This window comes from Accipiter gentilis, chromosome 34, assembly GCF_929443795.1.
Source record: "Accipiter gentilis chromosome 34, bAccGen1.1, whole genome shotgun sequence".
Taxonomy (NCBI): domain Eukaryota; kingdom Metazoa; phylum Chordata; class Aves; order Accipitriformes; family Accipitridae; genus Astur; species Astur gentilis.
This window is the reverse complement of record NC_064913.1, coordinates 8566859-8711037: the sequence shown is the minus strand read 5'-3', so window position 1 is coordinate 8711037 and position 144179 is coordinate 8566859.

Here is a 144179-nt window from a genome sequence, read left to right as displayed (position 1 = left end):
CATAGGCAACATCTGTTGAAGCATAGACCTTTCCAATTTCATTTTTCTCAACGCATGAGATAAACGGCAACAAATGCCAGCGGTAAATGGCGACAAAGGAAGTCTGCCCCACAGCCAGGCCCAGGGAACCAGGTACCTATGAGCACGCACATCCTTCACCTAGAGTGCGGAGCCATACCTTCTCTGTGGGATGTCTCTGACGAGCAGTGGCGGGCACATGAGGTCACGTAGCAAGAGAGAGATCCTACCATGATACAACGCAAATGCACAAGAAATGTGAGGGGTTGCCTCGCGGGACGTAAAAGCAAGTGTATTGAGAAATATCCAGTGAGTGGTAACTGCGCGGGTGCCAGCAGGCTGTTAGGACACGTGAAGAAGCTGGAGACAGTTACAGAGCTGTCAATGGGAGGGCAGTCTGAAATTCTCAGTTTCGGGTGGCCAACTACAAGGTTTGGTTTGGACAAAATTCGAAGCTCTATTCATTTCGTCTTTCACTATGTGGCTCTGTACTAGCTTCCAAATCTTTCAGGGAGTGTTTCTTTTGTTTTCTTTGTTATGACTTAAAAAAAAGAAAAGTAGTACATGATAAATTTGAGTACTGAACTATGAATTCCTGTGTAGCTGAGACTCATCCGAGGGAATGAAGTCCCAGCGGAGACTACTCACCAGCTTTTTGTACAGTCTCACCACTTCTATTGTACTTATATCTGGTCCATTATTTTGGTTTTGATTAAAAGTTGTAAAAAATCCTGTTGGGTTTCTATGAAGGGTAATAAGTTTTCCTAACCTTTGACTCATTTCTTCTCTTGTGCAAAAACATTTTGTGCGCTAAAAGCTGGCAACAAGATCTTAGTCATCCCTTGTCGGCAATTGGATTTTAAAAGTTTTTTTAGCACTTGAAGTACATGGTTAGAGACCGATTTCCTACAAACTTGAAATACAAAAATAATTCCTTGAAGCTAAGCAAATTTAAAGAACTGTTTACCAAAATATCCATCAATTCATTTATAGTTATTGATAGAGTGAATGTGTCAGAAAGTGTCTTGCTTACAGAAGAGAGCAAATAAAAATATTATGGTTATTTTTTTCTGACAATGGGGTGTTTTGCCTTAAGCTACATATGAACTCTGTTTTCATTTCTTTTTGGATAAATCATCTCAGCTATGTTGAGCACAAGAGCTGAACACCTAAAATATTTGTATAATGTAACAGCTTTAAAACTGCAGCCGCTGGACAACTTCACTTTATTTCATCCTAAGTGAGATTTCAATCATCACAATAATGCAAAATTTTTGACAGACTGACATTTTTATGCAGGGGGTTTCAAGGTACTGTTAACTTAAGCTAACTGCTTAATACTGTGGACAGTTGGTTCTGTAATACTATAGAAATTAGAAGCCTATATGTGGTAATAAATTGAAAGCTTGGTATAGAAGCTTACCAGAAGAGGTAGTAACTGTATCTGACCTACCACAGTGGCTGCACTTTTTAAAGGGGTTTTGGAGTGTAATGTGACAAGTTCCATTAGGTAGCTTTTCGCTGGTTGGAGTCAAAGAAGTTGCAAAATATTTAAAAGGAGTGTATTCATATGTATCTTTTTAAAATAAAACAAATTATAAAAATGTCAGACCAAGTTCTACGCTTAATCTTCTTTTGTACTACCCCCGTCAGTGGGCTTGCATGCATAAACCTGAAGGAAATCTTTTGAAGATGAAAAGTTTAAGGTGTTTTAGTTTCATGGGTATAAAACATGTTAGGTGAGTTTGGAGAAGTTCCATGTTGAATAAACCATAATTCCTTTGACCCGCACAGAGGGTTTTCTTGATTGAGTGTGTGGTGGAAGTGCATTATTTTAATATAGAACATTATCTTAAAACATTTTGTAGGAACATGGATTCTTTTCTAAATAGTCCATGAAGAACGAGGTGGAATAATTATGGTGGTGTCTGAAGACACCACCTCCCCCACAAAAATGAAATTTACTGAAAAATTTCAAGTTTTCCTTAAAGGTAAATTTGTTTTCTTTAAGATTATGAGTTTTCTTCTCAGTGACGGGTCCCAGACTTTCAGCTTTGTACTTCCAAATAACTATTTTTAACTGGACCTAACTCTTGTAATCTTTGCTGTGAAGCCTCCAGTTAGGTCCCTTGGTTCCACGCTTGTTTCAATAAAGGGGGCTTTGGAAGATGAGCTTTACTTGCTAATCATTATCAAGGAATTACAGTTTTAACTAACAGCTGTTTTATATGATCCACCAAATAACACAAAAATTTCAAGACAGTTAATAGTCTCACTATAATAAAAGCATCTGTGATTTATGAAATCTGTCATAAAGTATCAACAACCTAACAGTTTGTAAATATTCATGTCTGGCAGGGTAGTAGCTTTGCTATGATTGCAGGAGGAATTAAGATTTTCCTATATTTAATTAAATTTTATAAACACTCTATGGTATTAAGGCTTAAGATAAAAATAGTGTCTATCATTTAATTGAAAGAATACTTACAGAATTTAGGTAATCCCTCAAATTACCATAAACAGAACTGTGAAATCAAGGAAAGAAAAAGTCCTTACAAACTCCATTAGAGATCTGTCACTATCATCTTGAGAGTCTCAATAAGGGATGTTGGTAAAAAGGCTTATGATAAATGACTGGTAGATAAGGCATATACACTTGGGTATTGCTCTGCCCAAATAAGAGCTTGTCAAAGGCTTCAACGAGGTATAACAAAAAATACAGGATACAATGAAATACTGTGGTTTATATTTGAAGAATTTGGTTTCTTTAAAAAATTGAGGGATAATATGCTATAGTGGAAAGCTATTTTCAGGTTTAACAATAGAACATGTACTTTGTTCAGTTGAAACAATACAATTTGACCCACTATCCACTAGAATTTCAACTTACTTCTTTTAATCTGAAAAGTCTAACACCTTAATGAAAGAAAAGATGTCTAGTTACTACCATTCAATTACCTATATTGAGAAACATTGAGTCTTGTAGAGGGGAAAAAACGCAGAACCCTTTAAAAAATAATTTTGTACAGTAGGTCAAATTTGTGCCGAACAGTCTAAAATCTAACGGAATTACATCTGCCTGGAGATAAGCAGAACAGTCATTAAAGGGGGAAAAGGAAAGCCAGAGGAACAGATGTGTTAAAACAGATTTCTCCAAAGCTTCAGGATTCACTGCGGAAATCAGTGTTCACAAGATCCGCATTAGAACAGGGGAGTTCTTACCGAGGCAAAGCTGGGGCTTCTTCCATGCCCTAAGAAGCCAGGGCCCAGCAGGAAAATTGCAGAATGACCCTGAAGACCCCCTTGGCAGGTAGTGAGGAGGCCCTAAGTCATGCATTACACGTGCTCTGTGATGGTCTTGCTCTTGCAGTTCCTCTTGTCACAAATTCCTTAGAATATAGCAATATTTTCACAGAAAATATACATGAAATCTCCTAGAGCATTATTGGTCTGGCTGTTCGATACCAGCTCTTGGATATTATTTTAATACAAGTTGACTGGGTATTTCATGTATGTGTATGTGTCTATACGCTCATATGCACATGTGTGTGTGTTGTCTTGGCTTGTTTGGTTTTGTTGTTTTTTTGTTGGGAAGTTTGTGTATTTGTATATTGATAACAGAGCACAGATCTGTGCTTTGTTCAACTTGTGTGATTGCTGTAACTTAATGAATCCCATCTGGGAAACAAACCTGAACATTTGCATACATCTGGGTATAAATAACATGTTGCTATAAAACTGATTAATAATTGCATTTAGAAGGCCATAATTAGCTGTATTTACATTTTGGTGTCAGTGGGAAAGGAGAAAATGAATATTTACCATTCCTTCATTGAGTTAATTTGAAAAAGATAGTAACTGAACTCATGCTTTATGTAGAGTATTTTTGCATGCTTTCATACAACAAATAGCTGCTCCTTTTCTTCTCTAGAATGATCAGGAGGATCGTCAGATCACTTTGAGATGAAGTAATTTCTCTGTATTGGCAATATCAGAAAACAAACAGTTTGCATAGGAGATGGGTCAAGTGCATTTCCTTCAGCAGGCATAGCGCCTAGCAACTGTAGTTCATATTCAGAAGTAAATGAGAGATCTGGTAAACGTAATTCTAGCAGTCTAATCAATGTGTGGGCTCCCAACTTTAAAGTTTATCCTCATTGGAGTCATTTAGGAGAACCTGCTTTATTCTACAGAGCTGACTGAATAATCAGGTGATAAGATAATTCCTATATACTTGGGAAAAATATATAATTAAAAAAACCTTGAAAAACGTAGCACTATATCACCTTTTAAAAGCAATATTAATATGAGAAGCACAACCTGCTTTGTATTTCTCTTCTCACAGTTGCAGAAGTATTGCACAGTGAATATCATTGATTTGGGGACATCGTTACAAGCCGCATAGCTTTTTGGTATATTTGCAAAATGCAAATGAAAAGTTTGATTTTCATTGGGGTAGGTGTTCCAATATCATCAGATGTCTACCCAAATTCCAGGACAAGAGAAGCTCAGTGAATCTGATGGCTTTATTTACAAATGCCATTACAAATGGGAGTAATCTTTCAGTTTTCGCTTGGGTACACCTCTGTTTATTTTAGCAGAAGAATAGACTGCCACATCTGCAAGGTCAAACTTAAAATCACTTGTCATTGCATTTGTCGAAAACAGCACAAAGAAACTAACATTTCAGGGCGCAAGCCTCAGCTGATCAGCATAGGTCTAGTGATGAAACACACTCAGGCCATACAGATTTTTCAGACTAAGTGAAAAAGAAAAATCTCTGCCATTACCAAAATATTCTGTATCACGAAGTTTAAGTTATGACAACACAGATTTATTTATTTGTGTGTTCTTTTGGGTCTTTTTTTAATTTAAATCAGTGTAGCTCCAAACCCACTATCCAATATATGCTGGAAAGTCCCATTGTAAGAACTGTCAGAACCTGAAGTCAGACTTTGATGTCTTCTGGAATCTGTGTCAGTAAATATCCTGCATAGATAGTTTTATCTGCAAGAGGATTCAGTAAAAATATTCAGGGACCAAGTATGAAACAGGGAAGTAATTTTGCACAATATATAATTATGAAAATCCATCCATCCAATATAATTATCAAAATTATTAGAGCAGAATGAAGAATGGAGAGCTGTATGCCAAAATTCACTCAAAGCTAATGCATTTCAGATATACTTACAAACTTTTGTATTTACTTTTTTTGAGCAGTTTTGTGATCAAATTTGCTAGCTCAACAATTGCAGAAAAGCAATTTCCAGAACCGTGGATGTTTGGGAAAGCAATTTTAAAAGTACATGCAAAGTATTCATGCCAGAATAATTTGTGCACTCAACCAGTTTGGAAACAGAAGCAATATCACATTATATATATTACATGACAACGGTATAAAGTCACAGAAACAGGGATTTTCTTCTAATCCTAGGCAAATGTGGAAAACATTGTTGCCTCTAATTTATTGTCTCTTTGCTCTGTGGTGATACTCTGATGAAAACCTCCACCAGCCTCTCCTGACCATCTGGTACACAACCTTTGGAAGCACTTCAGCCAGGCAGTAGAGCAAATGTTTTTGCTTTAAGTATTACTGCTGACAACAAAACAGCAAGGTCAGTAAGACTAACTAAATAAAAATGACTATACTAATTTCTATATTCAAGACTAGGTAGGCATCATATGGAAAAAAAAAGTCCTTTGCACAGTCACAGAATCACAGAATGGCTGAAGTTGGAAGGGTCCTGGAGATCATCTAGTCCAATTCCCCTGTGAAAGCAGGAGCCACTAGAATGGGTTGGTTGGAGCTGTGTCCAGTCAGGTTTTAAATATCTCCAGTATGGAGACTCCACAACCTCTCTGGCCAACCTGTTCCAGTGATCACCATCACCATAAAAAAGATTTTTCTTATGTTCAGTTCAGCTGGCTTTAATGCACCTCACTATGATGCCTCGGTGTCTAGTACATAATTCTTTGTCAATGAGGAAGTTATGAGATCCAGGTCAAAGACCTTACTAAAGTCAAGGTAACAGCATCCACTGCTCTTCCTTCATCCACTGAGCCAGTCATCTCATCATAGAAGGCAATCAGGTTGATTAGACATGATTTCCCCTTCATAATCCATGCTGAATGCTTCCAGTCACCTTCTTGTCCCTCATATATTTCAAAATGGTTTCCTTGGCTTATGCCTTTCAACATTTAATTTTACATTATGCATGATATTATGCACTGTTATTTCTAGAAAGTAAGAAAATACTTTTTCCCACAAAAGCAATTTAGCAAGACAGTGAGATATAACTAAATAACCAGAAAAAAAATCACTTACTGTACAGAGTACTTGTCTAGAGCCAATAGAAGAAATTATGTTGTCTCCAATCAGTGTAAGATATGTGTGTGATATACATGCCTTATCAAATTAGATCATATTGAAATGTCTGTAGAGCAGATTATACACTGTAGAGATGTAGAAGATAAGAAAGGGACCATTTCTTGAGCCAGAGCTCAAACTTGCAGCATGTGTCACTTCTGACCTTAGATTATAATATACTCTTTAAAAGAATGACATACTAATTTGTTTAAAAGAAAACCAACTAAAATCTATATGTAAATACTGTAAGGTACTTTTAAGTAATTTGACGTTACACAGAGACAAGGGCAAACAAGAAGTCAGAACATCTAAAGAAGGCCTTCAGAAAGTGAAATCTTACCTTTTTCTGCTATATTATCTTTTCCAATAAAAGATCTTATCTCTTCCAACAAACTTTGACTCTCTGGAGAACAAATAACTTTGTACTTAAGATGAATATTGCAATACTTTTCCCTAGCAAAGCCAGTCTATTCTGTGAATTTGATAAATATCCTTGGCAAAACTTTCAAGATAGTTAAAAGATGGTTTAAACTTTGGCACCTGTGGTTGAATGCAGTTTTAGAAAATTTATGAAAACTGTCTGACTGTAACTGTATTGCTCTTTATCTGTGGAATTGCGCTCCAGTTCCAGTACACTTATTAGTTAAGTGCCAGTTTTGTCAAAATGATCACTGCCGTTGGCAACACTGAATCCAAAATGTGCTTGAGAGGTATCCAAATATTTAGATCTACAGATGGTACTTTGGTAGTTTCATTCTAGTTAAAGAATAAGATTTGGCAGTAAAGCAATACACAATATGGATGAGATATTAAACTTTGCAAAGTTTGCTGCATATTCAGCAGCTAATTTTCATTAGAAGTGTTCTAAATATTGTGTTAAATGAGCCAAGTTCACTTTCGTTTGTGCTCAAAGCTCCCATAAAGTCAATGGAATTTCTATGCAAACATCTGATAACAGAATTTTGGCTTAAAGAATTTCTTTCTAGCAGCTACAAGAGAGTGAATGACCATTCGGGGTGTTTATGGGAGTCCTGGCCAGTTGTTCTGCCTAGCTTCATTGTCTAATCCCCTGTTTCCTTCTCTTTCTATGATGCCAGAAAAAAAATTCACTGAAGAACTGTAAGATAGTCAGAGGTGTATGTTATGACAAAGAAAGAAAAATAATGCTGAAGATTAGAATTTTGTCTAGAAGGGTAAGAATTGTCTTGAAAGGAAGGATTAAAAAATAGCTTAACAGAGCTGAACATGACTATCATGACCTATACAGCATAAATAAAAGACCGTATTTTCTTACTTTTTAGGGGAAAAAATACCAACAAACCCCGACAACAAAAAAAACCCCAAAACAACAACAAACAACCTATCATTTAATTTCCAAAATGCAGTAGAATAATAAGCAGATTAACATAAATGCAATATCCAGGATTTGTAAACCCAAACCTTTAAGACTATCAAAAGCCTGCTAGGAAAAGAAGAAAAACATAGTACAGTTATAAAGGATACAAAAGTGTTTTGGGATAGTCTTTTAAAAGTGTTTAACCCATTGAAAGAAAATAGACATTAAGCTTCTAAATTCCACCATTCCAATTGAAAATTCAACCTGTTTCTAATGTTTTTGCATACCTTGGGTAAGATTTTATTTCACCAAAGAAATTTTTTAAAATGTTATGTGTTTTCACAATTCTTACACTGATAGATATCAAGCACATTACAAAGTTTTCTTCTCCTTCCTATACAAAGTCTCTCTGTGTAGCGTGTAAACATTTCTTTTTGCTGTATGGCAATTACTTTAGGACTCAGTGACAGCCTTGTTGCTGTGAGCTACCTTTTTGTAGGATTACAGTCTGAAATAAAACAGATCTGGATTAAGTGAAAATATAGAATAGTGTGCAAACAGGGCCTTGAGGTATTGTATCAACAGTAGAGAAAGCAGAACAGTCTTCTAAAGATCTATTGTGTTAGTTTTAGGGTCACATTTTCAGAAAGACTGAATGTTCTAAAAGCTTTTAGTCCATTTTAGATGTTTATTTAAAAATGTAAAAAGTTTCAAAAGAGTTTATTTTTCAAATCAAATGTTTAATTTATTTTAGCATAGTCAAGTATCAAAAGAAACTCAAAATCAAATCACTGAATTTTAGGTTCAAGTAAAGTAGAGGTCAATAGAGTATATTTGGCAACACTTTAAGTTCTTTTAGTACAGTAACAACATTATTCCATATGGCAATAATCAATGGTGGTAAATTATAATGAATAAAAAATGCCTAATTCTATATTCAGGATAGGAAATTGAGGTGGTATTTATTTATTTATTTATTAATTCATGTCATATTCTAAAATTATATGGTTTTTACTGATGGTAATTTCTATTTGTTTATTGGATATTCTATTAATGTAAAGCAAGGTTAACACAGTTGAAAGGTAAAGAACGTTTGCATAGATTTAGGTTGTTTTAGGTATTTCTTTCACAGCCTTTCCCCATCTATTTGTTGTCAGCTGAAGAAGAAAGACTGCATTTGCAATACTTAGAAACAGATCACTGACATTCCACTGCTGCGCTTGCACTTACTGTTGAACACTCTCTGGGAAAGAGATGTTTATGGTGTATGTGTTTCATGTAAGGAAGCACTCCAGGCAAGCGAGAAAAAAAATGACAGCAGAGAAATAAAAACATGAATAATTTGTTATTTAATAAATTAAGATTTATTTAATGTTACATTAATTCAGGTGGCTAAAAATAATGAAAGCCATATTTTTGAACTGAGAAGAGAAGGTGTTATTAGTGTCATCACCAAACCACAAAGGCTAATATGTCTACAGAAATTATTGATTGTATTAGGTATGTTTACGTAGACAGTGTAAGTACTCCTAACATGCCTTGTTTAAATATGGAAAAGGTTCCAGGGTGGAAGGTAACAAAGAGTGAACCAGAGCTAAAATACTCATGCTGCATGGCATAACTACGGTACTACTCCAAAACAAAATTCACTAATTTTCCTGATTTTCCTCATGAGGAAGGAAGGATTAAATTATGACTTTATGCTTGTCATCAAGCTATCTTGCTAAGTGGCACCATTTTTGGCTTCCCCTGAACCGGGAGTTTAGAGAAGCTAAGTTTTAAAATTTTTTTTAATATTTTGACCTGAAAGAGGCAATGAATTTCAGGAAATTCTGAACTTACTGGGAGCTGAAAACAAAGACACCTTGAAACTCACGAAGAACTGCTTCAGCACGCGGGGCTCCGTTGGAGCTCCAGTGAGCAAGATCTTGCTCCTGTAAGCAGGATCCTACCTCTGTAAGGTCGGCTGCTGCTACGGCAGGTTAACTGCAGGATGAGAGCCGGGCCACAGCTGGGTGTACCTGAGCCTTATTCTGAAAGAAAATCTGATCTTTAGCCACCTAAAGACACTACCATGTAGGCTTTAGGCATTGCAGGCGCAGCTACACTACCAAATAAAATGAGCCCAGGACTGTTCTTTGGCCCTCGTCTCCTCCAAAACAGAGTGGCCACATCCAAACAGTCATTAGGAATGGTCCAGAACTATTCCCTGGCCCTGTCTAGTTCACTAATATAGATACTTATGCTGGTAAGCAAACAGCCACAATATTAAATTACTTGAGTAATCTCTCAAACAGTTACAGACTGGTGCCCAGTCGCTGTCTTGTGTCTGTGCACATTTGGGAGGCTAGTATGTGTCAGTGATGATCCCCAAAGGGCACCCAGGTTATAACCACTCTGGTTTGGGAAGTCAGGGAGTTTATTTGTACTTAGCTTCTCCCAGAGTGAGGACCAACATTTTATTATTATTCTCACGATCATGATTTTAATTAACATAGATATAGCCAATGCCTATGGGAAACTAAAGTGCTATAGGTACCAATCCTGAAGGCGATGTCAATACTAATAAGTCAAACAGTGTCAGAGAATGTTCCAGGCTCTGAAAATTGGTTGTCATCACTATTAAATTGCTAAAACAGCTCCTACAGCAGTTTTAGCCCGTACCAAGCTTTGATGCAAACATTTCCCAGGCGCAGCTCGAGGTTTAGTATGGGTCAGGGACTAACTATTCCTGGCAGGCAGTTTCATGTTTTGCAGGGAAAAGACTTCTGTGATACAGAGTTTGCCTGTCTGTGATGACCGACATCAGTGCCACCGTACAGACTCAGACATACATAATCTGCTAATTAAGACAAAGCTAAATTTGTCCCTCTTCTTGGGAAGTTTCTGAGGGTGGTGAAATTTGTAGAGTTGCTTTATAGCACAGTTCTGCTTCTGAGTTTGACAGAGAGAACATCTGAGGAGGAAATCAGCTGTACATCAAAAATACCTGTTATGAGAGAGAGGGAAGTTTGGTGCTTCCTCAGTCCGAGGGTTGATTTCATTCAGTACTTAAGTGGTGCATGTCACATGAAAATGAATCCTGGGTCACCATGACTGCTAAGAATGATATTTTTCATACTCATCCCGCAACCCCCATAAACCCCTCTGGGTTTTGTCAAGTCAGGAGAATGAATTTTTAACTGAAAAGTAAGTTATGCTGTTTATAGAGCCTCTCATTTTTAAAATTCCTGATATCTCCTAAAGAAAACATTTTATATTTCTTCATGTCAAGTAGTGACTTCTGTCAGTTTAATGTCCTTTAGAACAGTTAGGAAAGAATACAAAAAAATACCCCAAACCTAGAAAATACTAGATAGTCATAGACTAAAGTAGGATTAGGATAATTATGAGGGATAAGATTCCTTTCTCTGTCATCCTGATAGACATCCCTGCTGAGCTCCTGAAGACAATGAAGCGACTCGAGATTATACAGTTCAAACCAGAAGTACAACCTGGCTGGCAGTCCAGTGCTGTGCAAATGTGATGTGAGACTCAGTTGGGACATCTGAGTCGTCGTCCTACTAATGAGAGTAAAGACTTACTACACAGTATAGACCATGCTTCAGGACAAGCTGACAGCCTACCTATGCTGTGAGCAAAGGAACGTAAGGAAATGACAAAAGGAACTAATCATGGCAATTATGTTTTTAAAAAGAGATTTCAGAAGCACCTGTACACAAAGATGATGCAGATTTTCTTAATGTGAGCTTGGTTTATTTATCATAATTGTATCGTGCATTAAAAACCCCCCGTTTCCATCTTTTTACACACAGAGAATAATTATAGATCATTGTACTTGCTTTTTATTTGGTTGTGTTTTGATGTTTATTGTATTTTGGTGTTTATAATCTTGCTGAGGCTTTCTGATTAATAACCTAAGCAACTGCAAGAAAATACTACATGCAGTTGTGCTTTGTTTCTGATAGCTATGTTATATCTAGCTTTTTAAATAGCAAACCAAACAAATGATATTCTAGAACTTAACACATACCACTGAGAAAGTCAGATACAACACTATATAAGATAGCTGTATTACAAGTGTGTTTTGCTTTGTTTCTTTGCTGCCTTCATTACCTGCAAATAATTTGTTCCAATGCTTGATAAAAAGTTGGAAAAAAACCCCGAACCCAAAGTCTTCAGTAACATTTTTAATCAATAGAGTTGTAATTTCATTAATTAACACATGCAACTATAGTTATGGTGATATGAACTGACAGTGAAAATTTGAAATTCTTTTCAAAAACAAATAGGCTGAACTGAGCTAACTACTCAAATGCCCTTTCATAACTTACCTTAAGTATGAACCCACAGAAAGGAAGTTGCAAGCATTTGATAGTTAAATATATGAAAACAACCAGCCTCATAGTGATGTCAGTAAAGATACATTATTAATTCAAGTTTAACACTGACAATTATTTATGCTGCATAACTTTGCCAAGCAAAGATAAGATTCAGATGTTTTTCCCACCTCTTACTATCCATTCCTTTGCCCTGGTGCAGTTAGCGGTGAAGCTGAACCAGCCTCTGGTTCACGTCTTGGGCAGGTTAATAGGTCTTTGGACTTCATTTACCACTAAGATTTCAGACCATCATAAGTTTAAAACATGGCTTCATGCTGACAGTTTAATGGTCAAATAAGCAAAGAGTTAACTTACTTTTAACGTCTAAACCTTCTGACCTTTCTTCCAGGGCCACAAAAATGAATTTCAGCATGGATTTTCTGATGTGTCTTTGACTGTGCACATGTGGCAATGTCTAAAACAGCTGCCCATGTTTACATTATAACCCTTTCAAAATATTTTCCTTATCTTTTTATTTTGCATGGCCTCTGTAAGACAGGGAAGGTAAGCAAAGAGATTCTCCTTTTCTTACCTTTTATTTGGTTAAGTCAACCTTCAGAGTCACATTATAGATCATCTGAGGGGAGGGGAATCTTACTCAAGTTAAACATTCAACTTTCTCTTTAGCTTTTGCCAAGAGAGGGGTTTGGGGGTTGTTTTATTTTAATGAATGTGTCAGACCCGAAAGTGTTCACCATACACTAGCTCTTGCCAACAGTAGGTCAAAGAATTAAATCATTGTATTCCTGAGACAGAAATGTCATCCCTTCCCATTACACAGAGACCCTTCAACTTCTAGTCTTGTAAACACTTTAACTGGCTCTTTTCCAGCAAAAACGCATTAGTTTCTTAACTTCATTCTAACATATGAATGTAAAAGAGAAATTTGCGATGTGGATAAAACCCTGTCAATACCAAAGAAGTTAGGGTTTTGATGGTAGAAAAGAGAACAGTTCAACTTTCAGGTGATAAACAAAATTATTATCTTCAATTTTAGGTTTTAATAAGCTTCTTTGTTTAAAAAATACTGTATCATTTTTAATGTTTTGTATTTATAGACATAATACTTTCAAATATCATATTAAATGTTTTTAATACATGCTGCTAAAAGTGAAGGATTCTACTGAATCCCTTCAGAACCCCAGAAGCAAGTACAAAAAGGAAGAAAAGATCAAAATATCGGTGATCAATATTTTGCATTTTGTGCCGATCAACAAAAAACTACAAGTGTAAATGTGAAAGTACACATTTAAAGAGCTTTAAACTAGGTTCAAAGGGGGAAAGGGATAAAATTAGGCATACTAGTGATAAGCTATGGATGGCATGACAATGTTTGAGGGATAATGTGCTATTGAAGGCTTTCACTCTGCCTCACGGTGTGCTGAGTACACTGGAATGAATTTGAAATGTTTGTACACTCATGCACACAGTATGAGGAATAAACAAGAGGAACGAGAAGCTTTGGCTATGACATCATTGGCATAAGTGAGACTTGGTGGGAAGAGTCCTGGCACTGGAGTGCTGTGATGGAAGGTTATAGGCCCTTCAGGAGAAGCAGGGCAGGCGAGACGGAGGAGTAACACTATATGTAATGGAGGGGCTGGAGTGTGCAGCACTTGCAGAAGACGTGGTTGAGAGCTTCTGGGTAAGGATTAAGGCAAAAGCTAATAAGGCGGATGTTTTTGTGGAAGTCTACTATAGATCACCCAGCCAGGATGATGACACTGATGAATTATTCTATAAGGAATTAAGGGAAATCTCTAGATCAGTTGCCCTTGTCTTTATGGTTGACTTCAACTTCCAGATGTTAAATGGAACTATGCTATAGCAGACACCAACATGTCCAGGAAATTCTTGAAGCACACTGAAGATAACTTTTTGATGCAGGTACTGAGGGAGATGACTAGGAAAGGTGCCCTCCTAGATCTGTTGGTTGTAAATAGAGATGGTCTCATGGGTGATGATTGGTGGTTGTCTTGGACACAGTGGTCATGAAACGGTTGAGTTTAAATCCTTTGGTGATATGAGAAAACTGTCAGCAGAGCTACTACACTGGATTTTGGGAAAGCAGACTTTAGGCTGCTCAGGGAACTAGTTAGGAAGGTCCCCTGGGAATCTGCTCTTGAGGGTATTAGGGTCCATAAATGCTCGTCACTTTTTTACAGTCATCTTTTAATAGTGCAGGAGCAGGCAATTCCAATGTGTCAAGCAAGAAGGGCAGAGGCCAGCTTGGCTGAATGACTATCTCCTTCTGGACATTAGTTGGAAAAAGGAAGTGTATGGACTTCGGAAGCAAAGTCAGGCTACACAGGAGGACTACAGAGATGCTGCTCACCACTGTAGGGAAAAAATTCACATGGCCAAAGCTCGCCTGAAATTGAAGCTCATCAGTATTGTAGATAACAAAAAAAGGCTTTTTAAATTATGTCAGCAGCAAAAGGAGGACTAAAGAAAACATTATTCCATTACTTGATGAGGTTGATCACCTCACAAACGGGGAGGAATATAAAGAAGAGACATTGAACGCTTTGTTTGCCTGGCTTTAACACCAATGACGGGCCTCGGGACCTCTGGAGCCCTTGGTTGGAGCACCACAACTGGCAGAGTCATCAGTTCCCAGTTGACTTTGAACTTGTACAGGATTTGCTGCTGTAACTGAACGCACTTAAGTCTATGGGGCCCAAAGGTAATTACAGGCTTGCCAGTCTTGCTTTGATGACTAGTATAATTATGGAGAAGATTGAAAGAAGTGATTGTTCCACTATACTTATCATTGGTGCAGCCTCACTGTGAGTACTAGGTGCAGTTTTGGGATGCATAACATGAGAAGGATATAGAAACATTAGAATATCTCCAAAGGAGCGCAACAAAGATGGTGAAAGGACTAGAGGGTGTGACATGAGGAGCTGAGGAGTGGCTGAGGATACTAGGTTTGTTCAGCTTAGAGGAGGCTGAGGGATGACCTCATTGCTGTCTACAGCTTCCTCATGAGGGGGAGCAGAGGTGGAGATGCTGATCTCTTCTCTCTGATGTCCAGTGACAGGGCATGAGGGAATGGCTTAAAGCTGCATCAGGGGAGGTTAATGATTGGATATTAGGAAAAAGTTCTTCACAGAGAGAATGGTCAACCACTGGACCAAGAACCCCAAGGAAGTGGTCATGACCCCAAGCCTGTCAGTGTTCAAGAAGTGTTTGGACAATGCTCTTGATATCTGGTTTAACTTTTGTGCTTCCCTGTGTGGAGTCAGGAGTTGGACTCAATGATCCACGTGGATTCCTTCCAACTCAGGATATCCTATGATTATACGTGTCTTGTTTCAGCCAATTATTACGTAGAACTCATATACTTGGTTCTATTTACATCTGAAACCGAACTACTGTAATAACAGTTACACATAGTTAAATCTCATACTTGAGTTAATGGTCAAACAGTAATATATTACTGTAAATTATTAAAGAAAATGTTGCACTTTCTATCAATTCCAAAAATAGTTTAGTAACATTTTACTTCTAAGATGAAAACAGATGTGGCAAAACAGTATTCTTGTAAGAGTTGTTTTTCTCTCTTCTGTGTTTAACCCTCTTTGCCATAAAAGGGCATGTTCTAAAAAAAAGTCAACATATTGACAAAATAAGCATGGATTTTATAATTTATGGAAAAATCAAACATAAGGGTAGTATAACTAAAAAATATTGTTGGTACTCTGTGTACCAACTTTTTGCATTTTCAGACGTAAAAAAAGCACAGTTATAGAGTATTTCTACTCTGAGGAGAAACAAGAACTGCTAGAAGTATACTCATGATATTACTTCATCTCACTAGATATCTATTTCACTTCTGCAGAATCATGAGTTATACATGATTAGATAAATAACAAAGAGTCGATGTGCTTTTATCATTAAATAATACTGACTCAGTATAGTACTGTCTTTTGAAAAGAACAGAATATCATGGGACAGTATGTAAGATGAACACCAAGTGACTCGTAAATTTATCCAAAAATACAAATTTTAAGCCCTCCATAGCTGTTAATTTTTTATTTTTTTTTTAACAACAGATTCCATTTGCAGGAGGATGAAATGTCAGTCCAGGCTTCCAACATTCCCTGTGGCAAAATTTGATATGCCATAAGAAAGATAAACAGAATTTTTATTTTCTCTTCTCATACTGCAACTTTTATCTTTTTTCTTTCTTCATTTTGCAAGACAGTAGTAGTCTTGTAGTAGTAGCAGTAGTCACATCTCTGACTTCTTCACACAGGATTATAAAGACATTTGGTATCTCCCAACTGTTACTAGTGTAGTAAACATTTGAAGAAACTCTTTAGTCATGTTGCTGTTTCTTCCTCTCCTGAAAAGCTCTCCTTCCCTTGACAGTGCAAACGGAGTGGGCAGTGAGCTCTAGATGGAGGCAGAGCTGATTCAGCCAGTTTTAGGCCAGGGCAGATCTCCCTGTCAAGAGCTTTAAAACAACCTTTACTTTACTTTTGTCTTTACCTAGGCACAGTACCTATAAGTGGAAGTACAAGAACAAGCTTACACTTGTAGATTCATCAGTTCTAAGAGTTACTGACATGTGGTAAAAGTATCCTCTGATATGAATACCAATTGCAACTCCAGTCTATTGACCAGAGAGGTTGTGGAGTCTCCGTACTGGAAATATTTAAGACCTAACTAGACACAGCTCTGAGCAACCCGCTGTAGTTGCACATGCTGTATGCAGGGGCGTTGGACTAGATGATCTCCAGGTATTCCTTCCACACTTAGCTGTTCTGGGATTCTGTGATGCTACTCATTTCACAGATTTCACAGGTGCATGCATTTTTGGCAGGACAATATTGATGCTGCACAGTTTGAAGAAAAATGGAATAGCACATTTATTTAAGTTAAGCCACCAAAAATCTTCAAAATCCTAAAGATGGCAAATGTTTGCTTTTGATTGAGCATCCTTCAAGACTCAATGGTTTCTGAAGGTGAAGTGATTTTAAAACAATAGCCTTTAGCACAACGTTTATTTATTTCACACTGAAAATGTCAAATAGGAACTTGCAATGCTTTTTGGTATTCTATTCAGCAAACTGGGTTGTCAGTGTAGCTAAGAAATGGACAACACACTGGTGAATCAAAGCCTGTTATTAACAACAGACCAAAGGGAAGAAAAGAGGGAAAAGCTTATAAGAAAGCAATGACTGAAATGTTAAGTGGCAACCGTTTTCTCATTCTGGTTTGGATTTTATTTGCTCAAAAGTTTATTTTTAGTAAATGCGGAATAGAAATAGAAAATACAGCAACAATCCAAGATTCTCCGCAATGCCCTTTCCATGTGCATCAATCAAGACTTCAGACATCAAAACTTCCTTTCCTCTGTAATATTCATGAATCTGTTTCCCATTTTCAAAAAAAGTATCTCATGGAGTTACTAGACCTGCCTAATTAATCCTCAGATTGTCTCCAACAGGAATGTCTGAAGTAAAATGAAGTGCATTGGTTATTCATACTATGTTAACAAGCTCTGTAGAGACACCCATAAATAAGTAAAATGGTAAGAATAAATAAAATTGTGAACTTTTCAAATGGTCGCTTTACATTCTAAAACTAACTTAAGACTCTTCCTCTGTTGCTTTGAGATCCTATTATGCCACTTAAGTTTAAATTTACCTATCCTTCAAAGAAACAAGCAACCATGTATATAAATTATTTCAGCTGAAAAAAATATTTTTAACATGTAGGTGAAATAAAAAGCAATGCTCTATGTAACTGAATTTTCTTTTAAAAAAGTGGATATAACCCAAGTCATTATTCTTTTTATGTTTATTATTACTCAGATAAGTAATAAATTAAATTTGTTCAAAACATTTTATTTTACAGGCATTTCAACATCTCATTTTATTTTTAGAATCTATTTGCTACTTAAAGAATAGTTTAATTTTTCAAGCAAGCTGTACATTTCTGAGGCTAACAAAAATATCTTTCAAAATTTAGGACTACAGTTTGCCTCTAATAATTTCTAGTAGTTTTATTAAAGCAAGTACTCTTTTCATAAAAGTAATAGAAAGATATAAATCAAAAGTAGCATGCATTATTCATTTCTGATCATCATACTATTAACTTTCTAGAAGAATACGTCAGGTAACAAGGTAACAATGTGTGTTCTTCATATACACACATACATATATAGAAGTGATCTTTTGTTTTATCTAGCAGATGGATACAGCTGAAGCAGAACAGGAATATTTACACCTTCATTCAAACCATTTCTGATCTAGACAATTTAGCACAGTCTGCTAATGCATAATTACTGGTTGAGGAAGCAATTAGGAAGATTAAAGAATCTCTCAAGGACAATGTCCTTGTGAATTGATATAAAAACATATTGCTATAAATCAGATCCTGTAGTCCTTATTTTTTACCTCATATTCCATCCTTTTTTACCTCCTGCACACAGATAGTCTTGACTTAGATTCTCTTCCTTTATTGACGTCCTCACGCATACACACTCTCCAGACCGCACATACAGGCGTGTGCAAGCACAGGCAGACTCCATCCTGAACCCCTTGCTTTTCCAAATTCCCGTGTATTCCCACACCCACACATATACATACACACTTACAAATTTCTCCAGACTTAACATCAGCTCAATTTATTTTAATCAAAAGAAAGGAAAAAGGAAGTTGGCAAGAATAGTAAGTAATACAAGTCTAACAACTTTACAAAGACACTGACATGGGATTACCTATTCTATCTACGTCCATGATAACTTAAATTCAGCATGATGCTTCTCAGTGAATAATAAAGGAATGAATGTTTTTTTACCACTTAAAAATTATCACCGGTGGATAACAAAAGTTTATCAATTATTAAATCCTTTGGTATTCACTATATTTGCAGGGTTCGTGGTGAACTCCTTTAGTTTTAGTAAGAATGTAAAGTAACATGTAATTCCATAATAATTTCCACATACTTCAGCATTGGTAATTATCCAAAATATCGCTTTTCTTCGGGAAGGGAATGGAAGGGAAGGAAAGGGAAAGGAAAGGAACGGAAGGGAAGGGTCTATACTTCAAGATCCCTCCCAGGATAGTGGCTGGTAGATATGTAAAAAATGAGCTTACTGTAGTGAAAAGTTATGTGGAGCAGCTGAGGTTTTAAACTTATTTGATACTCACCTTTGGACAGACAGTATTATGTATGGACAGGCTGGTAACTGAATCTGGAGTAATGTCTAGTACATTACATTATCAGTCTGAACCCAAACAAAACAAAACAAAGGGGGGGGGGGGGGGGGCCCAAACCAAACCAAAGCACCACCTCAAAACAAAGAACAGGAAAGAAAAGGGGAAAAAAAAAAAGATAAAAGAAATATGTGAGCTCTAATAACTCTAAGAAAAATGATGGAATGGACAAGAGCGTGTTTTGAAACAGAGCAAGCAAGGAAAACAGAAACATTCAGACTCCTCAGAAGGGAAAATCTGAAATATTTAAAGAGGTGAGAGGAAAAAAGACAAATACAAATTTGAAAACAGGTTCTTATGAAAGCAAAAATATTAGATCTATTTACTGCAGAAAAGACATAAAGGCAAACAGATAAGGACCTATAGTGACTCCTTCAAGAACAAATACAAGAACAAGAAAAGAATTAGATTCAACAAAAAAATTACCTTAATTTTCACTGTTTTTTAAAATGATTTGGATATGTCAGCTTCTCAGTGTACTTATGTTTCATAATTTCTGTCCTCTTAAATTTCTCAGTCCAAGTGATCCCATAGGGATTCTCCTTAAACAGTCAACATTTGCAACCTAGAATAATTAAAATAATTCATATTTTTAAAACTTTTTATGAGCAAAAATTATGTTCCACACATCACTAATATCAGCTGATATCAGTTTCTGTTGGAAATTTATTCAAATCTATTTACATAGCCTTGCTGTAGTGTTTGATAAACACACATGAATTGCAATGGAATGCAAAGTTTTGCAACATACACATTATGAGCCAAAATTTATAATTAGCAATAATTAACAGACAGTATTCCTACAGGACACGTTGAGGTTTGCTACAGAAGTAGAAAATAGGGAAAAGCTGCCTTTTTGTGTTCCATAAGTTAAAGAAGAAAAAACCAAAACAAAACAAACCCACAAACCACAAAAATCTGAAGGCAGAAGGGTGACTATTTGTCAATGTTTATCTGATAAGGCAAAACTGAGAGATTTGGTTCTCGTACGTATTAGAAAGAAATAAAATCACAGAACATCCAAATTATTAATTAAAAGCATGAAGAACCATCTGTTTGTTATCCTCTATAAGCAGCAGAGCAAAGCCATGTGCATAGTGTCACATGTGGAAACAGTTTCTATAAGCGTATTGTGCTTCTGCAGAGCCTGGGCCACCCCAAAGCCCATTGCTCCAGAATGTCTGAGCAGTACAAGTACTGCGGCCTGGTGTTTTAAAGGAACCTGCCTGACTATAAATTAGCGCTCCTTTCTAGTAGTAATGTGCTGGATAGAAAGAATCTTCTTTTTACGTTGCTTCTACACAGACTGTGAGTCCGCACACATTGGAATGAAAGAAATGACCCATTTACTTACCCTCAAAAGCAATTGGGCATGAAAGAATGGATAATAGGAATGTTGGATTCAACTCACAGTTGCAGAGCCAATAGGAAGGAGATGGAGTGATGCTCATTTATTCATCGTATAATAAAGCAATAAACGACTACCTATTTGGAGGCAACAGATGGGGGTGTTAAAAGGAGAGTTTATAGCGTATGTGAACTCCAAGTATTCCAAATACAGTTACACCTTTGTATGGTGCCTAAAATGCTAGTCCAGGCTTTCCATACCGTTGTCTTCTCCGTCATTTTTATGCACACACTAACCTAGCCTTACAGATAGACTTAACAGAAAGTGAGACGTTAGTATTTCACTCTTACTTGTAATGAAGCAATTCACCACACAAATATTGCTCGTTATTACATGTTGTATCACAAGACAAATGAGATGTTCTTTGGCAGCTTATAGAAAACCTTCCAAATATACTCTGTCCTACTGTTACTTTTCTTTTCTCTTTTCAAATCGCCCTAATATTCTTGAATTTTGTCCAAAATTCAATAGCTATAGGGATTATTTCCATGTTTGTATTATAAAATGCAGGAATAACTATAGAACAGCTCTCTGTTATGTCTGGTACTATTCATTTGACACCTAATCTTGAAGCCTGTCTCACAAAGCTATTTTATAATTCTCTCAGTATTGGAAAAAAAATAGCTGTTTTAATTTTTCATTATTAATTATTCATGTAACTTGATATTGGTTTGGAAGGCATTTTGAGTCACTGAATCGATATTTTATTTTCCAGCTTTATGATGGGAAAAATATCTACTACTTTGGCATTTGATTCTGAATGCAAGAAAACAATAAAGGATTACTGTTCCTGTAACTTTCATTAAGATTTTGCTACCATTGCCCACATAACTGTAGAACATTACATATATTTACAACCAGAATTTTTCTGGTTCTCAGAAGGCAAAATGAAGAGAAGAGTCATAAGATCCTTAAGTCTTAAAGAAAATATTATATTATAAGCTTTGGATTTGGATATATAGAGAGGCCCCTTTAAAGCTTCAAAAATGAGAATTATTACCAAGGATTCTATCGTAGGGGAGGATTTAACCATTCCAGATATGGTCTAACAAATAAATGCTGTCAACACTAATAACATCTAATTGGTCCTGCATGGAAAAACTGACAGAATTCTCTGTGAAGTAGCAATTAAACAAGAGGTAATGCTATTATAGATGCAATGCAGTAATTAATGCACATTCTTTTTCCAGGATATGTTTGCATGCTCTCTGTTTATGGTTTCATAGCCTTTTTTTAATGTGGCTGTTTCTGAGGCTTTTTTGAACCCCACTGACACACGGAGATATATAGATAAACATAAATATGCATTGAATTAATTCAGTTTCAGTTTCATATAGCCTAAGTTTAATCATCAAAAAGTTTGTCACATAGTCAGACATTCAGACTTCCAAGGAAACAGTGGAGGAATACAGTGACAAATATATTTTTGATCTATCTAATATGAATTTGATAAATTAACAAAACAGTTGAATAAAATCTGCAACCTTTTTTTTTTCTTTTAACCAAAGGCCTCATGAAGAAACGTGAAGATATTCCTGACTCATTTTTATGAGACGTTGATTGGTAGTTACCAGAGAAACTTGTGAAGATACAGTTACATTTGAATTCTCAAACTCTTTTCTTTGGTAGGCAGGCATCCTCAGCAAAGTTGAGAGAGGCAGTCATTCAGGACAGCCGCTACTGCCCATGCAAAACTTAAAGGAAGATTAAGCTTAGTAATTATTTTTCTTTTATTAACTACATAACGTTCCTACGGGCAATAGAGGAAAGTGCAGAATATGAAAGAAAGAATTTCATCCTACGGTTTCATTTTTCTTTAGATGCTTTCAGGGATTGATGTGTGGATCATCATTTAGCTGTTTCTTCAAAAGTGTAAATGTATTGAAATGTAGCAGATCTGTGGATGGAATGCACAGCTTTTCATGAGAGGCAGTCGGCGTTTTAGACGTAACATTGATCTGGTGAGGTCTGCTTTAAACATTCACATTTAGAATTCTGCTCTTCCAAAACTGTTCCAGTCCTTAGGAATTGTGTACTTCACAATTTCCAGTATTTCTACTTTACTTTTTTCCACTGAAGTCTACTTAAGAGTCTCATGCATTCCTATAAAAGAGATGTTGCAATTCTTCATTGTCCAACACAAAACTTAGCTCCCTGGCTCTATTTATTCCCATTTATTCTACTTCTATTCCCATTCTAATTCTACCTGTATCCCCAGTTTGTAGTCTTCGGCCCCTGCAAAGTGGCATAAAACCACAAAATGTGGTCTGCACCTAATCCACAGAACTTTTTTTTTTTTTTTTTTTTAAAAACTGAGTTCAATGCTAAGTGCAAAAAACATTCTGCAAAAATATTTTAGGGAAGGCTTACTTGTCTAGGAAGTAAAGAAATCACTTTCCTTACTCAGCTTCCCATGTATACAGATAAGATAATTATAACGTAAGTCTTTAGCTCTCCTTAGTGAGTGTACTTAGAAGACTGTTTGACTGTTTCTGTGGGAAAGTCATTCTGAGTAGGAAATTACACTTTACCAACAGATACTTAATTCATCTGGAATCCTCATTGACAAACTTCAGAGCAGGACCCTCTCATCTGAAAAACACAGCCATCTAAATGCAGTAACTCATCAACTATTTCAAATAAAAATGAGTCACAAATATAAAAACGAAGACTGTGAGGGTGTTTTATATCCTTAAATTATTCAGATTATTTTAAAATGACACCCTAATGTTTTCATTTAACTTTCCAAAACTCCATATACTGCTTTGTGGATGTCACCTTTTTTTTCTTTCTTTTTTCTTCTTTTTTTTTTTAATAAAGAAATAGTTCCCAGGAAGGCTTTCAGAAATTAGGTGCTTGTTTTGGCGGGAGAAACAGACAGGAAAGGAAGGCAGTAAAATTGCTACTGATATTTGTATGAACTGTGTCATCTGCAATATCTAGCTGTTATTTTCATATACATAGGGACATTAAAGTAAATCTAAAGTCCGTCCATATGCTTTATCATTATGTGCCATATAACAAGGGAAATTTGAATTGAGCACATTAAAGACATGACACGTCCCACATAAAAGTTTCAATGAAAATGCGGGCAATTATCTATATAACAATCTTTTTTTCCCCACTACAAAGGAAGCCCTATGTCACCCAACCATCTCATTCCTTTTGACCCAATTTCATTGTAGGAAATCGACTCCATTTTTGCAATACACCTGAAAGAGTCCCTTTAGTGATTTGGCAGAAAAATAAATGAAAGCTTCTGCAGTTCATAAGATAATACTTTTATGATTTCATTGAAGTTACCTCATAAATATAATGATAAACAGAAGGTCTTGCTATTTTTCTAGTGGGAATAACTTAAAAAAAATGTATAATTTCCCTTGTGGTTTTGCTGTGCCATATGTTTTTTTTCTAGTAATATTTTTAGCAGGCTAAAAAATTGACTGGATATCTTTTACTCACAGACAGCTCAGATATCCTATTACTACACAACTCTTCAGTGCTCTGTACAGCACAGCTACAGTGGTTGTAAGCGTGGTGATATTTTTTGATGGTAGCGTTACTCATTGCACCACTGTCTGGCAGGACTAGATTGTGGTTTCTTTCCACCTGATTGTAAAGAAACAAGGGCACAGTGTAGATTTTATATTACAACATTTAATAGCGATTATGAAGTCCAAATAGAGGAAGGAAGCAGCAGAAGTAGATAAAGATTTTTGTTGGATCATGTCTTGAGACTTTTTAGAGTTGAAGATTTACTACCTTATACTTGTAATCAAGTTTTGTTCAAATGCATACTAATAATACCTTTCTGCAAAGGGTTTGTGTGCATTGCATTTATTCATTAATAGAACATGTATTACTGATACTGGCAGACAACTTTTAACATCAAAATTCAATTATTTACCTACTGGTCAAGCACCCTATGATCCACTGCAATCTTATACTGGACGGAGGTGTATGGTGCTTTATGGGGAACATATAGCTGCAGATACATTGTGAGAGATGTATATAGCAATATAGAACAATAGAGAACCGCAGTTTAATGCTGTATGAACTCCAAATGAAATGTCACCACCTCACAACCAAAGCAGCTTTTACAGTATACTGTTCTTTGACAAGTTCCAATTTTTCAACTCAATTAGGTACAAAAACCAAGCGTTGAAATAGCTGAATTTCCCCATGGAACAGTAATTTCAATTTTTGCTCGGCTCTACTTAATGTTACCTCAGCAACCTTCCTTTTTGCCTGTTACACAGGTTTTTCTGCATTACCAGTGGGAAAGCATCCTTCATTTATGAGGTGGGAAAGCAACCTCTGCAGAGCCATTACTTCCCCTTTCTATAATGGTGTGAAGAGAGTAGGCTGGGCCTTGATATTATTTCTTTACCCAAGAATGTAACTGCACTAACACAGTGGCACCTGGCCATATAATTGCATGAAGTATAGACCTGTTGTATTACAGCCTATCCTACCCAGAGGTGATGGCAGAAGGTAGATTGTGGCTGAGTTACAATCTGCGTCTGGGGCACTGCAAAAAAAAAATCATACGCCGTTTTCTCCTTCTATGTGCCATTGGCACAGTATTTGTACAAAGTCACAGTCTAGTTATTAGCTATAGCCACTGCAAAGACTATGGTCTACCAGTGTATCAACTGAATAATGGTTTGGCTAGGATAACGTTGTTTTTAATTACAATAAAATTATGGTTGTGCCCTAGGACTGAAAAGAAATTTTCTTTCTGAAATGCGATCTCCCTACAGAGGGAATCAAATACAAATCATCTGCAGTTCCAGCATATTTCAGATCTGCTGGATTTTCAATGGAACATCTTTTAAAACTACTAAATTTGAGTTTCTTAAAAAGTCTACAGATATTATTTATTAGCTATTGTGTTAAAAAATTATTTTTAAGAGTAATAAAATTATTTTGTGAAGATGTACTTCAACATTCATTGAGCTGATGGCTTCACAGTAACGCGAGCCAATATATTCATATTGCAGATATCTGTATTATATTATTTAACATCTCCCATGTTCAAGCTGAAAATTAGCTTTTTGTTGTCTTTAAGGGGAAGTCCAAGACATCAGTTCATGAACATAAAGGTGTTTTCTTCTCTGTGAAATTACTCTGAAGTTAGCAGGACTGTCCCAGGACAGTGCTGCTGCTCAAATTACGAACTTTGTATTCCAGCCCCAACGTACTTCTTTATTACCTGTATATACATGTATGCAGTATTGAATAACTTTCTAACCAAGTTCATCTTAATAAAAGTTTTACATTCACAGAAGAGTTTGGCTTATCTATCCAATTCATTGTGTCTTAAAATTATTTGTTAACCTATGAATAGATCAAAATTCATCTTCTTTTATTATCACACTAACTAAATGAAGAGGTGCACATGCCAAATATGATTAGGTACAGGCACATGTAAGCTCATAAAACAGTCACCATTCCTCTTTCCCTGCTTTCTAAAAGAAAGAGGAATTGCATAGCAAACAGAGCATACCATTTAATGAGAACAAAAGCTCCTGAACTTCTACCTGGTTTTCCTAGCTACAGAAATAAGAGTTAATGACACTAATCTCTGCACCATGATTCAATTGTTTCGGGTACTTAAGGTTGATTGGTCTTTCAGGCAAAGCTCTGTGATCTAAAATCTATGACATGGTAATGTTATTATTAAAAAAGGATAATTAGGCCTTTTAGAAGATGATACAAGAACGATCAGTGGAAAGAATTTGTACAGTGGATTACTGTATTTATACAAAATGATGCCACAGGTGTAACAAAATATTGAACTCGGTCAATCATACTTATTAATTTATTTCTGCCAAATTAATTTTAATCTATAAAATCAAGGTGAGGGGGAGGGGGTGTCAGTAACTTATTTATGGCTTAGTGGCTTCCTGTGTATTAACTTAACAGGTTACAAATGTAAGCCTGTTGAGTTTCATAGTTAGGGCACACAGCTCCAGAAAGGACATTTGCTCAGAAAACTATTGCTTCAACATTCTTCTCTTGACTGCCTCACTATTTATCTCATCGGCACACCTATTTAACTGTTTTCTAAGAACAGATTGACTAACATCACGTTGATCTCAACAGACCCATGGCTATTGAGAGCCAATGGCAAATAACAATGACGTAAACCCACTGAAGAATGATTTGAAATTTCAGAGACAGGTAGAAAGTGCATTTTATTGGAAATAGACATAGATACTCTGTCTGCACAGTAAGCAGAGAGAATCCAAGTACTTACTTAAAAAGGAAAGAAAAAGGGAAAAAAAGACACTGGAAGTACTCCATATATCAAGTTAAATATTGCATATGGCTTTGCAGGTTCGGTGCTTCGAAGATGAAGAAGCAGAAACACATACCAGGGATTAGCCAAATAATCCAGTCCGCCTAGAGAAAGAAAGGTGACTCTATTGATCTTGGATATAATAAATGATTGATTTTCCTTAGTCTTTTGGAAAATTGGACTGATGATACTGTCTGTTCTCACTAATGAAAGCAGAATCAGCTGCTAATATACTGTTCTCATTAGAGCCAATAGCTTCACATAATTTCCATTTATGCTTTGAAATAAAAGTTGAATGGAGTAGGATAAATTTTAATCTTGTGAAATTTTAGACTTAAAAGTCTCAGTTAAGAGAAGTACTTATGTGCCAAGTGTCTCAGAGATGTATGCAACAGTAGCCTCATTTACTTTTGTTTTTCTAAACTCCTGAAAGAATCTAGTTTGATCTCCTGACCCAGTCCATTGAAAAGGATTTCCCCTTTTACATGCAGTTCCAGTTCAATTTATGAGCAAGTATGTGCCTCTGTTTGCTACAAAAAGCATTTATGTCAGCAAACAGATTTGTCTTTTAAGGCTCCTATTCCTTAAATCCTTTTGCAGTATTATTGCATGGTATATCATATGTGCCATGTCATTCATCCCAGTTTATCAGTCTGTAGGTATAGGGGTTTTTTCTTTTTTTTCAAAACCAGCTTGGACTTTCTCATATAAACTACTGATAGATTATTACTGTCACAGTTTTTCTCACCCAGCAGATGTCTGAATCTGGCCTAGTAATAGAGTAAATAAAGAGAAATAATTTCTGAAAATTTGATGCATCTGATCTATTTTAGGCCAGATAGGTGAGATGAATCAGCCCCTAAAAATAAAAACCTGACTACCTTAAATGTAGATACTTAGACTGTAGACAGTTCAGTTAAGCAGGCTAAAGTTTTCCCAGGATGCTTAGTCACATATGCAAACCACTATACTTGGCTTAAATATAAAACTAGGAAAAAGATAACTAGATATAATACTGAGCTCTGCTATCTTGAAAGAACCAATCCATTCTCTGTTATCTGCATAAGAATTCATTATTATAGCACATAATTTAATGACTATATAATCAGTTGTTTAGAAGTCTCATTGAAATATTTCCTTTTGTACTTGTCCTATAAACAGTAATAACATTTAAAATTCTTTATTGTTCACAAATATTCACATGTTAATGACCATGACCCATCAAATCCAGTAAGAATATTGGATTGTTAACTTAAATTCTATGGGGCCTGCCAAGATATCGACAACTATTAATATATAGGAAAGGAAAATTAAAATAATCACATCCATACAATAGGAAAAAAAAAGAAAGAAAGAAACTCACAATGGCTGTTAATTAGACATGGGCAAAACCGAAATACCCATGTGCAAGAACAATGGAAATTTGTTAGTGTGAAAAATTCTTTAATTCCAAGGAATTAGTTTCTTCCTTTGTGTGTTTCTAAAGAGAACTCCACCAAAGGTCTGATTCTGAAACAAAGTTTTCTGTGTTGTTAGATAACCCTGGCAATGGAGAATGATGCACTTTTATGCCAAACATACACAAACACTAGCTTGAAGATAACTGTGAAATGATCCCATTCATCTCCATGGAGTGTTAAATGCGAGGCCTAATTAGCTAAATTTGCTCACCATTTCACTGCTGATCACTGTCCTTTAAAAATACAACTAAAGCTATCCATTTTGATTAAATGGCACTGTTAAGTTTAGTCAGAGGAACTACTGAGGCCATAAAAACAAAAAAGCATGCAGGGTGCAGAAACTTTTGTGATCATCTTGGCCTTTGAATCTACTTCTTATTTTGTGATTTTAATTTTTTATTTAGTTGATTGTTGTTATTATTGCTTTTTCCATGGTGAGACATTAATTCATTAAAGAAACTATCAAATTATGAACTACTTACTTAGTAAATAATCTCAAAGGTTTTTCAGACACCCAATCTGTGACCATACTGAGGTTTGAACTGATGGTGGCTCTCTCCACTGCTACATTTTTCCATATATTTACCAAAGTTAAGAAGTAGCTAATATATGGTTTGGGTTTTTTTTAAAAAAAATGCTACTTATATAAACAGCATGGGAAGAAAACTGGAGTGAAAATGAAGGACAGATACAGAATGTTCCTGAGAAGAAAAAAAAAAGGCAAGCCTAAGTTTAAATCCTGAGGCAACAAACTACATATGTTCACCACATGAGTAGGAGACATGATTATGGTGGGTGTGAAAGCTATTCTGTATCCTTAATATAGACTTTGTACACTTCCTCTGAACATCTGCTAACATTTTAAATTTTGAAGTGGAAGTTTTAGAGATACTGACCAGGTGACAGCAATATCACAAAAGCTGTGAAGTGGAGAAGAATTAATAGGGAGATGGAAGTTGGAGTAACAAGAGATCTGAGACACCTATGTGTTCAGTAGTTGATTGATCAAAAACTCCAAAAGTGGCCTTCATGCCTCCTTCATTCAGTATAATTTTCAGTGTACAAATTATTATGGCAATGGATAGGGAGCGTGACACCTCAAAGACCGAAAGCCAAGATGGAGAAAAATGAAACTGTAGTTCTGTGCAGGACTGTGTCAGTCAGTCTGTCTAAGAGGCAGACAAAAACCTGCTACATCCATGAACATTGTTCCTCTTAGACGTGTTCTACTTCAAATCTGTGTAATACTTCTGGTAGCCAGGGGTTGAAGATTTTCTGCTCTTGAAATCTAAATCTACACTTGCCATGACCAGTCCAACTCTTCTTTACCACAGTTTTCCAAGATATAAAATAGAGCCAATGCTACTGATCTAATTCAGAAGTCTTGTAAAATGATTAACAGGGCTAAACTCTGAATTTTGTATGTACGAGCGTTCAGTTAGTAGAAAGTTCATCAGTTAAAAAGCTACCTGAACCGTAAATCTGAAGAATGCCTTATTTGAACATACTCAGAAACAGTTAACACAATCCAAACCCCATTTATGGTTGTGTAAATTTGATTCAATATCTAACACTACTGAACACCAGAGCATAATAAGATTATATATATTATGGGTAAGAGAATTTGAAGAGCTGAATTAGTTTGAAAGTAGTAAAACTTCTAGTTTTCAAAACCTACCTTATGGAAAATATTAGTATACAGATATAAATAATTAAACGTTTCTAGTAAGTGTTACCAAGCAAAGACACCTCTGACTGGAGGTCCTCATTACTTTAGTGGTGCAGTTCTTGTCAGTGTTACCATGAATATGTTTCCTACAGTAACAAGAATGTTTTAAGAGAATAGTAAATGAAAACATTTTGAAGATACATTATTTTCTGAGGAAGTCACTGAATATTCTCTATATCGGTCACAGCGCAGTTCTTCTCTTAGAAGCATTGCCTTTGGTTTCACATAAGTAGGAAGTCTGATGTTGATCAAATCGATTACAGAATACAACATATTAGTAAATCTGGTTTCAATCATGCCTCCCTTCTGCTTGCCTTTAATTTACATAATAACCTTTCAATTGAGGTAATAGTCAAGTGCTCTGAGAGACAGAATGAGTGTATCTTTATGCAATATTTAGTCAGTGATTGTCCACTTTGATTTGGACGAAACATAACCCCAGCTCCTGCTGCTCTCACTCTTACCCATTTCCTGAAAACAATATTGTTCTCTTGATTGTAGAGCAGGTTTACTGGCTAGGAGTTTATTCAGGCTCATAAATCCTTTCCCAGAGATGTGTTGCTGTTAAGCCTTCTTTTTGAGATGGAAGTGAGTGGACATAGTCAGACAATCATTATTAGCTCTTTCAAAATATAGAACATTTTATTTTTCTACACTGAAAACAATTGCATTCACAATTAGCTAGAATTAACACTGTGGTTTCTACTCTGACAAAGTTGCATGACTTGATTAAGCTGTGTTTTTATTATCAAAATTATGTATCGGCTAAGACTGTTGGGTTGCACAAGCTGTCTGTTTCACAAGTCAACTACGGCATGGTATAGCCAAAGATCTTCAAGGATCTTTAAAGATTATGTATGTATTATTTTCCTTGAAGCCATGGGTAGAACAGGAGAACAGTAGAATACTTTGTTTACCAACAAAAAGGTATGCTACCTCAGGAAATTATTGAGGTTTAATGACAATATTCAGCATACTGAAACACTAAAATATTGGCTGTTCAGAGAGTTTCTACTGAACTTAAGAGATAGAATAGGAACCCTGTGCTCTAGAGATTCAAGTATCTATTTAGTCAAGATAGAGAAGAAAGTAAGCTATGATAGTTTAAATAATTATCTAGTATAGTCTCTTAGCAGTAAATTTTTGGCAAGCACACAGAAGCAGGCTTTCAAAAGGGGTTTTAATACAACAGTTGAATTTTTAGTCACATCTGTTTTACTGTGGTAACTATGCTGCATCTGTTACAGGTAAGCATTCTGCATATTAAGACTACCTTTTACCAGTTTTCAGCTTTTCTCTGGAGTCATGCAGAGAAGCAGAAGAGATCGGGGAGGGGGGGAACACACAAGGCTTTTTAGCAAACATGCAGCAGAGAACAGCTGTAGGCTTACAGCCTGAATCTTTCTGCCTTTGCACATCTGGCCCCACAATTAGCAGCAGCAGCCAATGCCTAAATACTTGCTCACAGCTACTGTCCTTTTCACAACCTAAACCTACTCAGATTCTCAAAATCACAAGACTGACTTTAACTTTTTTCAGGCAACTAGTGTGGAATCTTTTCATTTCCATTTTGGGAGTCTCTAGGGACACTTTTTTTTCCTCACAAACAGTAAAGACAGTAGTGGAGGATCTTGAAGGTAAAACTAAATGTCTTTGCTATATGAAAAGCTTCTTTTTAAACCTTACGTTGTATAGGCTCAATTTGGTCAAAAATACAAGAAACTAAGAGCCATCAATGACAGTGGGTGTAGGTTATGTAAACGTCTTTCTGGATTTGGGCCCTACCTTTTATGTACCCCAGCTTCCCAGCTGAAAATGAAGATTATCAAATATCATCAGAAAAAATAATAAATATCTTAAACATTTGTATACTACTAGAAAAAGGTATAAAAATACCCAAGATGACAGAACTAAGGGTGCTAAAGTTTACTGACTTAAATTCTTATGTATTCACATGACTCCAGAACCATGGGCCCTTAAACAAAAGAAAAATCAACATCATATCCCAAGATTAATGAAAAACTAGTAATAGTAGGCAATACAGGCACAGCAACACACAGGTCATCACTTCTGTTGAAGAAGTATTGGATTAATTTATAGTAGCAACTCCAGCGTAAGCAGATCTGGAAATACTCAGCACATTCCAGTCTCTCTCTTATTAAAAAAAAAAAAAAAAAAAAAAAAGAGATATTAAATTTCCAGCAATTGATCACAGAAAATACCAGTCTGGTAGAGTTACCTTTGTACTTTGTAAGTGTGCATAATATTACAGTGTCACCATGGTTATGGAAATATTTCTTTGCATGGTTCATTTTAAATACACAAATAACATGCAGAGAAAAAGCCACAGCACAAAGGAAATTCAGCAATGGAATGCAAAAAGAAGACTGAGTGATACCAAAGATACAAGTGTAATAACATGCAAGATCCAATTACCAACAGCTGGCCTGCATCCGGGCTGGGTTTGTGAAGGAGGTGTGAATGATACAGCCAATACTTTATCACACAGCATTATTTATGAAAGTCACTAAAACCGTAACTTCACATTAGGAAGTATTGGACATAAAAATCTAAAAAGAATTGCCCGGGTTTATATACATAGTTTAGAGATCACGCACGAAACTGCTGTGTTACGAACGGGCTCTCTTTCAAATGGTCACGTCTATGCTAGGGCTTTCAGGTATGTTTTTGAGAAGGGAGATTACAGCAAGTGTATCCACATGTGATAGTTTCAAATTGTGTTCTGTCATTCTGACCTTCTTCTGAATTTAGGTGGCAATAACACAACTGCTGCACCTTTTTGTGTGGTTTCTCCAAAACAGAAAAAGAACTTGCAACTAACAAGCTGTGCGCATTTGTTCTGCTTCAAGCGCCCCATAATGTAACGATAACAATAATTAAGTAAGAAGCACCTGTGGCCTTTGTAGGTTTCTTCTGTTAGCAAGAGTTTCTGCAATTCATTTGCTTTCCAGCAAGTTGAAGAAATGGTCAAAAATGAAAAAAAGCTGACCGTGGCATTATGTCACGATCTTTCACCAGGACATGAAATTACTCATGAAAATCTTTTCATAGAATAGAAAAGGCAGGATCTACACATTACTTTTTTTTTTTTCTTTTTTCTTTTTTTTTTTCCCAAAATAGTATTGCTTTTCTTCCTCTGAAGTTATGCTCAATCCTAATAATCTAAGGAAAGTATTGTAACAGTTTTTCCCTTTCTGATGAGCTGTTGCTACTATTGTTTTATTTATGGCCTACATACGAAACTTGTTTTATTTATGGTCTGCATAAGAAATTGACCTGGCCTATTTCAATCAGTGCAATATTACACTGTTCTGGCTGTTTGCAAACCCTAATAAGAAGGTGAAAGAGTATGTGAGGAATAAGTACCAGACTGAAGACTGTTACATTTCTTGTTCTGGATACTGGGTTCAGAAATTCCATCATTTTTCTCCATTGGTCATGTCCACCGTGAGCTATCCTTTGGATCATTGAATCACGCTGGCTGGAACGGACATGCATGGACAGCTAGGGCAACCACATGCTCAAAAGAGGGCCAATAAAAGCAGATTACTCAGGGCCGTGTCCAGGCAAGTTTTGAATGGCTCCACGACCTCTCCGGCAACCTCTTCCAGTGCTTCACCATTCTCATGGGGAAAGGCTTTCTCCCTTGTCTCCCCACACATGTAATAAGCTCCATCTCCCTGATCATTCTGGTGGCTCTTTAAAGAGCTTGCGTCCTGTATGCCCATGTGTTTCTTGTAGAGGGAGCCCAGAACAGGCCGCTACTCCAGATATGATCTCACAACAGATGTCAAGTAGAGAGGCAGGATCACTTCCCCAGACCTCCTGGCAACACTCCTGCTAATACAGCCCAAGAGGTGGTTGGTCTTTTTTGCAGTGAGGGCAGACTGCTGAATCACGTTCAAATTCTTGTGTAGCAGAACCCTCAGATCCTTTTCTGCAAAACTGCTTTCCATTCAGTTGGCTCCCAGCCAATACAGTTGCATATGGCCTTATTCCTTACTAGATGCAGACGTTGCATTTGTCTTTGTTAAACTTTATGATGTCTCTGCGAGGCCATTTCTCTGGTCTGTCAAGGTTTCTCTGAATAACAGCCTTATCCTCCACAGCACTCATCTGTCCTCACAGTTTGTTAGAGACAATGAACTTGCCGGTCCCACTCTATCCTGCCATCGAGGTCATTAATAAAAGCGTAAAATGTTATTGCCCAGCAGCCATCACTGAAGGACACCACCTGTAACCAGCCACTGGTTGGACTTTGTATCGCAGATCACAACCCTCTGAGCTCAATGCTCCAGCCAATTTTCCAGCCAAATTATTGTCCACTTTTGTCTGTACCTTACTAATTTGCCCGTAACAATATTATGTCAAAGTCCTTGCTAAAGTCAAGGTACACAACAGTTGCTGCTCTTTCTTTAGCCTTGCAGCCAGTCATCTCATCAGGCAAGACAGTAATGTTAGTTAGGCATGATTTGCCCTTGGTAAATTGATGCTGGCTGTTCCCAATCAGCTTCTCGTACTTCATGTGGCTGCAAAAGACTCTGAGGAGTTCTCAGTGACTAGGGTGAGATTGTCCAGCCCGTAGTTCCCTGGATTCTCCTTTTCACACTTCCTGAAGGCTGCTGCCACATCCATACTTCGTGAGTATATGACCGCAGATGAGGACCTTCAGCAGAAATCTCACAACAACCATGTCCCACACAACCTTATACTCAGAGTCAGAGTTTATGTCTCATGCAATATGAGGTTCAGTTACTGCTTCAGATGGACACAGAAGACTTCCGATCAAATTGCAGGCCTTAGAAGTAGATAGACTAAAATGTTCACAAAATATGCAGAAGAGCAGGGTTCCAATCCTTAAACAGTCACATGAAGACTTCAGATGATGAGAACATCGATTTTAATGCGTTGCTTAAAAACAGGGAGAATACAGACATTTCTTATTACTTCTTTACAAAGTTATAATGGGCTTACAAAGCAGCATGTCTTCAGCTTCTAGACCTCCTGTCTTCCATGAATTGTATCCATACACTTCACAATTTTTGAGGGTAGTGTTCACAATGCTCTTTTAAATGCTAATTGTTAATAGGATTAAATATTAAAAAGAGCTGTTCATTTTTTTCTTCTTCTCTCCAGTAAATTTAAATTGAATACAGGCAAGTTGCAGATAAAATCAAACATTTAATTTGAAATACATGCTTTGTTAACATCCTCAAAATGTAGCTAAGAATGTTTAATATTTGTATGTTATCCGAATCTAATATGTCATAATCATCTCCAGTATTCTTTCATGACTTCAGCTGAGCTTTTGTCATGTAAAAATTAATGCTTTACCTCTAGGTTTTCCACTTTATTCCACATGTTTGTCTCTCACATTATTTTCAAATATATTTTGGACTAAGTAGCTATCGAAGGGTACATTACATACTGCAAAGACATACTCCCTTCTTCATGTGCTCACTGATTTCTTATTAGTACTAATGGAAGTTAAGTGCATGTACATCACTCAGAGAGCAGTCCCTGATGAGAGAACAAAATGTCTGGGTAAAACAGGTTTCACTGTCGATATCACAGTTGTCATTTGAAAAAACAGAAAACTGAATGAAAAGAGAAATCTAATCATTTCTCTATTTACTTCTTACTTCACTTTCCATAGGAATTATCCTGCAGTTTAAGTGCTGTCTGAGAGCACAGATTATACATACATATTTTAAAGATGCAATTTGATCTATAATTTTAACAGCATTCAAATAAACACTGCATTGTCTCAGTGATAAAAATTTTGGCCAACATTTATGAGAATTAATTACTTTTGTATGTGCAGTCCAAAAAATTTTCAAGAGGGCTGAGGATCGCTGTTGCCTGTTTCACCGGATTTCCCCTATGGTTTTGAACAAGTCATTAAGGATAGTTCTATACTGCAGCACCCAATGCGCATGCAGAACACACTTTGAGAAAGGGGTTGCATTAAAGATTCATAATCCTGAACCTTCTTGTGAATTTTGGAGCCCAAGAGCTTTCTGTTTTCAAAACATGGAAAGATGTAATAGTACCAAATGGGATAATCAGAGCACCCAGGACTGCTAGCTTTAAATTTGAAGTAACCCAAACCTGCCTTTCCAGCAGAGTGCTCTACCAATAGATGGTCTTGTGAGAGGGTTCCATCATTCCTCACAACTATTACTTTTTAACTAGGCTAACTAATTAGTCTTTTGGCCTTTCCATAAGCTTGTAGCAAAAACTTTAAGCTTTTTGCCTGAAGCAGTACAACCTCAAGTTTCATTCTCTTCCTCAAGGAGTTCTATGGTATGATGCAGTAGAGACTACTGCAGCAGTGGCTTGAACATAGAAAGTCCACTTCTTGGAAGAAAGTCTTAGATCCAAATGCTTAGAATTGTTTTAACACTCTTTCATGTCTTTGAAGAAGATATTCAAGCACAGGCATTTTCCCTGCTCGCATCCTGAGTCTTATTCTAAAAAACAACTTGAGGCATATTCCTCCACTGTACTATTATTCAGGGAAGAACACAAAATGCAGATTACCATATCACCATACCTGTTGACTAACCACTGAACTGTTCCTAATAAAGGATAGTTATCCTCTGTGCTTTGTGACAAACATGATTCGTTGGGTATGCAAGTGTGAAAGAGTAATGTTTAGTCTTAGCGGGAGACAAGTGAAATATCAATCTGCTCAGAGCTGTTGAGGCTGAAACTCTACTGAGCATGCCCCAAACCAGAAAGCTGTATGTCTACTCACTTTAGACTCCCTTTGAGGTTAAACAGCAGCTGATAGGTACATTGGAGACTAAATTGTCTTCAAATTCTTACATACATCTCATTGTGGATGATGGATTGCAGCAACCAGTGTATGTGCCTACATCTATATCATTTTTATTGGTTGTGGCCAAGTGTGGACTTGTAGTTACCTATCACATAATGAGGGTCCAGTCAGTAGTGTCCATACTGATTGTAGGGGGGGTCTGGAGCTGATTCAGTAATCACTCTCTCAAGAAGTTTCCTTCTTTTTTGGCTTACTTTGAACTTTGACCACAATGCAAGCCAGCATGAAGCAATGTGACAATCAGGAAAATTTGGGTTGAGTAGGAGCTGGAGCTCTAAAGTAACATTACTGTGTAGCCATTGTTATTCTGTTTGCTTCAACTGCCCTTAATACAAAATAAATTAAATAATGTCAAGACAATACAGCAATGGGTCAGTGGGGGAGTAGACTAAATATCATACCGATAGTTAAGATAGATGGGGGCAACGTAAGTGGTGTGACAATATCCTTCCCTACTTGGATATGAAAGAATTTGCTGACAAAAGACAATTTGCTAGAAGAAAAAACCCAGAGAAAAGGAGTTCCTGCCTTGTCACTCCCTTGTATACAAAAGAACCGTGAAGGAATGCAGACACTATCTTGGTAGCAGGAAGAAACAGGAGAAAAATCACGGTTTGCCCATAATTACTGTAGACAAACCAACAGAATCATGAAGAAGTAACTGAGATTATTTTGCCTACCTTGAGGAAACTTTAGAAGATACATGATTTAAGAGCTGGTTTACCCTCTCTTCTTGGATCCGATGTTAGAGCTGGACCTAGACAATCAGATTTATGGCCTGGTTATGTTCCGTGATGTTTGAATTCTGGAATCATGACTTTGTGCCATTGGCAGCTAGCATTAACGACACATCAAAGGCTATAAATGGTTCTTTGCAAATCCCCATGTCTCTCCCATTCCCTGAAATACACTATATCTGTACCATGCACCTTCAGGATCTGGGCTATTATCTTCAGAGGGAAAAAAGCTGTATTATATAAAAATGTAGTAAGAAAAAGTTTAATACATTTCTTAAGGTTTGCAGAAGGAACGCCAGATGTGCACTGAATCACAGGTCTCCATTTAGGATCTCAGTGATCTTTAGAAATACTCTTTTCAACCAATATATTGACAACCTTCTGAAAAAAACCTGCATAGAAGTCTTACAGCCTGTAAAATATACAGAAAACGTGATGTTGCTATGATTCCCATGGTTTTCTGTAAGATGTACTTGAGAAGTGGAAGATGTTCCCAGAGGAAATATTTAACAGCCGTGGTATAGCCACAGCTCATATCACAATGAGTTGCTAGAATACTTTAAATGTGATTCTACTTTACAGACCAAAACGGCAAAGTGAGGGGTTTTACCTTTATTAACTTACGCTGACTGAGTCTTTTAATGAGTTTGGTTTACGAGAGACATTTTTTCTAATTGCCAGTCCTACTCATTAGTCTGTGGGTACCTGAAAATGTCCTTCTCACCATCTGGAAGCCAAACGATGCTTTCGGTTTTACCTGTTTAGTCTCATTTTCTTCACTTTATGCCCTCAATTATACATAGGTAAATCTTCTGTATATGATCAGAGGCGGACTCCCACATCCCTGGTATAAATGTTGTCATTTCCATTTTACAAGAAGTCCCGTCCACATACTTCCAAATTATACCTCAGCTGTACAAAAATACACCATTGATTTAATTGCTTTTTGCTTTGTTATTTAACTGAATAAAGAAAGCTAAAGAAAGCATTTTCATGAATACACTTGTCATAAGTCAATAGGCAACTAATTTCCATATGCTCACAGAGATTTACAGTGGTTTAACTAGACCAACACACGTGAGTTAAAATGGAACATCTAGCCTCTACATGAGTAAAATACTGTGGCTAAGATCCTCCCCAAAATATGAATATATTCCCTTTTTAATTTGTTATGCAAGAGAACTTTCATATATCTACTTATTTGATCTCCATAGATGTGGAAACTAGGAGATTACGATTAATATTTACCCTCTCTGAAGTGGGGAAATATTGTGATTGCCATTTCAGTAATGGAACGCTAAGAGAGAGAGAGCTTAAGAGCTAGCCCAGTAAAAGGGTTTTGGCATGAGGCCACCAGAGTGGAACTCAAACCTCCGACTAAACTTTCCATGCCGTGCCTGGAGGAAATTATCCATTCAAGAAAAGGATTCATAGCAGTCAGCATGCTGACCCAGGGATATGCTTAAAGTGGAGAATAGGAAATGATAGAGCACATCGTTTGACTCTCACACCTCTTTTTGACATTGATAGACTGCAACAGAGTATAGAAGTACATGATCTAGCTCTGTGCTGAAAGTATCTCAGCATGAAAAATAAGCCAACACTTAGCTCCCTTTAATGATGATACAGTGTTTAATCTGAATAACTCAGGTCTTTCTAAACTTTGCATTAGGATATATATTCTAGGCTGGAATTTGAAGTCCTGAACCTTTCCCTTGAACTAAAAACTAAGCTGCTTCCCTGGCAGAAGAGCAGTCAAATTTCCCTTGTCTTTTAAAACATGGCCAGTGGTAAAGCTGGTATTTCATTATAGCACTTAAACTCAGGGCCTTCCTCAGCATTGGAACATTCCATTTGATATTTTCTATCTCCTAGATGTATGCTCTAACCATAAACTTAGAGGGCAAGCATTCTGCATTAAAATACAGAAACAACCCCAGAAACAGCAACTGGAAACCAGGACTCCTATTTTGAGGGGAGAGCTGTAATCACTAGACTAGTGTAATAAATCTGTAATTTTTGCTTCATAGTGGTACCATATCAACATTCTGGGTAGAGTTTTGAGGCCTCATTACTAAACTGCATCCTTTCCTACATTTGGCAATGTGTTATTTCTATACTGCATCTATGTGGAGGGAGAAGCTGTTTTTTAGTGTTTTGCAGCCATGGAGCTTGAAGGAAAATCCTGGCATATATTCCTGATCTCTCCCTCTAGATTTGCGGTAAAGTACTTGGGGTAAGAAAACAGAATTTCTCACCTGGAAAAAAAAAAAAATGTTTTATAACTGCTACCTGTATCCAGCTTCCTATGTTTGTGATAAACAATATACATACACTTATATACATACTATATATATATATAAAAAAATATATATGTGTGTTTAAATACATATGTATGATAACTACATAATGTCTTCAGCATTCTTCTGTGTTCACATTAAACTGAAACTTGGCTTTCAAGAACATGGGTCACAAAGGAAATACTTACTCCCTTTAAACACCCAGTACACACTTACTGGTCAACCACCGCAGTACAGTGAGAGCAACTGGGCATAACTTCTTTTTCACGTCTTTCAGGAAGGCACTAAAGTCTTATGGAAACGTATAGACTCACTTGCAGGCTTAAGAAAGAGTATTATTTATAGAATCTGTAATTCCATTCTTCATAATTCCTAACAGTTTCATGAACTTCTGAGAAGAATGCATGTCACTCAGACCTGTAAGTATTAAATTAGATCTGTATTTACATATGTGCATTTGTGTGCTGAAAATATTTTTAGAAAACATCTATATTTTGTTCCTAACTTTGATTAGTCCTTTTAAAATTGCACTAGGTGAAAGACATAGCCATAATTTTATGTATAGGCAAGTACACATGATAGTGTACAGCAATGACTGCACATCCTTTTCTTTTTACTATGGATTGAGCTTTGAGGTTCTCTTGCAAGATAGATACAATCCATTCTATTGGCTACAAACATAAGAATGAAAGCATTTACATTTTAAAGTCAAAGACAATTTACAAAAATGCATATCTGAATTATCTAACATAGCATACTGTATATTATGAATTCATTATTCTGTGCTATTACAACACAACTCTTTCTTGTGGGGATATGGACATGGTTACTGTTGGTACATCTGTAAAACTATTTGCGCAGAGACATCTTAGCTGATGGATAATACAAATGTGTTTACAGTTTGCTGTTTCCTAATGTTACAGAATTTTTCATCTAGCCATACACAAGTAAAAGTAAACTGGTGTCCTGATATTTCTTTTTTACTTAGTGCACTTATCTATAGTCATTCCAGTTCTGCTGGAATTACTACTACTCTAATGAGGAGGTTTTGATTGACAAAGGGCTTTCTACTGAAGAATGGTGGTATCTGGGCTCCCCAAACCGTTGTCTTTCTCAAAGACAGATGGTAAATCTGTCAGCAGTAGCATTCTGCACAACAGCAGCCCAGATGCTTTTAAGCTTTCTATGTGAAGCCTCTCCACCCCTCAAGAGTACCAATGGGCTACTTGCCAGTGAAAGGTCCCCAAGGCAATTAGCTGCCTCTGAATTCAACTCCAGCTGTCTGGGAAGTCAAATGAAGGCAGCTTGTTTGGTCATACACCATTTAATGTGAAGAGTCTGCTTCTTTATAATTAAAGCAACCTTCTATATATCAGTCCAGCTGTGTTCTAAAAAAAACCCCCTATGTGACCTTCATTGTTCACAATAGAAACTTTCAGTTTATGGTACCTTTTATTTTTTATTTAATGAAAACCATAGTCCTAACTATTATTTTGTAACTTTTCTGCATGTGTATTTTTGCCATCCACAGGACTTCGCAGCCACAGTATTTATGAGTCATTTAGTGCAAAGTAAAGGACAAAGAACATTGTAAAACCTTTTTCACAGTGTTCTTCACTTCACAGCTGTAGGCTTTGCACTTCGGCTTTACTGGATCCCTGGATCCGCCTCTAGTACAATTGGAACACATTGTAAAATTGATTAAAATGTGGAAATTGATGCTAGCAATTAGAAATTACATAAAGATTGCATTTCTGATGGACAGAGTGTCAAACCTAATTCTCAGACATACGAGAGCAATTGAAATAGAAGCTAGATCGCAGTCCTTTATATGCTACCAGTACAGAATTATTAGACCTCTGTTATGCACCATCATAAAGAAAGTCAGCAAAGGGATGTTTTCTTTCAGTGGTTGCAGTATTGGCTTTATGTGGCAAGGTTTTGGTAGCAGAGGGGGCTGCAGGGGTGGCTTCTGTGCGAAGACACCGGGAGCTGCCCCCGTGTCGGACAGAGCCAGTTCCAGCCAGCTCCAGGATGGACCCGCCGCTGGCCAAACCTGGGCCCGTCACTGATGACGGCGGTGCCTCTGTGCTGACATATACAAAATGGGTAAAAAAAGCCGCACAACAGCATCTGGGAAAGAGGAGTGAGAAAATGTGAGAGAAACAACAGCCCTGCAGACCCGCAGGTCAGTGCAGAAGGAGGGGAGGAGATGCTCCAGGCGCCGGAGCAGAGATTCCCCTGCAGCCCGTGGTGATGAAGACCATGGTGAGGCAGGCTGTGCCCCTGCAGCCCAGGGAGGTCCCCGGGGGAGCAGATCTCCACCTGCAGCCCGGGAAGGACCCCACGCCGGAGCAGGGGGATGTGGCCTGAAGGAGTCTCTGACCCTCTGGAGAGCCCAGACAGGAGCAGGCTCCTGGCAGGACTTGTGGCCCCCCACGCTGGAGCAGTCTGTGCCTGCAGGACTGCAGCCCGGGGAAGGGACCCACGCTGGAGCAGTTTGTGAAGAACCGCAGCCCGCGGAGGGCCCCGTGTTGGAGAAGTTAATGAAGAAGTGTATCCCATGGAAGGGACCCCACGCTGGAGAAGGGGAAGAGCGTGAGGAGGAAGGAGTGGCAAGGACAAAGCGTTATGAACTGACCACAACCCCCATTCTCATCCCCCTTTGCCACTCTAGGGGAGGAGATAGAAGAGCTGGGAGTGAAGTTGAGCCTTGGAAGAAGGGAGGGGTGCAGGGAAGGTGTTTTAAGATTTAGGTTTTGTTTCTCATTAACCTCCTCCGATTAATTAGCAATAAATTAAATTAATTTCCCTAAGCTGAGTCTGTTTAGCCCATGATGGCAATTGGTAAGTGATCTCCCCGTCCTTATCTCAAGCCACAGGGTTCTTTTGTCATGTTTTCTCCCCCTGTCCTGTTGAGAAGGGGGAATGATAGACTGGCTTGGTGGACACCTAGCAGCCAAACAAGGTCAACCCACCACGGTTACAGATACAAAAGACTATACTAATGTCTTCCTTGAAATATGAACACTTTTAAAGACATATATTGATTTTAACATGCATATAATAATTTGAATACATAGATAAGCAGTGTTCAAAGGTTCCATACAGAAAGACCCTGAAGACATATTTCATTGCTTCAAAAGAAACAAATTTGTTTAAGCATTGAGCAGCAGCCATTACTCAAGGAGCATGGTTCTGACTTCAATGACCACCCAAAAACAACAACAAAAGAAATCATTAATTTCACTGTTTAGTCAGTAGGAAATGGAAGTTTCTGACAATTTAACATTTTGAATAAAGTTGGAGAGTTTAATTTTTCTTTGCTTCCTAGGTAGTGGAAAATTTCAATTTTCCCCCTTATGCATGTGGTTCTACAGCTTCCAGAAAATATAATTTCTATGTGAAGACAAACATAATTCAAGGGAACATAAAGGAAACATGAAAGATGTAGAAAATTTCTGTGCAGGAAACATTTTGCAAAACCAATGCAGATTATAAAGAAATTTTATATGTACATCTGCATATCTATATCCATCTACCTATATACCTACACACATACTGATAACATAAAAAATGAGGATGTTTGACTCTATGGATCAGATCAATTCATTAGTTTGTTGGTTTTAAGATAAATAGCATTGCAATCAGAAAAGTACCAGGCAACTCACTTGAAGAAAGGGATCCTCTTCAGACACTATCTACCTTACAGTTAGTTAAAGGAATCTCTCTTTACGAAAACGCATGTCGTAGAAATTTAAAAAAATCAGCCCTGTACTCTCCTGAAATCACTCATATCTTCTGTCTTCTCTTTCAAACCACAATCACCTGTAATTAGTTCATGGGAGAGAGAAAATCCATTGCAAGATTATGGACCAAATCTTACTTGTATCACTAGTATTAAAACTCTCCTGGTTTTAGAGTAGGGTCAGTGCTTGAATATTTCATACAAAAAAGAAGGAGGTTGCTATACGCAGAAGTACGTATGCTACATAAGATCTTCCAAGATATGAACAAGAAGTAGCTACATTATGGAGGAGACAAGGTGATAATCTGATATATAAATTCAGTATAATACCTTCAAAAACAATAGGAATGCTTTGATTTGATACCAGATGTTTCCTCTGCCCAAGATTTTACACAGGTTAAGGTGCCCAGAAAAATAATGTGACTGTTAAGAAAAATGATATTGTAGTTATTTTAAGAGAGTAAGTATTAGTGTTCCAGAGATGAACTGTTTGAGATGAAGAAAATGGTAATGAAGACTGGAAAAAAAAATGGTAATTCCAAAATCAATGAGCCAGAAGATGTCAAAAGGATCAAAGCTAGGGAATAGGTAATATAAATTACGCAAATAGAGAGCATTCACAAGGATGAATTTTTGGCAGGAAATAACCGGATAAGTAATTATTCCCTTACTAGGAATGGAAGGGAGGCGGATAACTCTTGAGGCTTATGAGATGATGCAGTGACATCAGTCACGCAACAATGATGTTATCAGGAGCAGAAATAGAAAGGAGAGAACTCCATTGAGCTCCCAGGCTCCTTTCTTTTCCTCTGTTTGGGTTAGGATCAGCACAGCAAAGGCACTGGTAGACGCGTTAGCTTGGCTGCAACCTAACGCTTGGTATGGAGGTAACACTGAAGTTACAGCCTTGCGATATAAAAGCCAGTGACTGAGGCCTGGGTTTCAGACACAGTGTAAGTACAGTCTCAGAACTCGTTAGAAAACTAGTTTAACAGAGTCACTACGAAAGCGATGGCACAAATAGTAATGAATGTTACAAACAGGGCAGCCACATTTTCTGGAATATCTACATCCACTCAACACTGTGACCAGAATTATCTCCTTTGCTTTCAATAAACCTCTGTTTATCTGCAATCCTATCTCAGACTCGTGTATTACTTCATTCACCTAGCTACTATAATAAGTAGGGTCTGCTGCACTGGTAACAGGAGATAAAAACAACCAGCAAATCAACTCATAATCACAATTCAATGTGTACTCATCCCAATGAAATATTGATTTTAGAAGCACAAGCAATACCTGGCCCACGACAGCACAGTCCGGCAAGATGTACACCACAATAAAGTTGGAACTGAGATTTCCCAATTATTTTATGAAGCATCTACTCTTTTTTTATGCCTTACATGCTTTTGCTGATACGCATTCCTAACTCAGAATATTGGATATCCACACAGAAATAGATATCAAGTGAAAGAAGTTTAAAAAAAAAAAAAAAAAAGTTAAAAAAAGAAATTAACCTTTTATCCCATCTATGTCAAGCAGTCAAATCCTATCTACTTTTCATACATGTTAATCCTAGTTCTGGTTTCGCAACTGAAAATACAATTCGAACATCTCATCTTTTGTAGAAGACAGAAGGAATACAATGTAAGAGACCCTTATCCTTGTGTTACCGATCAGTTACACCGCAGACATCCACAATGCACTAATCTCACTGAAATCCGTCCCTGACCTTGTCAAGACCACATGTCCCAGTCATTCAAACTTCCTCAGATGAAAGTTTTAAATTTCAATACTTTGATAGATGGCCACTGGGTTAGGCTGTGATGAAAAGATGGAACAAAACGGTGTCTTAAAGAATGATACAACACAAATGTAACTTCCCTGGTGTGCTGTTACACGCGTCCTTCCTCTAACGAAGAGCCACCGCTGTGGAACTGATTCCGCGCTCAGCCTCTCAGCATTTACTGCTGGTTATCAAGGCTCCTCCTGCAATAGAGGACTCGTGTCCCTGAAAGCAGTGGAGCTAAGTTTTTAGGTTTAAGTAGGGACCGAGATGTGAATCCATGTCATCAAAGCTGCCTAAACATATAATAAAGCTGATTGATCGTCATCACTTCGCGAAGGAAATCACTTCAGTAAGTCTGTAGAAATAAGGGGAGGAGGAGAGGAGAAGGCAGACTTCTGGTCAACTGGATAGAAAACAGTGTAAATAGTAAAGCCAGCATTCCAATTTCAGCAACCGTCACTTAGATTAAATTCTTAGTGCATATCAATATTATGATTTAATCCTCTAAATAAGGGCTATTCCTTACAGAAATAAAAATAGGAGTGCATTAGAAACTGACCTTGGTTCAAATTCCACCTCTAGTAATCTCCACTCTGTAAAAATTTCTCCTTCGGTAGAATTTTGCAGAGTGTAAGTCAGCATGGAACATGTCCTAATATTTGTAAAACTTGTAAAGCCTGAAATTTTCAACAACCAAAAAAAAGGCCCCAAAAGTCCCCACAGAGTCATTAGAAATCATGAACCTAATTTCATTAGGCTTCTTTTTTAAAGTCACAGATCATCTGCATTTTTATCAAAGGCAAAACTCGTCTTCAGGAGGAATTTAATGTACATATTATGAAAATTAACCAAATGTAACATTAAAGGTAACTTTATCAACAACAGGCCATGACCCTGAAAGTTGAAGTAAGATTTAGGCAAAGTGGAGAACACTAAGGATCAAGTGAGACTGGTAATTCAGCTTCATGCAGAATTTCAAAGTAGCAAAATTTGTTTTCATTCTCCTTGAAACCAACATCTAAACAGAAAGGAATTTGAGAACAAAAACTTTGTATTTTCTGTCCAAACGTAAGCAACCAAATATAAAATAAATGTAGCCAGCCGGCTACCAAGCTGACTGCCAAGGATTCCGATTCCTCTCATCCACCAGCTCTTTCTAACTCTAGCCTACCAGTTTAGCTGTTAGGAACTAGCATGTTTTTCTCATGAAATGCATGTCTAAATTTCTAAAAATTAGCAAGCACCAAAAAACTATCCATATCACCAATGATATTATTGACACTCTTGGAGAATATGGCACTTTTCAGGATATACCCTTACGTCACTAGCTATTGGATGATTGACTGGAAATGTGTATGGGTCTTTCTGGTGATTAGGATGTATTATAAGGAACATTGATAATAATTGGAAAGCTTGAACGTGAGAACAGTTTTATTAAAAAAGGGACATGGAAGAAACTGATTAGACCAGCTACCCCTTAGCCCAGCCATGAACAGGTTGTTCTTTCTGGTATTTGATCAAATTTTCTTTAAAGCAGCCAATAGATACGCTATTTTAAAAGGTTCTTTTTTTTCAGCTAAAGATGGCAGCAAATAGTGGCATGTAATGCCATCAGAATGCTGACTTGATCTTTTAATAGAGTATTTTAATGATTTATTTACACAAATTAAACATACACACCAGATTCCCCCCCACCATTTTATTAAAGAACATCATATTGTGACATAATCAGAGTAGTTCTGAAGGTTTCTAACCTACTTTTAGTTAATGACTAACAGTGTTAATATAATGGGTAAAGATTACAGATTGCTCATAAATAATGTTTCTGCCTGTTGCATGCAATGGCAATCGGGAAATTGCCCTGCCACTACAATTAGACACATTAGTGTATAAATTAAGATTCACAAATGACACAACTGAAAGAAACACATGGTCAAGACATGTGGCTGCATTGTTAAGCTACCTTTGGAAATGTTTTAAATCATTTGTATTGATTAAGCGACCAGAATTTAGGTGGGGTAAATCAAAATAATGTTAATGACTGCAATTCAGCTATGTGTTCTAATAGACAGAAAGAGGAACTTGTCCTGGAAAAGTCATGAAATTTTTCCCCATCCCCCAAGGTAGGTCCTCAACTGGAGTATTTCATCCAGTTTTGGACCGTGACTTTTAAGATTTTATATGCTGAAATGCAGTCCGGGGAGGGAGGGGAGGGGAGGGGACACGACCACCAATGACACTAAAAAAGAACAAATATTGTCCCCCACAAAATAATTAAAAAGACATATTTTTCCTAAAGAAGGAAGGTTTACAGTTAAACGAATATGGCTTCAAAGACCATAGGAGTGATGTTTTCTGTGTTTATCATGTATGAACAGAAACGATAGGTCTAATTGCATCAAAAAAGATTGAACATTAAAAAATGTTTTCTAAAAGTAAGAAAAGTAAAACAGGAGAATAGTTGGCTGAGCGACTCTAATGTACATGTCACTGGGAGTTTTAAAAAGGGATTAGGTAAATATGCACTAGAAATTATATAAACATAAGGAATCCTGTGTTGTATCAAAAGAGTGGGTGAGACGACCTTGCAGTGATCCTTCCAAGATTTTTCCGTCCTTCTACTCTTACTGTTCTATTTAGCTATTTATTCTTAAAAGCAAGTTTGATTGATTGAACTGGAAGGATTTTTCTTTTTTCCTGATTCATACAGACGTAAGTACAGACAGCAAATTTTAAGACAAGTTCTCATGTGCTCTGGCCTTTGTAAACTATAAAGGAGAAATGCATAGGAAGGCAAAATATAAATAAACCATATATCAGAAAAAGTCAAGAAGAACACAAATAATTCTTGGAGGAAATATTGCTAAGGTGAACAATGGTAAGCACGATGAACCTGAGAAGACCATCCCTCGCCTTGTTACATAGTTGTTAGATACTGAGTTTGTTAAGAACTCAAATGCCTCTTGGCCCTGTCCCTGGGCACAGCTGAAAAGAGCCTGGCTCCATCTTCTTTGTACCCTCCCTTCAGGTATTTATATCCACTGATAAAATCCCCCCCTGAACTGCGCTAAAGAGTTCCAGCGCTCTCAGCCTTTTCTCATAGGAGACATGCTCCAGTCCCTCAATCATCTTTGTGCCCCTTCGTTGGACTCTCCCATATGTCTATGTCTGTCCTACTAAGGAGCCCAGACCTGGGCGCAGTACTCCAGGTGTGGCCACACCAGCAGGTCGAGACCTGCTGGCAATGCTTTGCCTACTGCAGCCCAGGGTACCATTAGCCTTGACGCAAAGGCACAGTGTTGGCTCATGTTCAACCTGGTGCCCACCACAACCCCCAGGGCCTTTTCTGCAATGGTGCTTTCCAGACAGTCGGCCCCCAGCGTATATTTGGGCATGGGGTTATTCCTTCCCAGGTGCAGAACTTTGTACTTCTCCTTGTTGAACTTCATGAAGTTCCTGACGAGGTCCCTCTGGATTGCAAGCATGACCCTCTGGTGTCTCAGCCAGTCCTCCCAGTTTTGTGTCATCAGGATATACTCTGCCCCATCATCCAGATCATTAATGAAGACATTGAACAAGACTGGACCGAGTAGTGACCCCTGAGTTACACTGCTAGCTACTAGCCCTCAGCTAGACCTCGTGCCACTGATCACCACCCTCTGGGCCCAGCCATTCGGACGGTTTTCAATCCGCCTCACTGTCCGTTCATCCAGTCCATACATCAACAGCTTGTCTATGAGAAATTTTTGGAAGACAGTGTCGAAAGCCTTACAGAAGTGAAGATAGACAATATCCACTGCTTTCCCTTCATCTACTAGGCCAGTCATTTGTTAGTATTTACATTGTAGTTTGCATTGGGTGTAGTTTGCTGTTCTGCTGAGTCAGAGGAAACTCTCGAAGTTGCAACCGCTCTTTGTAGACTGGGAATACTCCTCATCTTCTAAAACCTTCAAAGTGCAATCACTCTTTCCTACTCATCCTGCTTCAGATTTGTGCATGAAGGGAATAATCTATACTCCACTGAGTGGAGAAACGGCAACCACATCTGAGATTCATGAAAAGCTGTTAGGTAGTATGAGATACATCTCATGCTTTTGCAGCAGAGTCCTATGGTCTTGTTTCCATTCCTTGTGGCTTCACATACTTTACAATACTTGCAGATCTTTGGCTGACCTACAGCTACCACAGCGAGTCACTGACACCGCTGACTCAGATGTTACTCGATGTGCTGATCGAATGCGTCTGGCATACGGGGTCATAGAGTGGAGCCAGAGGCTACAGCATGGCAGTAGAGCTGGGGGCTCTGTAACCTGCTGGGGCACACTGGAAGGCACACCCCTACCCCTGGATCCCACTGCTCCCAGCCCTGGCACACCGCTCTCCGTGCTGCCTCCCCTTGCCTCGCACCAACGCTTTTGCACAATTTGACTAAATCAAGTTCCTTGAGGAAGTGTACCACTGAGAAGGCAGACCTTCTGAGAGTGAGCATTAATCGGATATAATCTGCTCATCGTTCCACGAATGTTGATGTTCTTATTTCTAATATGGCAATACCTAGGAGCTTCCCAGTCATCACCTAGAAATCCACCGTGCAGAAGATGATAGTCTTATTCTGTGGGAGGAAAAGTGAAAAGCAAAAAGGGAAAGGAAGAAGGGGAAATAAAATAGAAAATAGAAAATTAAAAAAAAAAGCAAACAAGAAAGGAAGAAGAAGAGGGAAAGGGAAAGGGAAAGGGAAAGGGAAAGGGAAAGGGAAAGGGAAAGGGAAAGGGAAAGGGAAAGGGAAAGGGAAAGGGAAAAGGAAAGTGTTGTGGTTTAACCCCAGCCAGGAACTAAATACCGCTCAGCTGCTTGCTCACACTTCCCCACTCCCAGTGGGATGGGGAGGAGAATCAAAAAAAAGAGGTAAAACTCATGGGTTGAGATAAGAATGGTTTAATAACTAAAGTAAAATAAAATATAAGAATAACATTAATAATAATAATAAAATATAATCATCATCATAATTGTAATGAAAGGGAATATAACCAAAAAAAAAGACCGAAATAAACCCTTAGAAAGACCAGTGACGCACGATGCAATCGCTCACCACCCGCTGACCGATGCCCGAGCGGCGATCCGCCCCTCCCAGCCAACTCCCCCCAGTTCACATAGTGAGGATGACATTCCATGGTCTGGAATATCCCTTTGGCTCGTTGGGGTCAGCTGTCCTGGCCGTGCTCCCTCCCAGCTTCTTGTACACCTGCTTGCTGGCAGAGCACGGGAAACTGAAAAATCCCGAATTTAGGATAAGCTCTACTTAGCAACAACTAAAACATCCGCTTGTTATCAGCATTAATCTCACACTAAATCCAAAACACACTGTACCAGCTATTAGGAAGAAAATTAACTCTATCCCAACCAAAACTGTGAGGAAAAGGAAAAAGAAACAGGAAACATTTTTAAAAAGAGAGAAAAAAAGAAAAAAATTAAGGCCAGGTTTCATTTTAAATGGTAACTTCCAAATCAAACTGTATTTTTTCTTAAAGGAAATAATGTTCAGATGCAACAGAAAAGCAAACACTTTCTGAATTTTCCTCTGCACTATGTCTTTGTGATAGCTGCCTTCACCCCAGCACCAAAAGGCAAATCTCCATCGCAGCAGCAAAGCACTGTATAGCAGAGAATTAATTCTGTTTTAGTAGTACCAACTTGGCATTTAGCCTTTGTAAATTGAGGTCTTTATGTTACATGCAAGAAGAAAAGACATTCACTACAGAAAATAATGCACAGAGAAGACAATTATTACTACAAGAATTCTAGCTACAATTTTACCTGTGGTTGTAGTACTGAGAGGGTAAAGAGTTGGTCAGAAATCACTGCATCAACATCAAGAAGGCAAATCTGGATTTATTCCCTTGACACCTTTGCTGTGGCTGTTGTAATCTATTATTTGATTAATATAAGCCACAGAAGATTGTGTCACTGAAATTTCAGTTTGCAACAGGGGAAAAAAAATCAGCAGGCTGAGACTTTCATTCTCCCTGGATTAAGAAAAGTAGCTTCAAAACAAATATTTCTGTTGATGCTCATATTCCTGTCACTTAATTAAATTCTCTGCTGGCCAGAAAGGACATCATACTCAGACTTATGAAAAATGAGACTTTTAAAAAAGATCAAATTTCATCCATTAACATTAATCACTAAGCACTGGAATTAAGTCACTGTCTCCAGTACTCTGTGTAGTCAGAAAACAGATACTGGACTGGATGAGCCCAGGGTCTAATTCAGCATACCACTTCATAAATATTTAAGTTACAGAAGTGTTTCCTTAAACAGGTGCAAACAAATATCCATAAGAAAGCCATCTATTTTCTCCTGTCCCATCCCAGACATTTGAAATTTCTCTTGCAGCAGGAGATGAGAAGGACTGGGGAACACACTCAGTAGTACGGTGAAAGTTGCACTATGAGGCAGAGACATCAGGAAACTGAATTCAAAGCTGAGGTAGTGATATTATTTCCTTCATAAATGACTGATTTATAAGAAAGCAGTTCTTTCCTATAATGCACAAGATTTCCCTTCCTCTTTTAAACTTGCAGCTATTTTACCCAAACTGTGTTTTTGTGGGACAAAATTTACTGTAATTTCCCTAAGCCACAGGGTAGGTTTCTTTAAAATCCAACCCTACCTTGAAAGTGATTATTTAATTCTCTGCTCATTATGCTTCAGTGATTCCGATATTAAAACTGCTAGCAATGAATGCAAAAAAAACCCTAAATGCCAACCACACAAACTCAACCTGAAAGCCAACCTGCTTCTTTCCTTTAATAGAGTAATAAAGACTCTGCAGACCAAATTATACCTCTGTTACAAATGTGTAGTTTCATTGTCTTCTGATTATCTTTTCAATGACACCTGTGGCATCCTATTGCCATCAATGTTTTTATGCATGTGTAATCTTCGGTAACTAACCGAAATCTGCTTAATCTTGCCCTAGCTGGTGCTCCAGAAGAGACTGCATCATGTTCCTCTTTTTTAATATTTCCTCAAAGTTAATGTAGAGGAAAATACTTTTAGAAATCCTACATTTTTTGTGACTATATTTGGTAGAGAATATCCTCTTAAGAAGCATATATCTGTTTGGTCAGAACGATAGAAGTCTGACACTTAATGGCAGTATACCCTGACAGTCAATAGACTTATAGCTACATTGCTCAAAAAGACCAGCTGCTGATCTTCAGAATAAAATTTGCACAATAGGTACATTTACATGAAGGAGGAGCAGCTTCACATGCAAGAAAATACTTGACTATCCATACGCTGTAGTTAGACAGTTAAACTATTACACTTAAGCAAGTAAACTGTCCTTCAGCAAGGATTTTTAGCCTGTGATCTTGCTTGTGTATTTGTGCTACTTTTGTTCTAGAGAGGAAGCTGTTAGAAAGTCATGAGCCAAATGATGGATTTTAATAGACATTTTGGTGCATAAAGATGAAGACAGGTGTCTAATAAGATATATGGGTTTTAGTATTTTAGTTCCACACTTCCATTGGAATCAATTACTAGGGTTAAGCTCTTAAATATTTTTTAGAACACATTTGTTCTAGATTGTTCTAAATTTGTCTTTGATCACTTTTGACCTGCAGTGTATACACCTCATTCATTCCTGAATAAGATATCACAATCTAATTGTAATAAAATAATCTATGGAAGAGTCACACATACCTGAAGGAAGGGTTGGTTTTAAACTCTTTGGAATCCATAATTAGCATGTTTAAGTACCATAGCGATGAAAACACCTTTCCTGGAATAGTGCTAGAGAGCTGTCTTAAGGGCTGTAGTTGTGCACATAAACTGTTCAACGTAACTATAACATTGCTTTTAGTTGTATAAATTAGTTTAGCTAGATTAGTGCACCAATATCCTCATCTGTTTTGCCCATACATGGTGTTGCTGCTGTACATATGTTTCTGTTAAAGCCAAAACCTAAATGCAATATCTTTTAAATACATTCATATCAGTTGGATTTGTAAAGTAATTTGGAATACTCCTAAAGTAACATTATAATGATTGGACTGTCAAAGGGCCTAAGTTTAGTATTCTAGGCAATAAGATTTATTATCTTATTTGAATGTTTTCATGCAGAGGCATCCTCTATTTCTTTCACATCAGTAATCTAAAATTTGATGCTATAGTCCTATCAGCATGAATGAAATGAGGAATAAATATGATAGTTCTTTAAGAAGAGTCACTGTATAAAATGCAATAAATTTTGAGGATAAACATTTGTTTTGAAAACCACTGTTTCAAATAGCATATTTTCTACAGTTGCTGATCAAAATTTCTCATTAAAAACTTTTCTTTTTTTTAACAGTGGAAACAAGTTTGGGGATGGCATTTTTTTTTTAAGTTTGTACTTTTTTTTTCTTCTGAAACAAGAAAGTTGGAATCATTCTTAATTTCAACAGACAAGTAATTTTTATTTATTTATGTACTATTTGCGATGGTCTCTGTTCCAGTACTGGTGAATGTGTGGAACCAAGATAAGATAAACTCCAAAGATACATCACCATATTCTTCTCCAATGGCAACACATCTTGACATCTGCTGTTCCTCAGAGGAGGAAAATGACCAGATTGAATTAATTAAAAAAGCCTTTTAGCTATCCTGAAGAGCTAAGGAAAGTTATAACCTGAAAACCACATTCATGCAAGAAAAATTTTAGTGCAAATATGGGGTTTTATTAGTACCGAAATAACATGTATGTGTCTGTATTGATTTAAGGCTAATCAGTTTCAAACTGGGGTCTAAATGGTTTCAGATAGATAAGTGATAGTATAAAGCATGTGGAAAATAAATTAAGTTTCAAAAAAACTAGTTTGGGGGTTGCCCAAAAAAACTTCAATAATATTGTCTATAATATTAAGTTGAAATTTACAGTCTTAAGGAATCAATTCTGTTCCTCGGATTTCTTTTGAATACCTTCATTACCATCATGTGTCGTTCCATCTGCCAGCTACTCCAAAAAACCTGCTAGGTTTCTGCTTCAGGAGGTCTTGAACTCATCACTTCAAATATCCTACCAGCTCTGAGCCCTCTGAAAGTCTGATTTTCTATCCATGAATTTGTTTTTCCTCATGTCGTAAAATCATAGATGTCTCATATAATGAAGCCTGAAGTCTGGCTGAGGGCAGCTGTAAATGTAATGCAGTATAATCAGAATGAAGAAACTTCATTTAGAAAACCACTTTATTGAACTTGGTTTACACAAACAAAACAAATATAAATCAGGAAGAGATTCACATACAGGTATTTTACCCCTGTAACAGATGAATTATTGCATAAATACAACCTCAGGTGTATTGAAACTGGCTCTGGTGTGAGCATCCAGTCAGTAATTCCCTTTCAAATAGCCTATTCCACACCAAATATTGAAAACAAAAAGCTGGTGAGACGGGAGGAATTTATGTTAATGAGAGATTTGCCAAAGGTTGAACTCGTATATATGTTGGTTTACTGTATTTAAACTATTATATCTACTCTTCACTTACATTGCCATTTGCCAGCTTAAAATGGTTAAGTTGTCTTGTTGACCTACACTACCATTATAGAGAAATCACTGTCATAGCTTTGTTGCTGTGCACTAACTATGCATGCAAGTAACTCGATATGCAGAACACTCATTGAATTTGATTAAAATAACCAGTATTTTAAATTCATGCAGAAGGGTAGAATCAGATACCGGCATAAACTTTCTGTCTCTTAACTCTATCAAATGGTCTTTCACTTGCTGCTATTAAACTTTTTGCCAGTAAACAAATTAAGTATTACATCCTAAAAATTTCCTAGCTCAGTCATCCAGAAGAAAATTATTCAGGTGATCTTATCCCGAATGAATTATTAAGAAAAAAAAAGAAAGGCTGATACTGGAAAAGTAATGGTGGACTTAGTTCTTAAGTCATGTACTTTGGAAGATTTTACCTAAACTTTATAAAAATAAAATGTCCCAAAATAGAAGCGGTCATCACAAGAGACAAAACTGCTATTTGAAGATACATGAGAAAATTCATTCTCTCTCTCTCTCTCTCTCTCTTCCCCACCTCAGTAAGAATTACAAGGAGTTAAAATGTTATATGGCTTGGAAAAAAAAAAAAAAATGTTCACAAAGCCATCTGCAGCTTCTGAGCAGAAAAGGAAACTCAATTAACTTGCTACAGTACTTGAAACTCAGAATAAATCAGTGATTGTCAACATTATACAAATAAGACAGCAGCAGGAAGTTGTGAGGTAAAATAAGTGCTCCGAAGAAAAAAGAATTTAGATAGAGGGGTTTATATTAAAAATAGGAAGAGGTAACTTTAAAAAGGCCTTTAGAAGTCCCATACACATAACAGAAGACAAAAAAATGAAATATAGCAACCATCTTGACCCCTGGGAAAGATGAGACAGACAGTCTTGGAATTTTATTCATGGATTTCTGGAATGCTACCAAATGTGGTGCAGTCAGTAGGTTAGCTCTACAGCTGCAAAGAGGTGTTCAAAAACAAATTCACACTCATATATCACAACCAATATTTCAAATTCAAACAAGCTCAATGTTTAAGCTTTCTCTCACATGTTTGGACATGATATACAGTGAATAAATAGCCAGTGATCAATGCAGAAAACTAAGTTTCTCCAAGCTGTTAAATAAAAAAATGAAAGCCTATTTACACGTGCATATTCCAGCTTCATTGTCTGATTGCTGTTGTTTTATCCTTTCATAAAATATTCTATCCAACTGTCTATCATCCGCTCCATGCTTCGAACAAAAGAAAATAAACCACCACGAACCATTACAAACTACTAATTTATGTTTTTTCAGCCTATCTTTTCCTAGATGTTGGAAAAAGTGGCCTCACCATAAAGTTTTAAAATTGCTTTTGAATCATTTAGTATGGTCCCCATTAGAAATGTTACACTTCCAGAGGAAACCAAAGGAAACGTTTCTTCCTGACCTAATTATTGAACAAGTTTTGTTCTGAAACTTGATTGACGGCCCTTAAAATTTTATCCTAGAAGTACAAGGAGAATGCTTTTCTCATTTATGTGATGCTGGAATATGCTTTTTAAATTTACTAGGCTGTATACCTAATTCCTATCATGCTTTAAAGAGCTCCACACAGTAATTCCCTGTGTAAACATTTGCTTTCCTCTACATTTTAAAATTAACTGTTTTAACATTGAAAACCTTCTTATTTTTTTTATCATGGATGGAAGTAAATAGGTGCAATTGACTGACATTTCTCTGTTATTTTTCGTTACTTTGTATATCACCCTGAAGTGATTTATATATGAAATATTAAGGCCACATGTCTGCAGTTCTTGAATCTGAGAACTGAATTCAAAGGAAGCCTGAATGAATACTCAGAAGTGCGTAGTCAGTCTTAATCTCCTCCTTTGAAATCAGTGAGAGTTTCACCGTTGATCCCTTGGGAGTACACTGAGCATTACTAAAATCCAAAGAGCGTAATTGTCCAATGGCACTGCAAGCCACAGATAAACACTGGCATCTGGTCCTCTACCATGGGTGTCTAAAAGAAATAAAAGCATTTCGTTTGCAGGTTAATTTATAATTTGTATTAATATTACATATTATTATTACACCTCCATTTTGAAGAAATTTATTAATGATATTCTGAAGCATTTCAGAATAAATGTTCTGACTTTTTCTCTGTGATGGATTTGCAAGAGAAGTCAGTATGTTCAGATTGGCACACACACATACTGCAGTCTGGTTTTTTGTTGCTCTGCTCAGGAGCACAATAGCTGTATTGTATCTCCCAGCTCATCTGCTGCTATTCACCAAAACAATAATCAGAAATCTTTTGTTTTCTTTCATGTCCTGTCTGCAGAGGGCCAAGTCCTGCTGCTGCAGCGATGACCACAAACCCACTTGCAGGAACAGGCAAAAGGTATTTGACTCAGAATAATTACCATGCAGGCTGTGGCAGCAATGAGAACAATTCTTATATTGCGTTACAAACTGAATAAATGGCATCTAAAAAGGAGCGGCTAGTTCAATTTCCCTGCCTTTCAGTCTCCAGAAACTCTAACCAGATTGCCAGCAGAGTTTCTATGTAGATTTGATGCTGATGCTAATATTAATATCTAGCCTTCAGCTGGGTGCTAGACTGAGACAACCGCACCATGGTATGGTTAATTATCGGAATGGTATCTTTTCAGTAGCTGTTATTTAGGATTTTCCTGTGAAGTTATTTAGCTAATGTATGTAACATGCTTAAATTACTTAGCAAAAAAGTATCATAGCGATACATATTGTATATCGATACAGACATGTATGTAAAAATTATGTTTATGGATAAGTTTCCCTGTTGCCACCTTTTCTTAAAAGAGCTTTTGTTTGGTTGCACCTTTAAAACTAGTCCAGATATGAATCATTGAGGTGCAACTGCTTTCTGTTGCACAGTGTGTCTTAAATGTTTAACAAATCCATGCTGCAGAGCAAAAGTATGGATTCAAATTTCAGCAAAGTGTATCAAAACAAGTCAAGGGACGTTCCTTTTCCATTCACTCAATAATCCATCCACTGCAGCCTGGACAAGGTACCAATCCTCTGACAAACTATAGTTGTCACATACTCCACACCGACTGCATCTACTTTAGCATTTTGACTCGGTGCAGTAATGCAGTTCTGAGGCAAATCATCCACTCTTACTATAGGTTGCTCAAGTTCACAGAGTAGTTTTTGTACTCATGAGCTGGATTCCTACCAGAGAAAGATCAACCAGAAGCTCTAATACAGATGCACACCAACTGTGCTCGCACCTCTGATGGGTTCGCGAGGGTCCACACCAAAACCTGGTTCTTTTTTGAACAGCTTGAAGCAGCACACGTAGAGACAGTCAGTGGGTGGAGAGATTCCATTTGGGATCAAAGCTTTTTTCGGCCTCCTCTGGATGTCTCGGTGTAAGGTCTGTCTGTCTCACTGCTGCTTGCATCAGATGATCCACCCCCACCAAATTAGTTGCTAATGATATACCTATATACATAGATATGACCATAAACCATCCTAAACTTTGGAAACTAAGTTCTCAAAACTGGCATCTCTCTCTCCTTTCTGTCTCTTCCTCTCATGAGTTTCCTGGTTCACCTTATTCATAACTTACCTGCAGGTGGAATGAAGTACTTAGAATTTCAAAACGTTTATTTTAGTTCGCTTGATTAGTCATTTAAATTTCTCTACTCAAAATTTTGGTTACTTCAGATGCTCTTTTTTTAAAAAATGCATCATCTTTTATTGTAATGATTTCCATGCGTATTATGGGTTTGGAGGATGAGTGTTGGGCTTCTGAATAGTTACCAAAGAATCAAACCAGTAAAGAACAAAAAAGTTTGAGTAGAAATAGGTGAAAAAGTGAATTATGACTTTTTTAAAAGAGAAGACACAATAATAAAATTAATTTAAACATGGTCTCCCTCATTAACCCTGAACTGACCACACTCAATTAATTCCCTGAGAGTTAAATAACATTTGTGAGTCACTACATTGTCCAGCAATTAGAAGTACTTGTGAAGCTTCTTTTTTAGACATCCTACTTCCAAAGTTGATATTTCAGGCATAACCAGAAAACATAGCAAACAGAATTTTGGGGAGTATGAGCGGGAAAAAAATAAGCTACCAGGAACACTAAAGAGTTTTAACAGCAGAAGTACAATAGGAAAAATAGAAAAAAACACATTACTTACATTTTTAGATAAATCAAGGCAACCCAAACTGATTCATTTGCTATATGAAACAAGCCATAATAAAAAAAAAAAACAACACAAAGCAAATTCAGTACTTGTGAGCCCTCTTAGTAAGCTGCTGTCCAACTGCCTCTTAGATTCCATCTCTAATTTACAATGACAATTTGGGCTGGCAACTATCTGCAGTGTAATTGTCAGATTTTTAAAAGCATTAGTAGAGAAGAGCTACCACAGTTTCTTACAGTTACGTATTCCAGCAGTAACTTGCAAGAAACTTTTGGCAGTGAGCTCCATTATTTTATTACACTGGTTTACATTTCTTAGTAACCTGCATTCATTAATTTGATAAACTTAGCAAGAGAAGTCAAATGATATGTTTCCTGAAAGTCTGTTTCTTTGGCTTTCCTAGAAGTCAAGCCTAGTACCATTAACCCAGAATGAATATTTGTAGTACACTTATTAAATTTCCTGGTAATTCATCTTTTCCCTTAACCTTTAGATTTGAGCACTCCACATAGGTATGGAAACCTTGACATATAAATGATTATGTAGGATGCATGCTTTCCAAGTCACTTTTTGCACTGTTTGCACTCAAAACACTGCAACGTGGTTTTAGTTAGATGGTGATTAGATTTTCAGAAAGACTCTCTCAGTCACATCAACATAGCTAAATTGTCTATTTAATCTATTGTAATTTTTTTTTAAAAAAAAAACACACTTTAGACAGCACTTTGTATGAAATTTTTTGTAGAATAAAATTGAGTACAAAAATATTTTATTAATTAAGCTGGTTTACCATTATAAATTGCATTTCTGTTTACTGATGTATGCAGCTGAACTATTTAGGGATAACTATTGCATTAGATTCACATGACTCTCTGAAGACCACTGAATGTTAGTGAGGTGGCATGTTTTTTTCAACATACATGTTCCCGTTCATACACACTTAATGCCTCAAGCAGTAATGGTGAGTGGAATTGATAACTCTAGGTATTCATATCAGGTAATTTTGGAGTATTCCAAACAGCCACGTGAACCGATCAGCCTGACAACCATCTGAAGAGTGTGGACCCCCTAAATCTAGTCCTGGTACAAGTAGGTGGGCGTCACGTTTGCTGGGCGAGCGCAGCCTCCCTCAAGTATCGTCCGGCTTTGGGGGAGCTTTGCCAGGAACACCTCCATCTGCTCCGGCTTTGGAGAAAGAGAACTGAGTGCTGTAAATATAATTTCCCCAAACAAGTCATTTCTAGCAGTGATAATTTAATATGCCCTTACCTTAAAGTTAAGGATTAAAGATCAACCTTAGCTGCATGTCATATTTACATAACTGCTTTCTCACTTAAGTCTGAGGCTATTTTTCTGTTTCCTATCAAGTTATTGTTCTATACTTACTCACATTACAACACTGTCTGCCTTAATATTTTCCCCTGATGTTAAACTCTTGTTTCATTTGCTGGCTGTTGTGGATGTCTTGTTGTCCTTTCTCAGTGCGCGGGCCTGTGAGCCAAATTCAGAAGTGATATGTAAGGTGCTGTAAGATTGATCGCATAATATTCACTTGAATTCCCTCAGTATTTCATACTCTGCTCTTCGTAATGTGAAAGGCAATGTAACACAATATAACTCTCATACAAAGTAGTTGAAAGGAGTTGGGTAAGCTAAAGCATCTCCTTCCATAAATTATGCTTTCTCCCAGCTCTTTATTATGTGAGTTAACTTTGATTTAAGTGCAGGAGGTCTGAGGGAGAGAGTAAGGTAGTAGACACAAGTCTAAAGTAACTCTCTGTTGGTTGTGGGTGCACTGGCAAGTTCATAGATAAAACATGCAAAAAGTAGAGGCTCTGTGTTGGCTAGTTCAGCTAGAGGCAGTTTAGCTCTGTTAATTACAGGTCTGCCTGGCTCCATGTATTTAGAAAGACATTGTGCTCCTGAGCCAGCAGAATCAAGCCACCTAAGAACCATAGTTTGTGGGAAACACAAATGAGACACCCGCTGCCTCATGCTGACTCAAAGAAGGGAGATTATATTGAAGAACTATTTGACTGTGTGGATTGTTTCCATTATTTTTGCTATCTCATCTTCTGAGTAAATATAATGCAGTTGACTACAAAACATGCTGTCTGCATTGCTCCTCACTTTTACCATGTGTATCACTTCTGAATTCAATTCTACACCTTCAATTGAACTATGTACATTTTTTTTTGAGAAACAAAAGTATTTTGATGGCAGTCTTACCTATTAGGTAAAATAAAAGATCTTCTATTTATCTGCTAATTTTGCTTTTTAAAAAAAAAAAGTTCTTTTTTTTTTTCCTGAAAGAGAAAAAAGGGGTTATTTTCTGCAGTGGTTTAAGTGAACCAGTCCAAATTCTCAGGACATAGAAGAGACTCTTATACAAAGCAGCTGGTGACAGAGAGAGTGAGAATGAAACATGAATCAGGGTGTCAGGAAGCTCTGGATAACATGTAGAAATAAATAAAAGTAAGTATATGGGGGAGGAGCAGTGGAAACAGATTGCTAGCATGAAGGCTGAAGAAAAAAATGAGGCAGGTAGTTCCTCTGAAATATATTGTTATTGCCTCTGCTGAGAAAAAAAGTTAAAGCTCAGAGAAAGCTGCTAGGTACCTCCTGCTTTAAAAGTTATTGGAGGGAGTGGCAGGAAAAAGAAATCTAATTTAAGAGAAGAACAGGTCTGCAAGGGTGAGTTTTTGCAAGCGCTCACTGCTCTAGTGGCCCAGTCCTGTCTGCCTATTTCCCCCAGGTATTCATTGCCTTTCATGATGCTTCGGGCTGACAACCCACATTAAACTGCAGAGTAGCTTATGGGAACTGAAGTCTATATTAATAGGCTTTCCATATTCATTTTCCACTGAAGGTGGATGTGTTTGCAATAGATCCTTTTCACTCAGTCCTCTTTGTCACAAGAAGATTGCAAAACCTGTCTTTATAAATTCTAGCCCTGTTGTGGAATTTTGGACAATAAAAATTTCAGTGTTGTGCATATGACCATATTATTAAGGAATTCATATCAAAGAAAGAAATGGCACTCTAGATCCCACACAAATTCTCTATATGTGAGAACTTTATACCATATATATATATACATAGTCATAGAAATTAATGACAGCAATGCCTTGTCCTTTGTCTTGAATATAAAGGTATTTGAATGCAAAAGTTAATTTGTGTCTAAATTAATCTCCATCTTCTGCGCTAGTCAATTTTCATTCTAGCGGTGTCCAAAAGCCATGACCATGACACAGAGAGCTCCTGCAATATCTGCCTTCTGCAAGCATCCTGTCAGCATTGCCTGACTTGGAATTGTTGCTGGAGGAGTACTGGTATATGGATTTAACGTGAAGTCTCACTGTTACAAAACACGATTTTTTCATATTTTAGACTTGGATCAAGTATTAAAAAGATGAATATTTGCATCCTACTCAACTTCAGTGCAAGCATCAACATTAAGAACAGTTTTAGTGAAGCTTCAGTTTTATCTACTTTATAGAAAAATGGTATATAGAAGTATTTCTTCTTTTTCCTTTTAAGGGGAAAAAAAAGGGATTGTCCAAGTTCTTTGGGTTGTGGTTCTTTAATAAAAGGCCACACTATTTGCTACCTTTAATAATTCCCAAACAGCCTCTTGTCTGAGAGTAGAGACACACAAAGTACTAATTTGGAAGCAACATCAGACTAATGAGAACTGACATTTTGTGTATACAGCAGATTTAGAATTTTGCAGCGTCAAGATGATGAGAAATTCAATCTCCTTCACTGGATTGATCATGTTGATATGAAAAGTCTACTATCCACACAAATAAATGATTGGTTTTAAAAGTCCTGTCAATATCACTTTTTCCTTGCATGTATATAATCCTTATAGTTATTCCATAACAAAAAATTAAAGCCATCTAATATTTTGTGGGATATCCATAGGTATTTGAGCTCTTTAATTCTAAAAGTTTCCTTTCTCCTATGTGGCATTCCCTTAGTGTACCTCAGGTTGGGGAGTGGAAAAGCCCCATTATATGCTTCAGTTCCTGTTCAGTCAATTAGTATACACTCAGGAGTTATTCTTCTGTGGCAGACCTACCCATAATTGAATTTATGTCAGATAAGATGTTGTACTTATACATCCACTGGGAGCAGAAATGAAGACATCAGCCATAAGGCACACAAAGATTTCTCTTCCCTATAATGTCAGTGAAACAGCTGCTATTTGTTTTTAGAGTATTGTGCAGATGCTGAAACAAGCCAGGGACTGATTTACCTGACTCTTCTAAGAATACTCAGTCATCACTCCAGCTCAAAATATATGAGGTCAGGCTATCCCACAGCATGAAGACGATAGCTGTTGATGTTTTGCCAACCTGTATCATTATCACTGCTGTAAGGACTGCCTACGTACTATTTCAGCAATTACAAATGCAGGGGCAATTTACAATGGTTTTGGGGCATTGCTAATGGACTTAAACACTTTCAAACTTGAAACCTTAATTGGTGTATCCCTACCAGTTTTTCATCTCAGGAGAACTGATTTGTTTGCAAAATTACAAGTCATTTTCCAATTCTAAACTGAGGAATACACATCAGGAAAACAACTTTTTAAATGGTATTGTGTAATTTCTTTTTCTGGATGCAAATTTCATTCTGAATATATTCAAATGGAAAAAAAATGTTATTACTAATAAGTTATGAGGGCAAGACAGCATCTCATTGCAAGATGTTCCATTCACAGGCCCTCCATGTCTAGCCCACACAGACAGTGAAGTCAACTGGACAAGTTGGCGCTCATTCATCCACGTGGACTCGGAGCAACTCAAGATTTCCTTGTGCCAAGATAATCACTGCTTTCTTTTTTATTTGTTTCTTTGCAGCCTCTTCGTACAACTCTTGCAGTGCAAAAGGGCAATGAACAAGGTTAGAAGCTGGTCCTTGGTCAAAAGATGATGTACAACTAAAATGGAAAAAAACTAAAATACGATCAACTCAGATAAACTAAATTAAATTGCAAGACAGCTTCCATATCATTACAGCAGGGCATTCACTTACTGCCCAAAGAAGTAAGTGATTAACAGATCCATGTACTAGGTCAATTTTCTTGCATGAAAACAAAACAATGGAAAATGACAATGTGTCTTTAATACTTACCATATTGAATAGTTAAATACTTTCATATTCTGAAGGATTTATTCAATTATGAGAAAAGACTCATTAAAATAAATAGAGCATTTTAGTTCACCCTGTGAGAAACTCCTATTAAGGGCAAATGTTTGAGTCAGAAAATTTCTTAAGCTTCAAAAATAAACCGTATGGCTAAAGGAGATTCTTCAAAATGCACAGGGAAAGTGATTCCTCTTCTGTTTTTACAGATGTAAATCGCATTTCATTTAAATGGTATAAGAAAGTAGAGAATTTGGGCCACACTGTCTAACCACACAGTACTCCAGTTTGAAATTTATAATCCTTTCCTTTTATTTTTTTATTTTTTACTCAACAGAGGTAGCACTTAAAATAAGGCACAGCAGTTAGAATCATAAGTAAATACCCTACAGTCAGTGACTGATTTTCCCTTGATTAGATTCTGCTCCAGACTGCATTTGTTCACATCAGTTGTTTCTTTCTATTTTCAGGATCCACAAGTGCAATCAAATCTCAGACATAAACAAATAATCACGGCCTACTTTAGCCGAAAAGGGATTTCTCTTTACACGAAGGGGAATCCTACTACCTTTTTCAAAGCATAGAGAAAGTTTTTTTGCCACACACATAAAGAAAAGAATCTGAACCCTTCTTTTTTTTTTCTGACTGAGTGCCACGCAGTCTATAGGGAGATGTTAGATCAAGTGCAGAGTGTAATACCCTGCATTTTCAACTCCCATCCTAGCCCTGTGGATTCTCCTTCATGCTTCTTCCTAAGGAAACATTCCCAGGCTCAGGTGTCACCTGCCTTTAATATTACTCAGGGGTGGTCTTTCAGTATCTGGCTGATCTGAGCCCAGTCTTAGAAAGTATAAGCTGCCTTGCCTTATCTAACTTTACCACCCAAACCAAACACTCTATAAGCTACCGTGAAAATCATTTTCTTAAAGGAATTGCCTTTCAATTTTTAAGATGCTTCAAATTGCTCTAGACTAATACTAGTCCAAAATAAAAGTAAAGAAAAAAAGTAAAGTAAAAAAGTAAAGCGCTGACTGATTGTAAATTCTGCAAATCTTCTTCCTCTGGTTATAGTATAATTTTAATACTTTGCTTATGGGTAAAATAAAGTGTGTTTTAGGATGTGAGCATTTTACTTAATTGACACATTTTATTTTCCACATGTTCCGCAATAAACGTCAAAAGCTGAGACTACTCTTTTGCTATGGGATTAATCATCATTAAACACTAAACCATAAGAACATAAAGTAACTTGTCAAACATTAACAAGCTCTATAGATTTAGCAGGCATTACCACAGAATCAGTGCACAGGCCATCTTTAATGTCCACATGTCATTATAAATGTATTCAAATTTCTATGCCCAATCTATGATTGATTCATTTTACAAATGTATTAAATCCACTAAAATAGCTTGCTCAGGAGATTGCCAGAAATTAGATAGCTGACAAATGAGTTAAGAATTAACTTGTTCGTTGAATGTGCTCACTCAAATAAATATGAAGTTGTCATGCTCGTAAAATCCATTAACTTTAGTACGCAGCATAGTTAATCACGGAGCACTTCCAGGATTGCTCATTGTGTCGGCCCTGTCCACAGAAAGAAAGAAGACAGAACATCTCTTCTTTCATTTGCAGGTTTTCAGACTGTGCCCACATTCTGAGGGTGATCAGATAGTTCAGTAGCATGTATAACATAGTCTACCAGCAAAGATGTTAAAAATGAGCTGTAAGGAAATTGCGTTACTTACCTACAGAGTACTGTTACATTTCCCCAGCTGCCAATCATACTTTCTTGGTCAAACACACACTACGAGTCAGATTTTTAGCTAAGCTGAAGGCTCCATTTACAGCAGATGCTGAAATAAAACATATCACATTCTTTCCAGGACAAGAAAAAGGTATGTCAATAGCAACTTATTTGATAAAAATACCTTGGGCAATGATTCGTTTAAAGAATAGGGATTAAGTGGTGGAAAATACAGAATTGTAGATACAGAACAAAATATTTGTAACTTTGATGAATTAAGAGGAAGAGTCCTAGAGCCACAGAGGCAGACCACAAACAGCTTGCTCCCAGAGGGAGCAGGGGCAGCCAAGAGAATTAGCCACCGTGTAAGGGCGAATGCTGACAGCGAACATGGAAAGAGGGCTCTACGGTATGTAGAAGACGTGAACTGAAAGACTCCAGAGATTCAAAGGGCATAGATCAAACTGCAATGTAGTGAGAAAAAAAAAGTGTATTTTGCCTAGACTGGTTTGTCTCTGGATCTGTCTATCTATATATAATAGTAATAAAAAGTAACTGGAATCACCAGCTCTTGCTTTGTGTTTAGTATTTAATATTTGCTTCTGAAAAGTTAAGCCATACAAGCCAAACTTTAGAGTCAAGGGCTTCATGAACTCCGGGGGTGTTAACAGTCCCAGGTGCCAGTAGCTGGGCCGTGGGCTGTCAGCTCTCAGGCACGTCGCCTCCAAGGATGTGCCTTCTGCCCCGACAAAGGGCTCTAGTAGATGCAGGAAAACTTGATTTGAAGGCAGTCACAGCAGCCTCAAAGTGTCCTGCCGGGGAAGACTTGGCTATGGTTCTCACATGGTCCTGATATCCCCAGGTGCCTTAATACATTGCACTCAGGGAAGAAAACAAAAGACAAAGGCTTAGCCTTGTATTACAGTAAGAACACAGGATAGCCAGAGATTAAGACAGTGGGTGCCCTTTTAAATGTCATTAAATCAATTCTCCACAAATCAATTCTCATTGAAATTACATTCATCTAGCCTTCTGTTCATCCTGCTCTGAGCAATAATCCTATTTGCTGCTATTCTCAGTGACCCTCGGGATAATAACGCTTCCTTCGCTTGCTCCGCACATATCTTGGTAGTAATGAGTTGCCCTGCACACGTGCACTTTTAAACCCAGGGTTAATAAGGCAATCACTTGTTTATTAGAGACAATCGCATTTGCTCCTCTCACTTGATGCTGTAATGTGGCATATTTCAAGAGATAAATTTAATTTTCTAGGAGCGGGTGGAATTTCAGTATGTTCAAAAGTTCTGAATCACATATATCGCATATATTTCCCATTTTTTGGTTCATCAAGGCCACAGGGAAGGAGCGAAGTGGTATTTATTTTGTTTCCCCAGATCCAGAAGGCTGTCTGGTGGAGATTGTACTTTTTCGGTTAGCGAATAGAAAACTGCATTGGGAGAGAGGGAGAAAACACAGGTCAATATTTTATTGGACACAATGGATAATCTCTGTGTACTGCCACTTTATGGATGTGAGACATAAACATTTACACTATAGGTCATATGCATGTTGAGGACAACAACACATAAACATTTCACATTGACAATTTTTATGGTAAAATAGGTCTCCTGCCCTATGAATCTTAAAACTAAAGGAATTTCTGTGCTGGTTAATAATTGTGTCAATTGATTTTAAACATACCCTTTTTTTTTATATCTGAGTTCCCTTTAATAATGATAATTCTTTCACAGTCTCCTAGCTTAAGTTGCCAGCCTTCTAAAACAGCCTCAGAAAACAAGTGATCATTAATGCGAACAGTTCTTTTCCTCAGAGGAACCTGAGAAATCAGAAGAGAGAATCAATCATTTTCATTGTACGGAAGTTAGTCCCTCTCCATGTAAGCTAGTTTCTAGTAAAGCATCTGACACACAATAGTAATACTTACCTTTAGTAAATGACTTTTGCTGATGTGCTAGCTCCGTTCAACTGGACACTGAATCATCTATAAAGGAACAGTACTCACAGTCCCTAATCTTTGTTCCAAAAGGCAGAAAACCATGCAGTGTTCCTTATGCCATATACCCGGATCACAGATCAGGGCCACCCTTGCTCAGAAGAGGTTTTCTTTCTTTTTACTGTCTTGTGTGGAACAATCCAGAATTCAGTCCTTATTCATAACTACAGAGCACTATATGCATACTTATAAATAATGAAATAATATTCTTATCTTCACTGATTTAAGCAGTTTATGTAATAGCGGGTATATTTCTAACAGAGCAGGAATTCTATCTTATTTAAAAACTATCTATATATAAGAAAAAGGCCTAGACTCCCTAGCCTCGAATTTTGCAAGTGTGCTTAGTGCTTTAATGGAAACATGAAGCAATTAGCCAGAGAAAATAAAATAATTCACCTAAAAACCGTCATGCTCGTCTGATACATTTTAAGAGCAAAATTAAATCTTATTTTTAAATTACAGGAACATGCTCCCGCACATCTGTAGAGTATGTAGCAAAATATAATATTTTTCTGTATTTCAGTGAATAAAGGTGGTTTTATTATAAAACTAATAATTTTATCATTAGTAAATTCATATGACCATTTCCTCCAACTTTTCCTCTGAAAGACACCACAGAAGAACCGAAACAGTCTGTCTGCAATGGGGGTGTTGAAGCTATTACTCAAGCAAAATTCCATCTGATATCATTTGTAGCTGTCCCTAAACTCAAAATGAAAAAAAATTACCTTAATTGAAAATCCTGAGAAGAAAATTAACAGATACCTCAGAGTTTTGGGCATGTGCATTATATCTGTTCATACAATACAAAACACCATGGAAATTTAAGTCCAAATCTAAGACCAAATCTACAAAATAACCCCATTAGTTTTGTCCTTGCATAATTTCTCCCTTTCACTGACTTTTGTAAGGGGGCCAGTTAGATTTAGAAGTCCATCTTTAAGGTTGTACTTTTGTAAATGAGCTTGCAGTATTAGGGCTGACTTTCTGACAAAAGGTTTCTCCTAGTATGCAGCAAACGGCACTTTTGTATTTCACTGCCAATCAAAATATGGATCGGTGACAAAACAAGAGATTATTACTGTGCAGAAAGGAGGAGGCATATTTTTTTACACTGAAATTTTAGGTGCTCGGTAATTTTGGCAACAGTTGTTTTCATAGCATCTTAATAGTATCATATTAATATAATTCACAAAATTCAGTAAATGCAGTAGCACAGGTCTCTAAACCTATTGAACTAAAGGGTCTCATTTACAAAATCTTCACAGAAAATAATTTGTACTAATTCCAGAACAAAAACTTTCAACGCGAAACTCTGTATTCATAAGGGATCATATCCCAGCCTTCATTAGCACAGCCTAAAAGAAATTTGTATACTACCCAAAACATCCACCCAAAATCAATAAAATTTAGGCCTAAATAATCATAACTTTCTTTATTTTGTAACATTTGGTCCGAATTAAATTTCCTCTCACAGCACAGCAGAACACGAGCTATACCGATAACTCAGTGAACCACTGATTCTTACACTGGTTTTATGAGAGAGAAACATCACCCCAAGCCAAGCTCTGACCCTCTTCCTCAGCTTTCACTCAGCCTTCCTTTAGGCAGGCTTCTCCTGAAGACGGTGGAATTCGGAAATGAACCATTACCTACGGCTCGGTGTGTGCCTTAGTCTCTGGTATCTGCAGGACAGTTCGACGTGCGTTGCTTTCTTCCTCGCATTGGAGAGGGGTCGGTAGGAATTGCAAGCTTGTGCAACCTAGGGTTTTTTTTCAGGTTTTCCGTATTAAATAATGTTACACTTTCTCAGGAACGTTACACATTTTAGCCTGAGAGCTACCGCATTTTCAGCAAATGCATTGTCTCCATTCCTTTATGCGGAAAACGGCACAGGTGCTTAAGTCACCTTCCACTCCACCACAGCCTCCATTCTGCGGACCGGGGGGGTCGGTCTCAGTACCTCCCACTGGTTGTATCACAGGACTTCATCCTACAGGTCGGCTACCAGAACCGGAACAGATGTCTGCTAATAACGGCAGGTCCGAGAGCTAACCAGATGTGTCGCTCGCCAGGGATGTGACATCGGATCGGTCCTGGCATGCAGAGCGTCTGTTTGTAAGGAGGTTCGAGGCACCGACAGGCCAGACTTCTGGAAGAAACACAGCCAAATGAAACAGCGGGCAATTATTGAAAGATGGTGAATCCTTTTCCAAATCGGCAGAGAGGGGTGGATGCCTCCAAGAATACTCCAGTTAACCTACCCGAGTGAAATGTGGGAGACTTGTGTGGAAACATCTGCTGGCTGCTGACCGCAGCCTGATGTCTGCACCAGCCCTGACTTGGAGGTGATACCTGGATGCAGATCTTCTTCAGCTCATCTTGTTGGCTGCTCTCAGGTGGATTTCTCTACTGGAACTGTCCCAACCTGCAGAAATAATTTCGGATGGACTGCAAGAAGGATTTGAGTCTCAGATTACAGCATCCTATGTTCAGAGCTCTGAGCTACAGATTCACTCCTTTTGGCCTAAACACTATTTAATTACTTGTGCAGCTCTAAAAAGAGTGCCAACAGAAGAGGTTGAGAGACTTTCACAAAAATATCTGAAACTTTGGTGATTTATCAATTCAGGGCGGTAGGAAATAGGTGTAAACAGGCAATAACATGGTTTTGAATCAGGATTACCTACAGGCAAAACAAGAGATCTATTTTATTGACTATTATGATGTGGCTTACTTCTCTGCATACTGTTTCTCTCTCGTGTTTGTCAGAACACCTAAGTTTCGTGGGGTTTTTTTTCCTTTATTCTCATTCTATCTAGATCATTTTCTTCATTGAACACCTTGGGTTTTTGAATTTCTGTCTTGCATACGTGATACCTCCTGTGCCCTGTGTGGTGATGGAGAGAAGCTCATTTAAGACAGGAGCTCCTGCTAGACAACAAGGAAACTTGAAATAATAATAGCGAACATTCGAGCTCTCCACAGTTAAGCATCTCTCTGACAATGGTGCATAAGCCATTAATTGCTGTAAAATGTTTGTATCCTTGGCTCCTTCTGACTTCAGTGAGGGGTGCAGGAACTCAGCCCTGTGCCAGATAAGCTATTGAATTTCTATTTCTTCAGAAAAGGTACTCAATTTCTTTAGTCTCCTTTAAGGCATTTGGGAAGGAAGCCGCATTTTAAAGGTCAAAGATGGAACGAATCTAACCACTAGTACACAGTAGTTCTGGCACAATGATGGCAGAAAAGAAGTTTTTTGTAGTTTCATTGTAGCTTTTTTGTAAGAAAAGCTACCAGATAACAAAACGTTACCTGAATATTGCTTCCACCACATCTTTCTTATACAAAAATCAGCTAAAAGTCCAAGCTACACTGTACCATTTTCTTTCATTTCCTTCTGTTATTGCTCTCACTAGTCAACAGGTCAGTTACAGATTTCACCTCATTGAACCAGCTGCAAGATTGTTGAAATCTATAAAGCACCACTTGGCTCCATTTCTGTCAAAACTGCTAAGTCATATTTGCCCAAGTTCTAAAAGAGATTATTTATAACAAATGTATTGATCTGTTCATAACCATTTCAGCTGAAAGACTGCTCCACAAAAGGAACCTCCACTGTCTGCAGATTTATAACCCCACAGTAATGAGATGTTTGAACTGCACGAGAGACAGCCAGTGTTTTTTTATGAACCCATTATTTGAAGCTACTGTACTTTAATGTGGTATCTAGAATGGAATGAAATGGTTTCATTTTATTTGTCTTACTTAAAACTTTCCACTTATCTGTGCAACTGGGAGATTGAAATCGTGGATTTCCTTACACATCCCACAAAGCAAAGCCACTAGCATAGCCAGCATCTACCCTCTTTAGCTGAAAAAGCATATATATCACGTCTGTATATTGCAAAGTCTATTTTCAGCTGAAGTATTTCAGCAAAATCTCATGCCAAGTTCAGTATCTTTATATATTTCTGTACATCTTGCATACCATTTCTTGGAATAGTCAGATGTTATTTTTAAAATGTTATGACATCTATTTTGAAATCCATGCATAAGACAAGGTGGTCCGGTCAGAAAGCTTCCATTCACTCCATTACTTTTTCCGCAGAAGACAAGTGACCACCTGAACAACGTGGGCAGCCTCTACAAAGAGTATCTCTTTATTTGCTGCGAGGGCACAGTTAAAGCCCCACATACCTTTGCCAAGCCCCTATAGGAGGCTGGGGTGAACAGGAATCCTGCTGTATTTGCAGTTTCATCTCCAACCCACAGCACTGTCAACAGCATTTGGGGCAAGGTCTCAAAAGCTGATCAGGTCGCAGTGGTTTATGAGGTTAAGCTATATATAAACACTTGTACGACGGACTGATGCTAAAGAGTAAGAATCTGTTCTGTGCCCGCAGAAATAGTGCCTGAGGATGGAGGGTGGAGGGGGGAATGTTTTTAGAGGAATGGATCTGGAAACACCCTTCACAACAGCAACAAAGCCCTGCATGCCCTGGTCACCATAGGCATTTTAGAGATGTGTGACCATTTGGGCCTTAGCTGTTGAAATCTTTACCCCTGATAACTGAGCTTTCGGTACATTGCAGCCCCAAAGAGCTTCTCCTCTGCTTGATTTTGGGTTGCCAGACTTGATCTGTATTAAATGTAATACGTATTGAATTTGGCCCAGTGTATTTTACATCTAAGCACTTTTAGAAGAGAAATCACAGGTTGCCAATAAAGACTTTGCATCCAGTTTCAATGAGAGCGCAAATGTTGTTGTTTTAATCGCAACTAATCTGGCAACCTAACAGCTGAAACTCTGCTGCAGACTAGAACAATGATTTAAATAGAGAAAAGATCATTAATCATTTCTGATATGGGAAACATCCACAGCTGTTTCACTGAGAAGGAATGAAGGATGAAGGACAGAAGGGAAAAAAGAAGAGAGGGAGGTGGCATTAAGTGGGGAATAATTATGGTGAGGTCCTTCTCTTCTATGTTTCCTTTCTATGTTTCCCAGCTTGATATCTCCAGAATTGATTCCTAACAACACAGGCTGGTGGACAATTTCTCAGATGTCACTAGACGCAGATTCTGCTTTGTTTGCTATGAAGGATATTCATTTGAAGATGTATGTATCGCTAAACAGTACATGTTTGGAGGGTTTCTGTGGCTCTTGTGATATTTGCTTGTTGAAATATTCCATTTGCCTCAAGATTATTGCTCTTCTGTCAACACTTAGTGAATGAAACAAGGGAGGAACTACCCTTGAGTTAAAAGGAATTCTTTAATAGCCCCAAGATAGGTGACAATTGGTTTTCATGTAGTTTGCTTCAATTATTCTACCCAACATCCATTCCTTGTACATATAATGAAAAAACAGAAAGCCATGGAAATAGAGAGAGAAGACTTAAGAAAAGCAAAAAATTTACCAACAGGCATGATCCAAGACAGCAACCATTGAAAAGAGAAATATACTTTCTTATTAATTTATCTCTCATTTTTCATTCTGCTTTAGTTTATTTACCCCTTACTGACTGATCTGCATTGGCTAGCAAGCAAGATCAGATCCATCCCCTCTCCCGCACATTAGCTTTATTAAAACAATCATCTGCAAAACTGAATAACTTTACCACATTCAAAAAGGCTATTAAAGGATAAACCGCTGTTTCACATGCATAAATCTATGAGGAATTAGGTTTTAACATCCTGGGCTTAATCTACTCTTAGCCTCCAGTCTGTGAGATCCCTGAAAGAGCAAGAGCATGAAGGTTTTCCCGCTGACGCCAGGATTTCCACGTAGCACCTCACCATTCTGCAGCTCCTGAGACCATCATGTCTGCCAGACAGGCTTGAAATTCTGAACACAGCATATAACTTGCCTGCCAGAATTCAAGATTATACTTTAGTCACAGCTGCTAGGCTTCTTCACTTTCCCCATTCTTCCCTCTTCCATGATATATTTCTTCACTGAGTCACTTCAAACATCTGATTACCATTTGTGAGGATTCTGGTGCTGCAAATGGGTTATTCCACCACAACCGGTCACCACTGGCATAGTCAGAAGGGAAACTTAGTTATTGCAGTTGTGTGTTATTATGTGTTAGCTGAAACGACTGCACCTCTTCTCCTCTGGTTTTATGACCTTGTAGGCACAATAGCTAGAAAAATTGACATGCTTACTCTGGAAAGGTGGTAATAAGATTCAAGAAGTTAATACAGAGAGTTGTTTCATCGCAAAAAGCACATGAGTTAGAATAGTTCCAAGGTGTAGCATTACCAGCAACTTCAGTGATTGGTGGGCCAAATTCCCGACATATCAACATGTGGGGAGCAGTAATGCTGCAGTGACAGCTTCACAGCTGTCTACATGATAATCTGTGACTTATTGGAATGCTCCCATCTCCACAGCCCCATCATCAACCCAATGACCACAGCTTTTTTTCTTGAGAATTTGGACTGAAATAGAAAAGAAGGAGAAAAGCAGACAAAGGTTATTGGCAACTGTGGTCGGTAAAAATATCAGAGGGTTGGGGGTTTCTGTTGGGTTTGGGGTTTTTTTGCTCTTTTGACTTATAAAAAAGTCTCAGAAAAGTTCCAGTATTGCCAACTTGGATGCATTTGCTGAAATGTTTATGAGATTTATGAATTGAGCTTCTGGCCTTTGACATTCATTTTTCAAAACAAAATCAAATGGTATTTCACAGAAAGTAAGTGCAAAAGTGAAAAGGGCTGTCTTATAAGAATTTCTCCTGCAGGTTTTTTTGTTCTTTTTCTTCCCCTTTTTAGCCCAAGCCTAGCTGTGCTCTGAAATGGGAAATCAAGAAGAATATGAAAACGACAGTGAGAAGTGTCTTAACAAAAGGATTTCATTTCTGCCTTCAGTACAGCATAAACCCTATCACCATCTCCTCCTCTGCAGAAAAGGGAAGTAAGAACTCACCGCCTTCGCCAGGAAGAAGCAGCCAAGCTGACACATCATGGCTCCTTCTCAGGCACTGGAGTCCCACCTTCTCATGGACATGATCCTCATCATTTCTGTTGGATGATAGAGGAATCAGCTGGCCTGAAAACAGCACATAAATAATTTTTCCGTCTTCCCGCAGCCTTTCACAGACGGCTAGCAAATAGCCTGGATCTCCACAACCCGCTAGAGGTACCTAAACGGTCAGAAAGAAATTACCTCACTGTGTGGCACCACCAGCAGATTTCCTCTTGAGAAGTGTAGGCAGAAGATGAGTAAGCCTGAATGAAAGAAGTTTCCCTGTAGATATAGCTGCTTTCCTTAGATACTTGGATATGAATGCAGACTGTTTGCTTAGATTTAAGGCTATAAAGTCCTGTAACCCAGTAGATTCACTATTGTCATTGCTAGCAACAGGCCACAGGTTTTGTACTAGCTGTACAAGGCCTGAGGGCTAGGGTTTCTCTTAGCTTTGTAACTTTAATGCAACAAATTGGTGGGGAATGCCATCAACATACCCGTACTTTCTCACATGGCAACTGTGTGGGAACCCCTTCCGGGAATGCTTTTGGGGGGTACCAGCCTACAGCCTTCACAGAAGGCCAGAACATGTTCTTTCTGTACTACCAAGAATCTCACTTAAAGTACCTTACTTCTGAGCAACCTAGGCCGTTAAAATTTAATGTAAAAAATTGGTGGAGGATGTAGGCAATATTGGGCTCCAATTTGGGTACAACAAAGAAAACTGAGTGCCAGGTTCATTAGCTTTTCCCAAAACTCTGTAATGTTATCTGTCTGCTACGGTATTGACACAAATCCAGACCCAAACCAGAGTCCTTATACACCCTCAGAATATAAAACCCCCTACTAATTATAAACTTCCCATAGGAAGGCCTGGCTGCTTTCAAGACGTGCACTCTTAGCGGCAAGAGAGGAGCCAGATGGGGAAGGATGGGTCCGGCCAGGGCGATGAAAGGCACAGGCACGGCCGTGACGGAGCTCAGGCAGGGACCAAGGGTCTAAATCGTCATCCGAGCAAGGCGGGGGCTCAGCTCATCTCTCCTCACTACCTCTGGGGCTTCCCAGCGGTCGGATCCAAGGTTGCACGGCTGCACCAGAGCAAACCTGGTCTTGAGCATCAGCAGCCAAACTCTTAGGAGGGGGATACACTTTAGACACTGAGAGGCACTTCATTTTGTCCTCAGTGAGGAAATCCACAAAGATCATCCTTCTGGGAACACGATGATGGCAAACATGACTTTCTTTTTTTTCCCCAAGCATTTCTCACTTCTTTCATTCCTAAGACTCTCCATCTACATAGTTATAAAACTATGTAGTAAAAAAAATCATCAATGAAAATGTGTCATTAATTAGCACAACTCATTTGCCTATACAAATGGATATGGAAGTATTGATTTCAATCAACACCTTTGATAGCAAAAGCTAAATAAAACACCCTGGAAATTTTAGTGATACTATCAGTATATTGACCAGTATTTATTGTCACTGTTCAGCAGTAACAACCTGTTGGCATCTTATTGTAAAAAGTAATGTTTCTTACTACACAGCAGAATAACTCATAGCTATGAAATATTCATCAAAAGGTTGGAAGGCCAGGCTTAGCTTGATTAAACCCCTAAAATTGAATGTTTATCCCAAGTTCATACAAAGCTCTGGAGTCAGAATAATTTGGCAGAAAAATGCACAGTACATTTCAAATTCCAGCTGATTGCCAGAATTACAGAAATATGTAAAAATGATAAATTGGACATGCTAGGTAAGAAAGGGAAATTCTACATTTCAGAACCTGAGAACATCTAGCTTTAGTAGTGGTAGTAATGTTTATGTAAGGGAATGATTTTGTTTAAACCAGTTTTGTCAGACATGTGTGTTTGAGTACGGATTTGCGTATATGAAACAAGAAAGTAAGATTCAGTGTGTATACAAAAACTGAGCAAAAGCACTGGAGAAGTAATCATCTCAGTTGTGTATACATTGTTAATTAAATAAGAAAAAATAAAATTATATAATCAAATTGTCTTCAACAGCAGTTCTCCTTCCAATTTCGATATTTTTAGAGAATTTTATTGCTTCCTAAATGTCCTAAAGGTTTCCATGCTGAGGAACGACGGAAACTTTTGAAAACATCGGTTCAGCTGCTTTGAAATCAGAATTGCATTTGAAGTCCTCAAGTAGAACTGCAAAAAATTGATTGATCTTTCCCTTACATCTAAGCTCCTTTTAAATTTATTTAATGAACATTCACTTGATAACATACTTCAAAATCATCCACATAAAGTCACAAAATTACTCATCTCTTCAGCAACATAGGCTGCTGAATTTATGAATACTGTCTCTGAAACTCAAACTTGACACTTCTCACAGTGCCGAGGAAAGTTCAACATGCCTCTTGCCTTCAGCATTCAAGGATAACTAGGCTACCCACCAGACATACGATCCCAGGCAACAACTGCAATTCCCAGTTTCATTCATCAGGCAAATCAGACCTTTCAAACAGTAGGAGAAAGTCTCTCTGAACAGGAGGTTGCCCTTTGCAGAGCACTGGTCCAAGTCCGTCTCATGAGGAAATGAGGACTTCTTGTATCTGAAAAATCGCAGACATCTGGAATCACTGAATTTTATTATTTTGCCCTTCCTTAGGAAAAGTTGGCAAAAAATTACATTTAACTGTCTCTCAGGAATCTTTCAGAAGCTGATAATATTTATTAAAAGTTACAGAGCAGCACATGTAAAAAAGGAAGGGGAAAAAACCCAAAAAAAAGAACACAAAAGGGAAAAACAATTTAGAAAGCATTTAGAGTACCGCTCTCAGTAGCCTAAAGGAAAATCAAAGAAGTCGGCGTAAAATAACCATCTTCCATATTATTTTTTAAATGATGTCAAGAAAAATTTATAACCCTCTAATTTAAACCCTGAGGAACAAGTCACAACTTTAAAAATTATAAAATTGTTCAAGGTGTTTAGGTCTTTTTTCTATTTTAACCTACTCCAGACAGAGTGAAAAGTAATCTGAAGTGAATGAGATTAAAGAGAGGTCTCCGGAGAGCAGTTGTCTTTTCTGTGTCTTGTTCATCTGACGGCCAGTACAATGAGCCTTTAATTGAAGTTCTTATATGCTTCAATAGTGATAATAGACTGAAAATGCAGAGAAAATTAAAGCGTCCAATGTCATCTCCTCAGATAAAATTTGCCAATAAACTCAAACTCATAACTTATAAAAGCAGCAATAGTCCATATTTTTTGTGCTGTTTTTATAGTACAAGTAATGGGTTTGGGGATTTGGGGACATTTTTATTTTCTCAAGGATTTCTTTCTCCAATACGTTTGAATCTGTATGTTTACTGGTGTTTCTACTATTTTCCAGGAAAGCCCTGAATCTTACTTCATTTTATGTGGCTTTGGTTTTTCCTTCTTTGTCTCGCTGCCTTCTGAAGCCACCATTATCCACAGTTTTCTTCAGTCTTCCTAGTCTTAACGTGAGGATAGGGCTTACCCTTACAGTTATGAGAAACATTACGGTGATGCAAAAACATTGTCCTATCCCCTGGCAGGATCCCAAAAACTCAGCCTCCACCGCAACAATACGCAATTTAATCCGCGATATATTCCCAAACTTGAGTTACCCTTTTCTCCTTTTGTTTCAGTGGCCATAACATTGAGGCATCATGCCTCCCCTTATTTTTTATGACTGAGGGGGAAAACGTTCCTCCTGGAAGCCTCAGATACTCAAATCATCAGGCTTTTTCACCCAGCTTTCTACCCTTGAACTTGGCCTCCTGTTTCCATCCAATTGTCCTGAATTTATGGGCTTTGGGCAGCTCAACCGAATCAGTCCCCAGGCTGCTCTGAAACCAGCCAAGCTCCAGGAATTCATCTACATATTTAAGGTTTCGTAGAACAAAGTGGGAAAGGAGGGCAGAGGGGAGCCGACAGGTTAGCAGGGCTTCCCTTTATGATTCCTCAGGGGAAGAAAAATAACACTCTAATGGTTTAAACAGCCTGATGTGTGTTGTCAAGGCCCATAAGCCAGCACCAAAGAGTTATATGCAATATACCCCATAGCAGCTAAAAAATGCATTTGCCATAAAACAATACTGTGTTATTCACCTAATACGCTCCGCAAAGCCAGCCCAAGCCCTTTAGTAGGTGACCAATTTAAATAAGGTAAAGCTCTGGAGGTTGGTTATTACTATACACTGTATCTTGCAGAACAACTCTATACTAATGATGTACCTGAGAAAAATCTCCTTTGTATGCACCCCTTTTCTCTGGTCTCAGAAACCTACTTTCCACAATATCAAGGTATTTTAGAATGTAGTTAATTTTCATTATAAGCAAAGTAAATGCTTCTAATTTAAGGAGTCTCCACAAAGTTAAACCTGCAATGAATTTGAATAAACTGCTTATCTCAGAGAAAACTGGCAATCAAAATCACGTTAATACTGTGTTTATTAGAATTTAAAAGCAGCACAATACGTGTATATTGTATTAAGCCTTCTTAACATCATCAGGAGAATCGTTAATCTGTTAATAGAGATAACTCCAGTGGATCTCTATCCATCTAAATCTAGCGCTTCTGTTCTCTCTGATGCACGAGATGTGTTAAGGAGACGGGAAATTATTCTCACCCCTGTTTCAAGGACACCTGGCACAAACAGACCCCCAAATTCCGGGATGCAGGGAACTGTGTTAGCGTTGCCCGACGAGATTGCGTCCGTGCCAGCCCACTGCATACCAGCAAGCCGCATCTATCCCTCAGTGCTGCTGTCTGCAGGAGGCACCCACCATCTCGCTGTGGTATTTGCTGCCTGGCCAGCACCCCTGCTGCCACCCAGCACCTGCTCTGGTGCCATCCTGCATCCATCAGGTGTCTTTCCCTGCTGAGGACCTAGGAAGCTGCTCAGCGTTTGCTGTAAAGACCCACTGCGTTTGGTTCTGATGTGAAGGGGACTAGTCTTCGCCTTCAGGCGAAGTACCACGTCAGAAGAGGATGTGAGCCAAGGAAGGGTTTGGCCCTAAGCACTTCAGGCTTTCTGAAATCAAATCTGAGCTAGCAGGAGATGCAAATTGGTAATAATGCTTTCCATGTAACCAGCTATTATTCCTGTCACTTAGCCAAGCGGAGAAGTCGAGGGTCACTACATTTTAATACAGGCTCTCTTAACTTTCAGTGTTATTAAGACCTTGTGAGTCACTCAAAGTAATGATTCCAAATTGGGGGAAAAGTAAGGTAGATAATGGACCCTGCAGGCATGGAAGAGATTTTATTATTCCTGGGAGACGCTGTACAGAAATGTCAGACTGGACACCTACTGAAAAGTGCTGAAACCAGTGTCTTTCTGTAAAAGTGAGTAATGCTCAAAATAAATTCATTAAACTAACATTTATTTTAATAAAATCCAGAGGGATTAGGGGTGGGGGGAGATTCTTATCTGGTATTTACTCTGGTCATTATTTTTCTGTAGATTGAAGTGAATGAAAAGTAATTATAAATTGCTTTTACTTTTTGGATCCTAAATCACTGTAAAAGTACTGTTCACCTAAACATAGGTGTGACAAAGTGCAGTAACTCTTCTGCTGGAAAGAGGTAGCTACCATATTCCAGAAGCTCCCACTACCATGAGCCAATTTTTCCAGCCTATTTCCCCTCCTTCCCTATGAAAGCTCTTCCCTACAGCTTCAGATTTGTTTCAGTTTGGTTTGTCTTTTAAACATTAGACAAAGAAATTCTAAGAGAAGAGTTGTAATTTCATTTAGGTGTCCTTGCCTGGAAACAAACTCAGTTTCCAGAAGTAGAAAGCAAACACTATTCTGCCTGCTTTTGTAAGGCGAGAAGCAGTAGCTTAAAAACCCATTAGATTCCTCAATTTCAAAGTCAAAAGGCTTAATTAATAAGGGATTATTCATATTACTTTTAGTAACAAATCAAAGGTCAGAACCACCATGTTGAGACATAAGTTTCAACTCCTCTGGAAGTGTAGACATATTTGCATATTTAGCAGAAACTGAAATTAAGGACATAATCAAAAACACGCTTGACAGCTCAAGAGGTAATTTATCAAAATAAAGAAAAGAAGTCTGTTAGGTGTCTGTTAGGTTTAACACTAGAAATCTGAGGTGATCTGTCATAGTCATGGGCAAAGGCCCCAGGACACTTCTAGTAATTACTTGGTCTTTGGTGTTTCCTAGTCAGTGTTCCCTCTAACTCTGTTCTGCAGGTTAATATTTAGAAAACCTATTAGAAAAAACCTTTTTTTTCTTTTTTTTTTTTGTCAGAAGTCCCTTTAATATGCGCAGAGTAGATATGACAGGGATTTCTGTGGTTATGATCATCAAGTTGGTTTTCTTTTTTATTTCAGAGACATCTAATTTCCTGTCTTCTACTGATCTATCCAGGGGCAAAATGAAGTTCCAAGAAATCCCCACTTCATCACATTTCATTACAGGTCAGGTTTGTGTTCCCATATTTTATATTAGTCACACAGGTCCTTGTGACTGATTACTTAATATATCCATACTTGAGAATTGTACGCGAGCCAGTCCTGAACAACCGTTGGCAGTATGCTGCACCGTTATTTAAAGACATGAACTGTGTCTCCAAAGTCCTGTCTTTACATTTCACGTCCAGTTTACTTTTTATTCATATAAAAGCAGGTAATCTGGCAAGTAGGTTACCAGACTGCTTGTAAAGCTTTTTTTCTGAATGCTCTGTGCAGGTTTCTGCTTATTTCTCTTTCAGTTTGAGATATCACGTTCATGTGCATTATTGTTATTTTAGTAGAAACTACATCTACTTGTCGAACACATGCAATTAGGATTGGTTTTGTTCAGCCTGGTTTAGAACATAGGGATTTCTTTGCCTCATACTGCCAATGCAAATTGTTAAAAATAAGCCACCTGCTTCAAAAGGCATTTGTTTCTTTAACGATGCTTTTTTTTTTTTTTTTTTTTTAGAAAAGGAGGCTGTCTTTTAAAGTCATTATTTATTAATTCACATATGTTCACCAAGTCATATATAGCTTTCTCTAAATAATATAGAGCTGGATATCAAAAGTAATGAGAAGACTGTAGGGGTTAGCACTGTTTCTTCTCTCCTCTCTGAACTCTGGGTGCTAAATGATAAACTCAAGCTAATCTCTGTCTACTAGTTTTAAAAGTTATCGCTGTCTGCTACTCCTTCTGCAGGTCACTCTCTCCACAGTAATATAGCTGAAAAAAACCATAATGTCCACACCTCCATGTTTTAGGTGGGGAAGAAAACATGACCCTGTGGCACCTGTTGGCAGAGGGACAAAGAAGAAAGAAAGGAGATACAACTTTTAACCGTCATGGTGGTTCTTCTCCCCGGACAGCTCGGTAGTGGTCCATCAGGAGGATCCAGACCAGCACCAAGTCACTCTCAGAGGTGATGGGCAGAAGGACCACCCTAGGTTTCTCCTCTGCTATTTTGTAGGCCATTTGCAGTTCCTCGTTTGTCCAGACCTGCTGTTCATTCCTTTAACTTCACCATTTATATATGCCATTTCCAATACCCAAACAAACATATGGTTATGTTATTTCTACAGGTAGATTTCTAAACATCCTCCTCCTCCTCCTCACACTCCTTCCTTTGCTCAGGCACTTGTATAAGGTTTCTCTGTCTGCTATTATTATTTTATTTTTCAGCTACAGATTCACTTCCGTGTCAAGCGATATTTCAGCAAAGGGGACATATATTTCCAAAGCATGATGAGAATTCAAGTTTGGATACAAAGAACTTTTGGGGTTTGTGTCCTATGAGCAGAAGAGATTGAAAGCAATCACTGCCTCAGAGCATGGAGCATTTTCTGAAGGACTCTTACCTTTGTAGGCAGGAACAACCTAGTACATACCTGATATACATCGAAGCAAAAGGTATAAAATGGGCTTTAACCTGATTAGTCTGGAAACAGAAACAGAATGAAAAGCTTATTGTAGGTACATGAAAGGGCTATTGACACATTATAAATCTTTGTAGCCCTCCACGTCCCCACCATTTTAGGCAAGACGGAGCATCTCTGATCAGTTATGAAAAGAATGCAAGCCCCTGCGTCTGCCTGCCTGTCTTTCCATTTGGGACATGGCCTTATCACACAATTGACAGAATTCAAAAAAAGAATCTCAAAGTACTAATTAACATTTTTATGATTTGTTTGCTTGGGAAAGCTGCATCCAACCACAAAGAAGTCTACTTCAACTAGAAACACTAAAAAAAGTGTATCCAAGGAACATGCTATTTGTATGAAAATATGCTTTCTATCACAAGGATGAGATTGTGCCAGAAACTTGTTATGATTTCCCAACATTTTGTAGCATTTGAGGTAAAAATATGCACCTTCTAAGAAATTACAATAAATACATCTGTGGTCTGTGTTTGTTTTCTTAAATATGCAAAGTAAGATTAAAAACTATTTTCCGTCTTATCAATCAAAACCAATCAATTATAAATCAATACAGAAGTTTCTCAGATAATAAGCACCATAAATCTACAGTTTACTTTTCTTTAAAATGTTCTATTTACATGTAGAAACCTTACTGAAGGAAATAGTAGGAACCGCAGTATCTTTATCATAAAAACACAGGCATTGCAAAGAGCCATAGTGTCCAAGAGGACTTAAAGGTCAAAGTCAGGGGTCACTTACACCCATTAAGTTCCATTGAATTCAGACATTATATAATGTGAGCAAAATCTGCACTTTAAAGTTGTTCAAAATGCCTGAGGTAGTCCCTTAAGGAAAAGTACATCCATTTGCCTGGTTGGAAGTACTGATACGGACAGGATTTTTTATAAGCAGATCCACTTCAACTATTATGGTAATTAAACCTGCAAAGGTCCCAGCAGGAGTGATGCTAACATCAATCCAGCCCTTTCACAGAGAAAAAAACATGATGTAAAGTCAGCATTCCCCCATCCGTGTTCTTTATGAGACAGAGATCCCAAGTCTCCCACAAATAAAGAAGGTAGATAATTTGCTGTAATGTTACTGTTACTCTACAGGAAGAAAAAGAGACCATGAAATGTAGTTTTATGACCAAAATTGAATCAGGATTTCTGGAGCTGATGCACATTTAAATATAATTTCATCTGAAAAGATGCAAAAGGGAACTACAGTGCAAGCAAAACTCCTATGAAGACCATAGCATAAGGAAACGAATCATCAAATATCTGTCCCTAGGACAGATTTTTATAGTGTTAGGTTCTTTGCTTTAAATAAAAAATAAAACAAGGGGCAAAAGCCAACTATGAACTATAATTTTGACAGTCAGCTGTAGCTTTCACATTCTGCTGCTACACTACCTTCAGAAATTCTGTAGACTGAAGCAAGAAGTCAGACACCTATGGGAAGTGTAGTGTCAATGCTTTTTTTTAATATTAGTGGCACCATAAAAATGTTGGATAATTTTTTAATGAGCTTTTTTAAATCTAGTTAAAGACTAGCAATACACTAATACACTAGTTCTTCTATTACTTATCTTTCTAATAAAATACATTGCAGCAATAACAGTATATCTTTACAGCTTCCATCTAGTTATGTATTTTGGTACTGACGAGGCAATATTACATCATACACTTGTTACACAAAAACATCAGGCATTAATCATACCTAGCTGCTTGTTCTTAAGGCAAAGATTAACATTGATAAGTAAATCCCATGAAGATTGTTCACACTTATCAAAACTATTGGTTTAGATTATTGAAGATTCTGAGGAAATATAATTCCTTAAAATTAGATGGTGTTTTGAAGGTTTGCATATCAAAGGGAAGTGCTAGAACCCAATTTTTATTGAATGAAAACTTAGAATTTTGGAACAAAATATGACACAGGTGAATTCCATTAGTCCACTGAGTGTAAAGGAAGGAATAAAACAGTACCAGTAATGGTAAAAAACCAAAAGGTCTTGTTTCACAAAGCACAATCGTGTTGCCTTTGGAACTGAAACACTTTCTAATGAGTCACTTTTACAAAGGTGGAAATCAATTCACTTTTGAGGAAACACACCATCGTTACATAAAATTGGAGGGCATCACATCTTCCACGTAGTATTGGACCATGTTAGGTACAAGAAAGTAAGCAAAGAACTCCGGCAGAAAAGTACAAATGAAGGTGCAATTTCAGCCGAAGGCTGGAGAGCTGTACACAGGGGCAGCTTCCAGTCACCTCTAGGCTGAGGTGTAGTTGGTTCGGATAAGGGCCTGATCACAGGAAGGATCTGCACGTGCCTGCTCTCAGATCAGAAAAACTCTGACGGGTTTTAAGGCTGCTACATTCATTTTTGGTATCAGATGCTCAGAAAGAGACAAATGTCTCAAGTTTTTTTAAGCATTACTTCTGTCCTCAAAGGTGTCTCTGAGTTTGCACCTAACTCAGACGGGGAGTATATTGCTATTAACCAGAGCGCTTCCACTTACATTTTAGTCTGACTCAAAGGACGTGAGCAGAAGACATCACATACACTGAGAAAGGCTCTTCATCAATTGACCAACCACAGAAAAAATAAAAGAAAGGACACCACAAATCTACAGAGATGTGATTTAAATTAAAGTGGGATTCATTTAATATATTTCATTTTGCATTTTGTATTAAGTTGCAAGGAGGAACATGCAAGAAGCTATTACTTTATAATCCATTTGGTTTAGGAGAATACTAGAAGGAGGCTTTATTGTATAGGAACAAAACCTGAAAATTAGTTTATAAAAAATTAAAACAAATCTTTGTTTTGTGATAGAAAGTTCAATAAACAGCATGAATATATATTTTGTAAATAAACATTACCATTAATTTTACAACAAAACACACAAACAAAATGCTGAGAAATACCCAGCAGTCTGTGGATAAACAAAGGGATTTTCAAAGGACTTAAATAATGCACAATTTGGAGAACACTTTTGTGTTTAAATAAAAGCTCACAACTTTTTAAAAATTCCTCTTTTAGTAACACCAGTGTACCAGAACAGCCTCCAAAGTGCAAGAGGATGAAGGAATGCCTCATGGAGTTTTACAGAGGTCTTGCTGAACCTAACTGAGGAAGGCTTTGTTTTGGGGGGGGATGTGCTGAGAATGCGCACAGGGAAAAAATGAAGATGGGATGATGGGGGAGACCGAGCATCTTGTGTGTGGTGTTCTGTGCATGCCTCAATTTATCCGCTGCATAATAGTTTGTCTGACTGCATAAACTAAAGTACGATAGAACGTGTTAGGGAGGGCGAGTAGGAAACCAACAGCTCAATGAGAATATCGAGTCCTGTTCCTCAGTGGTCTGACCTACATGTTTCCAGAAAGACTGCAGACTGATTTTGCTAAGATCAGAGTAAAAGACGGAACAAAAGGAATCATTCAAGTGCCCAACCATGAGGGAAAAAATGGGGAAAAATACTGGCTTATCAGAAAAAGACACAAAGAGAATTTCCTTAGGATGCTTTTGAGACAGCTGTGCTCATTTAAACTCTGAGCAGGTGACAAGCTGCAGGCAATTGATCTAATAGGTTGAACCCTTTTTCTCTGACTGCTGTATGCAATCGCTGGGTGAATAGAAAATAGGTCTGTTTGTTCCAAACTTAATCACAAATGCTTGAAAGGCAGGACCTAACAAGCCTTAATTGCAGTTTTGCCTTCATGTTGATGTGGAGGGAAGAGGTAGGGAGTCTCATTTTAGTGTCTGGTCTAAGCTAGAAGAGATTTCCCTGACAGACGGATACATCTGAAGGATATATATTCAACCAGTGGCAAGTTGGGGCTGTGGAGAAGAGGAATAAAAGCTTTTCCTGGGTCTCTAATGGATGGCAGAGGCTGGAGGTTTGTGATCTTTGTGAGACTACCTAAGGAATGGAAACCAGTAGACTTCTGATATGGAGAGAGGTGAGCAACGGTCTATCACTGGGAAGAACAACTATGGTGAAAACAGAGATGGGAAAAAATCACATTCTGCATTTACTTCAGAATAATTGTACAAAGATTTCTCTAGGGAAGTATTCCCAATACATATTTTACTGTGTAGAATTGTTGTCAAAAGAGGCATCCAGCACAGCACTATTTCCTCTATAAAAAAAGTTTATTTATCATGGTGTAACTTTGACAAATTTAAAAGATGTATGACCTTTGTGAACTCCTAGGACTTTTTCACACATATGGAGCAGCTAGTTTATCTTGTACTGCAAATACCTGAGCATTTTTTTAGTTTGATGTGAATCGTAACTAATTGCATACTCCTAACAGCTCGATGGCACTGTAAACAGATATTATTTGCTATGTTTTTTTAAAAAAGAGGATGCATTTGCATGATTGCAGAAAATAAAATTCTAACAGGCATAGGATGAAATCAGCAGGAAGGAAAAGCTGAGGTACAGCTCAGCCCGGGACTGCTGAGGAACTCGGCGTTACTGCCCTCGCTGTGAACTAGCGACCGGTGTCATTAGGTGGTCTGTTTAGATGGACCTGGCAGTAATAATTTCCCACTGTGTTTGAGTCAAAAAGGGTGAAGATAAACTTCTGCCCTGAATAGTGTTCCATAAAAATGAATGAAGTGTTTGGCAGTTTGCTGAGGAAAGAGATTTTGCTGTATTAATGTAGTAGATTTATCCTTTCTAATGCTGCTGATATCTGAGTCCTGTTATCAATTCAGCAAAGCTATTAGTAGTAAAAGTGGACTGGGTTTTTTTTACTGAAACCAAGAAATCTGCGGAAAGGGGGGAAGGGGGCAAAGACTGAAATAGCCATTTTCCAGGTGTTGACAAAACTAATACAAAAAAACCAGTGAAAATTTCTTTTCAGGGTGTCCTTGGATTATTCTAGGGATCTTTAAACCTCTTGTCTTCTTTTCTAAATTTACGCATGTAAGACCGAAATACGTAAGATGTCAACCAAAATATCAAGTATTTCAATTTTTGAATGTTGCTTAAATGCTTCTATACCTACAAAATGAAATATTTTAATGTAAACAAAAAAGTTTTCTTTAGAAAAACTCTTCTACTGTTCCTACTGATTTAAAACACACATACAAATACAGATGCCTAATCTATGCCTGATTTCAGTCTCCAGTTACAGCATTTTCCACCAAGTAAACTCAGTGCTATATAAAAATTGTTCCACCCTAAATGAAAGAGTTATTTTGATTGTCTTTCATGCTTCACTCCCCCTCTCTGAAGCATGCCAGTGTTCACGGTTGTCACTTCTAGCCTTGCCTTGCACTGTGTAATGACAAAGAGGGGACTACGCTACAGCAGAAACCTGAATAGGGGTTTATTAGAATGGCAGCGTTGCCACCTTCTGAAGGGGTGCAATGCACAGTCTTTTCCTGCGCGACAGTGAGGTGGTGTTAGCTTTTGGAGCATCTTCACAGCTTTTGTATGTGGAGGTGGCATTAATTCTGAGCAATCATCCGGAATTCGTTGTGGCTGTCTCTGCGTACAGATCACACACACGTGCAAGAAGACGTCTTAGTCCCTTCTTTTGCTCTAGAGAGGAAATCCAGGACAATCTAGCTCCAATCTTTGCCCGTTCATTTTTGGTAAATTTAGTTATTCTGCTCTTTTCTCATGAATCTTTTCAACACACTGACCATCGTAACTGCTGTAACCAGTGCCAGCACAAAAGACAAGTTATTTAATTTTACTGAGCCAGTAACAGAGAGCACAGGATGTCCAAATCCAGTATGCTGTATGCGAATACAAATGAGAGCCATCTGTAGACGTACACCAGGATGTATGCTATCCTGTAAGCCCTCGAGCGCATATGAGGTTAATTGTTTTTCAGTTCAAAAACGCCACTTTTCTAAATGCAGTATTATTTGTTTTGAAGAGAAATGAAAAGAAGGAAACAATAGGTTGTGCAGAACAAAACAATTTAGCTAGGAAATAAGCATCAGAAGAGTGGGATATGGGCCATACTGCAAAGCTCATTTACCAACAGGGTATTTGAAAAATGACGATGAGCGTGTCCTTAGTACACACGAGTCTTGAAAGGAACAATAGCATGTAAGACATTCTGGGCCGGGGGGGGAGAAGAAATCCTTCCCCCTTCATCTAGGGGCGCATGACTTAGCCAAGCCAAACACTCAATGTGCCAATTCCTGTACCGTGATGCCCTGCCAAGCTCTGACTATGGACTGGCTTACCTCTGCGGCTGTCTGTCTGTCTCGGTGTTTGTAAAATGAGTTCTTGAACCAATTACCAGACTGATTTTTCAACTTGTGGTAAAACAATGGGGTATTAACAACTCTCTTACTTCCTGTGTATCCTATCAGCCTGAATAGCGTTCTCTGTGCCCTCCCTTAGCCTTTCTACAAGCAGTGAGAAGGAAGGACTGTGTAGATGAAGGAAACACGTCTCAGATCTTTCCGTAGGAAAATTCATTAATATTCTGCAGCTATATTTTGTAGGCTGTTAGTTTCCATTTTGCTCTTAACTCAGCTTACAAAAAACTTTACACTGCTGTTTCTCCATCATTAATAATATTCTGATGTTTTACATTTCTCTGCAGTATCCAGGTATGGCTGGACTCATAAGTAAGAAGAATATAGTTAATACAGTCAAAATCTTAGGGTAGTACTTTGGCAACCTACGTGAAATTTGGGAGGAAAGCAGAAGCAGAGGTTGCAAGAGGAAAGGGCTTGCAGAAGGCAGTAGGAAGTCATGCAAATTTAATGCAAATAAAAGAGTTCCCCATTACCCACAGGCATCAAAGCTGGAAGAGATGGGGTTTTGGTGATTAAGACAACTCCTAACTGCTCTTCCAGCTGCTATCCGCTCCTAAGAAGTTATTTACTGAAGAGTTAGGAATACAGCCTAGCCTGAGGAGAACTGAAATGCTCTAAATAGAACTAAATTTTACAGGAAATTTAAAGATGGAGAGTAGGAAGAAGAGAGTTTGGAGGAATCGACAAGAAGTAATTCTGGATTACTTTTTCATTTCATGTTAGCGGGAGGTGCAGGACCTACAGAAATATCTTTAAAAATGCCATTATTCTTCATATTAATATATGTACTTATATACACATGCCTATGTACATATTCCTGTTATGTTGTTACCTCACATCTGGTGTCAGAAACCAAACTTAAGGCACCTAAGTGTCTTTGGGAGACCAAACATAGCAAAAGGATTATGGCTATATCAATTTGCTAAAAATAGTCAAAGCAATTTGCATAGCACAATAAGAGGAAGTTAATTTTTTCATACAAAACACAGGAATGGTTCTATATACAGTTAAATAATATCCCCAATACTTGCAGGCCATGCATAAATTATTTTTGTCATTACTATTATCTAGCTTTTTTAATTAGTTTATACCCACACACACATTCATATGAATATGACTTTTTGCTAGCATAATTCAAAGTATTTTAAAGAGGCCTCATATGGACGAGGAAGCTTCAGAAAAATCAAGTGTCTTGTTTAAAGATACCCAGCTTACCAGTGGCAGAGCCAAACCCCCCCAGACCAAAAAACTGCTTCCAATATCATCATCCCAGACACAGATCTCCACGTAACCATGGTGTACCGCAACATGAGCTTCAGTTTGCAGGAGGGTAGGAGCATCCACTTATTTTGAGGGTTAGTTTGCTGCAGTTCACCTGTCATGAGAGTGGATACATAAGAGCTCTGTTTAGCTGGTGACTTTCAGGAAGAAAAAACTGTCTCTGTTCCACAGAGGTTCTGTATACCAATGTCAAACAAGAAAGGAAATTCTCCAGTATTGCTTAGTGTGAAGTGGAGGAGCATAGAAGAGCTGCTTCACTCATGTTTGGTACTTCAGATTGTCAGGATTTCAAGGCTCCTACTGACTGGTAACAGCAGAGCAGCATCAGCCCTTTCTACATATTCACTTTAACCGCCCTCATTCTTCCTCTTCCTTGATTAGTCAAGAATAACAATTTAACAGCACTGTGGTCCCTGCAATGCTCCATCCATTTAATCTTCTGAAACAGATCCATTCTGATGGCTCTACTGTTCTTGAAGAACTCTGGATTTTCTAAACGTCAGTTCAGGATTTCAACTAATGATATGCATTTGCAATAGATTCGGCACATCCTGGATGCGTAAACTTATTAAGACTCAGCTGTAACACTCAGAAGTGGATAATTCCAGGATTTCTAGATACAACACAGCTTGGTGAAAGCAGTAAGGATGCCAAGAAATCATGGATGAGCATATGAAGTCTTACAACATCATCCGCATATGACTTAGAGATGGAGAAAGAGGCCTTGTTCCAGGAATAATGGATGTTTACAAGCCCAGTATATTCTACAAAGAGTGGATTCTTCTGCATAATCTGTAGAATTAAAAAAAATAAATAAATTAGTCTATCCTTTCTATTTATTAGCAATTTATGATAAATATATATATGGGTAAAAAACATGGCCAGTTATTTTGGTATCTCTATGGCTAAATGAGAATCTATTCTGCTCATATAAACCTTAAAAAAAACCCAAGCCATAATGAAATTGCTTCCTGTCTGAACACACTAACAGATGAGAACCATATTTGTTGGATCCCGACTGTGGCACTGAAATAGAAGAAAAATGCAACTATTGTGTAACTGCATCAGCATCCTCAGATCTCCAGTTAGATATTCTACCGGGTGCTAATCCTGCCAAAGACACACATTAACTTCTGCGTACGCCCAAATACTTGAGCTGTTGTGTGGCTACCAGGTCTACCTGGCTATCACTACAGCACATCTTGCCATCTAAAGGTAGGACAGTGATTTCAGGAAAATGAAAGGCAGGAAGTCATATTCATCAGGCCTTTCATTTCTTTCTGTGAACTGCAAATAAAAATTTTCAAGTAGCCACCATAGATTTTGGGAAACTTGTTATATTGCTGAGACATTGATCTTTACATTCAGTCTGGCTGCTGCTTTAAACTTAATTTGTTCTGGCAGACTAAAGCAGATTGAGGACAACCAAGAAATTTATATCTCCAGGTAGATCCCACCCCGTGTTGTAATAACAAAACAGCATTGTAATAATGCCAAATCAACAGCCAGTGGTGAAGGTGGGGTACACGCTCTATATCATTATGGTTTAAAATGTTCTACTTGGTTTATCTGGTCAGAGCTGAGCTATGCTGGATGTCAAAAAAAAAAAAAAAAGCAGAAATGAAAACATAGTGATTACCTTCAAAAATACCCAGTGTCAGAGCATTGCAATTCTTACATCGCATAGACCCAGCCATTGAACTACAGCTCCTCAGCTTCCAAGACAATTTAATGCCTATGCAGAAGCACTTCAGGAAGAAGTGCAAAAGCAAAGTCTGAACAAAATGCTCTCCAGAGAAGCAATGTCCACAAAGGTATCAAATCAAGTCACAGATGGTTCATTATGTAGGCATTGTTTCTCATCTTAAAAAACATTTACACTAAGTTTACAGTGACTTCTGCAACCTCACCAAGCTCCCTGAAAGCTTCTAATCAGCAGCTTTCTTTTCAGTTCATTATGAGCTTAACTTGCATAACTTTTCTGACCCCATTACACATTTTCTTTCAATAACCATTATTCACAACAAGTTTATAGATTAAAGTGACTTTTCTTTTACCTTTCACCTGCTTTGAATAATGTATTACTTCATAGTAAGATTCAGCATATCTCTTCCTCCTTCATTTATCATATGCACTGATTGAATTCATTTCAAATTAGGTTGCAGGCTATTTTGGGCAGGGGTCTTCTCCAGTGGGGTATTTCAGAGCATTCACTACAAAGCGGTCCGCTACATTTGGGCGTTAGCGGAGCACAATAACAGATGTTATTAACAACAAAAGCAGCTTTAGGTTCAAAGATCAGGTAAGGTGATGTCTAAAAACCAAATGAGACAATTTCATTCTGCTGGCTAGCGGATAGTGATCACTTCACAAAATGAATTCAGTGTTTGCAGCTTCTGCCGAGAATATCTGATCGATGGGCGTCCTGGCTGGTGCCACTTGTCAGAGCTGTCAGAACATAACCTTGATGTGCGCATTTCAGCACTGCCTGCTTCGCTCTGTCACTTTCACTATGTGCCGAGCTCTAATTTGTTGATTACAAATTGATGGTCACTTTGGCATTACTGATTTTCTCCATTTAACATTCCTGATGCTGATTCTCCACCCTGCTTTTTATACAAGCACAAGAGAGGTACCAAGTAAAAGCTAAGAAACCACATAAAGAAACTTCAGATGAATCTGACATACTTGCAGAATGGTAGCTTGAATTAAGCTATGTTTCTTCTTTTCTACATGCTGATTTAAAATTTTTTGACTAAGCAATTTTCTAAATTGAAAAAAACCCACTATAAATTCAACACACAATACAATTATTAAGGCCATTTAAATTTTTAAAGCCTAGAATGGATATTACCATTTTAAGCCTAATATATAGCGAACATCAGTGAAGAGCTATCAGTGTGAAGATTTTAATAACATCATGCATTGTGTATGAAATTCCTATCTGTAATAGCAAGAGCATGACGACTCATGGGAAATTAACATATTTATTAGTCAGCAAAACTGGCAATACAAAATTGCTGGAGAAATTCAAATAATATAATGGGCAAGGTGAGACTTAAAACAGGTGGGATGATCCAAATGAAATACCACTGGAATTAATATATATATTTTGTAACACATTACAATGTTGGAAAAGTGAAAATATGCCTTGAAGGTAGAATACTTAACGTACAGTACTTCTTAGAAACTGTAGAGATTTGTGAATCTTCTGATAATAATATAAACATTTCATATCATTCAGAGAAAAAAACTCCTAGGTGACTGACATAGAAAAGCAGTTTCATAGAAGAAAAAACAGAACAGTATGTCATATATTCATTTTTTACGAGCTGTGCATGTAGTCCAGTCTGTAAAGCAGCAAAACTTCACATCTTCTGGGAAGCTCAGAAAGATAATAACTTGGTAGACACCTGGAGAGTGTTTCAAATGCCTAACTGTAGGGATTTTGTACCATTTTTGACCCTGGAATAATTGCACGGGACAAGCTTATATGACATATGACCCACAAGAGAGACAGATCCTTTGAAGAAACTGCTAAATATCAGGCATGAGACCCTAGCACTTCTAAAACGGCACCAGATGACTAAGTTTAAGCATCTGTTCACCCCTGCTCGGCTGTCTTGCTCGAGCAGCTGATAGACATTGTTATCACTCGTAGCCCTCCATTCTTTCTTCCCTTTTGAAGCAAGTTGCTCTTCAAACAAGTTGAAGGCAATGGTCGCTCCTACCTTCAAAACAGGGCAGGAAGAAGGACCTAGGGAACTACAGACCAGTCGGCCTCACCTCAATCCCTGGGAAGGTGATGGAACAACTAATCCTGGAAACCATTTCTAGGCACATGAAGGACAAGAAAGCGATCGGGAGTAGTCAGCATGGATCCACAAAGTCACTCTTAACCAACTTGATAACCTTCTATGCTGAAATAAGTGGCTTGGCAGGTGAGGGGAGAGCAGTGGGTATTGTCTACCTTCACTTCAGTAAGGATTTCATACTGCGTCCCACAAGATCCTCATAGACAAACTGTTGATGTATGGACTGGATGAACGGACAGTGAGGCGGATTGAAAACCGTCCGAATGGCTGGGCCCAGAGGGTGGTGATCCGTGGCACGAGGTCTAGCTGAGGGCTAGTGGCTAGAGGTACAACCCAGGCGTCGATACTGGGTCCAATCCTGTGTAACACCATCATTAATGGTCTGGCTGATGGGGCACACTGTATCCTCGGTGAGTTTGCTGATGATACAAAACTGGAAGGAGTGGCTGATATCCCAGAGGGTTGTGCTGCCATCCAGAGGGACCGTGACAGCCTGGAGAAATGGGCTGGCAGGAACATCCCTGGAGAAATGGGCTGGCAGGAACATCATGAAGCTCAATAAGAGGAACTGCGAAGTTCTGCACCTGGGGAGGAACAGCCCCATGCACAACTATGTGCTGGGGACCACCCAGCTGGAAAGCAGCTTTGCTGGAAAGGACCTAGGGGTCCTGGTGGCCCCTAAGTTGAGCGTGAGCCGGCAATGTGCTCTTGTGGCAAAGGTGGCTAGTGATGTCCTCAGCTGCACTAGGAGGAGTGTTACCAGCAGGTCAAGGGACACGATCCTTCCCCTCTACTCTAGAACTGGTGAGACTCCATCTAAAGCGTACTGTGTCCAGTTCTGGGTTCCTCAGTGCAAGACAGACATTGGAAAGAGTCCACAGAAGGTGCACAAAGATGATTAAGGGACTGAAGCATCTCCCTTATGAGGAAAGGCTGCTGACTGTTCAGCCTAGAAAAAAGAAGGCTCAGGGGGCAATCTCTTTAATGTGAACAAATATCTGAAAGGAAGGTGTAAAGAAGACAGAGCCAGGCTGTTTTCAGTCGTGCTCAGTGACAGGACAAGAGGCAAGGGGTGCAAACTGAAACGCAGATGGTTCCCTCTGAACATCAGAAAAAACTTTTTTAACTGTGAGGGTGGCTGAGCACTGGCACAGGTTGCCCAGAGCGGTTGTGGAGTCTCCTCCCTTGCAGATATTCAAAAGCCACCTGGCCATGGTCCTGGGCAACTGGCTCTAGGTGACTACGTAAGCAGGAGGTTGGACCAGATCACATCCAGAGATCCCTTCCAACCTCAACTATCCTGGGATTCTGTGAGGGGGAAAACAAAAGGCCCCTTGATACTGCAAAAATTCAACCCACATGCCTACACGCCTAACAAAAAGTAACAGCATTCAAGTCCACAGGCTATGAACGTCCTAGCATATGAATTCAGGAGCCTAACTGCAAAGTCCCTCTCAGCGTAGGAGACTGTGTGCAAGCTCAAATTACAGGGGAACTACTATGTGTAACTCCTCAAGGTGTTCTCACATGCTTGGAGGAACTCATGCATTGCTACAGGTATGCACCCACCTATGATTTAGGCACACCTACGTAGTAGTGCATATATCAAGCACGCATGTGTATAGTCATGCAAAACACTCACCTGCATGCCGAAAATTAGATTCTTAGGATACAGCGGATAGCACCTCTCCTTTAACATGCTTCAAATTGCTTTACGTTTGCGGCTTCTCTCCAGATTAATAGAGTCCCATGGCAAGCTCCACAAATATTGCTTCAGTTACTAGGGGAAAAGTTCCAATATATTAGGGGTAATCTCTATCATGCATTTTATGCCAGTGGTTTTGTGGACATTACATTATAGCATTTTATCTTCTGTTTTTCTTTTTGTGATGCAGTTCATTAAACACATTTCTTCCTAGATCCTGTTGTATTCACTCTGATTCACTAAAGCCCTCTGAGACCAAGAAAAGCCTCCAGGGTATATATGCTCAAAACAAACCTGAAACTCTGGAGAACATTCATTTTTCTTTACATATCAACATATTCGGCTCAATTTGTTGCAGTAATATTAAAATTAAACAATGAAAAAGCAAGGAACTGTGTAGGAAATATTCCTCCTACACTGCTGGAAAGACTTTCCTTTTCAAACAAGTAAATCACCTCTAACTTGTTGTTTGTACTAAAAAGTAAAACATAAAAACTTACTGCAATACAATGAACATTGCTCAGCTACCTATCTTAAACCTTTTCCTGCAACATTTGTTTTAAAAGGCATGAGTAATATTGAAAACCAGTAAATGGCTACAAAAAGAAAACATTTGACATATACTGTAAGTCACTTTCTTAATAAAAAAAAAAAATAATAATAATAAAAAAAAAAAAGAATTAGAAACCCTTATTTTCAACAATGACAGCAGACATCTCATACCAGCCAAGCTCTGAAGCTGTTAGACTTTTTGGCAGGTCTCAATAACTGTTGAACAGAAACAAGTGAAACAGTAGGTGATACAAATATTATAAGTTTATAATTCAGACAGCCTTGTCATGGTTGAGCTATTCCTTCATAACTTCTGATTATTTTGACTTTTTTTCAATAAATGTGAAAAATTCCATAGTCTTTAGTACTTTCTGTCTACTTAGAAAAATCCAAACTTGGAAAAAAAAATAGGTGTTGTGAAGCAGTATTTGGATTATGTTTCAGTCTTACAGGAATTGATGAGAGGAAATTAATTTAGAAAAGGGGGAAAGAGGTGGATGGAACAAATACTGTACCGTTCAAATGTCAAGAAAGATGACAATGGCCTGTCCATATCTGAGGTCTGATTATAAACCAGTTCCTAGACGGCTTTTCCTATTAACAATAGAAACTTTCCAGGGAGCCACGTATTTGCAGTTCCTTATTTCATATTTTCAGGCTTCAGATACCATTTACATATGGAAATGGGAAAACAGAAAACAGAACCATCACACTTCCTTCAACTCACCTCCCCCTTATATTTCAAGGATGCAAAATGGAGCACATACTTGCCCACACTCTTACAAATTAAGTTTCAAATTGGTTTTTACCAATTATAGATCACCTACATGCTATGAATTACATCTGTATCTATAACTGGTGTCTCACTTTCATTGCAGAAAAACTAAGTTGAAAACTGTGAGACTAAAAAACCACAACATTTTACATATATATATAAAGCTGGAAGGAAATTTACAGTTAAAGGTTGCTTTAAATTGAAAAGATATTGAAGAAAATAGAATCAATTATTTTGAAATTTTCTTCAAAAGATTTTTGTTATTGTAGAAACAATCAAGAAAATATGGTAAAAATTTGACTTAAGCCTGTAATTTCTGCAGAAAAATTATAAGCATTTCAGCCTTCTCCAACAAGAATTTCTAAGAGGCAAAGTCCATGTGGCATACTTGAAATTTGTTACTGTGCCTTTTGGCTAGCCATAAGGCACTATACTATCCATATGTCATGCAGTAACACACCAGGGAGTTTCTCATTCATTCACTAAGATACGATTGGTGATGCTTGAACGTTCTGCCAAATTACTTAGTCTGCTCCTATGTAACATTTTTTCTCTTCTGTGAACCTCCAAGAGATTTATTTTGAGATTAGAGGAGGTACAACAATATGCAATTCTATTTTATTTACTTTTCCTTTTTTTTTTTTTTTTTTTTTTTTTTTTTTTGGTGACCAAGATAGATTATTTTGCCTGTTGTTGAGAAATTATTTTATTACAACTTATTATAGTGGTAGGTTTCAGAGATAACGTGTGCAGCCTTCATGTGCTGATTCCAGGTTGGTTGCTTATAAGTAGTTCTTTTGCATTTTCATACTGTCTTGTATATACAAATGTGTTGTGATTTGTGACTGTATAGTTAAATATGCCAGACAATATATGGTATGTAAATAATAGATAAAGAGGACAGTATAACGCAACCTGGCAAAATCAATCAAGAAAGAAAACTGACAATTGCCGTTCTCTCCTGCCAGTGACGCATTTATTTTTTTTTTTGAACTGAGCTACGAAGGAAGAATTTAGCAGTAATTTATCTGGGTGATGTTTACCCACAACATCATGACCATCTGAAAACTGAAATGTAGTAGGCTTTTTACTACATTTTGCGTTACTTGCTGTGTAAGTTATATGAAAAGTAGGGTAAAAATGCATGCCAATCAACTAAGTGTTTCATATGAGTAAAATCCTGAATCTTGCACAAATTTCAAGTAACGACTTGATCCACAGTATGCTTTTGATTAATAACACCTATTTCTAGAGGCTTCAGTGGGCTTTGGGTTAGGCCCTAAAAGGGATCTGAGTAACAGAATCAAGCTGTTAAAGTCATACAGCAATATGTGATCCACCAAACATCTCCAGGTAAGTCCAGCACTACTGTTTCCTCAGCATCTTTATACTTTCTTGTGCAGGATAATGTTTTCAAGGTGGATCCAAATAAACCATTACATTGACATACATATGTTGGTAATAACGTGGCCAGGCTCTTCTGTACCTAACTTCCACCCCTGCAAAGATGATATATTCTTAGAGCAATGATGTGTTTCATTAGGCTGTGGTAAAATATTCCTGAAGGTATAATAGCGTGGATGCTGTACTTGGCTAAATCAACTCTCAGAAGAAGTGGTAGTGATGACAACTTAATTCAAGCCTTCCAACTTTGATATTAGCACAGCTGTGGAGTGGCTGCTGGGGACATCTTAAATGTTAAAATCGGTCTTCAGTGAAGTGACCCACAAATATAGCCTTTGGAAATATTGGTGACATTACAGCTGCTTTCCTTTGGCAAGCAAGGTTCATACGCACCTTCTTACAGACCCATCAAGATGTCTTCAGACCCAGCTACAAGGTTTGCCACGGAACAAGAAGATTAGCTCAGGGTACCTGCTGCAGACATCCTGACTCAACCTATTTCAACAAGATCTGTAATTTCTATTTGCAGATGACAACAGAGCTGTGCTTTCTGATATTTGAATTTATCAATAATAGGTGAAAACCCCTAAGAGAAAGGCAATGCGTATGCTGCACTACCTGAGGAGAAAGCCTAAAGGCACTGGAGCTTGAGATTTGGACTGTTACTCACAGAAACATACAGCTGCCAGTGGAGATGAATAATGCCTACTATTTTGAAATTAACATTTTGCTTGAAACTGAAAAGTCTGATCTGAAGAATATCTTTACAAATCTTTACAAATCTTTCTTTTTTGTGTGTCCAAGGGCTTGGACTGCTTCACCCACTCTCTCTCTGGGCAGCAGATTCAGTATAAGTGGTTATTACCCTTGCCGTAGTTCATCAGCTCATTTGTGCTGCTTCATGATGCAGAGCTGCAGCTTGAATCAATTAGGGTTAAAAGTAAAGTGGTTTGAGGTTTTTTTCTTATGTTAGGCCTGTCCACATGGCAGGTGGTTTCATAGTACTTACACTAATTTCTGACCTTGTTGTTATGCATCATGGTCTCGAGTCAGGAGTGTCGTCTCATCTATTAAACAGGAAATGAATAGGTGGTGTAACGACACCTTTAATTTTCTTACCACTTAAAGAAACTACATTTAAAACATGGCTTTCCCATCTCTTTAAATTGGCATAAGTCAGCATTAAGGTCAAACAACCTATGTAATTCTCCCTCCTGGCCTCTGCGTGCTAGCACAAAGATCAGCTAGCATTCTGAATGCTTTTTTTAATTCTTATTTTTTATTCATCAAGATAGTTTTAATTCAGGTTATTTCCCCAGATGTGGTCTGTTATGTAGCTTTACAAATGCTTCTACCAACAGAAGGGAGGGGATAGTGGGAGGTAAGTAGGGAACTGTGGTGAGAGCAGCAGAGTAACAGCACTACCTCCCTTCCTCAGCCTAAAGACCCTGTGACTACACTCTGAAGGATGCAGCCTTTCCCTGGATGCTTTACAAAGGTGGTGAGGAAAGTAAGAGCTGGCAGAATATGTAGTTTTGTCCAAAAGTTTGGATTCCGATACTGACTTTCACATGCACACAGTATGAAAAGGGAGCACTTTGGCTCTTGACTAGGGTTGTGGCTAATTAGTACATCTATATGGCAGATTTTCAACTATGGAATTCAATTTCTATATGAGCTGGAGACTTTGTACATGGATGTAAGTCAAATTAAGGGACTTCAGAGAGTTCAAGGGAGAATTCAGGTGTCCGTGTAGACTTAGTCTTACTTAGCTCTCTTCCACTTGGATGAGTGGTTAGATCAAGTCATAATCAATTTTGGTCAGAAAGTGATTGCATGTTCTTACAACCAGATGTGAATCAAAGCACCTAAGTTGAATAGGGCATCCAGTACTATGGAAACTTAGCAGAAATGTTCATAACAAAATAATAATATTCGAAGGAAAAACTTTTACTGGCAGCATGAGATTCAATAATGTTTTCTCACATTTTCCCAGTGCTCTGCCTTAGGTTTACAAGGATTCAGAAGGTCTCCTTTACAAATTAATATTTCTGTGAAGGTAACAAAGTGTCCAACTGCATGTTGAAATAGTTCTGAAATTTTTTTAAAGTATAGACTTTAAAATGGAAGTGTAAACAATAAATTTTGTAAATTTTTTTGGAAGGCATTTAATGCACCCAGACAGAAGAACTCACCTGCCAGACCTCCTTCTTATCACATAAGTGAGAAGTCAAGAAAAATCAAAAGCCAATATGGTTCTGATCTTATTTTAATAGCAATGTCTAAGTGTTATTCATTTCATAGACTGCAAAGTTACTTTGAGGATCAGTCCAAAATTTGAAAATATTTTAATTCAGATACTTGAATTATGGTCTTTTCCTAACTTGTATCCATATTTTAACCAGTTTTAGCAGTATGGTGGGAATAGACATATGCTGCAACACCTTCCAAAAAAAATGAACATGAAATGAAAAATCCTGATGTATTTGCCCATGCCACTGACATTTTCACCATGCACAGGAATGGCAGAGACTTTGAAATCAGAGGGGGGGGGGGGGGGGGGGGTGGCAAAATGAGAACAGTTACTGTTGTGTCATTGCTTCAGTACCAGAAGTTTTCAAATCCCCTTTCAAACGATGCCTCTAGATGTTTTTATGCTTGAGATATTGCAAAACTATAGGAGATCTTCATATTAAAAACACACTAAGTACCCATTTCAAACATGTGGTTACACTTAGAAATAATAACGTTCATAATCTTTCATTAGTGAACTCAAGACATTATTCAATGGAATCCAGCTCATACTAAAATTGTACAGCTCCTTTGACCTCCAAGACACTTAGAAAATGCTAGTTGCCTTTTCAGAGGTTCCAAAAAAGAAAAAGTAATTGTAATGTATAACCACTTTGTAAACTATAATAATTAGGAAACTTTTAAATTTTTTCTGTTGTTTTTAATAACTATTTGCAATAAGCTAGCACTTTCATCCTGAATCGCTACTAACCTGGAAGCATATTACGTGCTGTACACATCTGGCATTGCACAGGTAGTCTAAGTTGTCACGGTAAGAAAGATGTTTCTCTGGACATACCACCCATGTTTGACAGCTGACGAGCAAATGATTCAGCTACATGAAAAAAAAATGTGCAAAATTACATTCAGCTGCTAATAAAGGAGTTCGTTTACAAGAATTAACTGGGGGACTTGGAAACAGATTCAACTAATTACCTATACAAATTACAAATATATGAGGGAATAGAAAATAGATAAGCTTTTTCAACACTGTGAAAAATGGTGGGTTAGTGATCCAAGTATGCCATTGCCAGATTACTTCAGAGTGTAACAGCATCTCGGGTGAAAGATCCAATACATATGTAAGGTATTGTATCTGTTTTTCTGGTGGTCACATTTGTGATCCATGTGTAAAAGAAGAGAAATCTTTATTTTACGACTCGAGGCAGCATAAGACTTGGATAACCCTGAGGTGATCCACGAGAAATGGCAACAATTAAATGTATAGTAGCCATCCTATTTCCATCTAAAGTGTTTAGGACTGCTCTATAAACCTTTGAAGGTTAAAAGAAAGAACTAAAAGAAAGAAACTTCAGGATAGCAGTCTCCAAGACCTGTGGCAGGACTGTGTGATGTTTCTCACTTGTCATACTTACTTTCATTTCATAGGATATGTCTGGCAGACAGAAAGGAAACGGTTGCTTCAAAGCGAACTTTGAGGAACGTAATGAAAAGGCCAAACAATAATCCTTATCTATCAAATCCATCTTGATTTTTAATAAACTCCTCTGTCATTTTCTTCTTTGAAACGTCTACAGCTGACTCAAAAATTTCAGCAGCTAATGCCAAGTGGTTTTGATATGTCATCAGACTTGTATCATGTTTAAATGTCAGTGTGATACAGGTTAACACTCAAGAATGAAGATTCATCAATAATATTCTTGGTTCTACTAATAATTTTCAGACTGATTTCCAAGAAAGGACTCACCTATATTTGCTTGTATGTAAAGAGATCAAAATGATGCCTTCAGGCCCACAGATTCCCCACTTCAAAACCACTCATAGAGCTCAAAGAGGAGGTCCAAGCAGAGCCAGAATTTGGCATTATACCAAAAAGCACATCAAAAAAGCATCATGCTCACTGCTTCTCCTATGGCACCATGGACCAAATGAAAATGTGTGTGGACAGGAAATGTAAACATCCAAAATATGTTTTAGAATTAATTTAGTAACAAAAGCCTAAGGATGCATTTCACAATACCATGTCAAAATTAAACATACTTAAGAAACTGAAATTTTGTGGCTGGGTCTATCAAGACCTGCTCCTGTCTTGGTTGAGCGGAGTAACTCTGTGTCTGTCTCACGACCAAACCTGTTGGAGATTTAACAATTAGGTGCTCTTGCATGTAAGTGCCTTGGAGATCCTAAACCCTTTGATGTATTGTGCATATCTCTAAAAACATGAACAGTACTGAACAGGAAAACATTTCTTCAAAACATGTTGATGGCTGTGACAATAGGCGATTACATCAAGTTACGGGTTATCACCCCAGGGCTTATTCCTTCATCAGGGAGGTGCTAACTCATTAAAGACTTTACCCCTTATCCTACCATATGACAATACATCCCTTCAGAATAACTTAATCTCTTTTACAAGCAAAAGCATTCCAAGTTAAAGGAATCCAGAAGGTTAGCCTTCTTTCTTTTCTGAATATATTATATCCAAGGAAATAAATCCATTACAGATTTATGATCACCAGAGTTCACTTTAAGAAGCAATTATACTTAAAGAAAATATTCTTCTTTTTTTTTTTTTATTGCATCAAAGGAAAGGTTTAATTCTTGTAATAGGAAAATAAGAAAGTGACTAGTTGAAAAGCAAATATACCACTAAAATGTGATCCCAAATACTACCAAGAATAAGGCTTATCCTTTGACGTTGAGGGAGTGGGCTAATTCAGGAATCTAGCTTTGCCTTTCTGAGTTCTGTCAGTCTGTATCTTCTCTGCCACTGTATTCAAACATAATCCTCCTGCCTCTCCTTCATACACCTTTTGAAAAGTTATTCCATTGAAAGCACAGTTTTTGTATTTATACTGCCTTAGACTACGGTGATTCACAATTTATCCATCTCGTGCTTCATGTAATATGTCACATACCAGATAAGAGCATGAGACTGCATCTGTACCACACATACCTCATTTAATTCATCATAGAAGCTCACTTTCTTCTCATTGTGGAGACTGAATATAACATATTAATAATGCAGTGGAAAATGACATTTTGAAAGCCATCCCCTTTAGTTTCAGAAGTTCTTGGCATTGTAAATGTCTTTTGAGTAGTTAGAATACGTAATGAGATTTTGTTGGGTTTTGTGGTCTTTTTACCTACTGCATCAGCCTTTAAAGAAAGTATCTAAACCGACAGACTACACACAAGGCTAGGTAGGGCATGACACTCTTCCCAGGTCTCTTGTTTGAGCTAAGATACTGTGCAGCAAGGCACGGAAAATGTAGAGGGTGAAGCGCAGACAGAGGAAGAGAGCACATAAATTTCAAGCAGCTTGATTTAATAACCTACTGATGAATTCAGGATCTAATTATCAAGTACATGAGATTCAAGAATATTACAAATCAGCCATCCTAATTAAAAAAAAAAAAAAAGTCTGATAATTTATAATTTATAGATACAGTTATGGAAGGATAAGTAAAGATATGAAAAAATTACATTGCTGAAGCACAGGTGTACTGGATAAGATCACAGATCCATATAGACCTCTGTCTGTCCTTTCAGAGGAACTCTTAAGGGATACCGTAGGAAGGAGTTTAGGTCAGGATATATAGACAACAATTACACTCTCTACATACTTTTTCAGGACGCCTTCCCAGCTTCCACCTGTAGTTTAGAGATTTTCCGAACTACTGGTTTATCTACTAAAAATTTTTAATAGCCGTTGATGAAACTTTTAGATAGATACCCGCTAGACCTGAACATTTGCTACAATACATTTTATCAACTTCTTCTAAAATCACTTTCTTTAACAATTTATTCTGAGAAGTGCCAATGCCCTCATACTCCTTCCTTTGTAAAGAAAAACTCTGGTGTCAGAAACTCTTCCAATCTCCTCTGCACGAGACTAAGGTTCAGCCCAGAAAGGAAGTTTCAAATATTGTTGCAACTTAAAATTTTGTATATATGTTCCCCTTTGGTCTATGTTAAGGCCCACAAGAGCAACTCCAGCTGAAGCCTGCGAGCTGAAACCATGTCAGCAGAGGTGCTAGAATAGTGCTCTCTGTACATGAATCTTTGTGGGAGCTTATCAGTCCAAACCTGAAGTAGTATTCTCACTGTTCGACCTCTGGGTGGTTAATGGAATCTTTTATTTATGAGACTTTCTGTGTTTGCTTATTGCAGTTTCATTTTTATTACTCAAGTGTTTTGATCTATTGGGATATATTGTCTTTTTTAATTAAACTGTGTCTTAGCTATTGTTGTTCAGAACTTATGGGTCTATTGACAGAGGTACCTGTTAATACAAATATGTCATCATTATTCTTCTTAATACTGCCCGTAATTGTGGCACATTTTATATACTTACTGACCAAACTGCTTTTCTTTAATATAAGCACAACCTACTAGAAATATTAAAAAAAAAAAAAAAAGCTGGTCAGTAAAGAAAAAAAAAAAGAAAATTAAAGAAATAATTCAAAGACACAAATGGTAGTATCTACTAGGAACATGTGAGACCAAGAGCAAATTCCATTGGCAGCATGAAATCAGGAACAGATATCCTATGAGTGAGGAAAGATTTGTATTTTCCCTGACCTCAATTCAGTGACACGGACAAAGTATGAGGAACTGAAAAGCATTAAGCAAAATGTTCCCATAGATTAAATAAAGTGGCTTTAATGACTTTAATATTTTAATGTAGAAAGTTGTCATTTAGAGCCTTTGTTCATAAAAATAGGAGACACTAATTCTGATAAACATTAGAACTTTATTTAGTAGTTCACCTATCATTAAAATTGTATTCAAAGGCACTTCATACTGTTAAATAATACAGTAACAGATCTGAATAATAAATAATACAGGAACTGAGGAAGAGAGAAATTAGGTAGTATCAGGAAATGGACTATTTTTTTCTTTCTAAGAGATATACAAGCTAAAAAAAATAAAGAACTTAGGCACAGATAGACTGGTCTGTATGATAGGAGCTGTACTGGAAGCAATTCCATCTGTGGCCAAGCTGTGCTATAGAAAATTGTAAGTGTTTGGTGAGTGTTGCATAAAGACATGATAATATGAAATAAAAAACTGCAAATCTTCAGAGAATGACTCGGCAGAAGAAAACATGAAGTCTGGTGTTCGGGGCTTTTTTGTTGTTGGTTTGAGGTTTTTTAATTCTGATACCTAATGATCCATGTCTTCAGATTAGAACCATGCTACATATGATTTTGGCTGTTAAGAAAGATAAAAAATTCACATAAGGGATCAATAGTTAGGCACTCAAATACCCAGTTTAGCCACCTACCATCATCTAAACATTCAGAACTGGAAAACACCCAAGCTGATATGAAAAGAGAAAATGCTATTATCAGTTCTAGTTCAGGTCCCCAAATATAAGTACGAAAGCACTCAATGCAGATGGAGATGGAAAAATAAAAACTTGGATGAGTGCATCCCGTCATCCCTTCCCCCACCTGTACCATGTTGGAAGTCAAGGCCAGAATTCCTTTAGTTGGAAAAGACAACCATGAAATAATTTGTCATGGTATGGTAATATTTATGTAAAGAATTTATTTAACAACATTTGTAAGCTGGACAATAGAAGATCCCCGTCACTTAAACAAACAATCATCCTCAGTAAGCACTCCCTTGGGTTGCTCTGACAGGTGAAATAAAAAAGGTTCCTCTGTGCGGCACTTCAAGTGAATCTGAATCCCTGTTTTTCTTATTTCCTTTTTAGAGACTCCTCTGCTCTTTGAGTTTAGCAAAAAACATACTTTACAATTAATTTAAAATAACATTAAAAAAAAAAAACAAAAACCCCAAACTTTTAATTAGTTATTGATCAATTTGACTTTATTTGTTGATTCCTACCCAAAAAAAATAATCATTTCTTCGAGTTTGTATTTTACACTCTTTGGGATGCAAACAACATCCACATAACTTTAAGAATTTCTATCTCTGCAATTCCTCTGCAATCACTTTAGACATCAGAATTCCCTCTGATTATGATTGCAGCTTGTATACCATGATAAAACTAAGGCTGGTAATACACATTATTAATTAGAAGATATTAGGTCATCTTAATACAAGGGTTCCGAACACAATATCAAAACAGCTTGCTCTTAGCAAGGATTATGTTGTGAACTATCACTGTTTCAAACCCATTATAACAATTTTCATCATTAGTGTAGTCTACTTTTGTAACAACTACAATCACTTATGCAAAAATTAATGTACTAAAATTATGCACATTTATGAACTTCTAGAGTATGTTTGCTCCTCTTTTTACTGAACTGAAGAACATATCACTATATTCTTTGGACAAATGTATTCATTTTTATTTTGCAGAACTGAAATTCTTTTTCATAGGACCAGAGAACAGAGAAACACTCAGAAATGTAGTTCTGTCAGAGGCTGCTTTTTCTTTAACACTATTGGTTTGTCTAGCGCTCACTTTTCAGAAATAATTGAGATTGTTTTGCTGATATTTTAAGAGGCTTTCCAATTTGAGGCTCTCAAATTTGACCAACTGTAAACTTTTTCTCAAACAGCTACCTTAGGATTTTGTGGGGAGTTTTTTGTTTGTGGGTTTTTCAGTGAAGTAGTGTTAGGCTTTGTAATTTCCACAGAAAGGCTGTCCTAACCAGCTGCTCTTTGAGTGGATTGTTTTAGCTAAACTAACCTTACATGTATGACTACCATGTGTTCATTTCCAAGCTCAAGTGACCCTTGTATCAAGAATATACTCAAATATTTCACTTTCTTGCCCGTTATTCTTTTAATAAGCTCAACCTGTCATAACAGGGAAGCACATCCTGCTTTGTGATCCTCTCAACATCTGTCTTAAGAGCAGCAAACAGAATGGAAAATGGAACCATGGGCTGCTTCTGTCTTAGGAGTGTAGGATCACTTCATCTATATGAAGACGTTTTCCACTAGGAAAAGGCTAGGCGTGACAAAGGTCAGCAGCTTAAAGGTAGCGCTTGTTAAATGTACGAATGGGATTGCCCGACATGGCTGTTGGTTGGGGCTGTGCTGAGGAGAACCCTCTCCAGTCCTACACTCCCATATGTCAAAAGGAAATCCTCCCTAAAGTAACCTCCCATTTTCCACATCAGCAGCCCAGAAAGTCTCCTTTTAATTTCTGTGATACTGTTCTAGGTTTGGAGCAACTTGCCTCCCTTCCCAGATCATTCCCTCTTCAAGCACACAAATTAAGAATATTGTAAGAGCTCTTTTCTGCAGTCCCGTAAAATACATATTCCTCCTGGGCTTAGGATGTCTTTCAACTTGCTAAGATGATCTCAGTTATTAAAGAAGTTATCTTTGATTGCTATAACTGCAAAACTGAAAACCATTTTTGCATCATAGGGGCAAGAAAGGTGAAGTGCAATTGAAAATAATCATTCTGTTACTAACTAGTCTAGCCAGCTATGCCACTATTGGGGAATACTTTTTTCTTACCACGGAACTGTGTTTGCCCCACATAGTGTCTGACCTGTATCTTTCCTCAGCTCATGCATCATCTGCATTTGATAACAAATACCATCTAATCACATGGATGAAACAACCACAGATAGGGAAGAAAAAAACCTACAAAGATCAAGGAAAGAAACCCTAAAAGATTAAGGAATTGTTTAAATGTCAGAGAGATGTATATGTTAACAGTACGTTGACCCATTCTTAAACCCGTTTCAGATAAAATTCCCCAAACATAGTGTATCTAATCTAATATGCACCAGATGTAGAAGGACACAGCACTCCCCAGTCCACACATACCGGTTAATGCGACTTCATCAACTCAATAGTGCTGGCGTCGTATATCGAAAGGATCATAATCCACAGTAGATCTTGATACAACAGCACCCTGAAGAATATTAAGATCATTCTTTCTTTCTGTGGGTGTTACAGACCTAATCACAGTCATATCCACGCCAAAACTGAAGAAATACATAAGGTTTGATATGGTTTAATTTGGATAAAAGAGGGACACCCTACACTGATAAGGAAACCAGGAAACAAAGGAATTGTTTAGGATGAAAATATTAGAAACTTGCTAATAGATTCTACTTTTTAAAAAATTTCTTCAAAATCCTCTTTCGCTTTGGAGCCAAGAATTACCTTCTGAAGAACACTGCATTTTCCATTGATAACAAAGGCAGATCAAATCCCTAACACAGAGACCTCTATGAAATTTCAAATGAAATGCAGTGAATAGGTAATTTTCAGTTAATGAATTTCTTATGCATTCTTGAGAATAATTTTATAGTGAGAAATTAAATTCTCCATAACGGGTTGCTAGTGTTGCTTATGAATATCTCATATTTCTAAATGGGTATATCCTCACAAGAGCAGAGGGAGAGAAAGCAGAATTTGATACCCCGGGACTTGCCTTGTTCTTGCAATATCTGCCCCTGTGTAATATCACTCAGTGGCAGTGATCAAAAGCAATCAAACTGAAATAATTTAATTTAAGAAAAAAAAGCACCTGCTAATAGTTCTCTGAGCTCTGGAGATCGGTTTGCTCAGATTGGTTTTGTGATGCAAGACCAGTAAAGGACAGAAAAACTCAGACTTGATATTTTTGGCAATGAAGGCTGGATTCTTCAAGGACAGTAAAATATATATTCTATTTATTATGTGATTTATAAGATCAAGTTGGTGAAAATTATTTCAGGCCAATGGCTATTCTTTCTTCTTATTTTGGATCATGGTTTTCTCAGATAACTGTTAAACAGCATTTTTGGATGATAGGAGAAATTTTTTTTCATGAATTGGAAAAATGTAATTAAAAAAATGCTCTGGCATCTGACAAAGTGCTTGCCTTAGATGGATTTTTTACAGATGAGTTTTAAAATGCGATGCGTGGTTTCACCAGCCACTGCACATTCTGAGCTTTATGTGCAGTAGTTTTGATGCAAATACAGCGACTAATAACTTCTCTGAGAATGGTGAACCCTGAACTAAAGTTGAGATGAGAAGCTATTTTTCCTCAGCATTTAGATCCACATAGCATGTCTCATGGAAGAATTTTGTCCCAAATAGAATTTCTAATCAAGTAGTGATTTTGAGAAATAATAAGGACAATGTTATGTTTAAAATTCAGTTTTGTTAGTGGTCCTGTCATTTTAAGCTGAAAGATAGAGACTTAAGAACTCTAAACACATTGCACTGTCTACAATATGGTCACATATCAAGAATAAAAAATATTAACAGGGAAAGTCTCATATATTGAAGACCGGGCCCTGGTCCTGCAACAAACTTGACCCAAGCAATGTACCATCAATGTTAAAGTGTAAGTGCAGGAGTTCATTCTTTTGGACCTGATGATAGGGTAAGACCTTAAAATGTCCAAGCCTTATTTGCAGCCCAGAAACCAGAAAATTAAGCTGTTGCTGCATAAGTTATGAGAAAGTTTGGGTTTTTTCTTTGAATTTTGTAAGGTAATTTCTTAATGGAGATACAAGAAGCTTAAAATGTAATATTAAACAGTCCCTATTCTTTACCAGCTATTCACCTTCATCCTCTTTTTACCTGCCTTACCTTCCTGAGAGCTTTCTCTAGCCTGTCTCTGCGGTTGGGTAGGAAGTTGAGATAAATGCAGGAAGAGACTCAAGATGCTTAGGTCTTGCATGTGTAAAGGAGAACAGAAAGAAAGAGAAAAAGAAACAACTGCAGATTTTTTTTTTTTTTTATGACAGTTGATGACTTAAGTGAAAACTTTCACAGGGATTTCCAGACTATGTCTTATTTTGAATTCTAAACTGTATTATAATGAGGTAATATAATATTTCTAACCCAACTTTAATGGTTGCCACCTACACTATGTACTCTCTCTTACACATGCACATATAGTTTGGAACTTTCATCACGGTCTCTGTACAAGGAAATTAGCATAGGTCCCATATTCTCACAAGTAAGAAATAGTTACTTAAACAGCTTTACAATCTGGCTTTAATACTCTGGTAAAATAGATATCTGAAATTATGTATAAATCTCTGTAGTAAAGAGTTTTTAATCTCATTTCTCTGAAACTGCTAGATGATAGTTCACTCACGGATAGTTAAATTTCAGTTTGCTAGTGTTGATCCATCATCTGTGTGTAATTTTTAAAGCATTTTAAATGAAGTTTTAATAAAACGATTGAAAGTGTTTGCAAATTCAAGGCACTGGATACAGTAAATGATCTATTTAATTACTTGTGTGTGTATATGTGTTTATGTGTTTATGTATATATCCTGTATGCACAGACTGACTACAGATAGATTGATAAGTACATAATTCTGTACACACTTGGTATATACATGGTATGTACAGATAGACAGATTGACAGATAGGCGCATGAATAAATGGATGGGTGAATGAATGAAATTCTTCTCTAGTAGTTTCTCCCATTACATATGTGCAGTGGGAGAAGGTGAAGCATTTCTTTCAGTCATTTAAGAGCGTCTGCCATCCCTGCAGAGAGAAGCAGTCCCTGAGGATTGCATTCTAACCATGCTGGGAACAACTTTTACATTTCTCCATTAATCTTAATTTTGCTTTTCATACTCACAAGGAAACATTGTGTCACAGTTACTAGGCAAAGAAAAAGTCCCTCTGAAGTACCTTACTCTCATTACAGGCTTTCAGAGAAGGAAGCAGTTTCCACTTACCAATTTCATGCCTGTCAAAGGACCTCAAAAGCATTTCCTTTTTTTGGTTTGTTTTGGGTTTTGGCTGGTTCCCCCCCCGCCCCGCTCTGTTATTCTCAACACTATTCCGATGGTTTTATTTCTTTCATTCTCCCTAGGGTTTTCTGAATTTTTGCTGAGCCCTAATATGACAAGGAACTGCTCCACTGCCCCGGCTTCTAATTCATCCCAGGAGCCCAGGATATAAACTGGTTCTGTTCTTCAGGACTTCGGGTGCCTTTTCAAAGCATTTCCTGATAATGTCTGTAAATATGCAAAATGAAATTAAATTAACAGAACAGAATAAAAGATGCCTTCGAATAGCAGAATAAAACAGCTACTAGAAAGAGATGGATGGTTTTTTTGTATTTTCTCTCTTTCCACTTTCCCATAGACCCCTTGCAGTAATACAAGGCTCTCCCCGTGACTCCTTGCTCTGTTCCACCAAGACCAACATTGATCTTCGTCGTGTCAAACCCCTGTTAATCTGAGCACTAGCCAGTGGCCAAAGTGACCAGTATCTGCCTGAATCTAAGAGGCAAATCTGGAGGAGGCAGACCATACTCTCTACCAGACAGTGCTAATGGAAGCAGAGTAATTTTCTTCCTCCAAGTACATGGAGAAAGTATCTGGAGGTTCCTACCCCAAATAAACGTAGGCAACCCCTTGCCATTTCCAACTAAAAATACACGTAATGTGTAATTCAGAAAAGGCCTGCCTCGGAATAATGTAATGGACAACTTTGCTCAAGCGCTGCAAATGTCTGCACATTAATGTCTTGCCAGTAACAAATTTTTTCCGTGGTCACTAACAGAGCCATCTGGTTTAACGGTCTTACCCCATGTCTGTTTAGACACAGTTTCTTTTCTAACCTTCTTGTGAACCTAAGGGAAAGACACAATTGGCTGGTTTTAATTTACATTCTAAACACGCCACATGACAATTCAAGGAGAAGTTATTTCAGTCTTGACTTATAACTAATATAAATATCTGGAAAATGTACTCATGTGTCTAATTTTCCAAGCGGTTGTCTTTGATGGATAAATACATACATGTACAAAATATTGTTGTATATATTAAACATAGATTATATACAACTTTTTAAATTATTTAATAATTATAATATTCTTGGGCTAATTACAATACAAAAACCTCATGTCAAGGCGTTCACATTTCTCCGTAGGATATTTTTTCTATATTTTACCATGGCAATGAACCCTTAAGGAATTTTGTATGTAAATGTGGCAAAAACATTTATTGTGAATTTATTTTTCTTATAATTTGCGTATGTTTTCTTTCTCTTTAGAACTTCTGCCCTTGTTAGATGAGGGATTTGAACAATTCTTTTTACAAATATGCCGCAGATTCTGAGGTCAAAAGATTCCAAAGTGTCTGGGTAGAAATGGACAGCACAGAACAGCAAATGTATGCAAAAACATACAGAAATTTTAGTGACCATGCATAAGAAAAAGTTTGGAATTGCATACCACTTAGCTGTGAGAGCTCTCAGAAGTATGTCCTTCTGCTAAAACAAGTTCAAGAAATCCAATATTAAAATTGTGGTGCCACCTAAGCATGGGATTTTAAAGGAAGCTAGTGAGGTTTTCACCTCCCCTGTCACAACATGCTAGGGCAATGTGTGGTACTTTGTCATAGGACCAAATTGTGGCTTCTTCCTACAAAATTAAGATCAGCACTCTCTCCCAACCACATCTGTTTACACGTGTAGACTATTGATTAAGACTGTGCCTTTTCTAAAAGCAGTTAGTAGGAGAAAATGCTTGCTTGTGAAAAAGTCAGGAGGGTACCAATAACTGGATTTGATCTTTAAGACAGTCTAAAGGATTCCCATTAGAACATATTAAATAGAGATCATTTTTTCCTCTGTCCATGTCAGTGTGGTCCTGTACCATTGTCCTGGTTTCGGCTGGAATAGAGTTAATTTTCTTTCTAGTAGCTGGTATAGTGTTATGGCTTGGATTTAGTAGAAGAATGTTGATAACACACTACATTTTCTGTTGCTGGTAAGTCGTGTTTAGACTCAGTCAAGGATTTTTCAGCTTCTCATGCCCAGCCAGCAAGAAGGCTGGAGGGGCACAAGGAGTCGGGAGGGGACACAGCCAGGGCAGCTGACCCCAACTGGCCAGAGGGGTATTCCATACCGTGTGACGTCATGCCCAGTATATAAACTGGGGGGAGTGGGGTTGGGGAGGGGATCATTGCTCGGGAACTAACTGGGCGTCGGTTGGCGAGTGGTGAGTAATTGCATTACTCATTTTGTATATGGTAGTCCTTTTATCATCATTATTGCCATTTTATTATTGTTATTATTATCATTATTAGTTTCTTCCTTTCTGTGTTATTGAACTGTTCTCATCTCCACCCACAAGTTTTACTTTTTTTCTGATTTTGTCCCCCATCCCACTGGGTGGGGGGGAGGTGAGTGAGCAGCTGCATGGTGCTTAGCTGCTGGCTGGGGTTAAACCATGACAACCATTTTGCCAAGTTATGTAGTCCACGCTCATTGAGATTCATCATTTTGCATCGTCTCGGGTCCCCAGATTAAAAGATCAGCAAATAAAAACAGCAGCAAGAAGAAAGAGAAAATATGTCCTCAGCTTGGTGTGGAAACCCATTTCCAAACAACGACCATGAAGAGTAAAAAAGAGCAAAAAAGCTGTCTTCCCTTTTTTTCACCTGAAGATATGTCTCTCTGCCATAACAGTGGTGGTTAATGGTGGTCTGATTTTTTAACGTTCTGCTTTTTTCTGGGGTAATAGCAAGAATACTTGGCAACCCGGTAATCTGAACCAGGCAGCCCAGGATTCCTAAGGATCACTGACTCATCCAAGTTTCATAACACACACAGAATGACCAGGTTCTTCACTCTTCAAAGGAAGCTTGCAATGATGTTCACTGGAGTGCATAACTGTGCGGTTCAGAAAGCAAATAAATAAGAAATACAGCTATAAGCAGTGTTTTCCCTGAGCAATGTAGTAAGTTAGAAGGTTGCTACCATGATCAGTATTCAAGATCAGTTTTACATCTGTGAACATTACTAGTTTAAACTTGTGTAGTTGTTAAGTACTTCCAGAAATACCTCCACGGTGAATATTTCTTACATCAGTTTATAGCAACTGTCTTGCTTCTACAAGATTAAAATGCCCTGAAAAGCAAATATGATTTTAAGGTTGCCTCTTGAAGAACATGTGGCATCTGCATTCACTACACTCCTCCCTGCAAGTATTAATAGGAGCAGTTGCTACTGAGTGTTCCCAACTAAGTCCTTCAGCTCACTGTGAGAATAAAATCCTTCAGCTCTGGAGAAAATAAATTTAAATAATGTGATTTTGCTAAAACGTGGCCTAATTACTTATAATGTTAAATGGCAATTACAGAAGATGCAAAACAAACCTCAAATGATATTTATCATTTGAAAAAGTCCTTTCTGGTTTTCCCTAAACTCTCTTCATCAAATCATGTAAATTAATGATTTCTTTTCTAAATTTTGGAAGTGTGTTCAAGAAAAAAAACCCTAAACAGATAAAAAACAGATACCATCTGCCAACTGTGTAACCATGACAACTCTAGATCCAGATGTAAAATAGCTTTTTCCCCAGCAAGCTCTCATTAAAAAGAAAGCTATTAGCAGTTTTTAACTTAGAGGTTCAGGGGAAGTGAGATAAGACAGAAAATTAGTACAGATTTATGTTGTTTCAGTAAATGTTCTTCCTATGTTAGCCAGAGTCTCGGCTGGTATAATGTGAAATGGCACTAAAACACATGTCATAGGTAGCAGATAATACAGACTTCTTTCAGAGCCCACGATCCAGCCCAAGAGCATTTGCATAGACCAGAGGGAAGTGGAGCTGTGCAAAAATTTATGTTACGACACAGCGTAGATACTGTGCTGAGGAAAAGCTTCTCTTGAAATCTTTCTTAAGAAGAGTTTCAGAAGAGACTGCAGCTACACTTAAGTGCCGGGTCCTGCACCTGGGTCACAACAACCCCATGAAATGCTACAGGCTTGGGGAAGAGTGGCTGGAAAGCTGCCTGGAGGAAAAGGACCTGGGGGTGTTGGTCAACAGCCGGCTGAGTATGAGCCAGCAGTGTGCCCAGGTGGCCAAGAAGGCCAACGGCATCCTGGTCTGCATCAGAACTAGTGTGGCCAGCAGGAGCAGGGCAGCGATGGTCCCCCCGTACTCGGCAGTAGTGAGGCCGCACTTCGAATCCTGTGTTCAGTTTTGGGCCCCTCATGACAAGAAGGACACTGAGGGGCTGGAACGTGTCCAGAGAAGGGCAACGGAGCCGGTGAGGGGCCTGGAGCACAAGTCTGATGAGGAGCAGCTGAAGGAACTGGGGTTGTTTAACCTGGAGAAAAGGAGGCCGAGGGGAGACCTGATCGCTCTCTACAACTGCCTGAAAGGAGGTTGGAGCCAGGTGGGGGTCGGTCTCTTCTCCCAAGTAACAAGTGACGGAACAAGGAGAAATGGCCTCAAGTTGCAGCAGGAGAGGTTTAGATTGGAAGTTAGGAAAAAATTCCCCACTGAAAGGGCTGTCAAGCATTGGACCAGGCTGCCCAGGGAAGTGGCTGAGTCACCATCCCTGGAGGTATTTCAAAGACATGTAGACGTGGCCTGTAGGGACATGGTTTAGTGGTGGACTTGGCAGTGTTAGGTCAACGGTTGAACTCGATGATATTAAGAGTCTTTTCCAACCTAAATTATTCTACAATTCTACATTATCACCAGTCTATCCCAAGCATACTATTATGTATATTACTTCTCCTGATATTACTATCTTCTCTATTTTGCCCTCTGGACCCTCAAAACAAGCAGAATTAAAGCAGGATAAGAAAACTGAATGTGGATGCCTAAACTAAACATTTTGTAACATTATTGTAAAGGCATATGGTCTCTTAGAAATGAATTAGTCTCCTACTGAGAACAAGAAGGTACTGAGCCTGAAATTAGGATAGACAATTTGGACCTGTATGGTTCTCTGTGTGCATTGAAGACCCCAGCCTCCATTCAGCCCCAGCAAGTCAGCTAAATGGATTCTTTTGGGACTGAATACAGGCTAAGTAAAAAGATCAAATATCTTTTCTTTATGCAAAGCTTCTTCAGCCCCAAGTGGGAGATACATTCACTGTGGGAATAAAATTGAAAGCTAAGAAAATAAGAACACATCTTTTAACAGTTCTGAAAGAGACTTTCTAATTTTTATTTAAATGTTCCCTTTGTACAAAGTGTTATCCTAAACTTCAATGGAAGTTTCTTTGCTTTGAGAATGTCAGCGGCTAGTAGATATTTGTGAGATTGTATATTGCTTTAGTCTAAGTTACAAAAAGAGTTTAAATTCTGAATTGCCTAAGTGGAATTTACCCGTAGCTATTGCTAGCAGATACGTATCCTGTGGAGGACAATCAAGGTCTTTCAGAAAGTTACTCCACAATACAATTCCCCTGACTCATCTACTCCATGGGCATTTACACACCTATAGATGCTCCTAAAAAATTATTGTAGCTTTGAATAGGGGCATATGAGAAAGGCCTTCAGTTCACTGTAGGAATAATATTCTTCAGTTCTGGAGAAACTAAATTTTAAAAATGTCATTTTGCCTCTTCTCTTTAAGTTTGGGGTAATCGAGTGTCTCATCCTTCTTGACGTATCAATATTAAGGTAGGCACCTATTTTATACTGCCAATCTAAGGAACTCATCCATGTAGTGGCACTTCTTAGAAGACCCACTTATTCTGAGCCCCATTTCATACTTTGAAGATTCTTGACAGGATTCTGTTGTTAGGTTTCATTTGAAATGGAAAATACATTAAAATATGGAAAAACTTTTATATATATATTTCATATACACACACACACCCCCCCTATGTCATGAAGTGAATTCCAATTTGTTCTTTCTTTCTAATTAACAAACATGTTCCTGATCAGTATTTGACTACTTTGGCAAACATTCTGCCCAGTGAGAACAGAGTATTGACAAAGCACAGCCAGGACGCTGATTGACTGCTTCAGTGCAGATCTAGGCCGATTTAATCACTGGCAAGAGTTTGTGGCCAGGAACTGTGGGCTTGCTTTTTTATATCATCAAACTCTAATTCTTTTTTTTTTTTTTCATTATGTTTAGGAAAACCCAAAGAAAAAACTAATGCAAGTAGCAATGAATATATATAAGGATAAATTTGATTACAGTTTGACTATTTATAACAGATCTGCAGCAAGTATAAATAACCATAATGTCATGGATTTCAAGAGAGTTATGCCTATTTATACAAAGCCAAGATGCCAGACTTCTATGTTCTCATATATGTTTGTGATATATTTGGGATCAAATCATAATAACTTACTAGTTCTTTGCAGAGACATATTCTGGAGAGTTGTAGTGCTTTGACTCAGTGGCATTAATCTGTAATGGATGAGAAAGAAATAAAGCAGGGGGCAGGGGAAAGATGGTTTAATATAAATACCCATCTGCTGACAAGAGCCATTAACAAATCATACCAAATGATGATCATGTTAACTCTAATGAGGAATAGTTAAGGCATAAAGACAAACAAAAAACATCTGGCGAGATTTACATACTTTGCCAGACAATACCAAAGTTACTTGGATGAAATGGCCAAGGCATGACCTGATTCAAGTGAGACATGAAATTCTGGATTTTGAGGCCGATGCTCAGTACATGTAACTACTCCTACAAAAATTCTTCCTCTGAAAATATTGTCCCTACTGCTGTACAGAAGTTACTTTTATTTTAAGAAGACAGTTTTTGTTACAAATAACTGTGCATCACGTTTATGAAAAGGAATAGGTCTACATAACTAAATCCAGATGAATCTCACAAGTATCAGCCATTGATTTACACTGTTCTACAGTCCCAATGCTCACATATGAAGCAAGACATTTATGGAATTCCACCTGGGGGTAGGTGAAGAAGTCAGGCATGAGAATGAAAGAGAGAATTCAGAGAATATAAAGTTAACCCATTTCTTTTGTGTATTTTTCTTAGCTTTAGAAATATATCTGCAAATAATCCTAGCCTAATTACTATTTCTTCTACATCATAATACTTAAGAAGGCAGCAATCTCAAATTTCACTAAAGTATAAACTAACTCCTGTCTGGGACTTTATTTTTATTTTCTTAATCTCAACGTTTATTTAATAGTAATTTCTAGAACAGAAACTTTGTCCCAGATCTGTGTTTCTGTTTCGATTCTGTGTCATACCCCCAAAACTGCTTTAAGTCCAGATCTGCATATTGTTGCCGTAGGGAACAGAATATCCCTGAATGGCACATCCATTAAAAGAGACAAATCAAAACACAGTGGAGTGAAATATTTGCTACACACATGCTGGAGTTAACAGTGATTGTAAGTTACCTGAGAACCATCATTAAGATGGAAATGCATGCCTTTGGTGTTTTTTCCTTGTAATTCAGAAACTCAGTTGAAAAATACTAAGATTAAAGTTAGCAACATCAAGTGAATGGTCATCAAGACTGAAAAAACAATGAGCACACTATGTTATTTACCTATAACAGATGGTATATGGGGAACTTCATATAATTTAACTTACCCAAGGTAGGTGAATTTGGTTGACTACAGGACCTGTGGGGTTTCTTCTGTCCCAACCCTGTGGATGTGAGGCTGTTGCAGTTCCCCATCCCCAGGGCCAGGCAGTAGGAAGGCTGAGCACAGTTCCCGAGATACACACACACATACGCAAGACAGTTAAAAATAGGATTTAATAAGAATATAGAACATACCGTGGTGATGAAGCCCAGGACTCAGACACATGTACTGACCAGCCAGCACCTGCTTACATGTGGCCATGCACTTCTATTATCTTTCCATTTTCCCACACTTGTCCCATCCCAGTCTTGCCTGATCCCTCTTTTTCCCTGCCTTCAAACTGTCTCCTAAACATCCCCTAGTAATCTGTTTGTCATTGTCCCTCTGATCCCTGTTGACCCTTTGTGTAATTTGCTTAGCCTTTATTCAGATATTATAACAATATCTGAATTTAGTTTAAAAAACTAGTATTCACAGCACTTATTTTCAGTAACTGTTTCAAGCTAACATGCTTGAGATGATACAATAGTACAAAAACAGCTAGTGAAAATTTGACCGCAAGTCCGGTATACTCCATTTGGCACTTCAGAGACCCCTACCAAGAAAGCAAGTCATGGGATTTTTACTTCACTAAAAGATATACTACCTTTTAGGAAATAGTACAAGCCCCCATGAAAAACCCGTATGGGGTAAATAATTATGGTTTGGACTTATATTTTGAAACATGAGAAATTAGTATGTATCTCAGTGTTTATTTAGGAAAAAAAAGACTGGCATTGTATTTTCATGTGAATACTAGCCACTAACCTATTTGAAGCAACAGGAATTTCAGGCATTTGCAGGACTATTTAAACAACTCTTCTTTAGAAAGAAATTATAGAATATATATGAGAAATCACGAATGTAATTCAAAACATAACTGAAGGTCAAGCCTTATGCAAGACCTCGCAGCCATTGCCCAAATGAAACTTTGCTGACAGCAAAATTCTCTTTCCATCTATTCTTTCCTTTGACAGCGCCTTTCCAGCCCCACTCCATCCACAGCTTTGGTTTTCCTTTTTCCCTCAACCTAACTCTAGCCTTAAATGAAGCCTGAGCCTTACACAAGGTCCCCTGCCCCCCTTACTTATTTTAAAACTTCTCACAGCAAAGTTCCCCCGAATCCCACATTTTCTTTTGGCAGCCTCCTTTTAGTCCTACTCCAATTGCATCCTTAGCCTCCTTCTTTCTTTCTATCAGCCCTAACCTCAGCCTAACATGGGAGAACAAGCTTTACCATGTAGCTGTAATGAAAATTCAATAATGTGATTTCATTTAGGAACCAGAGAGTCTTTATTGTTAAAAGGTAGCCCTCAAAATTTCTCAACAGAATCACAGAATGACAGATCAAGTCCAAGCCCTGAGCTAGAGCAGGTTGCTCAGGGCCCCGGTCAGTTGAGTTTTGAATAACTCCGTGGATGGAGACTTCACAAGCTCCCTGGACAACCTGTTTGACTGCCCTCATGGGAAATAAGTTATTTGCTATGTTCGTATGGAACCTCCTGTGTGCCAGTTTGTGCCCATTGCCTCTTGTTCTGTCAGTGGGCACCGCTAAGAGTCTGGCTTCCTCTTCTTCAGTCACTCCCTCAGGTATTTACAGACATTCATGAGACCCCCTGAGCCTTCTCCTCTCCATGCAGAACAGTCCCATCTCTCTCAGCATCACCTAATGGGAAAGGTGTTCCACTCACAGGACCACTCACATGTGTTTTAACACATAAAAATATACCAATGCAGAGCTGAGGGAAACTGAGGCAGTAGCAGAAAAATATCAAACGTTTGCAATGTTCAGATAGTGAAGGGTTTTCCCAACAGTATAAACTGGCCACAGGCCTCATTTGGAGAGTCCAAGAGAACAAACAGGAGTGCCTGTGAAATGCTAACACCCAAAGATCCCCTAGTGGAGAACGGCTCTCTTCTTGGAAGCAACAAAGAACCAGAGGATGGCTTGTGACAAAAACAAGGTCCACTTGAACTCTATGTTAAACTGTGTCCATGCAAAGCCCAAACCAGTTTGTTCTGACTTCAAAGTCAAAGATACTAGAAACACCTTACTGATCTCCCGTGAATTCCGAAGGAAAAGGTTTTTCTTAATTTTATACATAAATCACACAAATACTCACCAATTCTAATGTTCTAGGGTGTAAAAATGTCTTGAAAACCAATTTTCCATATGTGTTTTACACTTGGCATACGTTGCCTAGATATGACTGTACAACATGAAAGGCAGCATGAGGATCAAGCCTCAGTCAATAAGCAAAAGATGCTATTTTACCATGTCCTTATTGTTGTTTACCTTAGCCTAGCTGCAAGAATTACTTCAGTAAAAAATGGAACTTGTTATGTTTATCTTCCATCAGGCTGATAATGTCTCAGAACTTTTTCAGTTAGTCTTTCAGACTGGATTACATCCTGAAGCTTTATGAGATTTCAATTACAAGTTATTCATAAAGATTGCATTTAAGGAAGTAAAAAAAAATTTTTAAAAGCCTCTCTGAGATTATCTAGCCCTTATTTACTAATTTTTTAATGCCTAGTTTTGTTAAGAACTACAGATGGGTTTGGTTTCAATCCTTAATACCAAACTTTCTGTAGGAGAGGGAAACCGAGTATTTGAGCTTTGATCTTTCAGTCACATCATCCAACTTTAACATAAGATTAGTTATAAAAACATGTTGTTTATTCTAATTTCTCAATTTCTCAAAACATCCAGACATTTATTATATTCATCATTTTCGTCTTTTTTTTTTTTTTTTTTTTTTTTTTTTTGTCATTTGTAAAAAATACCTTCATTAACATATGCTTTCGGAAAAAGGACCTTGGAAGTGATTATGTCCACACTGTCTTAAAGTTAAGAAAGTCTATCATAATTTTCAGATGATTAAGAAAGAACCATTTTAATCCTTGGAGGTGTTCAGCAGCATGCCCTGGCAGCCGAGAGGGCAAACCCCATCCTGGGGGGCATCAAACACAGCATGACCAGCTGGTCAAAAGAGGGGATCATCCCGCTGTATTCAGCGTTGGTGCGGTCTCACCCCGAGTACTGTGTGCAGTTCTGGGTCCCAGGATTTAAGAAGGATGTTCAGGTCCTTGAATGCATCTGGAGGAAGGCAACAGGGCTGGAAGGCATGTCCTGTGAGGAGCGGCTGAGGGCTTTGGGTTTGTCTAGTTTGGAGAAAAGGAGGCTGAGGGCGACCTCATTGCTCTCTGCAGCTTCCCGAGGAGGGGACGTGGGGAGGGAGGTGCTGAGCTCTTCTCCCTGGGGTCCAGGGGTGGGACACATGGGAAGGGTTCAAACCTGCGCCAGGCGAGGTTTAGGCTGGGCACTAGGAAGCTTTTCTTTACTGAGAGGGTGGTCAAACCCTGGAACAGGCTTCCTAGAGAGGGGGTCGGTGCCCCAAGCCTGTCGGTGTTTAAGAGACATTTGGACAATGCCCTTAAGAACATGCTTTAAATTGTTCAGCCCTGAACTGGTCAGGAATAGATGATCCTTGTAGGCCCCTTCCAACTGAAATAGTCTGTTCTGTTCTGTTCTGTTTGATTCACAGTGTTGTGCTGAAAAGCACTGACTTGCAGTTTTGCCTGGGCTTCAGGGTCTAAGAAATCAACTGGACAGCTGAGCTGAGTGTTCGTTGAAATGGTACTGCATCACTGCCAGTCTCTTATGATCCTGATGCTGAGTTTCGGTGTGTTGGTTTTTTTTTTTAGTTTCCACTTATTCTGCAATAAAAACATAAAAAACTAGCCCACATTCTCTTTTTTTTTCTCTGAAATTCATCCTTACCAGACAAATGGAATAAGAAATTTCGGTATAACTAGCTGAAGTAGAGCAAATTTAAAAGAAACTCAAAGTCAGATCTAAGAAGAGAAAGTTTTGAATAACTCACCTAAAAGCTTCCCATCAGCTTTACACAAAGCACAAAGCAGAGACAACCAGTAATTTGGTTCTAGAGCAACCCAGCCAGAATGCATCAGCCAACAAGTAAATGGAGTCATCTATTTTGCTGTTGTTGTTTTAATATAGGTATATGCTTTCTAATTATAGGATAAGAAATTCAAGTAACAGTTGTATCCAAGAAGTGGAATAAAGGTCAGGATTGTAAATAGATTGTTCAATTACAGGAGTGGAGAAGCACACAGAGATGGAATCTGATAATAAGTCAAAGACATGTGTGGGAATAAGGGTTGTGGCCCAAACAGTAAGGAGGAAAAAAATTATCATTATTGAGACTACAGTCAGACAACTTGTTTTTTATGTCTATAAAGCATTTCTGGCTAAGCCTCTTTTCTTGGGGGGGGGGGGGGGGGGGGGAGGGGGGGGGAATAAAAGTAACTTATTAGCTAATCAGTTTCTTAAAGTAAAACACAGAAGAATCAGGCAGAAATACTGCAGAGCTAATAAATTTCAGTTCTTCTTTTCAGTTGTTGCCTGTTTCATTAAATACTTAATGTAGTCTTGAAAATGTATTTTTTCAAATATCAAACATTGCACTGAATTTCATGTAAATCAGTACAGTTTTCAAAACATCTCACACCTTCTACATACGCATCTGGAATTCCATACGCGTTCCCGGAAAGCGTGCAATAAAATGTAAGCCAGTGGTAAATCCTTATTTCCAATAAGCTATCAAATTTTTATGGAACTCCCTTGTGGTGTCACAACCCTGAAGAAACATCCTTATTTGGTCAGTTTCATAAATACTTCCAATGCAGACAGCATGTTCATAACACATTTGCTTTTACATATTACAGAAATCAGATTCGATAATTACCTACATTAATTTCTAGTTTCCCAAACCATAATACAGCTACTCAAAATTGCTCCAAGTATTTGTTTTACAAATGTGCATGAAAATGAACATAGGAATGACTAACAGCTTATTTTATATTTTATATTATAAATTCTCCTGTGGTCCAAAATTTAGGATAAAACTTTAACAAACCCAGAAAATTTGTTCTTGAATGTAGTCCCACAGATCCCACATTTTTGTCTTGTATATGTCTAGAGAAATAGACTCCTTAGTCTTTTATAATAGACAGCTCTCATGATTATGTAGTATCGGCAGCCTATCCACTTACTCTGTTTCTTTAGAAGACTGGAATGCTTTTCCACTCATCACTTAATTAAAGATATTTTTTTTTATTTTTTTGTGAATGGTAAGTCCCACCAGACCTCAGAATGAGGATCAGGCCTGTAATGAACTTCAGCACTTCCCTTGTCTGGAGCCCACAGCTCCTAACCTTCTCATACTTCCTTGGATTTTTTCAACATTTCTGGTAGTTCCAGTTCTAAATCTTCACATGTTAAGAGTAGGAAACCCAATTCCTTATTCACTTATTTTCCCTTATTAATTGGGACGTGAAACAGTGATGGTAGAGACGTGAGGCGTTTCTAGCAGTTAGCAGCCATGTGGAAGATACGAGTTTCTCACTCTGCCATACCCGCCAGGAAACACCTTACTCTGACGTCATGACTGCTGTTAAGAACTGTGAAAATATGAAAAAATAAATAACACAACTGAATGTCTTAAAGCATTTCAGGTTGCATTTCATGATGCCATAGATTCAGTACTCTGCTTACAACATTTTACAATGAAGCTTTGCCTTAGCCCTTTAATGGTGGACCAGAAATTCTTAACCCAGGTCTCTTACAGCCATTATAAATAGTGATGGTAAGAGTTAAGATTTGTTCTGAGAGAGATTACCAAACTGGTCTTTAACTTTTCAGCAAAAGGTAGTCCCTCATAATGTGCAATTCAAACTTTTCAACACATAATAAAATATTTTAATTTCCTTCACAAGGCTTTTACTTGGATCTTTAATTCTCTTTGTCACTCATGAGATGCCAGGAATTGTCCTTTCCAGAAGCACTTATAATTTAAAGAGTTGAGCCTTGCAGAGCTATTATTTATTTAATCTTGCCAGAGCCAGCAGCTGATATATCTTCCATGCAATGACAGTCTTCAGCGTATAACATGAAGCTGGTGGACTCAACTTTTGAAAAACATCCTAATTTGTTTGGCTTAGAAGACTGATAACAGGATAATGCTTCACCTCTGTTAGTTCTACTATTTGGCTGAGAACAAATTCACAGGGGCAAGAATCCATGTATATGTATCACTTTTCTTGGAATATCCAGTTCTGAGACTCTTAACTGAGTTGTTTTTCAGTAGCTTGGTTTCCAGCACGTCTTGAAACTCCAACTGCTCAAAGAACTCTCGTGAAGGAGAACCAAAGTAAATAGTAACCTTTCAAAATCCTGAACATGATCTTTTCAGGTCAGAAAAAGATTAAATATTTTCCATGTGGGACACATTAACAGCACTTTGCTCTGTGTATAGAAGACAGTTTCTGTCAGTCTTGAATCTTTTACAAGCATTTGGATGGATAGATGAGGGTATCATAGTGGTTCAAGAAATTACGGTAATTTTTAGCTCTCAACACTAATATGAGCACTTACATCATGTTTTTACTAATATTAGGAAAAGGTAGCATCAATAATAACTCTTTTTATTTGAATTTTTACAGTTTAAATACTCTAACAGCATTTGGGGATTAATTTCATGTCTTTAATGTTTTGTAATTTATATAGTTTAAACTTAAGTAACCAAAGAATATTTTATTTGTAATAGGAGGAAGAAACACACTATCAGTTTTAAAAGGTCTTGGAAGAAAATTCCTATGAAGGTATTTAAAAATCTGTGTTAAATACCCTTACCACAAAATTCTGTTTGGCTTCTAGGAAGAAAAGAATAATATTTACTGTAATTCAGAAGATCAAATTCTCCCTTGATTTGGACATACTACTTGAAGAAAACTTAGGGCCAAGAAAAGAGAAGTGTTAGAACTAGCAGACATTATGAATCATCTTTTCAGACCTTGATGCATTCAAATATGTATTTAATATTTTTAATAGATATCTACAGGTTTTTAATTTCTTTTCCAGTTCTTTCCGTTTATCAAGATTCAAATGCAATATGTAGCTGTCTTTCTGCACATTTTGCAATTAACAAAGAGCAGGTGTGCTACTGCAAATCATAACTAAGCCTTTTTTTGCCAACCTGTATTGATAGTTTTCTATATCTGATGAACCTACCCGTATTTTCTGCTGCAATTCTGTAATATTGCTAGTAGTACAAATAACCTTAAGCACTGCAATTTCATATCATAATTCAAAAGCTGTCCAGGTAGGCAGATCAATTATGCATAAGAATCTGGAATATCTGTTATTTAATTGCATGTCCTTATTAGCAAACAGACATGTAGCTCTTACCAAAAGCCTTTGCTTTTCAGAAAGATACTGATGTTTCTTGTTAGGCCGTATTTCACGGCTGCATCAACACATAGCTAGCTACCCGCAAGGTCACGGAGCCAGTCGTAGCACCATGACTCCAACACAGCGTCACTGCACATGATTCCAGCTCATATTTTGTCACTCAGGGTCATGGAGAAGGGATGTGTATCCCACCAGCTCTGGGATCAGGCTGGTTGTAACTTCTGCAAAGAAGCTGGATCACTACAGACTGATCCCAGGATCAAAAACTCTCTGAATGGCTCACAGCCACCTTTGAATGCTACAAATTCACATGGAATGCATAAGCTACAGTGCCACGTACTTCAAAAAACAGAGCCTAAAACTGAAGTCTATATTCCAAAGCACATTAGAAACTTGTTTGATCAATTCCCAGAGATTTTTAAGATTGGAAAAGATGAGCCCCAACTTAGAGATGGAAAAATGGCAAATTTTGTTCTTGTGTAAGAAAAATGGACTCCCGCTGACTTTATACGAATATTGGTTCCCAAATTTACCATAATTAGCAAAGAGATAATGGTGTAGAAAGGCTAGTGAACTTTTTTCTTCAAGACCCAAGCTGATCATTTATTGCTAAAAGCAGAGTTCATATCTGTCCATCCATCCACCCACTCTATCATCCCCTGAAGGATCAGAAGATTAGATTATACTAAAATTAACAAGAAGCAGCTCGATAGGAAGAGATCTGTACATGGAAATATTTAATAATGAGGTTTGTAAATATTTCAGGGATTTTACTTTGTGGGATTTGGGCGGGTCCCATAATTGAAGAAAATTACCTGCTGAAATAGTGCACACCTGGAACACATCTTCCAGCATAATGTCATCAAAAGGAAACCCAGTTCATGTCCTCTAGTTTCCTCAGTAGGCGTGTGAGAACAACAGGCAGATTTCATACCTAAAACACTGTCCTCATCTAGTGTATGTCATAAAAGTAGATAAATCCTTAGGTAGCATGGTAGGGTTTAACAATGAGAGAGTGGAAAAAATTAGTCCATGGTAAGTCAATGATAAATATGAGATTATATATTCTTAAAAGAAAGCATCATTCTAAGATTTAGGAAGAGAATGACTACTTTTGGTTTGAGTTTGGTTATCACTACAGGCTAACAGTCTAATTCATATCAAAAAAGCCCTTCATTCTAAAACACTGCTTTCATAACCTGGAATTTGGGGAAGGTCAGAAAAAAACGTTAGATTTAAATCTTATATTTCTAAATATGAACAGCAATGGCATTTCCTCTGTGGAGAGAATAATGTGTCCAGAAAGTTACTAGATAGAAATGACTGGCAGCAGCAGGAAAACCTGAGTATCTTATTTGCTGAGTTCAGCAGAAGTGGAATGGATAAATCGATTGCTGCAGCCCTTTCTGGTCAGTGTCACTGTTAAGCAAGAAATTAATATGTGTCAGCTATCCATTAATGAAAAACATGCAGTAATAGAGGGAACTCTGCTAGCTACGTAACTGGGGCCATGTCTAGTACTGACATGAAAAACAGCCACCATGCTGAATTTGTTATACAGCATAAAATTGTCGCATATGGTTACTTTGCAAATGCTGAAGTAACCTGAAGCAACTCCATGTAAATCAACACCTGCAGTATGACTTCACCCTGAAACCCAATGAAGCATTCCATGATGAGAACATACCTGGGAATTGCATTCCAAGGTGGGCCAGGGGAATAAAATCAAGGTGTGAAGGATCATTTGGACATGGGTTAACCGAAAGACTTGTAAATCTTTGGAGCTCAGTCTCATGATTCAATAATAAAGTCAAGAGGTTTTTTTAAAGCAAGGTTAGTTTCCATATTGAAATTAAATCACTACAGAAAACCTCTGAAAACAGAACTGGCTCTCCCCGTTGTAAATTATGTGAATCTGTATTAATTCCATTCCTGGTACCAAACGTATGATATTATTAGGATGTTCCTTCCGCACTCTGCACACAGTGCAAACAATTTCATGGGAAAAGAAGGAGGGATGACTGAGTAAAAATCCTGAAAAATGTGTATGAATCAAAGTATTGTGTATCCTACAAGAAGTGTTGCAAGTATCCTACAAGCCTGTTAAGGGGAAATGAAATGATGTGGCAGAGTCTGTAAAGCTGCTCAATAGGTAGTAGCTCATTGTGATATAATTGACATAAGAATTTGGCCCCAGGTTCGCAAAATATGCACACTCAGATGGGAAAGCTATGCACCTCCCAATACCTCTTTTTGCCTCTTTTTCCAAGGAAGATTTCCTTCTGAATCAGAAGGTGCACTTTCTTCTTATGATTTAAAAAAAAATGGCATTTTCTGTTTTGTTCATGATCTTTTACATTCCATTCAGCACAACCTTTTAAAAGCGTTGAGGTTACCTAAAGGAAACTCTCTGAATAACTCACTGTAGATGAGTTATTAAAATTATCTATTAATTACTGATCTACACATTAATGTCACGTCAGCTACTTGAAACTACACAGCCCACTCAAAACCTAGGGAGGCACGGTATTTTCCACCAAGTGATAAAGAAGATTGTACACCCACTGATATCTCCACTGATATCTGGCCACAAGCAGATTCTCTTACTAGTCTTTGAGTTTTCAGAGTTAGCTGACAAGCAGCAGAGCTTTTATGTAACTACACAACATCAGAATGTGATCTGTCCCTTGCTGCTGTTTTTGAGACACTGTTTGTTAATTTAAAAGAAAAAAAAAAGGCAACAAATGAGAATTCAGCCTTCTCAAAATCCACTAGAAGAGTTAAAAATAAATCTGTTTTGCAGCACATTATGTAGCAGCGTTGTTTGACAAATTACAAATAATTTAATTTTCTTGTTATTTATTCAAAGAAAAAAAAATTTTGGTATAAATGTCCATATAATACATAATTTCAAAGAAACAGAGACGCGAATGTAAATTAAATATGCTTTACCTATAGAAAAGGCTAATAATTTCTACTAGTCCTATTTTTATACAAACTTGTACAGCTAATGTACTCTCAAGGGAATTTTTGCAGGTAGTGCTCAAATTTCCATATTACTAAAGGCAAATGCTTCCTTCAGACTTAGCTCCCATTCTTAGCGCAGAATTTCATACAACACGATATTAACATTTATTCCTAGATTTATCCACAATGAACAGTGAGAAAGCTTTTAAAAACAGGTAATATTTTACCGGTGTGTTTAAAACTAATAATGTAACTCTTTGTAGATCTGAGTTCACAAAACCAAGAAAACCTTGTCTTTAGATCTGTGCCATAAATAACCTTCAGAGGGACACTGAGCATTGTCTTCTAAATCAAGACTTTAATGCTTACCTTTGCTGGGTATTCATTCCAGTTCCTAAAAAATAGTGCTATGGCTTCCAGATTTACAAGCCTGAGAAATAATGAAAGCTGCAAACCTTTAGGGCAGGAATAAGACTTAGATCAAGTTCAAACACACTAGTCAGCTCAAAGTAAAGCAGCCCTATCAGCTTAACATAAAGTTGATATGGCCCTATCAGCCGTATGATCTTTCAGCATAAATTTGATCACAGCTCACAATGATTCAGATGTTTAAATCAGATTATTTTCCTCTGGTTTATAATACCTCAGCCGTGCTATGGATGTCTTCTCCATTTCCAAAATCATGATCTGCTCCATCAGCATGGTGAGACTGCTGTCACTGCACATTATTTTGACTGTGATATATCTTACTGACAACATCACCTCCTTTTGATTTACATTGACAGGACTTAAACTACATAAGTGGAATATTCTCCAAGGCATATAATCAATAGCATCTGCTGCATTTCTGGTATTTCCTTTGCCCTGTTTATACCATTACTGTCTCTGCTGAAGCTATATTACTATAAATGTTTCCAGGAACATATGTTGGCATCAGCTCACAGCACTGGTTCTGCAGCACTAACAGTTTAAAACCTCAGAGGAATCTCAGAAGTATTACCGCTTTATTGTTCTAATACTCAAGTTATTTTGATAAATAAGATGATGAAACATACACACTAAAATCCTCTGTAGCATATTCTGGTTTTGTGAAATAAAGATAATAATGGCAAAGCATTTTCAATAATAATAAAAAACACTTATTATCTTGGAAAAATAGTAATTAGACACTTTTTTACCAGGAAAAATAATAGTGTTCAAATATTGAAATCAGCTAACTTTTGGAAAAAAAGTTGGCATAAGAATCAATACTCTCAAGAACTATTTAGGACAATATGACTAACAACAAGTGAAAAAATGATGTTATTTTTAAGGAAATATGTGTATATGCATTAATTCAAGCATGTATATTCTGATACAAGTATTCACATGCTATTAAAAAGCACAGCTGAAAATGAAAGGATCACGTTAAATATTGGAGGGTAGAAAACAAGCTGGAAAAAAAATTCTGATGAACTACAGGTCTGTAGCTGAACAGTGGAAAGGAAAATCTATGCATAATTTAAATTAAACAGCATGGTCTGATTTAGTTTTAATAAATGTATTGTACCAAGTACTCTAAAATACATTCATTTTGGTAATGTTGTGCTAAGCTTCAACACATCATGTTTTATGGAAATATTTCTGATATAAATATCATCTAACTGTTTAACTATGAGATAGACTTATAATTGTTCAAAAGTGTTATAAATTAAAAAAAAAAAAAACATTTAATGTGTTTAGGTGAAGCAAAAGAATAGTCAGTGCAACTGCTTTCCTTGAGGCTGGTGAAGAAATGCTTTGCTGAGTCGAGCTAAAAGGCTCTTTCAAGGTCAAATTCTAAGAGAAAATGATTACATTTAAAAAAAGAGATCAAATGAGGAGGTTGTCAAAGTTTATCATTGGAAGTGGTATCAGGAGCAGTAACACATAATGAAGAACTGAAAAGGATTATTGCAGATCATTTATCAGCTGCATACAACTCATTCATGATAGTACTGAACATGCCATAATCTCAGCTGTATACTGTAGTGCATATGTATGGGGCCTGTGAAAGTTCAACACATTAAACCTGTTTGCCTGGTTAATGTGCATAATTTTGATTTCTTACAAATCACCTTTTCTACCAAAACACTGAGGATTTCTTTAGACTAACAATAAGTCTGTATTAAATTTAATTCAAATTAAATTTCAGAATTTATTAAAAGTCATTTAAATGACAATTGAAAATATTATTTTAAAAAGGAAAGACCAAAAAAAAGTCATGTGCTATCGCTGTTAAAAAAGCAAGGATAGCAGTATTTTCAAGGTGACAGAACATATTTCTTGAGTAAGAAAGGAAAATTAGTAACTTTGGGATTCCATGTCTAAATCTGGTCCCTTTTCTTGAACTCTTTATTGAGATCATGCCGTCAATTATATCAAAATTGTATTTCTTGCCTGTTTTTATGCTCATTTCCATGTAGGGATGAAGGAATGGGGGAAACTGTCATACAGCAGTAATCATTCTGAAATCTGAAATTACGTATTTTCTAGGCCCAGTCCACCGTCTAAATGTGATGGACTCTTTCACTGCTGGAAAGCAGTAGGCGCTCCATGGACAGAGGAGCGTGTCTCAGAATTGAAGATGCATCGTGAATCACCAGCAGGTTAACTTAAGGACATATCTAACGCCCCACAGATGCTGCAGTGGTGTCAGGGAGGGCCTTGCTGAAGCTGTACCGCCCTGCAGAAAAAAATAGGGAGGTAGGAGATGAAGGATTCATCAGTGGATGTAAAGATTGAGAGAAAGTCAGACTTCGTGGCACAGAACATTAAAGTGTTTGTCTAGGAACTCAGAAACCTGTTCTCATGCTCTAAATTCTGGCTTTTGTATTTTGTACTAAAGAGAAAAGGAGCAAAAACCTGAAGATAACGCTCCGCTCCTCAGCTGATAGTGCTGCGACTGCAGAGCCAGGTATGGCTCGTCTTCCACTGCATCCCCTTCCCAACAAGATATAAACTTTACCGGCCCTTTTTCAGTGGAAGGGATGAAGAACATTATCATCAGAGAATACACTAAAGCCTAGTGGTCAGGATGAGCTCCTTGATGGTAGATCAAGGTGGGAGAAACGGGTGGAAATATCCAGCCTTCATGATTTACCCTCTGATAGAGGTCCCTAAACACCAGGCTCTTACACAGCGACAGCATCACCAACTGCTGTCACTCCAAGAGAAAACAGCGAAGAGCTTGTGTTCAGCACGCTCCCCGAATGTCTCCTGGATTGCACCGCCTTAGAAATGTGAACTAAAGAATACACTGGATCTTTTCGTCTTTTGAAGATCTCAGAACATCTCTTGTGCCGTGAAAACTAAAATGTTTCTAGGCATATGAGTGACAACTGCAACACAGTCAAAAAGAATGCGTCTAGACGCTTTGATGTTGAGAAGTGCAAAATCATTTGCTTAGGGAGTTATGTTTTGTCCTTAGGTAATTAGATGTCACTAAAGTCCTTATTGGTCTAAGATACCACTGCAGTGGAGGTACCTACCAATGTTTTGCCAATAGATGGTAAAAAATACTTTTATACATCCATTTTTGGCGAAGCAATAAGCTAAAGTAATCTCATTTATTAAATCAGTTCAATTATACTCTGCCTTTGAGTTACTTACATAGAAAGTCTGGTTTTTTTATACACAAGTGGCTTTTTTCCTTTGCATGTTTTAACGATACAAAATTCCAGCTGTTAACAGTTCACGTTAGCATATCAGGTAAATATTCGGTCACAAAACTGGTTTGGGCCCTTTCACAATTAATTTTGGAATAATGTTTTCTTTAAGTCAAAAATACAATATTTGGTTGGCCTTATCATGAGAAAGACGAGTTGCTTGCTTCAAATGCATCACTGCTTTTTAGATACAATAATGGCTAAACGGTAAATTTGAAAATTCAGAGGACTTTTTAATCCTAGCTCAGTTGCGCCAGTGAAGGATGCCACACTCAATGTATCAGTCACTACAGTCAAATGCAGGCTCCTGCCTAAAGAGAAGCAGCGATGGAAGCAGCTCACTCTGGGAAAACTTACAGTCAGAGCAGATCTATCCCTGTATCACCTTCCATAAGCGTGAAAGTATTAGTTATGAGAGATTTTAGTCTTATTCTTCCTTAGAATTAACACTAAAATGGTTCAGAGTCCTGTGCAGACTGTAAATATATTCTTAAATCTTACCTCAGACAAATAACAAATTGTCAAAAGATGTGCCTGCCCCCAAAAGGTAGAGTGATACAGGAACAAACCTGAAAATTAGTGATAATAACAGATACTAGCAGCTTCTGTGTGGCATTTATCAGCATGTCAGATATAGAAATAAAGGTGAACCCATCTCCTATTCATAATACAATTCAGCTTTCCGTATCTTCAATTCCTAATTTTGTAAGTGTTTATTTCTAAGGTTTGGGGTATGATTTACTTCTAAAATACGGACGACTTCTGTAAAATTTCTCAAAAGATCTCATTCTCGCATTCCTCAATACTTTCATGTCAAATGTAAACTGAAATGTAGTTCAAACGTGGCTGGGTGCTGGAAAAGAATAACAAGAACATTTGGTCTATATGTTCCCTAGAAGTCTGGTAATTTTTTAAGGAAAAGTAAAAATACAGTAACATAGTGCAGGAAGGGTAGATAAAGAAGATGATATTTCCACGTTACAGGAATCATGATTTTCCTTTGAAGGGCACATGCTTTTCATTAAGTCCTAGAAGAATATAGGTATTCTTAAGAGGTATCCACACAGATGCTCATGAACTCAGTTTCTGCCGCCTACTTTCATTGGCTGTCTTCAAACCAAGCTTTCCAGATTTCAGGCAAACGTTACCTACCTTGAAAAGCCTCCTCTAAGAAAAGAAGTGCAGTCAAGGTGAATGAATTAGAAGTTCATCACAGGATCCACTACATAAGTAAACCCCACATCTTTAGCAGAACTTCCCAGGGCTCGGTCTACGACCCTGCTGCACTGACAGCCACAAAGAGAAGCGCAGGACGTGGAGTATCTACTTACAAACACTCCCTGTATTTTCCCTGCATTTCCTTTCCTCATTGGTGTGAGGTTATGAAAATAGACATTAGCTTTAAAATCATATTTCAAATAGGGAAATTTAAATTTTTTTGTCTATGATTTTCCCTACCCTTCACAGTATCTCCTCAGATTTCATTTCATATTGTGCAAACATCAAGTTAAATTTCCCACAGTGGCTTTGCTAGCAGCTATGCATATTTTCGTATCTTGATTGGCAGACCTATACTTACAACAATTAAGTAGAGATTAGGTTTTAAAGTGGTTATTAAACTTGCCACATAACTTGTCTAGTGTTCTGCAGGGTTTTTTACATAATTAATATTCAGAAAATGATTACTTGATAAGGAAATATCTTTTGAGAACTACCTGAGCACAGTTTCTGCCAAAAGTAGAAATAGAATACAGATGACATACTTCAGTTAATAACAAAAAGAGTATTAAGATTGGCAGTCAGTTATACATTATCTATTATAGCTATAGTATTCATAATAATGCGTTGGTTCACTGTTGCTCTAGGAGAGTTACCTTTCAGTCCAGAACAAAGAGAAATGGCCAGCAACATCTTGTTTTGACAATAAAAATGCAAAGCTGCTCTGAAAGAACCAGGGGGAGACAGGTTTCACATTGCTTTATTAGCCACTTAAAGATAGTTATAGCAAGCCTTTTAAATGAGGAATTCCAGCATTTCGCCTACATATCAAGTTTTCTAGTGGAATCAGCTGTAAGCCTAAAAGGCACCTCCAGTGGTCTGGACTCTCCTGTATATATATGAGCAGATAACCCATAGGCAGGTGGTACTCAGTGTCTTATTATAGGTGTTTTTAGGACCAGACAGCTGTCACAGCATAATGTCCTGGATTGTTTTCTTTGATTTAGGTGCCTCTGCTCTACCTAAGTCTAATTTTAAGCACTGAAGTAGAAGGTTTATGGCCTTCCTTTATCTTCATGTATGACATACGTTAGTGCACGCTAATATATAAAAAAGAGTTGCAGTACAGTTCAAAATGAAAACATTGTATATTATGTTATGTTATGTTTTGTTATGTTATTATATGTATTATGTATTTTATATTATTTTGCATTGATTTTTGGAATGTCAACTTTTAGTCTTAATTCTAGAATGGAATGATTTTCAACCTTTCTATCTCTCTCTCCCAGTTCCCAGAAGGACAAGAAACCCAGTTTTCATTCCCTCCACCCCAAGAATTAATTCAGTCTGAGATATCATTTGCAACCTCTATGCTATTTCCTTTGCTTTGTGGTATTATCGAGTTTTATTTTTCCTTCTTCTTTAGGCATTTACAATCATACCAATGTTGGAATACTTTCTTCTACCTACACTTCTTTAGGTATTAGTCTTAAGATGTTCTCTTGTCACTTGGGAAAATTCCTTGTATATCAGATATGCACATAAGAAAAAAGAAAATATACTTACAGATGAGAGCAGTATACGTTTAAGTCCTCAGAAAAAGTATTTAGACCACTCGAGGTCTGATTAACATACGAACTGCTACAATTTGTTGTATAAAACAGATCTCTGGAGCAGTGTCGACTCAGACATAGGTGCATTTTAATGACAAGTCTGACGGTAGAACAGAATTTCTTTTTTCCAAATACAGTTTAACTTCACAAGTGTTCTACCAGTTTGTTTTTTCTTGAGTATTTTAATGTCCAAAAGCAAGTCTTCCAGAAACATAGGGCCTCCAGATGAAGCACTGAAGTACAAGTAAATTTATTTTAAGTTGAAAACAAGAAAATTGAACTGAACTCATGTTAGGCTCCTAAGTCTGGAGAGAGATGTGAAAAATAAAACATAAAGTCAACTCACAGAGTATTAATCACGTCCCTTGTAATGAGAAAATTCTATTAGCTCTTGCATTTAAAACGATGGGCAAAAACATCGAAAAGAGCTCATTTTAACAATTATTTTATCTTCAAAGTTCTTAATGGAACAATTGGATTCAAATACAACATGACATATAACACATTTGTTATATACACATTAGTGTATAGAATTCAAGCTCAGTATTTGGGTGACTGGATATACGTTTGGACATGTATTTGGGCAGTCAAGCTGTGTGTTTCTTTTCATTCATAAAGTGACTGTTTCCCTCCACTACAGCTCTATTAATCAAACAATACTCTCACAGTGAAAAGATTTTTATACACTGGAAACATGATGTTCTGTGAAAGAACCAAGATAAATAGCCAGGCAAGGTCATTTATGTCTCAGCTCTCCAAACTTTCTGCAGCTGAAATCAGTTCCTGAATTGTATCTAAACTGCTAGATTTACATTGCAGCCAAAAATACAATCTAAATTAGCGTCCAGTCCTGCCGTGTTTTAAGTACTTCATTCAATTCTTGGATTCTAAGTCCTTAACAAGGCCAAACATATTTCATATTAGCCACTTAAGGCAATTGGGCTATATTATAATCTGTGTTCACTATCTAAAATATGTGAAGCTTTCAATTTCATTCAGGAGACCGCAGGAGCCCTCTGCTCCTCCCTTCCACACAGGATTCAGAAGGACCCTGCTCTCTGGCATCGCACAGCAAACCAGTCCTACTAGCGCTTACCAACTAGTCATTTTTCCCACTGAAAAGAACTGAAAGCAAAGGTGCAGGTACTGCAAGACAACACTATTCCTGCACCCCCTTCAACAACTGCATGTATATACAGCTGAGATGCATCCAGTTGACTTAGCCCGTTTAGAAAAAAACTTTATGTGGAAACCCTAGGTCTCCTTCTGCTCCCAATACTGCACACCATCAAATATCATAAAGCTGTTGGGAGAGGAAGCTGGTAGGAAGGGATACGGCAGTCATGATGTTTTGTTTGAGTGCATTACCCAATCATTCTTTGCAATGCCATTTCTCTCTTTTCCATATATGTAGAAACAAATTCAAAGAACAGACAGCCTGTGAGTTGTGGCTTCTGCTTAAATGGTAAGAAATGCTTTCTGCTTGCCTCACTGAGAATAATCACTAGAATGAAACTGAAAAATCTCATTCAATAAATGTGCTTCAGTGGCTTTATTTGTTTTTAAATATACATCTTGTATCTATTGCACTTTTTATTTCATTTTTTTGGTTATGCTAGGCTTTTGATTGAGAGACACTTTGAATGAGAAACTTATAGTGCCACCTCAAATTAAGGTTTCCAGTTATGAATTTAACTAGGCAGTTATTGGGCACCACAATCAGTAAATAATAACTGATTGTTAAAAACAAATTCAGACATGATTAGCTGTGTAATAGATACATATATATTGTATTACTATAAACCCTCAGTTTTATAGGGTTTTACTAACCAACTGCTATTTCAAGTGCTTATAAAAACTAACTACTCTATTAAATCTGGTTCTTTAGCCTGAATGTGATGGATTAAGTACTATTCAGTTACTATTTGTGACTGCTGTATGCCGACCTGGATATTGAGATCGTTAGCGTATGCCTGTGTTTTGCTGCCGGCAGAGTTAGATGGGCAGTGTCTTCCCTGCTGTGCATCAGTGAACACACGCTGTGCTAAATAAAACCAGTAAGAGAAAACACAGTTCACGACAGTCCCTTTTGTCCTCCTCATCCAGAAAAGGCAACCCTTGTCTTCTGGAAAGGAGAGATCAATGCCTGAAGATGATCCATGCCTCCACCTTCAAGGTGACTGAAATGTAAGTTTTGACTCAGGGATTCAGGGAACTGTGGAGGTCGGAAGGGACCTCTGGAGATTGTGCAGTCCAAGTACTCTTGCTCAAAGCGCAGCCAGCAGATGATGTCTTCTCCTAATACCAGCTACTTTAAGAACTTTCTCTACCATGCGGGGCTGGTTCTTTGAAACAGACAACCAAAAGGACTGCCTGCCATTAAAAAGTCTTGCCAAAAGAGGTCATTGTGAAGATGCTTTTCAGACAGATATGGGCACATGTTTTCAGCCCCACCTAAGCTATTAGACTGATAAAAAACAAGCACTGTTGTCCCTTTATATCCTACTTGAACTTCATAACCCATAAATTTCATTAGGAAGAGTACCAAATTCCTATTTTAAACAAAGGGCTCTTGCACATGATTGCTTTATTACAGCTTTGGGATTTATTCTGCCTCAACTGAACACGAGTGGCTAACTCTACAGCCCAACACAATGTCAAATATGTCAAAAGAACCTCAAGGAAAGAGGTTTAAGCTAACATGTTATAGTTCAAGCTGGAATACATGCACAGTTAGTAACAAATGCTCAATTGATCCTCACTAATGTGCTCATATGTAGTTCTGCTTTATGTATGAGCCATAACAGAGAGGCAAAGGAAGTCCAGCACCCATTGCCACTGCAAGCGTCTAATGGAATCTATGCTAAGAAAGTTACTGACCCTTCAAAATATACCACATCACCAAAATGTGTCCAGAGTTTCCAGACGCTTTTTTCTTTCCCTAGAAAGTTTTCATTCTTAGCTTATAGATTTCAAATGGTGATGACTTGGGACCATCCATATAAATGCCTATACACAGTTAAAAGTGTGTCTAGGGTAAATGCCTGCATAACTACTTGCTAGACTTCAGCTGTGAGTGTGAGGAAAATGCATGAACAATAACTGAATCTCACACATTTCCATTTTTAGTCTGGAACTCCCCATCTCAGTCTATTCAGAAAGGTTTCAAATTTTATTGCCGTGGTAGTAAAAACAATGACCCAATAGCAAGTCCCCATCCAGCCAGTGAAAATTCCAAAACTTAAAAGTCTGATCCAGTAAGATATTTGAACCCATGTGATTCCTTAGCACAGGAGTAGTCCCATTGAAGTCAATTAGAACTACTGCTTTGCTTAAAATAACGCATGGGATAAGTATTCTGCCAAACTGGGACCTAAGAGAAAGTGTCTCATAGAAAAGAAAACAGCTATAATTCCTATTTTCTGTGGGGGACTATCAGGTTTTTTCCCCTACATTTTCACATCTGGGCTCTAACTTCCTTACTGAAATAATTCAACTGGCATTAAGAACATGCAGACTTTCCTTTTTTAAGGAAGGCTAAATTGGGGTAGAAGCAAAAAACTCACAATGATAATAAAACAGCACAGCGGAGGAAGACCAACAAGGACATTTCCCTAAACATTCTGAGGCAACTTTCCACATTATTTGTGTTCCAGTATCACCCATATGCAACAGATCATTTCACCACCGTTATGGACAAGGAAATTTAAAGAGCCAGCGAGCTCAGGTTCTTCATAATAAATTAAGACCAAAGTATTTAGCACAAATTTCTGGGGAGGCTTTCCCTGATGGTCTAGCATGTTCTTTGACTATGCCTTCAGTATACACTGGCTTTCAGAGATTAGCTATTTCATGTGATCAGATGGTACCTTTGTTCAAGCCTTGATCCATAATGCTAAACGCTTTAGCAGAAATTAAACCCTAATAACTGAATATCTTTCTAGCATTTTCTGTACTCTTTCATCAATCAAACGTCAATTCACAAGCACAAGTCAGCATATAAAGATGCATGCTCCTTGTAACTTACTATATACTGGAAATATAGTTTCACGTTTTTGCTAATGTATTATGCAGTTAGGTGACATTAAGCTTTACTTTGTTTTTTGCCCTGTTTATAGTTTTCTGATAAACAAAATAATGGATTATTGCTGGATGTTAATTAATATTACACATTTTCAGAGGGATTTTTATGACTCAAGACCATGAAATCATTTCTATTAGAAGACTCACCTTATATTATTTTGTCAGAAAATACTGATTTATATGTCATCTACTGAAATTCAGTGAATTCAATCTGCTTTTAGCTTTAGCACAAACAGGGAAATGCATCTTGTTTTCACATCCCACCCCACTAATCATCCTGTTCTAAGACAATAAATATGCGTAACGCCCTTGTACACAGCCTGGCATAAATACAACACTCAGGAACAAATAAGTGTGCTTATGACACCGTAATGTGTTTATAACAAATGGATTTTGAAGACCCTTGACCCTGGGAAGGTAATTATGCAATTTGATGGGGTCCACAGTAGCTGCAATCTGATTAGAGAACTGATAACATTAGTGTTGACCATGAATCTGTCAATACCTTCCTTTACACTTCCTGAGTGTTTGTTTTAGTACAGCTAGATTATACTTTTTAAAAGGTCTATCACAGTAATTTCGATCTGATTGTAATGTATAACCTAAATGTTAGTTTCACTAATGCCTTGCTAATGTTTTTTCTCTTTTTTTTTGTTTTATTTGCTTGATTGTTTCAATTTCTTTGAGCCTGGAGTTAAGAGGGAGAGATACTATAAATGTCTTACATTCAAATAGTTGAAATGAAAAAGTGAATTAAGGTGGAGCGTTGAAGTGTTATGGCACAGTTCTTCGTGAGAGAAATATAGACTGCTTTTGAGAACTATGAAATTCACTCTATGGAATCAGCTAGAATAGCTGGTTTAAGAGACCTTGAAATATTTATTAAATAGCATCACTAAAGAACTGCTTGCTTGGTGCTGTATTCAAAAAGGTGAAGATGAAGGAATTTAAAAGTCTTTTGATCTTCTGCTTGTTACAGATGCACCCAAAGAGGTCAACTAAATTCTATGGCTGATAGTTAATGAAGCATGTCATCTAACGTAAATATTCTACTCTCTTAAAGATCAAGAGATTTTCACCTTGGGCAAAACTTCCTTTGCCCCAAAAGGCAGTACTGTATGCATACACCTCCTTTTGGATAATGTGTATAATTAAAAATCCTCTAATCCTCTCAAGTATTATAATGTAGGTCAGTTTAGTAAAGAAATCTATACAGAAGTTACATCTTTAACAGGGTGTGAAGATAAGAAAAAAAAGTCACATATTTCTATTTGATAACCTCCCTAGTATTGCATATGCAGAAACTTATGTTTGTCCATGAAAACTATGCTGTTTCTCAAAGCGTAAAATTGAAATGTATAATCTGTACATACAAATACAGTTCCTGTGCTATTTTCATATTCTTTCCCAAGCAAAGCCTTGACTTTGAAGAAGTATCCATTAAACGATGAACATAAAATTATCAAGGTGCAATTTGACAGACACTACAGATGCAAATATGGCTCTAACCTAGAAGCTGATGACTTGCAAAGAAGGTACCACATACGGTGAGTGGTTTTCTTGCTGAGTTTTGACTGTGGACCTAGAAAAGCTGTAAAACATGCTGACTGCCTGTCAGCTTCAGGAAAACATGCTGTCATTTATTGCCTGGAAAGGCAGCGTTTGGTTACTGAAGTCATAAGCAATTTGATGTGGAGTAGTTGTTTTGGATGCACAGCTCTAGAAACACTAAGCTCCTCACAGATGTTGATAACAAGAACCTGAAGGAGCCACCCACTATATCAAATACACTTTCTTCCTTTTCAAGTAAATCACATAATGCAGTTCTTTTTATGTATCTTCAGGCTCCACCTTAAAATTATTTAGGCATTTTTGGCTCCCATTGCTACATGGTAGTAATTTGGTCCAAACCTCATTCATCTGATGGTTAAAAACCTTTCTACTAATTTCCACCCTAGACTTATTCCTGACCATGCTAACCTTTGTTCACATGCCAAACACTGCTTTTCAGCTAAAATAGACATCTTTTTACTCCCTAGTGTTTAACTTCATGAGCTTTTTACAGAGAGAAAAAATATTTTCTAAGCTTTCATTTTACTACCATAATTAAGAAAAGCTGTTCTAGCCTCCTCTCATAAAATTAGCTCTTCAAATTAGTAATCAGCCAATAGCCTTTTTCCATAGTTGCAAGAGCCTAAATTTCTTCTAGAACACGGGGGAGTAGAACTGCTCACATTAGCACTCTCAGCTGAATCAAACATCTTGCAGTACGTTCTCTAGTGGAAAGGTCTTTCTTTGCAATGTCTACTCTCTGTTTTCAGAGCTGCATCACGTAGATAGCTCACAGCAAACCTTCCATAGATTAAAATACACATATTCTTTATATGCATGACCATGCACTCTATTTTATCAAATGTCATACTCTTTAAATTATTCCAGTCCACTAGGTTACCCAGTTCTTCTTTATGGAATTGCATAAGGGACTTATTATGTCTTTTATCTTTGTTTTATTGTCACTTTTCTGCTTTTTGTGGCAAAGTCTTTTGTGAAATTTTGAATCCAGTCAGTCCCAAGAACAGACTTTGCAAAGCTTTCCAAAGTAGTGTGTGCATGCAGGCTGCTGCTTTTCCAATGCCTTCTCCCCATTACCTTGTTCACCCTTTTCTATACAATTCTTCTGAAGTGCGGTTTAACTAAGAAGTCTACAAGTGAAATCAGTACTGGTTAATATATGACATTTCTTTTGCTTAGCAAATGAGATGTCAAAAAATTTATTAGTTTTGTCAAATATGATCAACCTTTGATAAAACATCTTTCCATCTCCTTGCATGGCTTGATGTCTTGTCTTCATGTTACTGGAGAATAATTTATTTAAAATAAGCTATATTAGCCTAGTCTCTGAAGGAGTCCTTCCTTTTCAGCAAAAAATTACCAGTGCTAACAAAGATACAAGTACTCCTGTTGAGATGAAATACAAAGACAGCCTTTTAATCCAGTGTAACCTTTTACATACATGCTCAATTCCAACACTTCCCAAATATGTCAAACTGCAGACCTAGAGCTCTAGATTTGGATTTATTCACAGAAATGACTGCAGAATAAATAGAAACAGTAGCAGTTTTATTCACTGCTACCATGCCTATGTCTTCAACTTTAACCCAAAGGAAAACAGTAACAAAATTGAAATAATACAATTTAATTTTTGTTTTTTCCTGCCCATAACCTTTGTCATGAGTTGGCTAAAATGCCTCTCGGTGCCAGTTATGATGGAATGAGCATTTGTATGCTGACATGGAGCAATTATATTTCAAACTCGCCCCTTGGTCAGTGTAGGTAAACAGGCATCAGCTGGTAGTAATTTCTTATTGTACTAGAGAGGCACAACTGGAAAAGCTGCCTAGGCAAGTACAAATATATCATATCATTGTCTGATACATTTATTTGAATTTGAGATATTCTTGACAGACCTGAACAAAAAAATTGAAGGTGGTTTTGGAGCCAATCAAACTCAGTCTTTGGAAAACACCAGTTGGTAGCAACTGGGCGCCTAGACCATTTAAGCCACATGTTCAACCTTGTAGTGAATTCCTTCATTTGGAAAACCTCACATTAATTCCAATAGAAAATTTGTGTAAAACACCCTAGAGCACTAGCCAGAAGCTTTGTGCATTCTTTGCATAATACAAGAGAAAAGGAAGAAATAAAAGAAGAGGTAAGAAGTTTTCCCTGAAAATTATTAACTCATAT